Source organism: Oncorhynchus gorbuscha, linkage group LG05 (genome assembly GCF_021184085.1).
Source record: "Oncorhynchus gorbuscha isolate QuinsamMale2020 ecotype Even-year linkage group LG05, OgorEven_v1.0, whole genome shotgun sequence".
NCBI classification, from domain to species: domain Eukaryota; kingdom Metazoa; phylum Chordata; class Actinopteri; order Salmoniformes; family Salmonidae; genus Oncorhynchus; species Oncorhynchus gorbuscha.
In genome coordinates, this window is record NC_060177.1 from 33145664 (window position 1) to 33267559 (window position 121896).

The 121896-nt window shown below is 42.9% G+C and overlaps 5 protein-coding genes across 9 annotated transcripts; 2 read left to right on the forward strand and 3 right to left on the reverse strand.

The window, feature by feature from the left end:
* Nucleotides 1-26970: 26970 nt before the first annotated feature.
* Nucleotides 26971-49654, reverse strand: LOC124035848 (SHC SH2 domain-binding protein 1-like). The gene is made up of 13 exons (XM_046349642.1): nt 49265-49654; nt 43393-43584; nt 43114-43229; nt 42612-42820; nt 41018-41113; nt 40003-40233; nt 37925-38102; nt 37379-37499; nt 30147-30278; nt 29763-29881; nt 29538-29624; nt 28960-29107; nt 26971-27763 (listed from the first exon to the last, which is right to left on the reverse strand). Exons 1-13 carry the CDS (start codon nt 49470-49472, stop codon nt 27432-27434), a joined length of 2169 nt encoding a protein of 722 aa, XP_046205598.1. The 5' UTR covers nt 49473-49654; the 3' UTR covers nt 26971-27431.
* A 14238-nt stretch (nt 49655-63892) lies between these two features.
* LOC124035088 (histamine H3 receptor-like) lies at nt 63893-66054 on the forward strand. Of its 2 annotated transcripts, XM_046348506.1 has the most exons (4): nt 63893-64340; nt 64554-64720; nt 64908-65077; nt 65168-66054. In XM_046348506.1, the coding sequence occupies exons 1-4, from the start codon at nt 64004-64006 to the stop codon at nt 65802-65804; spliced, it is 1311 nt and encodes a 436-aa protein (XP_046204462.1). In that variant the 5' UTR covers nt 63893-64003; the 3' UTR covers nt 65805-66054. The 2 variants fall into 2 exon arrangements, with proteins under 2 accessions (XP_046204462.1, XP_046204461.1); XM_046348505.1 differs by having other exon boundaries at nt 63901-64340; nt 64908-66054.
* Nucleotides 66055-66535: 481 nt separating this feature from the next.
* Nucleotides 66536-80665, reverse strand: LOC124035851 (vacuolar protein sorting-associated protein 35-like). Of its 3 annotated transcripts, none has more exons than XM_046349647.1 (17): nt 80484-80665; nt 79378-79461; nt 79086-79182; nt 78815-78938; nt 78419-78601; nt 77749-77968; nt 77080-77163; nt 75371-75480; nt 75148-75244; nt 74706-74854; nt 73828-74035; nt 70509-70664; nt 70277-70399; nt 69237-69416; nt 68814-69053; nt 68231-68374; nt 66536-67679 (listed from the first exon to the last, which is right to left on the reverse strand). In XM_046349647.1, the coding sequence occupies exons 1-17, from the start codon at nt 80484-80486 to the stop codon at nt 67500-67502; spliced, it is 2382 nt and encodes a 793-aa protein (XP_046205603.1). In that variant the 5' UTR covers nt 80487-80665; the 3' UTR covers nt 66536-67499. The 3 variants fall into 3 exon arrangements, with proteins under 3 accessions (XP_046205603.1, XP_046205602.1, XP_046205601.1); XM_046349646.1 differs by having other exon boundaries at nt 79378-79464; XM_046349645.1 differs by having other exon boundaries at nt 79378-79476.
* A 190-nt stretch (nt 80666-80855) lies between these two features.
* On the forward strand, nt 80856-84058 carry orc6 (origin recognition complex, subunit 6). Its single transcript, XM_046349649.1, has 7 exons — nt 80856-81281; nt 81431-81557; nt 81695-81858; nt 82032-82121; nt 82216-82325; nt 82687-82773; nt 82921-84058. Exons 1-7 carry the CDS (start codon nt 81217-81219, stop codon nt 83046-83048), a joined length of 771 nt encoding a protein of 256 aa, XP_046205605.1. The 5' UTR covers nt 80856-81216; the 3' UTR covers nt 83049-84058.
* Nucleotides 84059-84264: 206 nt separating this feature from the next.
* Nucleotides 84265-121266, reverse strand: mylk3 (myosin light chain kinase 3). 2 transcript variants are annotated; one of them, XM_046349644.1, is made up of 13 exons: nt 120868-121266; nt 95966-96059; nt 93825-94110; nt 92549-93087; nt 92261-92366; nt 91255-91348; nt 87864-87973; nt 87500-87641; nt 87307-87377; nt 86937-87065; nt 85843-85995; nt 84867-85002; nt 84265-84732 (listed from the first exon to the last, which is right to left on the reverse strand). In XM_046349644.1, the coding sequence occupies exons 1-13, from the start codon at nt 120943-120945 to the stop codon at nt 84652-84654; spliced, it is 2019 nt and encodes a 672-aa protein (XP_046205600.1). In that variant the 5' UTR covers nt 120946-121266; the 3' UTR covers nt 84265-84651. The 2 variants fall into 2 exon arrangements, with proteins under 2 accessions (XP_046205600.1, XP_046205599.1); XM_046349643.1 differs by lacking the exon at nt 120868-121266 and adding an exon at nt 105827-106599.
* Nucleotides 121267-121896: the final 630 nt, after the last annotated feature.

Below are 121896 nucleotides of genomic sequence, written 5' to 3' on the forward strand. Positions count from 1 at the left end.
GTACTTAGTCACAAATACTTTAAAGTACTACCTAAGTAATTTTTGGGGTATCTGTACTTTACTATTTATATTTTTTGACCTCTTTTACTTCACAACATTCCTAAAGAAAATGATGTACTTTTTACTCCATACATTTTCCCTGACACCCGAAAGCACTCATTACATGTCGAATGCTTAGCAGGACAGGAAAACGGTCCAATTCGTGCAATTGTCAAGAGAACACATGGTCATCCCTACTGCCTCTCATCTGGCAGACTCACTAAACAAAAATGCATCGTTTGTAAATCATGTGTTGCAGTGTACCCCTGGCTATCCGTAAATAAATAAAAAAATCAAGAAAATGTATTTACTGTATACTTTTACATTTACTTTTTATACTTAGAACCAAATACTTTTAGACTTTTACTCAAGTAGTATTTTACTGGGTGACTTTTACTTTTACTTGAGTACATTTCTATTAATGTATCTATACTTTTACTCAAGTATGACAATTGGGTACTTTTTCCACCACTATTCAAACCAAGGGGGCAAAAAGTAAGGTTTAAGGGCATGACAAAGCCAACACAGCTACAACACCCAACTCATCACTATTCCACACACCAGAGTCAATTGTTCACCTCGATACAGAGAAGCAGTCACAAATAGAATTTAGCGATGTGGCAACCAGCAATCTTAGCATTGAATACATTCAGTCGCTACGTCATTTTCATGACCAGAACTTCTCACGATGACCTCTTTGGTTGAGGCACAAAAGCTGACACTTCCATACATACACTTTTTCTCCATCTAAAACAACTTTCCACCAGGGGAGCGGGAAGGCCTTCCTATGACAAAGAGAGAACGGGTTAGGTAGACTGTGACGACGAAGTCAAGTGCTGTGATAATAGAACCTTACAGAGGCCAGCCAGGTCAGAGAGGTTGCTGCAGGTTGCTGCCGGCTTTGTGCCCTCTTGTAGGATCTGGTTGTTGTGTAATCGAAAGGAACTCTGGAGAGAAGATTTTCATTCGGTTTTGAAGAGCTTAGAGTTCGCTCCACTTTAGAGGACCTTTCACCATGTTGCTTAGAACTACTGCGTTCCGTCAGATCGGCAAAAACTGAAAGTGTAAGGGCTACATTGCACGTGTTTAATGCTGTTCTGTCAACAGAGCAGAGTTGTTAGTCATTTGAATTACAGTGTGTAAGCCCTCAGGTACATCATTCCCAGTGTGATAGCAGTGCCAGCGGCGCATTTCTCTATCCACAGACTGCTCTGTTGAAAGAGATGTTTGACTCTTCTCTTTCATCTCCTACTGAATAAGAAAAGAAGAAAAAAGATCCTCACTGTAACACTTCCAGCTTTCTCCGCCCATCACGGGGGACCATTCATGTGGCAGCCTTATTCATATGTATAATTTTCGGAGATGAAAATGTTATGGCTGGGGAACTTCATCTGTGTGACAACAACTCAAACCAGCTGTTTCTGTGCATCTGGCAGAGCGGAATGGGTCACTGCGGCCCACAGATGGCAGCTTGTTTATGCGTCTTCACGCTCTGGGTCTGCAGATTGTAGTTGGGGTAATTCAGAGTGCACTTTTCTGAGCATTCAGAGTGCTCTGCACTCTGTGCCTCTGAGATATTCTGTAAAAGGTTGTTTAACCAAAGCCTAGAACAGAAGAACAGCCTCCCCTCTCCCCGCCTGTTGCTGTTCCACAGTGAGGAGGGAACTTCCTCAGGGAGTTATTCCCTCTTTATCAGGTTTGTTGCTCAACACTGCAGCAGCAGTAGGCTAACCATCCATCGGTAATTTGCGAGGGGCCGCCTCTTGTGACAAAAGGGACGAGTGCGCTGTAATTGTTATGAATGGGCAGAATCAGAAAAGAAAACAAAGAGCGTTGGGAGAAAACAAACCCAATATGCTACATGACAAGTGGAATTAATCTGACGCTCTAAAAAGCCACTAGCGCCACTGTAACCAGGAGTCACTGAGGGTCTGATTGACTGGCTAACTCTCCGTATTGCATATTCATTAGGATAGGACCGAGGGGCCCTGACGGACCCCCGTCAAATGGACAAAGCCTGTCCAACAGGTGTAAAGTCTTGTCCAACCCCTCCATTAGGAACGGCATCATGATTGGAGAAATCTCCACAGGGAACGTGTGTCCTCCTCAGCAGAGCTGCAAAGGAGCCATCTTGTGTTGGAGACGGCTGGATGAGCAGGAAAGCACGGAGCCTCTGGTGTCCTGAGCACATTCCCTGAGGAGAACGAGTGGAAGAACAGATGGAGGCATGTAGAGATGCAATCTTTCACTCCGAGAGTTTAATGGCTGAGAGGAAAGGGATGGGATGGGCCTGGATAGCTACATAACAACCTCTGAACTCCCCTGCCCATGGAAGGAGCTGGACAACCTGGTCCCTGTCTGCATTTTAATGTGAAAATCAGACTGACAATTGGGAGTCAGTCCATGAAAAGCAACACCTGTTCACTTCTTCATTCGATTTTTCATCTTAATGTGGCTTATTTCTTTACTTTTGAACTTTCTAAAAACAGATTTCTAACAACTAGATTGCCCCAATTGAGATGCCTCAAAGTTCACTGAAGCGTTTCTTACGTTATCATTTGCACTTCTCTAACACGTGCCAGAGCATTAATCAGTTAAATCCTTCGATTATAATTTTCTCACACACACACACATCATTATATCAGGTTGCTGTGGCAACACTTGGATGAAACAGAATTCACACATTTAGTATAAGTTACTTAAATAAAAGAAAACAGACTCCCTGAGACCAAATCTTTTTTTGGACACAAAAAATAACTGTGGCCCGAGACAATTAGAGCGGGCTTTTAATCCTAATATTTACTTGGCTGGTAATGATGGACAGACTGATCCATGGGTATGCTCATACAAAGTGACATCAAATGTGAATCTTATATACCGTACATAGTGCTGTGAACTCATACGTCTTAGCTCACCCCCCTGACTATGGATCTTGAATAACTGACTTAGCTGAAAATAGACTTCTGGAGAAATAAGAATTAGAAGCAGAGCAAACCGACAGCCATCCGAGTCTATTCACAGTGCCTATTTTACTCCCGTGTGTCCACAATGCCCCGAATGCATTGTGAATGGCTGGGGTCTGTTCATGCTGACTCTGAAAGATATTTCATTACTTAATAACTGTCCACTGTAAACGGGACATATGGAAGTTTGTTCTGGGGATTCGAAACCCTTAGAATGGTTATATTCTATTGATATAGGCAGGATGACACATCCACGTCTGATTGCTATTAATAACAAGGATGTTTGGACTATGGAAATAACCTCAGAAGGTATCTCATTTGCCCTCAGTAGCTGTTATAATGAGACCCTTTGATTTAGTATATGACTGATACAGGTCATATGCCCCTTCAATAGGAATAAATATGCCATGTGCCATGGCGTCCATGGTCAACAAACACTGTGGGTGTGTAGAGGAGATCAAATCAAATGTTATTGGTCACATACACATGGTTAGCAGATGTTATTGCAAGTGTAGTGAAACGCTTGAGCTTCTAGTTCCGACAGTGCAGTAATATCTAACACGTAATATCTAACAATTCCACAACAACTACCTAATACACACAAATGTAAGTAAAAGAATGGAATAATAATATATACATATAAATATATGGATGAGCAATGACCGAGAGGCATAGGGCAAATACAGTACATACATATGAGATGAGTAATGCAAGATATGTAAACATTATTAAAGTGGCATTATTAAAGTGACTAGTGATCCATTTATCAAAGTGGTCAATGATTTTAAGTCTGTATGGAGGCAGCAGCCTCTCTGTGTTAGTGATGGCTGTTTAACAGTCTGATGGCCTTGTGATAGAAGCTGTTTTTCAGTCTCTCGGTCCCGGCTTTGACGCGCCTGTACTGACCTCGCTTTCCGGATGATAGCGGGGTGAACAGGCAGTGGCTCGGGTGGTTGTTGTCCTTGATTATCTTTTTGTCCTTCCTGTGATATCGGCTGTTGTAGGTGTCCTAGAGGGCAAGTAGCTTGCCCCCGGTGATGTGTTGTGCATGCCGAGGAATTTACAACTTTCCACCTTCTCCACTGCTGTCCTGTCGATGTGGATAGGGGGTTGCTCCCTCTGCTGTTTCCTGAAATCCATCTCCTTTATTTTGTGGACGTTGAGTGAGGGGTTGTTTTTCTGACAGCCTACTCCAAGTGCCCTCACATCCTAAGCTGTCTCGTCGTTGTTGGTAATCAAGCCTACTACTGTTGTGTCGTCTGCAAACTTGATGATTGAGTTGGAGGCATGCATGGCCATGCAGTCATGGGTGAACAGGGAGTACAGGAGAGGGCTGAGCACACACCCTTGTGGAGTCCCAGTGTTGAGGATCAGCAAAGTGGAGATGTTGTTTCCTACCTTCACCACCTGGGGGAGGCCCGTCAGGAAGTCCAAGACCCAAATGCACAGGACGGGGTTGAGACCCAAGGCCTCAAGCTTAATGATGATCTTGGAGGGTACTATGGTGTTGAATGCTGAGCTGTAGTCAATGAACAGCATTCTTACATAGGTATTCCTCTTGTCCAGATGGGATAGGGCAGTGTGATGGCGATTGCATAGTCTGTGGACCTATTGGGGCAGTATGCAAATTCAAGTGGGTCTAGGGTGACAGGTAAGGTAGAGGTGATATGATCCTTAAAGCACTTCATGATAACAGAAGTGAGTACTACGGGGTGATAGTCATTTAGTTCAGTTACCTTTGCATTTTTGGGTACAGGAACAATGGTGGCCATCTTGAATCACGGGGGACAGCAGACTGGGATAGGGAGAGATTGAATATGTTCATAAACACACCAGCCAGCTGTTCTGCGCATGCTCTGAGGACGCGGCTAGGGATGCCATCTGGGCCGGTAGCCTTACGAGGGTTAACACGTTTAAATGTCTTACTCAAGTCGTTCATGGAGAAGGAGAGCCCACAGTCCTAGGTAGCAGGTCGCCTTGGTGGTACTGAATTATCCTCAAAGAAGGTAAAGAAGGTTCAGTTTGTCTGGAAGCAAGACGTTGGTGTCCGTAACGTGGCTGGTTTTCTTTTTGTAGCCCATGATTGTCTGTAGACCCTGCCACATACGTCTCGTGTCTGAGCCATTGAATTGCGACTCCACTTTGTCTATATACTGACATTTCGCTTGTTTGAATGCCTTGCGGAGGGAATAACTACACTGTTTTATTCGGCCAAATTCCCAGTCACCTTTCCATGGTTAAATGCGGTGGTTCGCGCTTTCAGTTTTGCTCGAATGCCACCATATATCCACGTTTTCTGGTTAGGGTATGTTTTAATAGTCAAAGTGGGTAGAACATCTCCTATGCAATTCCTTGTAAACTCACTCACTAAATCAACGTATAAATCGATATTATTCTCTGTGGCTACCTGGAACATGTCCCATTCTACGTGATCAAAACAATCTTGAAGCATGGATTCCGATTGGTCAGACCAGCATTGAATAGTCCTAATCACGGGTACATCCTGTTTGAGTTTCTGCCTATAGAAAGGGAGGAGCAAAATTAAGTTGTGGTCAGATTTGCTGAATGGAGGGTGGGGGAGGGCCTTGTATGCATTCCAGAAGTTAGAGTAGCAGTGATCCAGTGTTTTGCCAGCATGAGTGCTAGAATCAACATGCTGATAGAGTTTAGGTAGCCTTGTTCTCAAATGTGCTTTCTTAAAATCCCCAGCTACAATAAATGCAGCCACAGGATATATGGTTTCCAGTTTGCATAAAGTCCAGTGAAGTTCCTTGAGGGCCATCGTGGTATCGGCTTGAGGGGGATATACATGGCAGTGGCAATAACTGACGAGAATTCTCTTGGGAGATAATACGCTCAGCATTTGATTGTGAGGATTTCTAGATCAGGTGAACAAAAGGACTTCCTGTATGTTGTTACAATTACACCATGAGTTGTTAATCATAAAACATACACCCCCGCCCTTCTTCCCGGAGAGATGGTAGCGGGCGACACACAAAGAGTCCCGGTGGCTGTACAGACTCCGACAACATATCCCGAGAGAGCCATGTTTCCGTGAAACAGAGTATGTTACAATCCCTGATGTCTCTCTGGAAAGCAACTCTTGCCCTAATTTTGTCTACCTTGTTACCTAGAGACTGGACATTAGCGAGTAATATACTCGGAAGCGGTGGGTGGTGTGCGCGCCTCCGAAGTCTGACCAGAAGGCTGCTCCGTCTTCCTCCTCTGCAGCGACGTTGTTTTGGGTCAGCCTCTGGAATCGATTCAGATGCCCTTGTCATGTTTGTCATTTATTATCATGTCTTGTCCCTGTGCTCCCCATTCTATTCGTTTCCCTCTGCTGGTCTTATTAGGTTCTTTCCCTCTTTCTATCCCTCTCTCTCCCCCTCCCTCTCTCACTCTCTCGCTCTCTCTTCTCTCTATCGTTCCGTTCCTGCTCCCAGCTGTTCCTATTCCCCTAATCATCATTTAGTCTTCCCACACCTGTTCCCGATCCTTTCCCCTGATTAGAGTCCCTATTTCTTCCTTTGTGTTCCGTTCCTGTCCTGTCGGTTCCTTGTTTAGAATTCACCGTGCTGTGATTGTGTATCGCCCTGTCCTGTCGTGTTTTTGCCTTCATCAGATGCTGCGTGTGAGCAGGTGTCTCTGTCAGCTACGGCCTGCGCCTACCCGAAGCGACCTGCAGTCTGTGGCCGCTTCTCCTGTTATTCCCCTCTACAGACTAGAGGATTTCTGTTATTCCCTGTTTGGACATTTCCTGTTAAGGATTCAGGATTTGTCGTTTTCTGTTTGGACTTGAATAAACTCTGTTTCTGTCAAGTCGCGTTTGGGTCCTCTTTCACCTGCATGACAGAAGGAACCGACCAAGGAATGGACCCAGCGACTTCAGACGCTCGTTACACTGCCGTCGAGATCCAAGGAGCCATGCTCGGCAGACACGAGCAGGAATTGTCTGCTGCTCGCCATGCCGTGGAGAACCTGGCCGCTCAGGTTTCCGACCTCTCTGGACAGTTCCAGAGTCTACGTCTCGTGCCACCTGTTACTTCCTGGCCTGCCGAGCCTCCAGAACCTAGGGTTAATAACCCACCTTGCTACTCCGGGCAGCCCACTGAGTGCCGCTCCTTTCTCACGCAGTGTGAGATTGTGTTCTCTCTCCAACCCAACACATACTCTAGAGAGAGAGCTCGGGTTGCTTACGTCATTTCACTCCTTACTGGCCGGGCTCGAGAATGGGGCACAGCTATCTGGGAGGCAAGGGCTGATTGCTCTAACAAGTTCCAGAACTTTAAAGAGGAGATGATTCGGGTTTTTGACCGTTCAGTTTTTGGTAGGGAGGCTTACCAACCGCCTGTGCCTCTATTGCGGAGTTGCTGGACATTTTGTTAATTCATGTCCAGTAAAAGCCAGAGCTCATCTGTAAGCGGAGGGCTACAGGTGAGCGCAACTACTCAAGTCTCTCCATCAAGATCCTGTACTACTTTGTCTGTCCATCTACGCTGGACCGGTTCGGGTGCTACATGTAGTGCCTTGATAGACTCTGGGGCTGAGGGTTGTTTCATGGACGAAGCATGGGTTCGGAAACATGACATTCCTTTCAGAGAGTTAGAGAAGCCTACGCCCATGTTCGCCTTAGATGGTAGTCATCTTCCCAGTATCAGATTTGAGACACTACCTTTAACCCTCACAGTATCTGGTAACCACAGTGAGACTATTTCTTTTTTGATTTTCCGTTCACCGTTTACACCTGTTGTTTTGGGTCATCCCTGGCTAGTATGTCATAATCCTTCTATTAATTGGTCTAGTAATTCTATCCTATCCTGGAACGTTTCTTGTCATGTGAAGTGTTTAATGTCTGCCATCCCTCCCGTTTCTTCTGTCCCTACTTCTCAGGAGGAACCTGGCGATTTGACAGGAGTGCCGGAGGAATATCATGATCTGCGCACGGTCTTCAGTCGGTCCCGAGCCAACTCCCTTCCTCCTCACCGGTCGTATGATTGTAGTATTGATCTCCTTCCGGGGACCACCCCTCCTCGAGGTAGACTATACTCTCTGTCGGCTCCCGAACGTAAGGCTCTCGAGGATTATTTGTCTGTGTCTCTTGACGCCGGTACCATAGTGCCTTCTTCCTCTCCGGTCGGGGCGGGGTTCTTTTTTGTTAAGAAGAAGGACGGTACTCTGCGCCCCTGCGTGGATTATCGAGGGCTGAATGACATAACGGTTAAGAATCGTTATCCGCTTCCCCTTATGTCATCAGCCTTCGAGATTCTGCAGGGAGCCAGGTGCTTTACTAAGTTGGACCTTCGTAACGCTTACCATCTCGTGCGCATCAGAGAGGGGGACGAGTGGAAAACGGCGTTTAACACTCCGTTAGGGCATTTTGAGTACCGGGTTCTGCCGTTCGGTCTCGCCAATGCGCCAGCTGTTTTTCAGGCATTAGTTAATGATGTTCTGAGAGACATGCTGAACATCTTTGTTTTTGTCTATCTTGACGATATCCTGATTTTTTCTCCGTCACTCGAGATTCATGTTCAGCACGTTCGACGTGTTCTACAGCGCCTTTTAGAGAATTGTCTCTACGTAAAGGCTGAGAAGTGCTCTTTTCATGTCTCCTCCGTTACTTTTCTCGGTTCCGTTATTTCCGCTGAAGGCATTCAGATGGATTCCGCTAAGGTCCAAGCTGTCAGTGATTGGCCCGTTCCAAGGTCACGTGTCGAGTTGCAGCGCTTTTTAGGTTTCGCTAATTTCTATCGGCGTTTCATTCGTAATTTCGGTCAAGTTGCTGCCCTCTCACAGCTCTTACTTCTGTCAAGACGTGTTTTAAGTGGTCCGGTTCCGCCCAGGGAGCTTTTGATCTTCTAAAAGAACGTTTTACGTCCGCTCCTATCCTCGTTACTCCTGACGTCACTAGACAATTCATTGTCGAGGTTGACGCTTCAGAGGTAGGCGTGGGAGCCATTCTATCCCAGCGCTTCCAGTCTGACGATAAGGTTCATCCTTGCGCTTATTTTTCTCATCGCCTGTCGCCATCTGAGCGCAACTATGATGTGGGTAACCGTGAACTGCTCGCCATCCGCTTAGCCCTAGGCGAATGGCGACAGTGGTTGGAGGGGGCGACGTTCCTTTTGTCGTTTGGACAGACCATAAGAACCTTGAGTACATCCGTTCTGCCAAACGACTTAATGCCCGTCAAGCTCGTTGGGCGTTGTTTTTCGCTCGTTTCGAGTTTGTGATTTCTTACCGTCCGGGTAGCAAGAACACCAAGCCTGATGCCTTATCCCGTCTGTTTAGTTCTTCTGTGGCTTCTACTGATCCCGAGGGGATTCTTCCTTATGGGCGTGTTGTCGGGTTAACAGTCTGGGGAATTGAAAGACAGGTTAAGCAAGCACTCACGCACACTGCGTCGCGCGCGCTTGTCCTAGTAACCTCCTTTTCGTTCCTGTTTCCACTCGTCTGGCTGTTCTTCAGTGGGCTCACTCTGCCAAGTTAGCTGGTCATCCCGGTGTTCGAGGCACTCTTGCGTCTATTCGCCAGCGCTTTTGGTGGCCGACTCAGGAGCGTGACACGCGCCGTTTCGTGGCTGCTTGTTCGGACTGCGCGCAGACTAAGTCGGGTAACTCTCCTCCTGCCGGTCGTCTCAGACCGCTCCCATTCCTTCTCGACCATGGTCTCACATCGCCTTAGACTTCATTACCGGTCTGCCTTTGTCTGCGGGGAAGACTGTGATTCTTACGGTTGTCGATAGGTTCTCTAAGGCGGCACATTTCATTCCCCTCGCTAAACTTCCTTCCGCTAAGGAGACGGCACAAATCATTATTGAGAATGTATTCAGAATTCATGGCCTCCCGTTAGACGCCGTTTCAGACAGAGGCCCGCAATTCACGTCACAGTTTTGGAGGGAGTTCTGTCGTTTGATTGGTGCGTCCGTCAGTCTCTCTTCCGGGTTTCATCCCCAGTCTAACGGTCAAGCAGAGAGGGCCAATCAGACGATTGGTCGCATACTACGCAGCCTTTCTTTCAGAAACCCTGCGTCTTGGGCAGAACAGCTCCCCTGGGCAGAATACGCTCACAATTCGCTTCCTTCGTCCGCTACCGGGTTATCTCCGTTTCAGAGTAGTCTGGGTTACCAGCCTCCTCTGTTCTCATCCCAGCTTGCCGAGTCCAGCGTTCCCTCCGCTCAAGCGTTTGTCCAACGTTGTGAGCGCACCTGGAGGAGGGTGAGGTCTGCACTTTGCCGTTACAGGGCACAGACGGTGAGAGCCGCCAATAAACGCAGGATTAAGAGTCCAAGGTATTGTTGCGGCCAGAGAGTGTGGCTTTCCACTCGCAACCTTCCTCTTACGACAGCTTCTCGTAAGTTGACTCCGCGGTTCATTGGTCCGTTCCGTGTCTCCCAGGTCGTCAATCCTGTCGCTGTGCGACTGCTTCTTCCGCGACATCTTCGTCGCGTCCATCCTGTCTTCCATGTCTCCTGTGTTAAGCCCTTTCTTCGCACCCCGTTCGTCTTCCCTCCCCCTCCCGTCCTTGTCGAGAGCGCACCTATTTACAAGGTACATAAGATCATGGACATGCGTTCTCGGGGACGGGGTCACCAATACTTAGTGGATTGGGAGGGTTACGGTCCTGAGGAGAGGAGTTGGGTTCCGTCTCGGGACGTGCTGGACCGTTCACTCATCGATGATTTCCTCCGTTGCCGCCAGGATTCCTCCTCGAGTGCGCCAGGAGGCGCTCGGTGAGTGGGGGGTACTGTCATGTTTGTCATTTATTATCATGTCTTGTCCCTGTGCTCCCCATTCTATTCGTTTCCCTCTGCTGGTCTTATTAGGTTCTTTCCCTCTTTCTATCCCTCTCTCTCCCCTCCCTCTCTCACTCTCTCGCTCTCTCTTCTCTCTATCGTTCCGTTCCTGCTCCCAGCTGTTCCTATTCCCCTAATCATCATTTAGTCTTCCCACACCTGTTCCCGATCCTTTCCCCTGATTAGAGTCCCTATTTCTTCCTTTGTGTTCCGTTCCTGTCCTGTCGGTTCCTTGTTTAGAATTCACCGTGCTGTGATTGTGTATCGCCCTGTCCTGTCGTGTTTTTGCCTTCATCAGATGCTGCGTGTGAGCAGGTGTCTCTGTCAGCTACGGCCTGCGCCTACCCGAAGCGACCTGCAGTCTGTGGCCGCTTCTCCTGTTATTCCCCTCTACAGACTAGAGGATTTCTGTTATTCCCTGTTTGGACATTTCCTGTTAAGGATTCAGGATTTGTCGTTTTCTGTTTGGACTTGAATAAACTCTGTTTCTGTCAAGTCGCGTTTGGGTCCTCTTTCACCTGCATGACAGCCCTGGGTGGTTCGGACAAAGGATCCAGTTCGGGAACGTCGCATTCCTGGTCGTAGTGATGGTAAGTTGACGTCGCACTGATATCCAATAGTTATTTCTGGCTGTATGTAATAACACTTGAGATTTTCTGAGCTAACAATGTAAAAAATAATACATAAAAACAAAATACTGCAAAGTTTCCTAAGGACTAGAAGCGAGGTGGCCCTCTGTTGGCACCACCTTAGTTGACTGCATAATAAAGTGTAAGCTGCATGCCCATGTTCACCTACAGATGTACGATCTTAATTTGGGCCAGATTGCTACAGCAAAAACAACAAAAATCCGGCAGCAACATTAAATGTGAATTATTATGTGGATTATAATAAATGGACAATTTTGTAGGGGTTGATACATTTTTCTTAAGGGAAAATCAAGTCTGAAATGTCAAAGTAGAAATTAAGCCTTTTCAAACCTTAAATACACTACAAGTTTTACATTTCCTGCAATGCAGTACAATTCTCCAGCAACAGGGTGATCAAATTAAGATCCCACTTCTGTAGACCAACGGTAAACAACACACTTTCTTCTCAATCTAGACTTAAACACAGCCTGGTGAGTCTTTCTCTCCCCTGTAATTCCCAATTACATCCCAGTGAGTAATGAGTCTTAGCTGATTAAACATCTTTATCCCTCTCACACACTGATTATGTAAGCCAGAGAGCGATATGCAGGGATGAGAAAACAATCACTACTAACATGAACATGCACACACACACGGACATGCACAGACACGCAAACACACACCACACAGATGGGATCGTTCCCACAAGTCTTCCAAGTCTAAACCCTATGCTAGCTGAAGGATGGTGTGGGGGGCTGGCAGTATAGTTTCACAAAGTCCTCAGAGGAGTCGTTCAATGCCGGTGGTATTTCATTAATGAATTAACGACATAGTCCTTTGTAAATTAAATACTGTTTTCAGTGAGATCTAATGACTTTAAACTTTGACAGCAAAAACAATTGCTTAGTTTTATTGAGCAATCCTATTTTTTTGACCTTTTTTCTTCTTTTCCTGAGGGCAAATCGGTTGCAATATTGTTTGTTGGCGCCAAGAAAGCCGGCACTGTCAATTTAGATTTGGCTGTGATTAAATAGCCTACCAAGTGAAATTCAATGGGACATTGCCCCTGCTGTTAAGAAGCCTAAAGATTATTTTTATTTGATGGAGAGAGGAAGAGAGAGAAGAAGATAATGTTGGAGAGGGAGAAAATTGCCCTGACAAAAATATTCCATAAACCAAAGGCTCTTGATCATGAAGTCAGCGCTTTGCCCAATTATTAAAACCTCCCTAATAAAGATGAGTTGTTCACTTGACTGAAGTTACCAGTTCTATGGACCAGTTAGGACATCTACTTGTCAACCTTTATAAAATATCCTAACCCCTGCTGTCTTTTTCTTATCCTTACTGTTTTACCCGCTACTGCCTCGTCTTCAATCTCACACAGTATCTTGCGTTCTCTTTTTTTCTCTCCTTCCATTCTATCTTTTCTTGGTCTAGTATTCTCTGTTTATCCTTCCCCTCCTCTCCTCACTGTGTTCACCGAGGAGAGTTAGCAGCTCTGTTGGGGTTCTCTAGCTTGCATAGGGGGCCTGATGTTCCACCAGCCCTCTGCTTACACCAGTGGAGGAGATTCACATCAAACAGCAGAAAGGCAGAGCCACAGGCTGTGAGAGGATGGAAGGGGACGTGGAGGAACTGCATGATGCAACCTCCCCTCAACACCGGCACCGGCCTGTTTCCCATCTATCCCACCTCCTCTGCTTTACTACAGCCATATTCAGCAGACACGGATAGAGACGTATTCAAAGGCAACCCTGTTATTATGACATCAAAGGAGACCATTGCCCTTTGAGACATGTTTGTAGATGGAATGGCTAGTACAATTTCCCTACAGCTGTTGACATGGTGATGTTGAGGTTGAGGATGAGGATGAGGTTGAAACACATGTGTTTGACTTCTTAACACAGAGAGAGGGAGAAAAAAATACAAAAGCCATTGAAATAAATTGGTTGAATATCTTTTTCCTGGAAAGGCTAGATTGTGCAGAAGTCATGATGGGGGCAGTGTTCAGGGGATAGGGTGGTAACCAGCGGCGACAGAGGATCAGACAAAAGTCTGTATCATGGTTGACATGCATGCTTTGAGAGTAATGAATGTAAATGTTCAGAGTCAGACACAGACAAACAGTCACACAGGGAGCCGAATCCTCAATGACCCTTTTAATAAACTCTGCAGGACAAGAGGTACCACGCACGGCTTAACTAGAGGCCAGGAGAGACAGGGGGAATGGTTAAGTAGGTGTCAGGCACGGGTCCACCTTGCCTTGTTCAGAAAATAGGGAATAAAGGTGATATATATATGTGTGTGTGTGAGTGAGTGAGTGAGTGAGTGAGTGAGTGAGTGAGTGAGTGAGTGAGTGAGTGAGTGAGTGAGTGAGTGAGTGAGTGAGTGAGTGAGAGTGCTTGGAGCCCTTAAGATTTCCAGAGCCAGCACTGTTAAACTAGGAACATCAGCAGAAAGAGACGGGGCTTTCACATGAGGATGCTTGTGAGGGTTATCCTATTTATTCACCAATTGTTATCCTCATGGTGCTTTCATTTGATACACAACCAATATCACAGACTGCATACGGGAGTTGAATGGCAGGTTTTCTGTGGACTCTGACGAGACAGTTTCCCAGCTCGTTTTTTTGTATTGAGCGTGCTGTATATAAGTCCCCTCCTGCCGTCCATGGGATGCATAAACCCATCCTCCGTCAACAGTAATGAGACTCCAAGGGGAGGACACACACAGAGTCATTCAAATCCCCTCTGCAAGAAAAAGTCAGCACACTCATGCAAGCCATTAGCAAACAAAAAAAAAAACATGCACTATTTGTCAAATGATCCATCTGAAGCCCGTAATTGCCTCGACCGGATTTACATACTGAAGGATAATAAGTACAAAATGGATTCTAATGTGACAATGAGGGACCTGACATGGGGCTGAATAGCGATGAGTATTAGCGTTCTCAGGGAGAGTATTTGCATTCAGCTCAAGGCGTGTTGATACATGTACAGCAATCAGTGCTATGAGGGAGACCAGCGCCCTTTTGTAGAAAAGCTGCCCTCTTGTCCCTATTATGGCAATTATACGGCCAGTTTATTCCTCACTTGTGACAACAATTGGCATTGCTTTTTGGCAGTACTGCTGGGCAGTAGAGTTGAACGGAGAGAGCCATGTCAGCTCAGAAGGTTGTGGTGGTTTTATGACCCTTAAGTAAGAAAGTGGTAGGAGACCTAACCAATACCCACTGTAGGGCTGCCTGACACTTGAGAACAGCAGATTGGCTTGTACTCATCACAGCCTGGGGAGAAAAAGGGAGATATAACAGTAGGAAGAGATTTTCATGCAGAGTAACAATATGTAACAATCAGAGACGGGAAGAAATGCCCTGTTGGAGTGCTATCTACGACCGTGTCTATTTTTTTATGTTGCTTAGAACAAAAAAAACGCCTTCTCACTGTCAACTGAGTTTATTTTCAGCAAACTTAACGTGTAAATATTTCTGTGAACATAACAAGATTCAACAACTGAGACAAAAACTGAACAAGTTCCACAGACATGTGACTAACAGAAATGGAATAATGTGTCCCTGAACAAAGGGGGAGCGTCAAAATGAAAAGTAACAGTCAGTATCTGGTGTGGCCACCAGCTGCATTAAGTACTGCAGTGAATCTCCTCCTCATGGACTACAACAGATTTCCCAGTTCTTGCTGTGAGATGTTTCCCCACTCTTCTACCAAGGCACCTGCAAGTTCCCAGACATTTCTGGGGGGAATGGCCCTAGCCCTCACCCTCCGATCCGACAGGTCCCAAGCGTGCTCAATGGGATTGAGATCTGGGCTCTTCGCTGGCCATGGCAGAACACTGACATTCCTGTCTTGCAGGAAATCACGCACAGAACGAGAAGTATGGCTGGTGGCATTGTCATGCTGGACGGTCATGTCAGGATGAGCCTATAGGAAGGGTACCACATGCGGGAGGAGGATGTCTTCCCTGTAACGCACAGCGTTGAGATTGCCTGCAATTACAACAAGCTCAGTCCGATGATACAGTGACATATCGCCCCAGACCATGATGGACCCTCCACCTCCAAATCGATCCCGCTCCAGTGTACAGGCCTCGGTGTAACGCTCATTCCTTCGACAATAAACGTGAATCTGACCAACACCCCTGGTGAGACAAAACCGTGACTCGTCAGTGAAGAACACTTTTTGCCAGTCCTGTCTGGTCCAGTGATGGTGGGTTTGTGCCCATAGGCGACGTTGTTGCCGGTGATGTCTGGTGAGGACCTGCCTTTACAACAGGCCTACAAGCTCTCAGTCCAGCCTCTCTCAGCCTATTGCAGACAGTCTGAGCACCGATGGAGTGATTGTGCTTTCCTCGTGTAACTCGGGCAGTTGTTGTTGCCATCCTGTACCTGTCCTGCATGTGTGATGTTTGGATGTACCGGTCCGGTGGTCTTGTTACACATGGTCTGCCACTGCGAGGATGATCAGCTGTCCGCCCTGTCTCCCTGTAGCGCTGTCATAGGAGTCTCACAGTACGGACATTGAAATGTATTGCCCTGGCCACATCTGCAGTCCTTATCCCTCCTTGCAGCATGCCTTAGGCATGTTCACGCAGATGAGCAGGGACCCTGTGCATTTTTGTTTTGGTGTTTTTCAGAGTCAGTAGAAAGGCCTCTTTAGTATCCTAGGTTTTCATAACTGTGACCTTAATTGCATACTGTCTGTAAGCTGTTAGTGTCTTAACGACCGCTCCACAGGTGCATGTTCATTAATTGTTCATTGAACAAGCATTGGAAATAGTGTTTAAACCCTTTACATTGAAGATCTGTGAAGTTATTTGGATTTTTATGAATTATCTTTGAGGACAGGGTCCTGAAAAAGGGACATTTCTTTTTTTGCTGAGTTTACATCAGTATCTATACATATCTGGTTATTGTTTTGTCCTTGTTTTTTTTGTGGTATATCTGTGTCTGTTTTCTCTGTCGATGGACTTCAACAAACCCATTTCTTTCATCTACACCGTGGAGCCATGGTGCATCTCTAAGTTGATGTATGAGCCGATTTTCTGCAACATTCCTCTCCTGTGTACAGCGTGAGAAACATGCAGCAGTGCATGGGAATCATTACATTTACATTACATTTAAGTCATTTAGCAGACGCTCTTATCCAGAGCGACTTACAAATTGGTGCATTCACCTTGATATCCACTGATGTGTCTTGACCTGCTTTCGTAAATGGGTAACACACACACCGTCTTTGTCTTCTCTACAAATTTGCTCACGTCTACTCTTTTCGACCAAAACATAGAAAAGCCTCTGGTGGAAGCTATTGTATCAGTGATTCCATCTGTGTTTGGGTGTTGAGGAGATACCAGGTTTAATTCATTTTTCATACTGTTGCTAGCCATAAAGACTAGTAGCCTATACAGAACTCAGATTTGGATTGGGGATTATAACTTTGTCCACTATTTTACTCAAACAACAAATGTAAAAAATTCAAGGTTTATTGTTATTCCATGTAAAATTCTCACAAAGCTAATGAAACCTGAAAGATAAAAGCCCATAGAGACCATCACCATTTTTGGGTAAAAGGGGTAGCTGGGGGGGGGGGGGGGGGGGGGAATGTATGATGAAGTTCACTGCTTTTGTGTAGTTGAAGAAAACTTCAACTTCAAAACAGTCTCTTGATATTAGCTTTAAGCCATCGGTGCAAGAAAAGAGATGATGCCTGCCCTATCAGTGGTATCAGAAATAGGTTGGCAAGGGGCACCGTAGCAAGAGCTGACAATTACCCGTCTTTAATCCAGTCCAATTGGCCAATTGGCCTGGGCCTGTTGAGGATGACAGATGGTATGAGATATTGCAGTCATTAAAGCAAGCAAACTGTGGCGGATGACCCACCAAGACTCCATCGATCTGCCTCCGCAGCAGGGTCTGGGTTTGACACACTCTGAACACCGATTCTGCCCTCCTGACTCCCAACAAAGTAGATAAGGGGCAACTAAAAGAGATGAAGCAAGTGAACGTATATGGATGAAAGCTTTTGGTGTTAGCAGCAATACTCTGTAGCCTTACGACTGTCTGAGGGGAGGGACATTATGGATCACAATTAACTGCTGCATCTAACCAGCTAAATATCTAACTTAGTTACACCGTCATGGATTTCCGGTCTACTTCACGTTTTAAAAGAATTCATTAGCTCTCTCCGATCAGAGGTGGTCTATTCTTGAGAGTGATAATAATAGCCTGTTTCCGATAAAGGATTTCAAATAAAGCTTTCTACACAAAACTTTTCAAGGGCCCAATCCATCCATTTTGGCCTACGGATAATTGTCCGCCATCTGTGACAGATCTAACACACTTCTCTCTCCTCAATCGGAGTTGTCTCCAACCACATTGGCTCTCCTTTTTTTACTGATCAGGTAAAGAAAGGCATGTGTGATGGCAAATGAATAAGCTTATATGAATAGCTTATACACATTTTCGTCTCAGTCAAATCTACCTCTCACGCATGTCAAAGCCATTGGCCCCATTTCATGCTAGCTGTTGTGCCATGCCAAATGTGAGGTTTAGCTGAAGCCAATTGCTCCACAGATGGCGGCTGGTAGATCAGTTGAGCACAAACTTTATTCGGTAAAACAAAGCTTTTGGTCCTAGTTTGTCCATTGATTGTGTTCTGAGCACATAGTGGTAATTTTATGCCAAGTGCTTGACTGGCAGGGAACGGAAACATATTTTGAGAACTTGCGCTACACTTTGTCAGTAAGCAAAATGTGAAACATAAGAAACTAAATAGTACTACGGGTATCTGTCTGCATGTTGTAGCTGCCCTGTGGCACAACAAACACATAAGAGCACACCCTCACTCCCAACAGAGCACCTCATGATTATCATTGTCATGCTGTCAGCATACAGTCACAGATGTATCAATTCCAAAAATGTCAATGTTAGTATGTATTGATCGGAACTAGCCTGGTTATAGTCTGCTGACACTGGAGAACTATAGTGGAAATAGACGGAAAAACAGTCCTCCTACACGCCTCCTCAACTCCCTTTTATTTACTTCACAGGGACCTCAGCTAAAACCCCATATATCCATTGTGCTGATGGCCGGCTATTTTAAACGATCTTCACTCATACAGTTGCAATTAGCCGCTCCAAAGGATTTAATGTTCGACCCACTAGTTGCCCTAAAGAGGCACATTCCCAAATGATCAAACCTGTCTGAAACTGCCCTAAAGCTGTTTGGCTCCTTGGCCAAGATGATTACCAAATGAACATGTGTGTGAATGTAAACAAGCAATCACATATACGCACACGCACACGCACACACACACACACACACACACACACACACACACACACACACACACACACACACACACACACACACACACACACACACACACACACACACACACACACACACAGGGCTTGTTCGACATTGCAGCTGACATTGCAGGCGACTGCGGACTGACTGATCCATCAAACCTTGCATCGTAAATAACTACTCATTGTTATTTGTAAATCAGTCAGTCAGACTCAATTTACCCACAATGCATCACAGATTTGAACGCAGCTACACACATGCACAAGAGTGCATTCAGACTCACCACATACTTTTTGTCTGCCATCTTCAAGTCATGCAAGGATAAGAGACAAAAAAAACAGGACAGCAGACACAAGTATTTGTTGGACAGTATTCTGTTCTATATCATACTTTCCCCACAGAAATATAACTATTTCTATAGTTTTCCCCTTTCTTTTCACTTTGCTTCATCTGAACAGCCTAGTTGTTTTTTAAACTGCCTTCCCTCAGATGACTTTCTGTTCCCTTCAATACCCCTGGCCAGCCTCCATCATGTTCAGAACAGCTTTAGGTGCAATGGGTTGTGAGCAAAGATTTCAAATCCATTTGAGGTCCCGTTTCCTTCTCTCACGTCGAGCTGCTGTGGTGACCGTATTACCACCACACTGGTGGTCATGGGTTGTGACCGCAGTACAATTCCACGTGACCGTTGAGTCACAGTCATCTCGTCTTATGCACTCTGGACATGCTTTGGTAGTACCCAACTCGCTAATGGCCTGGAAATTAGGGCTCGACTGTCCCTCTAACCACGCTGACATTGCAAATGCGATCACAAGTCACATCAAACACATATCAAAACAGTATGTGTTTTTAAAGATCACATCAATGTCAGTTATCAATTTCCAGTCACAACTTGCAGACTTGTTTACGTGTTGCTGTGCGTTTTGTTGGCAACCTAAACTTTGCTACCTGACAACTATTCATTTTTTACTTTTTAATTACTGTTTATATTATTGTTTTTTTCCTCACTCAACTTTTTTTCATTCAACTTTTTCACTCCGGACGCTTTATCTGGACATGGTTCGTCAGGACCTCCAACAGCCGAAGCTAAGTAGTAACATTAACATCATGATGCCTTCTAATTGCAGTCGCTGTACTCATAATATACAGGAGAACGATCGCCTTACGGCGAGGATAGCTGTGCTACAAGCCCAGCTTCAGACGCAATCGTTAGGCAAGGTTAATTTCAGTGTAGGAAAGGATGAAACAGCATCTGTGCCACCAGTAAGTACAGATAGTAACGTTAGCATAAATCCCCTCGCGCGGTCCCCACAGCCGGACAACTTTCTCATGGTTTCTGGAGGCAAATGCTGTAGGAAAGCTCAATCAGTGTCGCTCATTCAGCCAACAGAAACTTTCAACCGGTTTTCCCCATTAAGCAGCGAGTCGGAGTCTGATGTCGAGCCTTCCATTGTAGCTACTCCTCCCATTACGGGGTCTGAGACGCCGAAGCTTCCCACCATTAGCTCTAACAAATTGAAAACCCTAGTCATTGCCGACTCCATTACCCGCAGCATTAGACTTAAAACGAATCATCCAGCGATCATACACTGTTTACCAGGGGGCAGGGCTACCAACGTTAAGGCTAATCTGAAGATGGTGCTGGCTAAAGCTAAAACTGGCGAGTGTAGAGAGTATAGAGATATTGTTATCCACGTCGGCACCAATGATGTTAGGATGAAACAGTCAGAGCTCATTCAGCCTGTAAATCAGCTAGAAAGATGTGTCGGCATCGAGTAATTGTCTCTGGCCCCCTCCTAGTTAGAGGGATTGATGAGCTCTACAGCAGAGTCTCACAACTCAATCGCTGGTTGAAAACTGTTTTCTGCCCCTCCCAAAAGATAGAATTTGTAGATAATTGGCCCTCTTTCTGGGACTCACCCACAAACAGGACCAAGCCTGACCTGCTGAGGAGTGATGGACTCCATCCTAGCTGGAGGGGTGCTCTCATCTTATCTACCAACATAGAAAGGGCTCTAACTCCTCTAGCTCCACAATGAAATAGGGTGCAGGCCAGGCAGCAGGCTGTTAGCCAGCCTACCAGCTTAGTGGAGTCTGCCACTAGCAGTCAGTGTAGTCAGCTCAGCTATCCCCATTGAGACTGTGTCTGTGCCTCGACCTGGGTTGGGCAAAACTAAAAATGGCGGTGTTCGCCTTAGCTATCTCACTAAGATAAAGACCTCCTCCATTCCTGTCATTATTGAAAGAGATTGTGATACCGCACATCTCAAAATAGGGCTACTTAATGTTAGATCCCTTACTTCAAAGGCAATTATAGTCAATGAACTAATCACTGATCATAATCTTGATGTGATTGGCCTGACTGAAACATGGCTTAAGCCTGATAAATTTACTGTGTTAAATGAGGCCTCACCTCCTGGTTACACTAGTGACCATATCCCCGTGCATTTACGATAGCAAATTTCAATTTACAAAAACAAAAATGTATTTTTTTGTCTTTTGAGCTTCTAGTCATGAAATCTATGCAGCCTACTCAATCACTTTTTATAGCTACTGTTTACAGGCCTCCTGGGCCATATACAGCATTCCTCATTGAGTTCCCTGAATTCCTATCGGACCTTGTAGTCATAGCAGATAACATTCAAAATTTGGTGACATTAATATTCACATGGAAAAGTCCACAGACCCACACCAAAAGGCTTTCGGAGCCATCATCGACTCAGTGGGTTTTGTCCAAGATGTCTCTGGACCTACTCACTGTCACAGTAATACTCTGGACCTAGCTTTGTCCCATGGAATACATTTTGTGGATCTTGTTTTTCCTCATAATCCTGGACTATCGGACCACCATTTAATTACGTTTGCAATTGCAACAAATAATCTGCTCAGAACCCAACCAAGGAGCATCAAAAGTTGTGCAAATATTCAGACAACACAAAGATTCCTTGATGCCCTTCCAAACTCCCTCTGTCTACCCAAGGACGTCAGAGGACAAAAATCAGTTAACCACCTAACTGAGGAACTCAATTTAACCTTGCGCAATACCCTAGATGCAGTTGCACCCCTAAAAACTAAAAATCTCCCTGGTATACAGAAAATACCCAAGCTCTGAAGCAAGCTTCCAGAAAATTGGAACGGAAATGGCGCCACACCAAACTGGAAGTCTTCAGACTAGCTTGCTCGATCATCCTATTTTTCCAACTTAATTGAGGAAAATAAGAACAATCCGAAATTTATTTTTGATACTGTCTCAAAGCTAACTAAAAAGCAGCATTCCCCAAGTGAGGATGGCTTTCACTTCAGCAGTTATAAATTCATGAATTTCTTTGAGGAAAAGATCATGATTATTAGAAATCAAATTACGGACTCCTCTTTAAATCTGCGTATTCCTTCAAAGCTCAGTTGTCCTGAGTCTGCACAACTCTGCCAGGACCTAGGATCAAGAGACACACTCAAGTGTTTTAGTACTATATCTCTTGACACAATAATGAAAATAATCATGACCTCTAAACCTTCTAGCTGCATACTGGACCCTATTCCAACTAAACTGAAAGAGCTGCTTCCTGTGCTTGGCCCTCCTATGTTGAACATAATAAATGGCTCTCTATCCACCGGATGTGAACCAAACTCACTAATAGTGGCAGCAATAAAGCCTCTCTTGAAAAAGCCAAACCTTGACCCAGAAAATATAAAAAACTATCGGCCAAAATCGAATCTTCCATTCCTCTCAAAAATGTTAGAAAAGGCTGTTGCGCAGCAACTCACTTCCTTCCTGAAGACAAACAATGTATACGAAATGCTTCAGTCTGGTTTTAGATCCCATCATAGCACTGAGACTGCACTTGTGAAGGTGGTAAATTAGCTTTTAATGGCGTCAGACCGAGGCTTTGCATCTGTCCTCGTGCTCCTAGACCTTAGTGCTGATTTTGATACCATCCATCACCACATTCTTTGTGAGAGATTGGAAACACAAATTGGTCTACATGGAAAAGTTCTGGCCTGGTTTAGATCATATCTGTCGGAAAGATATCAGTTTGTCTCTGTGAATGGTTTGTCCTCTGACAAATCAACTGTAAGTTCCTCAAGGTTCCGTTTTAGGATCACTATTGTTTTCACTATATATTTTACCTCTTGGGGATGTCATTCGAAAACATAATGTTAACTTTCACTGCTATGCGGATGACACAGCTGTACATTTCAATGAAACATGGTGAAACCCCAAAATTGCCCTCGCTAGAAGCCTGTATTTCAGACATAAGGAAGTGGATGGCTGCAAACCTTCTACTTTTAAACTCGGACAAAACAGAGATGCTTGTTCTAGGTCCCGAGAAACAAAAAGATCTTCTGTTGAATCTGACAAATAATCTTAATGGTTGTATTGTCGTCTCAAATAAAAATGTGAAGGACCTCGGCGTTACTCTGGACCCCTGATCTCTCTTTTGACGAACATATCATGACTGTTTCCAAAAACTGCTTTTTTCCATCTACGTAACATTGCAAAAATCAGAAACGTTCTGTCCAAAAATGATGCAGAAAAATGAATCCATGCTTTTGTTACTTACTACTTTCCGGCTACCCGGATAAAGCACTAAATAAACTTCAGTTAGTGCTAAATACGGCTGCTAGAATCCTGACTAGAACCAAAAAACTGGCTTCCTGTCAAGGCAAGGGCTTATTTCAAGGTTTTACTGCTAACCTATAAAGCATTACATGGGCTTGCTCCTACCTATCTCTCTGATTTGGTCCTGCCACACATACCTACACGTACACTACGGTCACAAGACGCAGGTCTCCTAATTGTCCCTAGAATTTCTAAGCAAACAGCTGGAGGCAGGGCTTTCTCCTATAGAGCTCCATTTTATGGAATGGTCTGCCTACCCATGTGAGAGACGCAAACTCGGTCTCAACCTTTAAGTCTTTACTGAAGACTCATCTCTTCAGTGGGTCATATGATTGAGTGTAGTCTGGCCCAGGAGTGTGAAGGTGAACGGAAAGGCTCTAGAGCAACGAACCGCTCTTGCTGTCTCTGCCTGACTGGTTCCACTCTTTCCACTGGGATTCTCTGCCTCTAACCCTATTACAGGGGCTGAGTCACTGGCTTACTGGTGCTCTTTCATGTCATCCCTAGGAGGGGTGCGTTAATTGAGTGGGTTGAGTCACTGATGTGATCTTCCTGTCTGGGTTGGTGCCCGCCCTTGGGTTGTGCCGTGGCGGAGATCTTTGTGGGCTCGGCCTTGTCTCAGGATGGTAAGTTGGAGGTTGAAGATATCCCTCTAGTGGTGTGGGGGCTGTGCTTTGGCAAAGTGGGTGGGGTTATATCCTTCCTGTTTGGCCATGTCCGGGGGTGTCATCGGATGGGGCCACAGTGTCTCCTGACCCCTCCTGTCTCAGCCTCCAGTATTTATGCTGCAGTAGTTTGTGTCGAGGGGCTAGGGTCAGTTTGTTATATCTGGAGTACTTCTCCTGTCTTATCCGGTGTCCTGTGTGAATTTAAGTATGCTCTCTCTAATTCTCTTTCTCGGAGGACCTAAGCCATAGGAACATGCCTCAGGACTACCTGGCATGATGACTCCTTGCTGTCCCCAGTCCACCTGGTCGTGCTGCTGCTCAAGTTTAAACTGTTCTGCCTGTGATTATTATTATTTGACCATGCTGGTCATTTATGAACATTTTAACATCTTGGCCATGTTCTGTTATAATCTCCACCCGGCACAGCCAGAAGAGGACTGGCCACCCCACATAGCCTGGTTCCTCTCTATGTTTCTTCCTAGGTTTTGGCCTTTATAGGGAGTTTTTTCCTAGCCATCGTGCTTCTACACCTGCATTGCTTGCTGTTTGGGGTTTTCAGACTGGGTTTCTGTATAGCACTTTGAGATATCAGCTGATGTACAAAGGGCTATATAAATCAATTTGATTTGATTTCTACAACAGTATGACACAGTGGAAAGCATGGTAGTTGTGGATGTTGTTTCAAAGTCTAACACAACGAAATGGACGGCGCTTTTTAAGGTGATGATTCATTCAAAACACCCATAAGCATATTAAAGCTAATTGCATTCACAGGCATATATATATGAGCCCAAGCACGAAAAAAAAACTGCATTAAAATGTTGTTATAATACATAGCCTACCGCATATTAAGCATTGGCAGAAATATATATTTAAATATTTAAGATGTCTTTAGACATAATTGGTCTGGCTTATACTCCAAAATGCAACCAATTCTAGTAATTGGCTTTGAACGTGGACTGTATTTTTATGCATACTGAATGGACTGTTACATTATGCTATGCTCCAATCTTTCTTTGCATGAGTCCGAGGGGGAACGTAAAAGCCTAGGCTATACTGTTGGTTCATTGATTGTGCAGGGGCGGCTTATAGAGTTAGCCTACAATTATATTGAATTTGTTTTGATTTTAAACAGCCTGGTAATAGGGCTTTAAAAAATATTTTCATAATAGGCTGACATTACCTTTAGCTAGCTACAGAATATATCTCACACACACACACAGTGTATGATACACGTTTCCCTTCCTTACAATATATTCAGTGGAAATGGCAAATGTGAGGGACACCAGGAGAATCGCAGGCATGACTAAGTCATAGGGAAAGGTGGAACTACCACACAGCTAACAGCCAACTGGAAGTCATTCTTCATTCAAATATGAATTCTCATACCAAATTGAAAAAATGTATCATAAGAAGTCTCAAACTTCTCATTTAAAAACTGGAAGAGTATTCATTAACTGCTATTGACACAAATTGTTTTTGTTGATCAATAAGACCAGCTATTTTGCCATTCATTGGGCAAAAGTTCAGAATTGATCTGCCTGTGTGAATGCAGCCATTTTAGGCCTTTCAAACAATTTATAATACACTGTCAGAAAATGTATTTTTAACATAGAAGCTAAGAGGGAGTGGAGCTACTGACAGTGATTGTGTATTTGGACAAAAGTTGAGATAAATAAAGTGAGGCTGAAAGGCAGCCAAACGGCTATCTGCCCCTCATATGACAAAGCACTGGTCCCACAGTAGTTTGGGGACAAGACAGACCCTTCCTTCTCCCCCAGAATGGTCACTGCTCATTCCTGTAGACACTCACTATTTATAAAGGACACTGCTTCAAACAGCACTTTCCACTGTCCTCCATCACCCAGAGCTCTAGTTTTGGTCCTCCTTGAATTCTACTCTTTTGAAGATAAAACATTTGTCACAAAAGCCCTGCAATTTCTTTCTCCACCCATTCGGTTTTGACATCTCTAGCATGTCACTGAAACGTTGGGTAAAATCTATAATAATCCCCTGTATAGTTCTCAATACAAAACCACACGTTCCCTGGGCAGTGAGCAGTCCTACTAATAATTGCTTCCTAAAACTTTGACAGAATGAAAACCCACCTGGACCTTGTTCATTTCAAATATCCAGTGTACAGACCTATTCTTGACAGTTATTTTTGGCATTAATATCACTTTTAAAAAATAGTTTGATTGTCACATACACTGGAGAAAATGAAGGTTAAGTGCCTTGAAGGCCACAGACAGATGGTTCCCCTTGTCGGCTCGGGTATTCGAACCAAGGAACTTTTGCCTAATGCAGAAATTACAGATGGGCTCAAGTCACTCACTAGCAACAAGTCCTGCCGGGAATAAACAGAGGGGGGAAGTAACTAACGCCTTGACACGACCCCCCCCCCCACACACACACACACACAAAACACTGAAATACAAGAAACGCTCAATTCCTAGGTTGTTTCTGGGTAAAATGTTTGTACAAATATTAAATTCAACAAAAACCATTTCGCATACAATTAGTCCCTTCTCCCAGTCAAATGCCGACCTAAATATGGACTTTTGTCAGACTGTACTCAGACTTTTTTTAAATTTTAAATCCATCATTGGATGCAGTCACTGGAATAATGATTACCGGCAGCATTTAATTCAGTTTTGGATTTGTGGAATAAAATTGGTCTATTGAGGTCAGCCTGGGACACCTCATAAGAAGCAGTACAACATGTATTTCACAGGGGCATGCTGGATTAGGCAATTCATCAAACTGCCTGTGGTGTAATGAGGTTTAACCAGCCCTTTAATCCCAAGGAAATTAATCAACTGGAATTAAACAATTGTGAGCATCTTATAAAAGGTGAAGCCTTAAGCTTCTTAATAAGCAGATTTCCACCTCTCTCATCTGACCTGTCCAGTTGTAAAAAAACAACAACTAAAAGATCAAAACGTATATAAACTCATTTTATTGGCTCATGATTTTGATTGTTTAGAGTGCCTTTAGCAAAATTTGACAAAGGAATGACCAGAACTACAGGTGAGGGTTAGATACTAACTCAAAGGCAACACGATTTCCCCCAACACAAAACAATTTCAAGCAGTGTAATCTTAATAATATCTATAAATATAAATTATACAATATCCACGAAAAAAAAAAAACATTTGCGAAGGACATTTGAGGCGCAGTGTCATCGTGAAAACAATTCAGTTTATTAGACTCAGGCATCCACAATATCAGTATACTAAAATGAGAATTGTGTTAAAAAGCCATGTTTTAAAAAAGCATTTAAAAATACACATACCCACTCACTAGTCAGCAAAATTTAACAAAGAGGTTGGAAGAAATGAAGTAAAAGTGTGTTTGCATGTATGGAATACAGAACAGGAGGACGGGTCAGTTAGTCTCAGTATAAGAAGGTGCCGAAGCTGCCCATACCGTTCCTCCTGAACTGGTTGTCCTGTATGGAGACAAACATCTCCTGGGAGAGCAAGTTGTCATCTGCCTTGGTCACCCCGAGCTCCTTCAGCCTGCTCTTCTGGAGTCGCTGCTTCTTGGCTGACGTGGCCACCAACTCCCTCTTGATGGCATCGTTGCCCTCCGTGAACTCCGGAGGAACGACGTAACAAGACGAATAGGAGACTGGTTCCTTCACGGAGCAGTCGTCCACCACGATGACAGGCACATCCACCTGCAGCTTCCCCTCGTCTTTCCCCTCTTCTTTATCCAGTTGCTCATCTGGAAAATAACATGAATCAGTTCATGACAGGCTTGTCAACACCTCACTGTGACATTGACCTAATACCACCACTTCCTTCTCCATCATGACATTCTGATTTGTCATGTTTATGAAAACACTACATCTTCCTGTGAAATATTACTACATTCTGTTCAAAATCACACTGAGTGTATTTTAAATGGGTGCCCTTAGGGATCAACCGCCGATAATTGCCATGCTCTTACCTTTTCAAATCAAAATGCGAGCAGCCTCATCGACGTTTAAAGTGGGGAATGTTTAATTAAATCAACAGCATTTTTTGCTAATTTCCGGAAGATAAACAAAGCACCATAATGGACAAATTTTCAATAACAACGAAATGACAATTATTACCCAGTTGTTGGCTTTGTAGTGTGTCGGAAAAACTGATGAATGCTGTATTTCACATTTTTAAAAAGGTAATCTGAAAAGAGATGGCTTTGTTCATTTTTTATTTTTTTTAATTAATTTACACTCATTCCCCTGTCTGGGGTAGAGGTATTTATTCCTGCGTACTGGGGGTGGGGGTCAAACAATAAGGGACATTCCATTAGAGGATGCTGGAGAGGGCGAGTGATGGAGAGCTCTCCAGATGTATTTTAAGCCATGCCACCTTCAGCTGCACCTTTTATTCTGCAGCTGCCCTGGACTGAAGGTCAAGCTCATTTAAACTTCCCAGTGAAACTAACTCTGCCTTCCAGAAATAGTACGCCGATTTATGTGGGAAACACTGCGTAAGACTTGGTTAGTACCTAGTCTCACGTGGCAATCCCTCCAAATCCTGTCTTGCTGATTCTAAAATTGGAAGTCTGGAGAACTTCAGTATTGTATTATGTGCTTGAATGGGAGCACTGGCATTCAACTCTCAAATTACATTTGCTCGAAGTAGAAATGACATTTCCCCTCAGATGCATTTCCCAGTTTTTTTTCCGCTTGTTTCGTACATTCTCTTCCTACAGTGTCAGACAGTTTCAGTAGCATGTGCGGTGTTCATTTTGTATCTAAAGCTTGTTGCAAATCAGAATAATTTTTCAGAAAGGCAAAACTCAATTTGGAACGCCACTGATGCAAAAATGTCAATGCATCACGAGTTTCCATCTAGACTCTGCTGTACGCCACGCCACCCCTTATCATATTCCTGAGGAAAACTTCCCAATGATTTGGAACTAGTTAGTACCTGAAGGGGTGTCTTCCTGTGCAGCCTCGCCCTGTGCAGCTGCAGCGTCGCTAGGTTTGACCAGGATCACTCCGTAGCCCTCGTTGTTGTGGATCACGTTGTTCACCATGGTGATCTTGGGCATGGTGTCCAGCTCATCAGCAAAGTCCTGTTGGAAGACAGGACGGAGGAGGTTGAAAAATTGAGCAACAGAGTGGGGGGGAAAGACGGGCATAAACAGAGTCATCACGTCCGTCTTCCTGCTTAAGTCATCCTGGCCAAGTTCAACACATCGGGCAGAGACAACAGGAAGGAAAGCTCTGAGAGAGAGATAAAAACACTACCGTTCTAGCCTCAGGGAATGAGATAAGACCCCAGAAGTCATCTGGAGGTAATGAGGGAAATAAGTCCATATTTGTTTTTCGCTGTGTGTGCACGCATTTTAACATTTTCTGCACTAAACTCAATTTCGGTTGAGGGAAGATAATGCCACAGGCTTAGAATTTAACAACCTAGAAAGAAATGAAGATTAGATGTGCTAGTGCTGGGAACAGCGATACACAGATTGGTAATTTACCAGTAGAACTTCAGTCTCTTACCTTGATCAGGATCCCTTCTTTGCAGTGATGTATGCCATTTCCCACCATACTGCAGACACTGCCAGGGTAAATCTCCACACCAGCTCCCTACAGCACAACAGTTATCAGCATGTAGAGACACAGCTAGGCTACTGCACGGCCTCAGACCACACACGATGATTAACATAACAGCTAGATAGCAATCAAAAAAGAAAGCCACCATGAGAAGTGTCAATGACCTCTTACCTTAGAGCCGTAGAGGTCACACATGTTCATGGTCAGGTGGCCTGACGTCCGCACAATGACACCGGTCGTCTCGCACTGAAGGACACAGTTCTCCATCTCCAGCTTACCCTGACGTACGCCTGGAGACAAGAGGGAAATAAGACGAAAATCGACACTAGGTGGGAAATGAAGATGCCAGCTAGATCCTAGTATTCCGAATGGTTACACACACAACCCATTCTACTCCTAGCAAGTCATTGATATATGGCTGTTGCCAGATGTTAAGCAGCACCAGCAGCTTAGGCAGAATTATTAATGCAGGCCAGTGGGTGGACTGATAGTAGAGTTGGGGGGGGAGGATAGATGTAGAGGCAGAATCACACTGGGAGGACGAAGACAACTCACAGAGGATGCCTTCGATAGCGTCGTGCTGGATGAACTTGACGTTGGAGATCTTCACGTCGGCTCCTGTTGACTCCACAAACGAGTCCCCTTTGTTCTTCTTCTCAATCACCACCTCATCAGGTAGACCAAACCCTGAAAATAAAGATTTAGCCTAAATCAGGGCCTAAAATGTACTTTCTGGTTCACCATAGCAGGTAGATTTAAAATTCTACCAGCCACTCGGGGACAAAACACAGATTAGCATGCTTTGTAATGTTTCTAAAAACAAATTAATTACTAGTAAGAAGTAATATGGTATATTGTTGAATTTTTTGTGACCCATTTTAACCAAAATATCAGAGACAAAAATATTCACCTGCCTCTTCAAGGGCAGGGGGTTACCGTGGTAACGTGACTCCAGTCAAGTGTGACTGAGTGACTAGTAGCTGCGTTGTCTTCTCTTCCCTAATAGTTGAAACTCAAACATTGAAAAACCTTGCATGTGAACAAAACAGTGCACTGTAAATAGCAAAGAAACAGGGAACAAGTCTCACTTAAGCAGACTTGTCTCATATAAATTAGACCAACTTGCGCACAGCCCCCAAGCCAGGCAGTGATGCAGAGCAAGGTGAGAGGCTATAGGGATTCATAGTTTTTACTTTGTGCAATTACATTTACCAGCTATGAAACAAAAAGTCTAAAATACTACAGAATCTCTTTAAATACATATCAAACGTTACAATTTTTATTCACAAATGCAAATGAAATGCTCGCACTGTGGAGCCCTGACCAATCCACCAACGTGGCTGGTGAAATAGACATCTGACCAACATTTGGCAGGTGTTCATTTTAGGCTCTGGTCTACATACATCTCTGCATGTGTGAGGTCCACACACACAGCTGATGACCAAAGAACTACATGAATTGTACATAGGACTGGGAATTGCCTAGTGCAAATATTGAGATTATATACAGTACCAGTCAAAAGTTGGGACACACCTACTCATTCAAGGGTTTTTCTTTATTTTTACTATCATCTTCATTGCATAATAGTGAAGACATCGAAACTACGAAATAACATGTTGAATCTTGTAACCAAAAAAAGTGTTTAACAAATCAAAATACATTTTATATCCTTCAAAGTAGACACCATTGCATTTACAGTTTTAAACACTCTTGGCATTCTCTCAACCAGCTTCCAGAGGTAGTCACTTGGTAGTCAACAGGTATGCATTGTTAAAAGTTCATTTATGGAATTTCTTCACACCTTAATGCATTTGAGCCAATCAGTTGTGTTGTGACAAGGAAGGGTTGGTATACAGAAGACCAAGTCCATATTATGGCAAGAACAGCTCAAATAAGCAAAGCGAAACGAAAGTCCATCATTACTCTTAAGACATGAAGGTCAGTCAATCTGGAAAATTAACAACTTTGAAAAAGTTTTCAAGTTCAGTCGCAAAAACCAAGCGCGGATGAAGAAATTGGCTCATGAGGACCGCCACAGGAAAGGAAGAGTTATCCTCCACTGCGGAGGATAAGTTCATTAGAGTTACCAGTCTCAGAATTCAGCAATTTACTGCACATCAGAGTTCAAGTAACAGACAACATCAACTATTCAGAGGAGACCACGTGAATAAGCCCTTCATGGTCAAATTGCTGCAAAGAAACCACTACTAAAAGGACACCAATTAGAATAGACTTGCTTGGGCCAAGAATCCCTAGCAATGGACATTAGACCGGAAGAAATCTGTCCTTTGGTCTGATGAGTCCGAATGTGAGATTTTTGGTTCTAACCACCGTGTCTTTGTGAAGCTGTCAAGGTAAAGGGAGGCTACTTTGAAGAATATAAAATATAAATGCTGAAAAAAAGAAATATCCCTTTTTCAGGACCCTGTCCTTCAATGATAATTCATACAAATTCAAATAACTTCACAGATCTTCATTGTAAAGGGTTTAAACACTTTCTCATGTTTGTTCAATGAACCATTATTTGTTTATGAACATGCAGCTGTGGAATGGTCGTTAAGACACGAACAGCTTACAGACGGTAGGCAATTAAGGTCACAGTTATGAAAACTTATGACACTAAAGAGGCCTTTCTACTGACTGAAAAACACCAAAACAAATGCCCAGGGTCCCTGCTCATCTGCGTGAACGTGCCTTAGGTATGCTTCAAGGAGGCATGAGGACTGCAGATGTGGCCAGGGCAATACATTGCAATGTCCGTACTGTGAGACGCCTAAGACAGAGCTACAGGGAGACAGGACGGACAGCTGATCGTCCTCTCAGTGGCAGACCATGTGTAACAAGACCACCACAGGATCTGTACATCACACCTGCGGGAAAGGTACAGGATGGCAACAACTGCCAGAGTTACACCAGAAATGCACAATCCCTCCATCAGTGCTCAGACTGTCCGTAATAGGCTGAGAGAGGCTGGACTGAGGGCTTGTAGGCCTGTTAGGCAAGTCCTCACCAGACATCACCGGCAACTACGTCGCCTATGGGCACAAACCCACCATCACTGGACCATACAGGTCTGGCAAAAAGTGCTCTTCACTGAGGAGTCACGGTTTTGTCTCAGGAATGAACGTTACACCGAGGCCTGTACTCTGGAGTGGGATCGATTTGGAGGTGGATGCTCCGTCATTGTCTGGGACGGTGTGTCACAGCATCATCGGACTGAGCTTGTCGTCATTGCAGGGAATCTCAACGCTGTGCGTTACAGGGAAGACTTCCTCCTCCCGAATGTGGTACCCTTCCTGACATGACAATGCCACCAGTCACACTGCTCATTATGTGCATGATTTCCTGCAAGGCAGGAATGTCAGTGTTCTGCCATGGCCAGCGAAGAGCCCAGATCTCAATCCCATTGAGCACGTCTGGGACCTGTTGGATTGGAGGGTGAGGGCTGGGCCATTCCCCCCCAGAAATGTCCAGAAACTTGCAGGTGCCTTGGTGGAAGAGTGGGGTAACATCTCACAGCTAGAACTGGAAAACCTGGTGCAGTCCATGTGGAGAAGATGCACTGCAGCATTTAATGCAGCTGGTGGCCACACCAGATACTGACTTACTTTTGATTTTGACCTCTCTTTGTTCAAGGACACATTATTCAATTTCTGTTAGTTACATGTCTGTGGAACTTGTTCAGTTTATGTCTCAGTTGTTGAATCTTATGTTCATACAAATATTTACACATGTTAAGTTTGCTGAAAATTAACAGTTGACAGTGAGATCACGTTTATTTTTTTGCTGAGTTTAGGTGCCAGGCGCACCGGTTTGTGTCAAGAACTGCAACGTAGCTTGGTTTTTCACACTCAACAGTTTCCCATGTGTACCAACAGTGGTCCACCACCCAAAAGACATCCAGCCAACTTGACAAATGTGGGAAGCATTGGAGTCAACATGGGCCAGCATTCCTGTGTAACGCTTGACGCGTAGAGTTCATGCCCTGACGAATTGAGGCTGTTCCTAATGTTTGGTATACTCAGTGTAAACAGCATGTATTGCAATTCGATACTGTGATTTTACTGCGATTTGATGTTCTAAACATATTGCTCACTATTTGTCTGCGGCAGAGGGACAAGAGAGTTATGAAAAGAGGCATTTTGGTCAGTCGTGGAGAATAGTGCTGAAAACATGTTGGCTCAATTTTATTTTATTTTTATTTTTTAACGGCGAACAAGCTATAGAATGATGAGCTATAGGTTTTTGCGCATGTACAGCCGACTAGCGCTAGCTAATTTTAACTACCTAGCAACAATCTAAAACGTGGAGTCAAAGTATTTCGATAGGAAATCTGCAAAAATACTGCAATACTCTACTTAACGTACTGATTCTTTTACCCCCTCACCAACTGTACGTAGAAGACTTATCATATGGAATAAATTGAATTTGCTCTTTGCATGCTGACAGATGGGACAACTAACTCAGGGCTCAATGGCCAGTGTTGGGTCTGAACACTCCTTCCAACCTTGCAGTGGTTTACATGACAAGTAGCGATTCAGCACAATCCCAAGCAAGCAGCACTGTACAACAGTGCAGAATGTGATGGACCGTGTTCTGATGGCTAGGGTTCATTATTCTCTGTTCCTTGACAGATGGCCTGGAGACACATGTTCCACAATGTGGCCAACAATTCTACAGCACTGGCTGGGTTCCACGCGCTGCCATTGGAAAGGCCAAAGGCTGAATATCGATTGGTAAAGTCATAGGCCCATGGACACTTCCAGGAGAGGAAAACCATATTCCCAGCGGGCTTCAAGACTGGCAAAAATGTGCTGCTGCTTAGAGAATTAATTTGAATTTAGAATGCTAAAACAGGTGCACTGATTGCAGATCACAAATGCATTATGTTCTTAACAAGTGCTGACCAACAACCTCCTCACTATTGAATTCTAATGTCTCTTCAGGAACACAGACAGTTTGGAAATTCTCACAATACTTATGAAGATGGATCATATGCATTTTTCCCCCCTCTGTCTTTGATACAGCAATAACCCAAAAGCAATAAGCGCCTGTGTGCCTGGCGCCTCTAAATATCAAAAGCTCTTTGGTGGGAGGGAGAATTCTATTATGGTAATCCGGCGGTGGTCTAATTGAGTTGCTCATCTCCTGTCGTGGTACAGTGCCAGGCAGTGCTGCATCTTATTTCCCCACCCTCTTTATCTCAGCTTTCAGGGGGTTCCTAGCACCACAGGAGGGCAAGCACATACAAACAGCCCCATGTAAAAAAAAAAAAAAAAACACTCCAATCTCCCCTCCCCTATTTGCATAAAGAGACACTGCGCCTCTGCTCTGACCTCTCCTCACCCGCGCTAGCCTTCTCTATTAATTAATATCACCCCCCATTCAAACGCTTACCGCGCCATCAAGATCCATTTGCTTTACCAGGACTCCAACTGTACATCCCGCATCCTCTCTGCGATACGTTTATTTCAATCTATCTACTGTACATTGAGGGGTGGTTTAACCTTCAAGAAAGCATGAGCACGCCACAGTGCAGCCAGTACCGTAAAAGTATCTGCAGGTGAACACTTGATTTCATATGGCCATAACAGTACTTGGCAGCACATTAGTCACAGCATAGCAACAGATTCCTTAGTGAGAAAAGGATGGAAGGATTCAGACTACAGGTCGACCGAGTATGATTTTTCAACGCCGATATCGGCGGACCAAAAAATGCCAGTACAGATTAAAAATCGGCCAAAATATATTTGTAATTACGACAATACTGAATGAACAATTTTAACTTAATATAATACATCAATAAAATCAATTTAGTCTCAAATAATGAAACGTTCAATTTAGTTTAAATATCGCAAAAACAGTGTTGGAGAAGAAATTGAAAGTGCAATATTTGCTATGTAAAAAAGCTAAAGTCGAAGTTCCTTGCTCAGAACATGAGAACATATGAAAGCTGGTGGTTCCTTTTAACATGAGTCTTCAATATTCCCAGGTAAGAAGTTTTAGGGTGTAGTTATTATAGGACTATTTCGCTCTATAGAATTTGTATTTCATATACCTTTGACTATTGGGATGTTCTAATAGGTACTTTAGTGTTGCCAGCCTAATCTTGGGAGTTTATAGGCTTAAAGTCTTAAACAGCTCAATGCTGGAAGCATTGCGAAGACCTGCTGGCAAACACAGGAAAGTGCTTGTTGGAATGAATGCTTACGAGCCTGATGCTGCCTACCACCGCTCAGTCAGACTGCTCTATCAAATCATAGACTTCATTATAATAACACACAGAAATACGAGCCGTAGGTCATTAATATGATCAAATCAAATCCGGAAACTATCATTGAGATTTTCTTTCAGTGAAATACGGAACCATTCTGTATTTTATCTAACGGGTGGCATTCATACGTCCAAATATTCCTGTCACATTGCACAACCTTCAATGTTATGTCATAATTATGTAACATTCTGGCAAATTAGTTCACAACGGGCCAGGCGGCACAAACTGTTGCATTTTCCCTGACTGCGTGCAATGAACGCAGGAGAAGTGACAATTTCCCTAGTTAATATTGCCTGCTAACATGAATTTCGTTAACTAAATATGCAGGTTTTAAAAAATATACTTGTATGTATTGATTTTAAGAAAGCCATTGATGTTTATGGTTAGGTACATTGGTGCAACAGTGCTTTTTGCGCTTCTTAAAAATCACCCGTTTGGCGAAGTAGGCTGTGATTCAATGATAAATTAACAGGCACCGCATCGATTATATGCAATGCAGGATGAGCTAGATAAACAAGTAATATCATCAACCATGTGTAGTTAACTAGTGGATAAGAGCGTCTGCTAAATGACTTAAATGTAAATGTAATGTAGTGATTATGTTAAGATTGATTGTTTTTTATAAGATATGTTTAATGCTAGCTAGCACCTTACCTTGGCTCCTTGCTGCACTCGCATAACAGGTAGTCAGCCTGCCACACAGTCTCCTTTTGGAGTGCAATGTAATTGGCCATAATCGGTGTCCAACACTGCCGATTCCCGATTATGAAAACTTGAAATCGGACCTGATTAAATCGGTCAACCTCTAATTCGGACAACCTGGAAAATGTGTTGAACAACTCACATAAAAATAGGACATTTTTTGCAATGACTGAACATCAGTCTTGGATGATTGGAAAACAACAGAAAAATCAGAAGAGGTTTGCAACACCAAGCCTCCAGACACTACTCATGAGCTGAATCCAGAAAAAGGCATCCCTGGCTAACTAAAAGCAACTAAGGACACATACATACGTAGAAATCACATACGTATGCTTTTGATACCATTCACTCCATTCCAGCCATTATTATGAGCGATCCTCCCTTCAGCAGCCTCCACTGACACATACAGGTAAGTGCCAAAATAAAAAAATAAACAAAGTGTCTTAATAGGGTGTTGGGAACAGCTTCACTGCACCTTGGAGTAGATTCTACAGGTGTCGAGTGAACTCTGTTGGAGGGATGCAACACCATCCTTCCACGAGAAATCCCATAACTTGGCGTTTTGTTGATGGTGCTGGAATCTACCATAAGTGTTCAATTAGGTTGAGATCTTGTGACAGACAGCCATGACAAATGGTTTACATCGTCTTAAAAATCAGGAACAACACCTGTGTGGAAGCATCTGCTTTCAATCTATTTTGTATCCCTCATTGACTCATGTTTCCATTATTTAGACGTTATCTGTACATACAAAACAGCAGTGGTGCATTCTGACGTTATAAAAGCTGCTTTCAGACATGTGAAACGTTACCTTCCACTGATATGGAGTCTGGGATACTGATGGAGCTGGTGACATTGTAGTGTCCTGGAAGGATGATGACCACGTCTCCCTCGTAGCAGGCGCTCACAGCCAGCAGGGGCTCACTGTGAAACTAACATTTAACACAAGAGCAGTTCCAGTACACAGTGTCTGTACAATACAGATCTGCACTCATGACTAAACAGATGGACACAAAAAACACTTGTTTTCCCGCTTCGGACGTCTCTGTGGAATACAAAAGATACTAGAGCCGAGGCGTTCAGGCGAACAGACACAGCTTCGATAAATCCTGGCGGAATGCCAGTTTACAGGAACTAGGGAGGTCATATAAAAAGACAGCCCAAGCGCCTCGGCAAATCCAAGCGCAGACCCTTACAAGTGAGACATGGTTAGAGAACATAACCATTGGGTTTCATCTCTGATCATCTCATTAAACAGGCCATTTGAAATGGAAAACTGGGCAAACTTAACTTTGATCAAAATACAATATACTATGGATGAAACATTTACAAATAACATTTTATTTGTTTGCCATACCTGTACTTCAAACTCCTCCCCTGAGAATTTGGGCCCAAGCTTGTCTGCCATCAGGCTCTGCAGCTGGCTAACTGTAGTGGAGACAGACACGACATGGACCATCCGGCCGCCTGAGGCACGAGGCCCCTTGGCCCTGCATGACTGCTGCCCCGAGTTCACCTTGTATCCCAGCACATACCTGCAGTGTCAGGAGAGAATACATTTATGTAGACGAACAGAATGGTACAGCACTGGACAGAGCAGGTAAATCTTCCACTTTCCCATAGACTCTCAAAGTATAGGCCCAAGTGTGCATTAGGAGTAGCTATAAACTCAATTGCTGTGCCTTTTGTATCCTAACAAGAGGTCGACCTATTAAATCAGGGTCGATTTCAAGTTTTCATAATAATCGGCATTTTGGGACACCGATTATGGCCGATTACATTGCACTTCACGAGGAGACTGCGTTACGCGAGTGCAGCAAGGAGCCATGGGTAAGTAGCTTGCTAACATTAAACTTTTTTATTTTTTTAAATCAATCTTAACATAATCCCTAGTTAACTACACATGTTTGATGATATTACTAGTTTATCTAGCTTGTCCTGCGTTGCATATAATCGATGCAGTGCATGTTAATTTATCATCGAATCACAGCCTACTTCACCAAACGGGTGATGATTTAACAAAAGTGCATTCGCAAAAAAAGCACTGTCCTTGCACCAATGAGACCTAACCATGAACATCAATGCCTTTCTTAAAATCAATACACAAGTATATATTTTTAAACTTGCATATTTGGTTAATATTGCCCGCTAACATGAATTTCTTTTAACTAGGGAAATTGTGTCACCTCTCTTGCGTTCTATGCGACAGAGTCAGGGTATATGAAGCCGTTTGGGCTGCCTGGCTCGTTGCGAACTGTGTGAAGACCATTTCTTCCTTACAAAGACCGTAATTAATTTGCCAGAATTGTACATAATTATGACGTAACATTGAAGGTTGTACAATGTAACAGCAATATTTAGAGTTAGGGATGCCATCCGTTATATAAAATACGGAACAGTTCCGTATTTCACTGAAAGAATAAACGTTTGTTTTCTTCGTAATGACAGTTTCCGGATTTGACCATATTAATGACCTAAAGCTCGTATTTCTGTGTGTTATTATAATTAAGTCTATGATTTGATATTTGATAGAGCAGTCTGACTGAGCGGTGGTAGGCAGCAGCAGGCTCGTAAGCATTCATTCAAACAGCACTTTCCTGCATTTGCCAGCAGCTCTTCGCTGTGCTTCAAGCATTGCGCTGTTTATAACTTCAAGCCTATCAACACCCGAAATTAGGCTGTAAATACTATAGTGTCTATAAGAACATCCAATAGTCAACGGTATATGAAATACAAATGCTATAGAGAGAAATAGTTCTATAATAACTACACCCTAAAACTTCTTATCAGCGAATATTGAAGACTCATGTTAAAAGGAACCACCAGCTTACATATGTTCATGTTCTGAGCAAGGAACTTCAACTTTAGCTTTTTTACATAGCAAATATTGCACTTTTACTTTCTTCTCCAACACATTGTTTTTGCATTATTTAAACCAAATTGAACATATTTCATTATTAATTTGAGACTAAATTGATTTGATTGATGTATTATATTAAGTTAAAAGTGTTCATTCAGTATGGTTGTAATTGTCATTATTACACACACATATACATATATATATTTAAACACAATTTTTAAATTGTATTTTAAAAATAGACCGATTAATCGGTATCAGCTTTTTTTGGGTCCGCCAATAATCGCTATCGGCGTTGAAAAATCATAACCGGTCAACCTCTAATTCTAACCAGAGTATGGTGCATTGAACTGGACTGTAGTGTTATTACGCGAGGCGTTTTGCTCTCAACTGGGGCAGTGTAGGTCAAACACGCTAGCTCAAGGACAGAGGTGAATCCAATAGCTTTAACTCAGTAGTCTTATTTTCATCCTCCGTAACTCCATCAGTCACACAACTATGCCCTCAACACGCACACTCTGCAGAGACACTGATAGCTCCTCTCAGTCTTCCCACCCCGTGTCCCCTTGGGCAGTTACCTGAGCAGCGGGTTCTCCATGATCCGGAGTTTGCGCTTCAGGGACTCCATCTGCTCGTACATCCTTAGGCCCTCCACCATGGACACGTTGTCCAGCTCCGACTCAGAGTCGCTGCTGATACCGTTCCGCAGGCTAGAGAACTCCTGGAACTTTTGAGAGCAGCGTGCCAAAAGAGAGTAATACTCTGCCACAAGTCCAGCAGGCACCCGATCTTCCAGAATATCATAAAACCTGCAGGATTGACAGCCACAGAGGGAGAAATACTTATTTTCAAAAAAACAATTGCATTATGGAGGTGGTCTTGAAGGAGTGTTGGGAACAAACTGTAAAGCAAAATTGGAGGGCTAAGAGGTTAAGGTGAGATAACTAGTGGAGAAGATCAGAGCACAACATTGTTTTTTTGATGGCCTTGTCCGGAATTTGAAACTGTTCTTAATCATTATTTGGTGAAAGAAAAATACAAGTGAACATTGAGATTCTGAACAAGGAGGGTCTCGATTCTATCTAAGGAGCCGGTCGTGAATGGGTAACAAAGACAGTCTTTAAAAGCAAATTGGCGACAGTGTCCTTGGTATAAACTAGGAGCTGATTGTTAGACCAATAAGCTTTAGGATTTCTGCTGAAGCCAATAAGATGTCTTAACCCTCGTCTCCACACATTAAAAAAATTAATTAAATAAATCGATGCCACAGTAAGCTCAAAATCCCCAGGTACACACTGCCATCTATTGGCCAAATAACAATCTGCGCCCTCTCACTGCAACAGCCTTGAGCATATCCAGCTCCAACAATTAGACATGGAGCTTGCTCAAGTGCGCCTGAACTGCAATGATTTGCAAAGCTCTACAGGTTCCTATGCCATATGGCCGTTCTGATAGTGGCATTCAAATAATGGGTTCAACCAAGCCGTGTCATTGGCAGATCTGAACCAATACAGCCTAAATGAGAAAGTGCCAATCAAGCCCACACACGGACTAATCTTCCCATTCCCCACACTATCAACCTTCTACACATACAGCCTGAGGCGGGGCTCCACACATCTGACAAAGTAGTCAAAGTCATCATCCTCGTCCTCGTCGTCCCACTGTCTCCAGATGTGTTTGTAGAAAAACCTAAAAAAGAAGAAAACGGTTTGAGACAGTTCAGACAAGAGATTTCACGGCACAGAAGCAGAACCAATTGTTCCACTGCATCATCTCTCTTCAGGGTATTTCTCAGTGTCTGTCACACCAAGAAATTTGAACACACCCTTGTTATTTAGTATCACATCGAAGATAAACATTCTGCGGCTGTAATATGACGGTTCTGTCTTGCCTGTCCATTTACAATCCTTTGACCGTTTGTCATATCGTATCTGAGAAAATGTATGTGCAAAAAAAGTTATATACTGCAGCTTTAACCACTCCAAAAAAATAAGTCCCTTCACAGGAAAAAGTTAAGTTATTCTAAAGTTCTATCAAGCGGACCAAAAGACAAGAGGAACACATTTTCAGAAACACATTAAGAGAAGTTAAAGTCAGACACACCCAAATTGAAATGTCAGTTCCACCACATGCAAACTCCTACAACAAGATGTTTTAATAATTGTTACGGGGGGATGGAACAAATCGCCTTCGGCACGTTTTCTGGTGCTTTCTCCTCTGACATGGAAAGAAATACAGTTGAAGTCGGAAGTTGACATACACTTAGGTTGGAGTCATTAAAACTCATCTTGTTAAACTGTAGTTTTGGCAAGTCGGTTAGGACATCTACTTTGCGCATGACAAGTAATGTTTTCCAACAATTGTTTACACAGATTATTTCACTTATAATTCACTGTATTACAATACCAGTGGGACAGAAGTTTACATACACTAAGTTGACTGTGCCTTTAAACAGCTTGGAGAATTCCAGAAAATTATGTCCTAGCTTTAGACGCTTCTGATAGGCTAATTGACATCATTTGAGTAACTATGGCTGTATTTCAAGGCCTACCTTCAAACTCAGTGCCTCTTAGCTTGACATCATGGGAAAATCAAAAGAAATCAGCCAAAAAATGTGTAGACCTCCACAAGTCTGGTTCTTCCTTGGGAGCAAATTCCAAATGCCTGAAGGAACCACGTTCATCTGTACAAACAATAGTACGCAAGTATAAACACCATGGGACCACGCAGCCGTCATACCGCTCAGGAAGGAGACGCGTTCTGTCACCTAGAGATGAACGTACTTCGGTGCAAATCTATCCCGGAACAACAGCAAAGGACCTTGTGAAGATGCTGGAAGAAACAGGTACAAAAGCATCTATATCCACAGTAAAACGAGTCCTATATCGACATAACCTGAAAGGCCGCTCAGCAAGGAAGAAGCCACTGTTTCCTGGGAATGTGACGAAAGCTGAAATAAACTATTATCTACTATTATTCTGACATTTCACATTTTTAAAATAAAGTGGTGATCCTAACTGACCTAAGACAGGGCATTTTTACTAGGTTTAAATGTCAGGAATTGTGAAAAACTGACTTTAAATGTATTTGGCTAAGCTGTATGTAAACTTCAGACTTCAACTGTAACTTTAACAGCCCATTGAATAAAAACCTCAGCAGTGTTAACCTGTTTACAATATGGTCTTACCGGAGGTGCTCAAGTGCCAGTGCAGTCTGGTCAAAGTCCCCAGACTCATCAAACACCACACGGAGCTCCTGCAGAGGCACTTTCTGCAGCGTGGCCTCTAGGAGAGTGTTCATGGCCTCCTCCGTCAGCTCGCAGCCTCTCATCTCACACTGCAGGGGCACCACGAGCTTGACCTGGGCTTTCAGCTCCTTATAGTTCACATCCACCACCTGATGAAAAGGGCACAAGTATGAGGTTGTAACCTTCATATAACACTTTTCCCATGTTTGAATTGTTAGGCTACCCTGTTCAGTTACTTCTGCTTCGCTCATCAGATCCAACCATCTGCATAACATTGGAAAAGATAGCTGTTACACACTGTTTAAACGGACCTCTGGATTCAGATTCACAATAAAACCGCATCCAGAGTGCAAGTGTTCCAATTCATTTCATGCAGTGTAGAAAGCACAGCTCCTTTAGACAAGTCTCTTGCTGGGAAATCTTTCAGGTCGAAGTGACTTACCTCCACTAGCACATCAAAAACGTCTGTGCACCACTGTGCCTGCCAGTCACAAGGCTCCAGGACCTTCTCCAGGTAGTCAGCCGTGAAGGCCTTCACCTCGGATGTTTTACAATCACCTGTCCAAAACAACAGCACAGACAGCATCTGAGACAACCCCTCAAGTCGGTTTAATTTTTTAGCGTTGAAGATCAATCAATATGGTTGTAGTAAACATCTTTTAACCATTTTAGCCAATACCCTTGACAACAATTGATGCAAGACCGTGGGAAGGTTACATACCTAGCATGTAGTCTTGATAGGCTTTGAATCTCTCGTAATAAAGCAGTTCATTTGTCTGAAAGGTGTCAGGAAGGGAGGCATCTCCTATGCGTTCGGCACGTTGCAACCGAGTACCAGCCATATCAGGGTTGAAGTAAGCTGTGCCGCTGTCACCATCATCATCATCATCATCCTCCTCATTTTGGAAAAGTTCTGTTAGAAAATAAAGTATAAGTTAGATTAGGGTTGCACATTTTGGGCAATATTTAGGAGGTGGAAACTATCCACGGGAATTAACAGAAATATGCAAATTAATTTTATTGCATTTAAAATGTTGAGTTTTTTCACATTGGATATATTTACCATATCATATGGAGACAAAGTAAAAGGTTTGTTTCTATCATAAGTAGAAATAATTGCAAATGATTAAATCCTTCTAATAGAAATTTAAACAATTTAGTTACAAATTGAACTTTAATTAAATGAGTTCTCTTCACATGGGATGATTTCACTGAACAAAGGGGAAAATTGAATGACCCCAACGATCCATCGCAACTCCCAAAAACATTTAACATACAGCTGTAAAATTAGTCTTGAAACTAAAGCTTCCTCACAGGCTTCCATGTCTTCTCCCTTCACCTCCTCAATGTCCACCTCTTGAACATCAGACTGAGGCCTCATCATGGTCACTTTCCAAACCTGTTGAGGATGGCTCGTGGTCAGGATCAAAAAGCCTCAAATTTGCCCGGATGACCACCAATTTTTCAACCCTTGTATTGGTCAGCCTGTTGCGTGCTTTGGTGTGTGTGTTCCCAAACAAGGACCAGTTGCGCTTTGAGGCAGCTGATGTTGGTGGGATTTGGAGGATGGAGGCAACAGGGGTAATAGCCTCAGATCCACAAAGTCTCTTCCACCAGGTGGCTGATGAGATATGTTGGCACAACTTCCATATTGCATCTCCATCCCAAAGCCATGGCTTGGAAGTGTACTTTGCCAGACTTCCAAGAACCTTGCCCTTATCCAGGCCAAGGTGGCGAGACACGGTAGTGATGACAACATAGGCCTTGTTGATCTCTGCACCAGGCAGGATGCTCTTGCCAACATACTTGGGGTCCAATATGCACGCTGCTGCGTGTATGGGCTTCAGGCAGAAGTCTTCACGCTTTATGACGCATTTCAGAACTGCAGATTCCTCTGCTTGGAGCAACAGTGAAGTGGGCAGGGCAGTACAGATTTCTCCTCTTACATCTGCAAGCAGAGTCTGAACATCAGACAGGATGGCATTGTCTCCCTCAATCTGTGAAATGGCTACTGCTATAGGTTTCAGTAGTTTCAGGCTGCTTACCATTCACTCCCAAAATAAATCATCCAGGAGGATCCTCTTGATGGGGCTGTCCATATTGGCAGACTGTGATATGGCCATTTCTTGGAGAGACTCCTTCCCCTCCAGAAGACAAACATGATGACAACACCACCCCAACGGGTGTTGCTGGGAAGCTTCAATGTGGTGCTCTTATTCTTCTCACTTTGCTTGGTGAGGTAGATTGCTGCTGCTATAATTTGATGACCCTTCACATACCTAACCATTTCCTTGGCTCTCTTGTAGAGTGTATCCATTGTTTTCAGTGCCACGATGTCCTTGAGGAGCAGATTCAACGCATGAGCAGCAGAGCCAATGGGTGTGATGTGAGGGTAGGACTCCTCCACTTTAGACCAAGCAGCCTTCATGTTCGCATAATTGTCTGTCACCAGTGCAAATACCTTCTGTGGTCCAAGGTAATTGATGACTGCCTTCAGCTCATCTGCAATGTAGAGCCGGTGTGTCTGTTGTCCCTTGCGTCTGTGCTCTTGTAGAATACTGGTTGAGGGGTGGAGATATAGAAAATTATACCTTGCACACAAACATTCGACCACCCATCGGCAATGATTGCAATACTCTGCTTTCTCTATGATTTGCTTGACCTTTACTTAAACTCTGCATGCAGCAAATAAGTAGACAAAGCAAGTCTGGTTGGAGGAGTGTATGCTGGGCGAAGGACATTCAGAAATCTCTTCCAACACACATTGCCTGTGAGCATCAGTGGTGAACCAGTTGCATACACAGCTCGAACAAGTCATTCACCAGCATTTCTCTGACTACGTTCCTCCATTGAGTAAAACACTTCTGATTCAAGGACCATGAGCTGTTGTTATCGATTAGGTGTCAGATTCATCATTTTCACCTTGAATAGAAGTCGGAGGTTGCTTGTTGTGAGCGCTGAGGGAACTTTATGGACTTGGCCAGATGATTCTACATCTTTGTTGCATTCTTCACATATGATATGGCTCAGTATCTGCAAATGTACACTAATTTTCCTTCTACATTAGCTGCAGTAAAATGTCTCCACACATCAGATAGAGCCCGTGGCATTTTCCTGTAAAGACTAGAAGTGTTAATTAAAATTTAAAAACTTTAAAAAGTTCCATGTACAGATAAATAGTTACGCAGTTTGATTAAACAACTCATTTGTAAGATAAATGTTTTAAAATGAAACATGTACGGAAACAGGCAAATTAATTAACATTAACGTCCCCTCACTGTCAACTGTTTATTTTCAGCAAACTTAACATGTGTAAATATTTGTATGAACATAAAATTCAACAACTGAGACTTAAACTGAACAAGTTCCACAGACATGTGACTAACAGAAATGGAATAATGTGTCCCTGAACAGAGGGGGGAATCAAAATCAAAAGTAAGTCAGTATCTGGTGTGGCCACCAGCTACATTAAGTGCTGCAGTGCATCTCCTCCTCATGGACTGCAGCAGATTTTCCAGTTCTTGCTGTGAGATGTTACCCCACTCTTCCACTAAGGCACCTGCAAGTTCCCAGACATTTCTGGGGATTGAGATCTGGGCTCCGAGATCTGGGCTCCTTGCTGGCCATGGCAGAACACAGACATTCCAGTCTTGCAGGAAATCACACACAAAACGAGAAGTATGGCTGGTGGCATTGTCCTGCTGGTGGGTCATGTCAGGATGAGGCTGCAGGAAGGGTACCACATGTGGGAGGAGGATGTCTTCCCTGAAAAGCACAGCATTGAGATTGCCTGCAATGACAACAAGCTCAGTCCGATGATGCTGTGACACACCGCCCCAGACAATGACGGACCCTTCACCTCCAAATCAATCCCACTCCAGAGTAGAGGTCGACCGCTATGATTTTTCAACGCCGATATGATTATTGGAGGACCAAAAAAAAGCCGCTAACGAGTAATCGGGCTATTTTTTAAATTTTATTTGTAATAACCATACTGAATGAACACTTATTTTAACTTAATATAATGCATCAATAAAAATCAATTTAGCCTCATAAATAATGAAACATGTTCAATTTGGTTTAAATAATGCAAAAACAAAGTGTTGGAGAAGAAAGTAAAAGTGCAATATGTGCCATGTAAAAAAGCTAATGTTTAAGTTCCTTGCTCAGAACATGAGAACATGAGAGTTGGTGGTTCCTTTTAACATGAGACTTCAATATTCCAAGGTAAGAGGTTTTAGGTTGTAGTTAATATAGTCTTTATAGGACTATTTCTCTCTATGCCATTTGTATTTCATATACCTTTGACTATTGGATGTTCTTATAGGCACTTTAGTATTGCCAGTGTAACAGTATAGCTTCCGTCCCTCTCCTCGCCCCTAACTGGGCTCGAACCAGGAACACGTCGACAACAGCCACACTCGAAGCAGCGTTACCCATCGCTACACAAAAGCAGCAGCCCTTGCAGAGCAAGGGGAACAACCACTCCAAGTCTCAGAGCGAGTGAGGTTTGAAACACTATTAGCGCGCACCCAGCTAACTAGCTAGCCATTTCACATCGGGTACACCAGCCATTAGGCTGATTGAGCTGTTTATGACTTCAAGCCTATGCTTGCAAAGAGCTGCTGGCAAAACGCACTAAAGTGCTGTTTGAATGAATGCTTACGAGCCTGCTGCTGCCTACCATCGCTCAGTCAGACTGCTCTATCAAATCATAGAGTTAATTATGACATAACACACAGAAATACGAGCCTTAGGTCATTAATATGGTCGAATCCGGAAACTATCATGTCGAAAACAAAACGTTTGTTATTTCATTGAAATACAGAACCGTTCTGTATTTTATCTAACGGGTGGCATCCCTAAGTCTAAATATTCCTGTCACATTGCACAACCTTCAATGTTGTCATAATTACGTAACATTCTGGCAAATTAGTTCGCAATGAGCCAGGCAGCCCAAACTGTTGCATATACCCTGACTCTGCGTGCAATGAACGCAAGAAAAGTGACAATTTCACCTGGTTAATATTGCCTGCTAACCTAGATTTCTTTTAGCTAAATATGCAGGTTTAAAAATATATAGTTCTGTGTGTTGAGTTTAAGAAAGGCATTGGTGTTTATGGTTAGCTACAGTAATCCAACCATTGTGCTTTTTTCGCGAATACGCCTTTGTTATATCATCCCCCAGCGTTGCATCAATTATATGCAACACAGGACAAGATAAACTAGTAATATCAACCATGTGTAGTTATAACTAGTGATTATGATTGATTTATTGTTTTTTTATAAGAAGTTTAATGCTAGCTAGCAACTTACCTTGGCTTCTACTGCATTCGCGCAACAGGCAGTCTCCTTGTGGAGTGCAACGAGAGGCAGGTGGACTGGTTAACTGTAAGGTTGCAAGATTGAATCCCAGAGCAGACGAGGTAAGAATCTGTCGTTCTGCCCCTGAACAAGGCAGTTAATCCACCATTCCTAGGCAGTCATTGAACATAAGAATCTTTCTTTTGGTGTTTTTCAGTCAGTAGAAAGGCCTCTTTAGTAGTGTCCTAAGTTTTCATAACTGTGACCTTAATTGCCTACCGTCTGTAAGCTGTCAGTGTCTTAACGACCATTCCACAGGTGCATGTTCATTAATTGTTTATGGTTAATTGAACAAGTGTGGGAAGCAGTGTTTAAACCCTTTACAATGAAGACCTGTGAAGTTATCAGGATTATCTTTGAAAGGCAGGGTCCTGAAAAGGGGACGTTTCTTTTTTTGCTGAGTTTAGTAGCAAAACTAACTAGCAGAAATTGTTGGGTTAGAAATTATTTAAACACTTTGCTGTAGGCTACTATTTCTTAGTTAATAAAAAAAAATCATAAAATATATTCACCCCACCCAGTATTGTAATCATAACTTACCAGAAAGAATGTGGTCCTTGGCTCAGACAGTGTAGTAGTGTGGGCTTAATAGCGTCACATTAGTGTGCAAGATCTTGAGAATCAGCTGTACGTGTGATGGAAGAACGCACTTTCGCATGCAGAGGGTTGCAATTCCATTAAATTGAGAGTTGTTTAACCAAAATATGCCACCAGACCTAAAATTGACTTGTGTATCCCACAAAAAGGTTCACTGTTACGCTAACTTTTTTGATGAATTTAAGCTAAATTACCCAAATTCCAGGGCTTAATTTCACATCCGACCCTTTGCAACCCTAAATTAGATGAGTATCTAATTTACTACTTTGGATGCATAGTGTAAAGTGGTTCCCTTCCATTTTGCCCTCTCCTTCATGATCACTCACTTATCGGGCATGGCCTAGAGGCGGGTAATGATCAAGAGGAGATTCAAAAATCATACGAATAGGTGCTGAGACTTCTCTATTCCTCTAACAGTTCTTTGAAATTAAGCAAATAGGTTAATGATACATACCTAGCATGATTTTCTGTTATGAGTCAACAGTTGGTGGCATTGCATGTTTAGCTAGTTAGAGTAGTTAGCTAGATAACGTTACTCAATGTACTTTGCTAATTAACGTTAGCTTGCTAACGACGTTATTAGCCAGTTAGCTAGCTCCACGGTTAAAATGAGCAACAATAGTTAAACAAACCTTGTCTGACAACATCTTCTTGTCGCAAATTAAAATATCGGACATCATCTTCTAATTCGACATTTGACTCCAAATCCACTTTGTCTGTCTTGTTCTGTCCACTTTCACAAGAAATTGAATCTGCTGTCGAAATCATTCCATCCGCCGCCGTTTCTCCTGCTTCAAACTGAGGCTCCATCATAGATGAACAACCGTCTTCTTCAGCCATGTGCAACTTTCAAACTAGCCACAGCAGAGATCCGAATATACAATCCAGCCCTGAGTAGTGAAATGACAGGTGAGCTAGCTAACTAATAGTGCATTTGGTAAGAAATGCACTTTCACACAAACATCATTGTTGCAAATGCTCCTTTCAAAATTTCCCCGGTTTACGGAGTCTCGTCCAATGAACATTGACGTTGGCTGAACGTCTGGGGTGGTTCTATTGATGGGCGTTCCCAATAGTAAACCAGTTATTTTTTTTACATATGAGGGCAAATGTCAAATAAAATAAAATGTTCTTTGACACATGCGCCGAACACAACAAGTGTAGACCTAGTGGTATAAAGTACTTAAGTAAAAAATACTTTCAAAATCAAATCAAATTTATTTATATAGCCCTTCGTACATCAGCTGATATCTCAAAGTGCTGTACAGAAACCCAGCCTAAAACCCCAAACAGCAAACAATGCAGGTGTAAAAACACGGTGGCTAGGAAAAACTCCCTAGAAAGGCCAAAACCTAGGAAGAAACCTAGAGAGGAACTGGGCTATGTGGGGTGGCCAGTCCTCTTCTGGCTGTGCCGGGTAGAGATTATAACAGAACATGACCAAGATGTTCAAATGTTCATAAATGACCAGCATGGTCGAATAATAATAAGGCAGAACAGTTGAAACTGGAGCAGCAGCACAGTCAGGTGGACTGGGGACAGCAAGGAGCCATCATGTCAGGTAGTCCTGGGGCACGGTCCTAGGGCTCAGGTCCTCCGAGAGAGAGAAAGAAAGAGAGAATTAGAGAGAGCATATGTGGGGTGGCCAGTCCTGTTCTGGCTGTGCCGGGTGGAGATTATAACAGAACGTGGCCAAGATGTTCAAATGTTCATAAATGACCAGCATGGTTGAATAATAGTAAGGCAGAACAGTTGAAACTGGAGCAGCAGCATGGCCAGGTGGACTGGGGACAGCAAGGAGTCATCATGTCAGGTAGTCCTGGGGCATGGTCCTAGGGCTCAGGTCCTCCGAGAGAGAGAAAGAAAGAGAGAAGGAGAGAATTAGAGAACGCACACTTAGATTCACACAGGACACCGAATAGGACAGGAGAAGTACTCCAGATATAACAAACTGACCCTAGCCCTCCCCCCGACACATAAACTACTGCAGCATAAATACTGGAGGCTGAGACAGGAGGGGTCAGGAGACACTGTGGCCCCATCCGAGGACACCCCCGGACAGGGCCAAACAGGAAGGATATAACCCCACCCACTTTGCCAAAGCACAGCCCCCACACCACTAGAGGGATATCTTCAACCACCAACTTACCATCCTGAGACAAGGCCGAGTATAGCCCACAAAGATCTCCGCCACGGTACAACCCAAGGGGGGCGCCAACCCAGACAGGCTGACCACAACAGTGAATCAACCCACCCAGGTGACGCACCCCCCCCCAGGGACGGCATGAGAGAGCCCCAGCAAGCCAGTGACTCAGCCCCCGTAACAGGGTTAGAGGCAGAGAATCCCAGTGGAAAGAGGGGAACCGGCCAGGCAGAGACAGCAAGGGCGGTTCGTTGCTCCAGAGCCTTTCCGTTCACCTTCCCACTCCTGGGCCAGACTACACTCAATCATATGACCCACTGAAGAGATGAGTCTTCAGTAAAGACTTAAAGGTTGAGACCGAGTTTGCGTCTCTGACATGGGTAGGCAGACCGTTCCATAAAAATGGAGCTCTATAGGAGAAAGCCCTGCCTCCAGCTGTTTGCTTAAAATTACTACTTAAGTGGTTTTTAAGTAGTATTGATATTTTTGACAAATTTTACTTCACTACATTCCTAATGAAAATAATGTACTTTTTACTCCTTACATTTTCCTTGACACGCAAAAGTATTCGTTACCATTTGAATGCTAGCATGACAGGAAAATTGTCCAATTCATGGACTTATAAAGAGAACGTCCCTGGTCATCCCTACTGCCTCTGATCTGGCAGACTCACTAGTGCTTAGTTTGTAAATTATTTCTGAGTGGTGCAGGGTGGCTCTGGCTGTCTAAAAAAAGATATAATAATAATAAGGAAATAGTGTCGTCTGGTTTGCTTAATATAAAGAATTTGATGTATAGCATTTACTTTTACTTTTTCCACCACTGTTCTTAAGTACATTTAAAATCAGATACAGTACATTTAGACTTTTACTCAAGTAGTATTTTCCTCGGTGAGTTTCACTTTTATTTGAGTAATTTTTTATTAATATATCTTTACTTTTACTCAAGTATGACAAGGGGTTACTTTTTCCACCTCGGTGTAGACCTTACTGTGAAATGCTTACTTACAAGCCCTTAACCAAAAATGCAGAAAGAGTTAAGAAAATATTTACCAAATAAACTAAAGTAAAAAATTATACAAAGTAACATGTATCACAAATTGTCAAGAATCTTTGATAATATGTTAAATAAGAGACATGTATATACAAAGGAAATGCCTGGTCTTCCTTTGACTATTGACATGCAGAATTAAACAAATGTAAAATACTCGAGATGCAGCCCTAGTCCCTGAAGTTCATACTTTTGTCCAGTAGGTGTCAACAGAAACATTTTCAAGAGTATTTCAAGTGAAATCAACGAGGACAGATACAAAACAGATATGATATATAGATTAATTGGTCAATTCATATTTATTAACAATTACATTAGACACTACTGTCAAAGATTGATTTGATTTTATAAGGGGTAATGTGAACTTGCTGGTGATGTAGAAAATAAATCCTCAGTAAGGAGGCAAATGCCTTTTGAGTTGAAAGATAGAATGTTCATATCTATTTTCTTGAGAATTTGTTATGGGATTTTTAAGAATAATGACTAAATTATGTATACATTTAACGTAGAACTATAACTAAACAGAATACTACTCTGTCATTGTATGAATCTTATTATAATCATAAGATTGAATATAATGTGTGTAGTTTTAGTCAAGAATTAGAAAAAAGACTTTCTGTTCCTTGTTAGAAACGAATGGAGCTATCGTCAGACTGGCTGGAATACTGTGTTCCTTACAGGACATTCTGTCCCCACCCAGCGAGGGGAGGGACCTTGGGCTTGTAGTAGATTGTTTAACAGGTGGCAGACAATGTGAGAAGGCTTGTGAACTATATTGCCATTGTATCTGAGAGGAGGAGGGACATATATGACGAAATGTGAGGTATATAAACCAATGTACATGGTATTATGACCAGAGCTCTCTAGAATAAACGCTATTGGCAAATTTTGGTGACTGGTCTCTGTCCATTTTATGCAAATAAGAACCTTACAAATTCTTAGAAACAGACAGTGTTTTAATTGAATTGGTTAATGAACACATAAGAACTAAATTCATCTAACAGAATTATAAACCCTTGTGACAATATTCCAGTATGTGTTACTGATCGTTTTTTGAGACCTTAATGTGTAAGGAACACATGTTCTGTGGGCGTTCACAGATGGGCTGTCATTTAGGCTGCTTCAGCCACCTGACAGCATACCCAAGTAGCCAACACTAAAAAAAAATGCTGGGTAAGAAACAACACAATTATTTATTTATTTTTGGTAGCCCAGCGCAGGGTAAATACTGGACAAAACACAAGCTGGGTTATGTTAACCCAGACAGTTCCTCAGCAATGAGGAATCGTCCCAGAAGCGGCCTTCTTCCGGGTGGCCGGAATTGATTGAAACAGTCCGGTATCGGGTGTCGCAATCAAAATGAATGACTGCTCAGAATCAGCCAAAGTGCCGATTTTGCCTGCATTTTACCAAAATCCCCCCAGAAGTGGCCTGATGCAAATGTTAATAAATGTATATAAAATTACCCGATTCTGTCATATTAAATATTACTATTATACATTGTATACATACAAATTATACCCATCCACAGTGTTTGTTTTTTTACACCCCCTTTTCGTCATATCCAATTGGTAGTTACAGTCTTGTCCCATCACTGAAATTCCTGTACAGCCTGCTGCTCTGCAGGATGTTTCAAGGATGGGGTCCAACAAAGCAACAAGAGAGGCAATCCATGTGAGGGAGATTTTCACCTCCTACAATTCGACACCCTATTACCTACACACTCATGTCTCAAACTGATTGATGGATTGTGTTGTGCAGTAAGCAGGCTCAGGTGTATTACTGTGCCTCCTTCCACCTTCAAAGAATAGGCAAGAGGGCCAACCATGGAGAATAGTAAGACACTTAATTATTTGTTTAACTACGCTATATATTTTTGTCCTCGTGTGTCCGTTCATGTTTTTCAGCATAAAGTACTCCGCAGCCGCAGATTCCTGTTTCCCTTTAACTACCTTATTTTCTCAAGAACAGTCTCTCTCCTTCACTTCATCCCTCCTCTTCCTAAATCCTCGAGGTTATATCAGCTGTGTTAGTTTTGCATTTCACCTGATTAATATGAGTAACAATGTTAGAATAAAAAATAAAAACAAGGCTTAAACATGCTCTTTCTCGCTCTCTCACCTTCAGGATGACAAGACACTACTGTAATTGTGATGCACTGAGAGAATATTTGGGTAGCACGGTGATTCATTAATCATATCCCTGCTCCTATGTTCTTACCCCTTTCCCTTCCTGTCTTTTACACCTCTCTTGCCACCTCATCTTTCTTCCTTTCTCTTTATTATTCTCAACAGATGTGTATTGACGGACAGATTGAACTTGGATTTATAAAATTACAAATTATAATATGAATGCATGTATTTATAACACTTGGTCAATTAACTTCTTTCATTAAAGTGTTTCACATTCTCTCATTTGATGAAATACTACACCTGTCCTGTGTTTATCAGATCAATGCAGATGAAGGGCATTAGATATTGAGATTAACTGGTTTTAGAGTATTTACATGATGCATAGGAAGTGTAGTGTACTGTTTAAAACAAATATATTTCTGAATATATGAATTACAAATCAGCCTTTAACTAGTTAAATCCTGTTTCTAGTGTGTTAGTTACCATGTGTAACCATTGATGTCCCAGGACCAAGATTGGTAAACACTGTTGAAGTGTATGATTGTAATGCACACATGCAGACAGAGCATCATTCAAATACTGGAATTTGATACTCCTGGTATTGGATATGACTGAACAATTATCTCAAAGACATTCATACCCGAACTGCACCTTTATTTGACAAGGTAGAGTACATATATATATGCCATTTAGCGGAACTGCACCTTTATTTGACAAGGTAGAGTACAATGATCAGGGAATATATTAAATGTACAGTCTACAATATATATATTGTTTAACCTTTATTTAACCAGGTTGTCAAGGCCGGTGCTGGAAGAAGACCAAGGTGCAGCGTAGTGAATGTACATTTTCCTTTTTATTTCAAAATGTCACCAACCAAGCAACAAACAAAAAACCAACCATGAAGCTTACAGGGCATTAGTGCCACAAACAAAGGCAACTTCCTACCCTGAAAGGAGGAAAGGGGCTACCTAAGTATGGTTCCCAATCAGAGACAACGATAGACAGCTGTCCCTGATTGAGAACCATACCAGGCCAAAACATAGAAATACAAAATCATAGAAAACAAAAACATAGAATGCCCACCCCAAATCACACCCCGACCAAACCAAATAGAGACATAAAAAGGCTCTCTGTGACACAGGTAGGCCAGTTGAGAACAAGTTCTCATTTACAACTGCAACCTGGCCAAGATAAAGCAAAGCGACACAAACAAGAGTTACACATCAGATAAACAAACGTACAGTCAATAACACAATAGAAAAATCTATATACAGTGTGTGCAAATTTAGTAAGATTAGGGAGGTAAGGCAATAAATAGGCCATAGTGGTGAAATAATTACAATTTACATTTACATTTACATTTAAGTCATTTAGCAGACGCTCTTATCCAGAGCGACTTACAAATTGGTGCATTCACCTTATGACATCCAGTGGGACAGTCACTTAACAATAGTGCATCTAAAACTTAGGGGGGGGGTGGGGTGAGAGGGATTACTTAACCTATCCTAGGTATTCCTTAAAGAGGTGGGGTTTCAGGTGTCTCCGGAAGGTGGTGATTGACTCCGCTGTCCTGGCGTCGTGAGGGAGTTTGTTCCACCATTGGGGGGGCCAGGGCAGCGAACAGTTTTGACTGGGCTGAGCGGGAGCTGTACTTCCTCAGTGGTAGGGAGGCGAGCAGGCCAGAGGTGGATGAACGCAGTGCCCTTGTTTGGGTGTAGGGCCTGATCAGAGCCTGGAGGTACTGAGGTGCCGTTCCCCTCACAAGGCAAGCACCATGGTCTTGTAGCGGATTTCAACTGGAAGCCAGTGGAGAAAACGGAGGAGCGGGGTGACGTGAGAGAACTTGAACACCAGACGGGCTGCGGCGTTCTGGATGAGTTGAAGGGGTTTAATGGCACAGGCAGGGAGCCCAGCCAACAGATTGCAGTAATCCAGACGGGAGATGACAAGTGCCTGGATTAGGACCTGCGCCGCTTCCTGTGTGAGGCAGGGTCATGCGGATGACAGAGCATGAACCTACAGGAACGGGCCACCGCCTTGATGTTAGTTGAGAACGACAGGGTGTTGTCCAGGATCACGCCAGGTTCTTGGCGCTCTGGGAGGAGGACACAATGGAGTTGTCAACCGTGATGGCGAGATCATGGAACGGGCAGTCCTTCCCCGGGAGGAAGAGCAGCTCCGTCTTGCCGAGGTTCAGCTTGAGGTGGTGATCCGTCATCCACACTGATATGTCTGCCAGACATGCAGAGATGCAGATTCGCCACCTGGTCATCAGAAGGGGAAAGGAGAAGATTAATTGTGTGTCGTCTGCATAGCAATGATAAGAGAGACCATGTGAGGTTATGACAGAGCCAAGTGACTTGGTGTATAGCGAGAATAGGAGAGGGCCAAGAACAGAGCCCTGGGGGACACCAGTGGTGAGAGCGCGTGGTGAGGAGACAGATTCTCGCCACGCCACCTGGTAGGAGCGACCTGTCAGGTAGGACGCAATAGCGTGGGCCGCGCCGGAGATGCCCAACTCGGAGAGGGTGGAGAGGAGGATCTGATGGTTCACAGAATCGAAGGCAGCCGATAGATCTAGAAGGATGAGAGCAGAGGAGAGAGAGTTAGCTTTAGCAGTGCGGAGCGCCTCCGTGATACAGAGGAGAGCAGTCTCAGTTGAATGACTAGTCTTGAAACCTGACTGATTTGGATCAAGAAGGTCATTCAGAGAGAGATAGCGGGAGAGCTGGCCAAGGACAGCACGTTCAAGAGTTTTGGAGAGAAAAGAAAGAAGGGATACTGGTCTGTAATTGTTGACATCGGAGGGATCGAGTGTAGGTTTTTTCAGAAGGGGTGCAACTCTCGCCTCTTGAAGACGGAAGGGACGTAGCCAACGGTCAGGGATGAGTTGATGAGCGAGGTGAGGTAAGGGAGAAGGTCTCCGGAAATGGTCTGGAGAAGAGAGGAGGATAGGGTCAAGCGGGCAGGTTGTTGGGCGGCCGGCGTCACAAGACGCGAGATTTCATCTGGAGAGAGAGGGGAGAAAGAGGTCAGAGCACAGGGTAGGGCAGTGTGAGCAGAACCAAGTGTCGTTTGACTTAGCAAAAGGATCGGATGTCGTCGACCTTCTTTTCAAAATGGTTGACGAAGTCATCTGGAGGATTCAGGAGGGAGGAGAAGGTGGCAAAGATTAGGGTTAGAGGCAGCAGCTTGGAATTTAGCGTGGTAGAAGTGGCTTTAGCAGTGAGACAGAGGAGGAAAATGTAGAGAGGAGGAGGAAAGGATGCCAGGCATTTCCGCTCGGCTGCCCGGAGCCCTGTTCTGTGAGCTCGCAATGAGTCATTTAGCAATTAAAGAGTGGAGTGATAGATGTGCAGAAGATGAATGAGCAAGTAGATACTGGGGTGCAAAGGAGCAAAAAATATATGTATATATATGGGGATGAGGTCATTGGGTGGTCTATTTACAGATGGGCTGTGTACAGGTGCAATGATCGGTAAGCTGCTCTGACAGTTGGCTTTGGGGATGACAAGTGAAATATACCCGCAGGAGTGCGTGCTACGGGCGGGTGCTGCTATGGTGACCAGTGAGCTGAGATAAGGCAGGGCTTTACCTAGCAGAGACTTATAGATGACCTGGGGCCAGTGGGTTTGGCGACAAATATGAAGCGAGGGCCAGCCAACGAGAGCATACAGGTCGCAGTGGTGGGTAGTATATGAGGCTTTGGTGACAAAACGGATGGCATTGAGATAGACTACATCCAATTTCCTGAGTAGAGGGTTGGAGGCTATTTTGTAAATGACATCGCCAAAGTCAAGGATCGGTAGGATAGTCAGCTTTACGAGGGTATGTTTTGCAGAATGAGTGAAGGATGCTTTGTTGTGAAATAGGAAGCCGATTCTAGATTTAATTTTGGATTGGAGACGCTTAATGTGAGTCTGGAAGGAGAGTCTACAGTCTAACCAGACACCTAGGTATTTGTAGTTGTCCACATATTCTAAGTCAGAACCGTCCAGAGTAGTGATGATTTAGTTTTACTTGCATTTAAGAGCAGTTGAAGGCCACAGGAGTGTTGTATGGCATTGAAGCTCATTTGGAGGTTTGCTAACACAGTGTCCAAAGAAGAGCCAGAAGTATACAGAATGGTGTCAGCTGCATAGAGGTGGATCAGAGAATCACCAGCAGCAAAGAGCGACATCATTGATGTATACAGAGAAAAGGCCTGAAAATTGAACCCTGTGGCACCCCCATAGACTGCCAGAGGTCCAGACAACGGGCACTCCAATTTGAAACAATGAACTCTATCTGAGAAGTGGTTAGTGAACCAGGCAAGGCAGTCATTTGAGAAATCAAGGTTGTTGAGTCTGCCGATAAGAATGCGATGATTGACAGAGTCGAAAGCCTTGGCCAGGTCGATGAAGATGGCTGAACAGTATTGTCTTTTATCGATGGCGGTTATGATATCGTTTAGGACCCTGAGCGTGGCTAAGGCACCCATGACCCGCTCAGAAACCAGTTTGCATAGAGGCGAAGGTACGGTGGGATTTGAAATAGTTGGTGATCTGTTTGTTAACTTGGCTTTTGAAGACTTTAGAAAGGCAGGGTAGGATAGATATAGGTCTGTAACAGTTTGGGTCTAGAGTGTCTCCCCCTTTGAAAAGGATCTCATGCATAGTAATAACTACATGTATATACGACTTGCATCCTTTGCACAAAAATATTATATCCTACTCAATCCATAGGCTTCATTAATGTCATTCAGACAGTTTTTAATTTGATACAACTGGCTATGATAGCTGAGGTTCATAGCTAGGCTCTGAACTAATATGTATACCAAACGTTTGGTTCCATACACAGATCGGCTAGATAGCTAGCTACACATCCATAGGCTTACAGGTATTTTTAACCTCCACTAAGCAAGAACATAGTTATAAAGCAAGAACATAGTTATAAATAACTACGTTATTTAATCTATCTGCATGACAAATATCAGCAAGACAAGCTTACAAATTTGAACATTCAATTTGCAGTAAATGCTTTAGCTAGCGAGATTCTGTTTCACAAGATGACAGCCTGGTTTGCTGGAAGTTTCAGGAGTCCCTAAAACATTAAACAACTAGAATTACAATATCATACTAATGTCACAACGCCCATAAAGCTAGCCAGCTATCTGGCTAATGCTAGCTGTACAGCTAGCTTGCTAAATCGCGATATTTGTAAATTAACTTTATGATTTAAAGAAAATATAAATAATCGTTTGTCTCTACATTAACTGACATATTGCTCTCAATTGTACATTTTTTGCATGATTCGTTATGACGTTATAGTCACTTACATGTACTACCATCAAAGCATTTTTGCCAGCCATCTTTGCTGAAAAACGTCACTAGCCTTGGGTCGCGTAGAGTCAAATTCGTCATGGGAACCACTCGAAATGATTGGTCATCATCCAGCGGACACCGCTGGTGATTTGTACAGTTGGGAAAAGTTTATTTTTCACCGCCTCCCACGCCACCCAAAGGTGCCTCGCACTCTCCGCCTCCCTTCCATTGATTTGAATGGGAAGTGGTGTTTCACTGCGCGGCAGCCTGTGCTAGTGTATCATGACCGTGGTGGGTCTCCCGGGCGCACCGGTTGCGACACATATGGGTATCAAACCAGCATCTGTAACACCGCAGGTTGCACTGCCATGCAGTGTCTTATTGACCGCTGCGCCACTCGGAAGGTCCCATCGACAATTTTTTTAATGCTCTTGAATTGCCTTGCACAAAGTATCAAAATACTAAAATACTACTTAAACAGGAAAGACTCTTAAAGAATTTAATGTAAAAGTAAAACCAATTTGTTTAATCACAGTATGTATGGTTCTCAATCAGAGACAACGATAGACAGCTGTCCCTGATTGAGAACCCGACCCGGCCAAAACATAGAAATACAAATAATAGAACATAGAACACCCACCCCAAATCACACCCTGACCAAACCAGAGACATAAAAAATGATCTCTAAAGGTCAGGACATGACATTAGGAGACGGTCCTGGCGTTTGCCGGACTTTCTTGGGTGCCCTGAAGCCTTCTTTACGGGAATTGAACCGCTCTCCTTGAAGTTCTTGATGATCTGATAAATGGTTGATTTAGGTGCAATCTTACTTACTTTTTGTGCAAAGCAATGATGATGGCAGTTGTTTCCTTGCAGGTAACCATGGTTGACAGAGGAAGAACAATGATTCCAAGCACCACACTCCTTTTGAAGCTTCCAGTCTGTTATTCGAACTCAATCAGCATGACAGAGTGATCTCCAGCCTTGTCCTCGTCAACACTCACACCTGTGTTAACTAGAGAATCACTGACATGATGTCAGCTGGTCCTTTTGTGGCAGGGCTGAAATGCAGTGGAAATGTTTTTGGGGGATTCAGTTCATTTGCATGGCAAAGAGGGACTTAGCAATTAATTGAAACTCATCTGATCACTCTTCATAACATTCTGGAGTTTATGCAAATTGCCATCATACAAACTGAGGCAGCAGACTTTGTGAAAATTCATATTTGTGTCATTCTCAAAACTTTGGGCCACGACTGTACACTGCAATTTTAAAAGTTTCTTATATATTTTAGCATATTACATATTCTAATATAATATTAATAATATTTTGATTATTTATTACATATTGTAATAAACTGGTAACTATCCCAAAATTGGGACTTGTATTATCTCTTAAGGAACATATACACTTCTGTAAGCCTGATAAAAGCTTCAAAACTGTCTGAAATATAATTTTCTTTGAAATTATGCAATAGGAAAAGGGGGAGGGGGTAGAGAGAGAAGTAGAGGGACATAAGTTCATTTTACTATCTGAAATTGTATTTTCTTTGAAGTTTTACGATAGGAAGACAGGTAGGTGGGACATAAGTTAGTGCCAACCATTTTTCATGTGCTAAGAATACAACAGAACAGAGGAACAGCAATTACATTTACATCTCACAAGTAACCAAAAATAACAATATCTGAAAGCCACGTCCCAACTAAGCTATGCCTACCTTCTTATCTAACCCACTGGATCATATCTTAATAATAACACAGCATCAACAACCCAACCTTGCTCTTTTTTAAAGAAAACAACCCCACTAAGTTGACCAATGCCTGTAACCCAGCAGTTGGGTCATCCAAACAATTTTTGTAAAGTGTACTCATGTACTTAATCTGTCAAAATTGCACTTTTCATTGCTGCTTGTGGTTCTGTCAACAATGTGACACTTTTTAAAATATATTTTGCTCTTAAGTTGTTTCATGTCGGTCACCAGCAGTGGTTTAGTGCTGTGTCGTGTCTGTTCCAAAGTATTCCCACAAATAAAAAAAGAGATATATGTGATTGTGTCTCAAAGTAATCTAGGTATGAAATTATTATTTTTATGTTCCGGCCTGACCATCCATCCCGCAGCTAAGTCTAGTTGCCTACCACTGGCCTAATTTATAATAAGGTAGATCTAATTTGGTGTTTTAGGATTTTATAAAAACAGAAAATTATCCCTATTTGAGCCACTGTTTGTAAGCATAGACAATCTGCAATTTGGATGATGCATTGTATGTCCGTTCTAAAAATGATGCCGGTTAATTGAGAAACGATGACAAAATAAAAATGTGAAATTCACTCCGGTACCTACAAAAATAGCACTCGACCACTGGTCCCCATGTCAGGTCAGAGCCGTGCACTCCAGCCCCCTTGTTTTTTACTCTTTCTAAAAAACTAAACCTATCTCCATTCAATAGCGCATAAATGTAAGCTGCAACGGTCCTCCTGAGTTCCAGTCTGAAGCTGGTCCATAAGCTAAGGTTTCTGTACATCAATGTCCACAATGTCACTGAGCATAGAAAATACTGTAATTTACCATGTACTTTGAGTGTTTCACCATATGTGGTGAACACAATGAATCTACACAGAACAAAAATATAAACTAAACATGTAAAGCATTGGTCCCATGTTTCATGAACTGAAATACAAGATCCCAGAAATGTTCCACACACAAAAAAAAGCTTTTTTCTCTCAGATTTAGCCAAACAATGTGTTTACATCCCTGTTAGTGAGCATGTCTCCTTCGCCAAAATAATCTATCCACCTGACAGGTGTGGCATATCAAGAAACTGATTAAACAGCATGATCATTCCACAGGTGCACTCTAAATGTGCAGTTTTGACCCCGGCCCTCGTGGAAGGCGCCTCTGGAATGGAGGGCACCTCTGGAACGGAGGGCTGCACTGCAGGCTCTGGACAGGCGGGAGCCTCTGGTATCTCCGGGCTCGAGGGAGACTCTGGCAGCTCCGGGCTCGAGGGAGACTCTGGCAGCTCCGGGCTCGAGGGAGACTCTGGCAGCTCCGGGCTCGAGGGAGACTCTGGCAGCTCCGGGCTCGAGGGAGACTCTGGCAGCTCCGGGCTCGAGGGAGACTCTGGCAGCTCCGGGCTCGAGGGAGACTCTGGCAGCTCCGGGCTCGAGGGAGACTCTGGCAGCTCCGGGCTCGAGGGAGACTCTGGCAGCTCCGGGCTCGAGGGAGACTCTGGCAGCTCCGGGCTCGAGGGAGACTCTGGCAGCTCCGGGCTGGAGGGAGGCACAGGACTCACCGGGCTGGGGATACACACAGGAGACCTGGCTCTGGGAGCAGGCACAGGACTAACCAGGCTGGGGAGACATCCAGGAGGCCTCTTCCGTGGCCGAGGCACCGTATACACTGGACCTTGGAGGCGCACTGGCGGTCTCGAGCGCAGAGCTGGCCCCACCTGTTCTGGCTGGATGCCAGTTTCCACCCGGCAAATGCGGGACGCTGGCACCGAGCACACCTGCCTGTGAATACTCGGCTGAGACACAGTGCGCATCACCCCATAGCACGGGGCCTGACCAATCCCATACTCGCCACGGTAAGCACAGGGAGTGGGCTCAGGTCTCCAACCTGACTCTGCCACACTCACAATGTGCCCCCCAAAAAAATGTTTGGGGGGGGCTGCCTCTCGGGCTTCCTTGCCAGCCGTGTTCGTGTTTCTCCATTCTCCGTAGGCGGGCTCCGGCACTCTTCCTGGATCGATCCAACCACCTTTCTACCTTCTCCCATGTTGTCTCATAGTCCAAATAGCGCTGCTCACCTGTCCAGGAGTCCCTTTCACCACGCTGCTTGGTCTTTTAGTGGTGGGTAGTTCTGTAACGGCTGTTGGTGGAAGAAGGTGAGGACCAAAGCGCAGCGTGCTACATGTTCATGTTTGTTTATTGACACTGAACACTAAATACAAACATAACAACGAGAATAACCGAAACAGTCCTGAAAGGTGAAAAACACTAAACAGAAAGCAAATACCCACAAGACACAGGTGGGAAAAGGCTACATAAGTATGGTTCTCAATCAGAGACAACGATCGAAGGCTGTCCCTGATTAAGAACCATACCCAGCCAAAACAAAGAAATACAAACACATAGAAAAAGAAGATAGAATGCCCACCCAAATCACACCCTGACCAACCCAAAAATAGAGACATAAAAGCTCTCTACGGTCAGGGCTCATGTGAAATCCGTAGATTATTTCCATATGAACTGTAACTCAGTAGAATATTTGAAATTGTTGCATGTTGCGTTTATATTTTTGTTTAGTATAGCCAGATGCTCTGACGCAATATTAATATTAACATGAAATTAGATTTTTTTTTAAATAATTTCAAGGAATACCTTTCAGAAATGTTCATTTATTTTTGCTTTGGAAATTCATATTTTCTAAAAGCAAAAGTTATGTTTAGAAATAAATACAGAACACCAATATGCTTTCAAATTCACATTTCTAATCTTTATTTCACGGTCTTTATAAAATGTCTGCTCAAACAGACGTAGGAGATAGGCATCATATGTCCTGTTTTTTTCAGTTCTCACATGCACTGCAAAACAACCAATAAAAACGCAGCTCTCGTTTTATGTAGGCTGCAGCCTATAAAAACTGTATTTTCCTCCTCGTTTTCAGTCTTCACGCGAACATGTTAGCTTTAACATGTTATTGAAGTTGTGTGGTTTAAGCTAATATAATTTTTACAAATGGGGACCATGCAACCCGAATCTTTATTGATGGGTGCTGGATCTTCCATGGCCGTCACTTCGCATTGGAAATCGAATGAGATGCTCAACTGGTCTGTGGTTACCCAGGGAAACGCCACTGCGCTTGGCGATATGGAGATGCCTGCGAACCCGCGTTCGCATTATGGACAATTCTCTCCGTCTACCTCGGTGTTCTTGGCCGTGCTCATGACGCTTCTGGTCTTCGCTACTGTGCTAGGCAACGCACTTGTAATATTAGCCTTTGTGGTGGAGAAAAGTTTGCGAACTCAAGGGAACTTTTTCTTTTTTAATTTGGCCATTGCCGACTTACTCGTTGGTGAGTGCGTAAATGTGTTGCGTGAGCAAATGCATTGTGTGCCACTGTTGTAAAGGTATACATACTGTTGTGCATGATTCATAAGCAACTGCTGCCCATACATATTTTCTCTCTGTAATAATGTTCTATATTGCCAAAATATTTTAAAACGCGTTTCATACGCTTGTTTAATTAATAGTCGTGCGTAACATTTGTGTTCCATCCCACCTGCAGGAGGCTTTTGCATTCCTGCGTATATCCCCTATGTCATTACCGGCGAGTGGAGACTCGGACGAGGTCTGTGCAAGATATGGCTGGTGGTGGACTATACTTTATGCACGGCATCAGTGTTCAACATCGTCCTGATCAGCTTCGACAGATTTATATCTGTCACCAGAGCGGTGAGAGCATTTACGCACGGTTATCCTTTCCTGCAGCAGCTTTCTTTTTCAACTGCCTGCTAGTGATGGGAGTAATGACATATAAAGCCATATCAAAAATGATAACTGAAATATTTTATTTAGTGCACCAAGAACCTGTGTACACTCCATTTTTAAAAATGCCACCATTCCTTTCTGTCTGTATCAGGTGAGCTACAGGTGTCAGAAAGGTGTGACCCGGGAGGCTGTTCTGAAGATGCTGAGTGTTTGGCTAGCTGCTTTCCTACTCTATGGGCCAGCGATCATTATCTGGGAGTACATCGCTGGTAGTAGCGTGGTGCCCGACAAAGAGTGCCACGCAGAGTTCTACTTCAACTGGTATTTCTTGATGACAGCATCCACTGTTGAGTTTTTCACCCCATTTGTTACCGTCATGTACTTCAACATCAGCATCTACATCAACATCAGGAGGCGGAACCAGGTGAGGGATGAGCAGCCCGTCGAGGGGCCTGGGGACAGTGAGATGGAGGGCCTGAAAGCTGGAGTTCAGCATGTATTCTTCGTCAGACCAGTGGACGGTGAAGCTCCAAGGATCCCAAACAATGCTGCCAGGTTAGGAGGTATTCTATCTACTGCTAAAGTGTCAGCAGTAACTGGGAACAGCAACAATGAGACAAGTAAGGACCGCAGTATTCTGGACCTTCCTCCACTGCAAGTGGGCGATGTGGTCCAGCATTCCAGGAGGACGCGGTTCCAGTCAGCGGAGCCCTCGTTCAGTAAACAGCGCAGCCGGTCTGAAGTAGCTGCCAGTCGTTTCCGTCTCTCAAAGGACAAGAAGGTTGCCAAGTCCCTGGCAGTGATTGTGTGTGTATTTGGCCTGTGCTGGGCTCCCTACACACTTTTAATGATCATCCGTGCCGCGTGTCATGCCCAGTGTGTCCAGCACTACCTGTATGAAATCTCTTTCTGGCTACTGTGGGTCAACTCCTCCATCAACCCTGTCCTTTACCCGCTGTGTCACACTAGCTTCAGAAAGGCTTTCAAAAAACTGCTTTGTACCACCAAGATTAAAATTCAGCCACAGTATATGGAACAAATGTATTAAGCATGACCAATTTGCACGGACAACTATGGCCTCGTTCTGACGGTTTTACACTTGATCAGTTGTCTCATGTCAACGTAGGTGGACAGTTCGTATGAGTGTTGCACAACACTGGGTACAGATGGTCAAAATGAATAGTCTTGTATTTTTGTGTAGTATGTGCGTGTTTGCAGATCTTACAACGTGTATTAGTTATTTTAGAACACATGTAATGTCTGTTTTACGTTGAACAATAAATACATGCAGCCACTCACCTCCACTGTTTATTTTCCTGGCATCTACTTTAGACATCTGCCACCAGTGTTCAAAACCTTGTGTAACACAGTATGTTAGCCTTTATATAGTATAGGCACCAACTCTTAGCTTAATGACAAAGAAACATGTTGCCAGCTGTGAAAATGATTCCTCTGGCCACCAACGAGAGACTGTCTCCATTGAACAGTCACCTAGCAACGGATGACATAACTGGTTAACAGCAGCAGTCAGATAGCTAATTGAAACTCATTTGGTAAGCACGAGTCACAACTAAATACAACATTGACCATACCATACTGAATGGTAGAAAACCACCAAGTGTTTAAAAAAAAATACACCCTTAATAATAACTTGTTGTCTTTCATAGCACCCAGTGAGTCATTCTGTAAACAAATGTGAATCTTCCCTCATTTGCACTTCAGTGCACCGACCCAAAACTACAGGCTCGTAATCTGCAGCATAACAGAAGGACACGCAGGTTTAATATCAATTTGTTTATTTGTGCAAATGACATATTGATGATACTTATTCTGTTTTTGCTGATTTACAAGTAGGTCATACATACAATACATAGGTAGGGTTGAAAATCCAGAAGACAACGAGATGAATAGAACCCACCTCCAACGAAGATCTTTTAATCAATGTGGACGTCAAAGAAATGAAGGTTAGCCGCCACTGTATAAGCTCCAGTAACAAAAAGGGGCATCATACACATCAGTTTCTCCTACCACTCATGGAGATAGCCAGAGTAGGTCTATGTAAAAGCATGCACCAACGCACGCCGCTTAACTCTACAAATGGCTGTTAACCACAGAAGGCTGCAACCAGAAAAAAAGCTCAAGCCAAATGAGTGAAGCCGTTGAGAGAGGAGTGCAAAGGAAAATCTACAGCCCAGGTGTTAGTCCGTGGAGGAGAAGGGGTTGTGGGGTCACAGCGTGAGGTCAATGGAATAACTCTCCCCAGTACGACCTCGTAATGATGAGACATTCTCTAAAAACAAGCATTATTTAATTCTTCTGCATGACCATGAAATTATGACATACAGACAGAGGGGAGGCGAGTAGGGGTCAAAGTTTAAACATGTGCTTCCACTGGCTATATAATCTCCTTCTGAGGGTGACGACGGACGACAGAAATGGTCAAATATGAAGGAATGACAACACGCAGGAAGTGCAAGGCAAACCGTAGCCTGTACACCATATATTCTCAAAAGCAACACCATTAAATGCAACACCTAATGCTAAAAATGGTAACATGAAATAAAGAGGGATGATAGAAGGAAGAAGAGTGAGGAGAAAAGGATAGAGAAAGGGAGATGGAAGGCAGGTGTTGTTGGTTGGAATGGCATTTTTCCCTAATGGATGGAATACCCTGGTGTGAGTGTACATGTGTCTGTGTGTGTGTAAATATATATAGATATTTTTTTTATAAGTGTAGAGAGCCCTACAGCACCAGGCCCTCATAAGCAGGCCCCTCGGCCTCCGGCGACTCTCTCTGCAGACGCAGGTGCTCCAGTGTGTTGTGGAAGTGTTTGTTGATCTGCTCCGTCTCCTCGCTGGCCTCCAGGTTTGGCAGGTCCTCTCGGATCTTCTGGATCAGCTGGTTCAGAACCTGGACCGTCACCTACAGGGGATCAAGACGTTTCATGATCTTAAATAATAATTTCAAACAGGTTGAAATTAGTTAGAAAAAAAACAACAATGTGTTACCTACTGTATATATGCATAAATATACTCAGTTATAAAACAAAAGTTATACAATGATTAAGCGGGAAAAATTCTGTTAGTGTCTGAAATTGTCATGAATATGGAGCCCCTGTTCTCAGTCCCTGGAGGCCTGGTACCCTCTAGCTGTTAAAAAGAACCTCCTGATGCAGATGGGGTGTCTATCTGAGGAGAGTGGGCGGGTGAGCTGTAGCCTCCTGTCCTTCCTGCGCTGGTAAATAACCACCAACAGTGGGCGTCGCCTTGGAGTCCTAGCAAGTCCTAACACTGTTCCAATAATCTCAGAGAACAAGGGAGATTGGATGGCACCTCTCCGGGGAGCTCAATGTGACCGTCTGCACTTGAAGTGCTTTGAAAAGACATCAGGATTTCATAATGTAGGCCTGGTTCTGAACAAGCGTGTCAGGAATGAGTGGTAGTCCAGACGAGGGGGAAGAAATGTGCACATACCGCATCATTCTCTCTTTCGTAGAAACAGACGTATCGGTTCAGGATCTCAATGAAGAGCTGCACTTGCAATGACGGGTCCATGCACTGGTTGGCGATTTTCAGGGCCTTCTTTAAACACTCCATCACCCTCTTCCCGTCACGAATCTGAGGACAGAGACACAGGCGAGGTGTAAAACTCTACCACGCATTCACACACATGCCAACTGTAATGAAGAAAGAGGAAGTTGAAAGTGCTACGTGTTCATAGTCACTTCAGCAGCAACCAATCATAGAACAAAGAGAACCTCGTCCTGCATTTCTCACGCTTCAATACTCTGATTATGCATGTCATTATACACAAGGAACCTTAGAATTACCACCCCGCTTTTAAAAAATATATGTTTTTTTTAACCTCTCATCAGAACAGAAGACAAAGCAAGGCAATCAGTCTTAAATAAAGGTTAAATAAAATAAATACGTCTCAAAACTTGGTTACTAGACGGTTACTGCATGTCCCGTTACTATGGCGACACCATCTTTAGTACTGCACTGTTTCTACACAATAATTATATGTATTCCTCCTCTTTGTGATCACAACCCCCACCTCCTCTCCATTCTTTTCAGTGTTGCGTCCGGACCAGAAGAGGTGTGCACAGATGCTGACGGCCCGACACTGGTCTGGCTTCTTGAGCAGTTTGGAGGCGGCGAGTGCACACTGTGTCCTCAGCGGTTCGTGGTTCTCCTCGCTGAAGCATTTCGTTCTCTCAAACGTGCCGATGATCAGCGTGATGGCTGCTAGCTGAGCCTTGGAGTCGCTGATCTCATCCTCATACAGGGAGAAGGCCTGGGTGAGGGAGGGAGGAGGGGGTTCTCAGAGAAAACAGATATAGAAAAATACCTCACCAAAATCAGTGGATCATTGCTACCAACACAGGGCACAAGTAAACCTAAGGCAAAGAGGGGTAGTGACCTCCCTCCATCCCTCTTTCCAATATGTCACATTCTCAACCCATTTTGTCCCCTGTACCTGTGACATGAACTCGTAGGCCACAGTCTCGTGGTTCTCGAAGCCAATCTCTCCTGCGGCCAGCGCCCCCTGTAGGAAGAGTCTGAGGGGCAGCTCAGCCAGCTCAGCCTTGATCAGAGCACTGATGGTTTGGTGGGCAAATGAGAAGATCTTCTGGCACTTCTTCTCCCATTTATCATCCTGTGGGACGTGTTCAACAAAGAGGAAACAGTTCAAATCCACCTTCCTGTTTATTATAAATCATCATCTTCCTAAAAAAACGATATGTATACGGAGCAAACATATAAAAAAACGCAACATGCAACAATTTCAAAGATTTTACTGAGTTACAGTTCATAGAAGGAAATCAGTCCATTTTAATTAATTAATTAGGCCCTAATCTTGGATTTCACATGACTGGGCAGGGTGAGCAGCCATTGGTGGGCCTGGGAGGGCATTGGCCCTCTGACTTGGGAGACAGGCCCACCCACTGGGGAGCCAGGCCCAATCAGAATGAGTTTCTCCACAAAAGGGCTTTAATTACAGACAAAATCTCCTCAGCAGCAACCCCCCCCCTTCTCAGACGATCCCGCAGGTGAAGAAGCAGGAGGTGGAGTTCTATAGTTATGGTCGGCAGTTGTGAGGCCTGTTGGATGTACGTCCAAATTCTCTAAAACAACAGCTTAAGGAAGAGAAATTAACATTAAATTATCTGGCAATAGCTCTGTTGGACATACCTGCAGTCAGCACCCATCCACAAAACTTGAAACATTGGTGGCATTGTGTTGTGTGACAAAACTGCACATTTTAGAGTGGCCTTTTATTGTCACCAGCACCAGTGTAACGATCATGCTGTTATCTCACACCCCTCAGGTGGATGGATTATTTAAAGGAGAAATGCTCAGTAACAGGGATGTAAACAAATTTGCATTTGAGAGAAGAAAAAAAAGCTTTGTGTGTATGGAACATTTCTGGGATCTTGTATTTCAGCTCATGAAAAATGGGACCAACACTTTGCGTTTATATTTTTGTTCCGTGTAGTTAGGGTAAGGGTTACGTACTGATGAAGAGTTCTCTTTGTAGCGGAAGGCCAGCTGATAGGCAGCAAACACCAGCGGTGGAAGAGTGTAGCGAATCCTCTGGTTCCCCCCAGCACCAAAGTGCTTCCTGGCTGTATTCAGGATCTGTAGAACATGACGGAGACCTCCATTAACACATAAAATACATAAAACACATCTCCTGAAAACACATGATACTGTGCCGGAATTCAACTGTAGGGTGAGCTAGGCTTACCAGATACTGTTGGTCGGGGTCATCGGAAAGCAGCAGATGGATAAAGCGACCCACAAGGCTCTGCTCCTCAGCAAAGTCCTCTTGGTCGGGGTCTTCAGCGGGCTGGTCTGGCTGGTCCTGGATCAGTGTCGACACCAGGGTCAAGATGGCATCCACCTTGAGGGAGAGAGAAAGCAGTGCTTCAGCAGTGAGATATTTACAGTGCTTTCAGAAAGTACTCTTGACTTTTTCCACAAAATACAAATGGATCAAATTGAGACTGTCACCGAGGCCAATGGTGATTTTAAAGCAATTACAGAGTTTAATGGCTGTGATAGGAGAAAGCTGAGGATGGATCAACAACATTGTAGTTACCTCAGAATACTAACCTATATGACAGTGAAAAGGAGGAAGCCTGTACAGAATAACAATATTCCAAATCATACATCCTGTTGACAATAAGGCACTAAAGTAATACTGCTAAAATGTGGCAAATAAATGTTCTTTTTGTCCTGGATACACAACGTTATATTTGGGACAAATCCAACAACACGTCACTGAGTACCACTCTTCACATTTTCAAGCATGGTGGTGGCTGCATCATGTTATGGGTATGCTTTGTCATTAGGAAGGACTAGGAAGTTACTTAGGATAAAAACAAACATAATAAAGCTAAGGCAAAATCCTAGAGGAAAACCTGGTTCAGTCTGCTTTCCAACAGAAACTGGAAGACAAATTCACCTTTCAGCAGGGAAATAAGGCCAAATCTACACCGAAGTTGCTTACCAAGAAGACATTGAATGTTTCCGAGTGGCCTAGTTACAGTTTTGCCAAACTGGCTTTAAACTCCAAGGCAAGCGTTGAAAATGACAATCAAGCAATGACCAATAACCAACTTGACAGAGCATGAAGAATTTTAAAATAATAAATGTGCAAATATTATTCAAATCCAGGTTTGCAAAGCTCTTAGAGACTGACCCAAAAACACTCACAGCTGTAATCGTTGCCAAAGGTGATTGTAACATGTATTGACTCAGGGGGTTGAATACCTATCTAATCAATTTCAAAATAATAGAATTTTCCACTTTGACATTATAGAGTATTGTGTGAACCGTTGACAACAAAAAAAAGACCATTAAATAAATAAATAAATCCCACTTTGTAACATAAAATGTGAAAAAAGTAAAAAGTGGTGTAAATACTTTCTGAAGGCACTATTATCAATACGCTTTCTTGAACAGACTGGAAAGGGCAATAAGCAGCGAAAAAATAAAACGTATATTTTTAAATAAATAAAAATCAACAAACGGCAAGTATATTGTAATAGAGTTTAAGTTATATACGGTCAAAAAGGTATGGGTGAAGATAGTTATACGTTTGAGAGAAAGGCTTTTTTTTTTTTAAAGGCCTCTTACGGCATTAATGGGAAATCAACGTTTTCTTGAAGTCCCACTAAGAGCTCTCTTAGAAGAGACGTGCTCTGAATCATGGTTCACATTGACCTTTTCCAAATAGAAAAGTTAGAAAAGGTTAACGTGCCTTGAACAGCCAATATCTTGAAGAGAATTGATGAAAATACGTAGGCAGACTGCTTGGAAGTATACAATACAAAGAGCCTTTTGTGGATGCTTACCTAAACAGATAAAGTAAGGTAAAAAAGAGCCCAACAAAAAAACACTTGTGGGAAAGAACACAGCTTCATGTGTAATGTGCAAAAATGTAAGTAAGTAGCATATATCAGTGTGTACAGTGCCAGTCAAAGGTTAAGACACCTACTCATTCAAGGGTTTTTTCTTTATTTTCAAAATTGTAGAATAATAGTGAAGACATCAAAACTATGAAAAAAACACATATGGAATCATGTAGCAACCAGAAAAGTGTTAAACAAATCCAAAAATATTTTACATTTGAGATTCTTCAAAGTAGCCACCCTTTCTTTGCCCTGATGACAGCTTTGCACACACTTGGCGTTCTCCTAACCAGCTTCATGAGGTAGTCACCTGGAATGCATTTCAATTAACACGTGTGCCTTGTTAAAAAAGTACATTTTTGGAATTTCTTTCCTTCTTAATGCTTTTGAGCCAATTAGTTATTTTGTGTCAAGGTAGGGGTGGTATACAGAAGAAAGCCCTGTTTGGTAAAATACCAAGTCCATATTATGGCAAGAACAGCTCAAATAAGCAAAGAGAAATGACAGTCCATCATTACTTTAAGACATGAAGGTTAGTCAATCTGGAAAATGTCAAGAACTTTTAAAGTTTCTTCAAGTGTAGTTGCAAAACCCATTAAGCGCCATCATGAAACTGGCTCTCACGAGGACCGCCACAGGAAAGGAAGAACCAGAGTTACTTCTGCTGCAGAGGAAAAGTTCATTAAAGTGAACTGCACCTCAGATGGCTGCAGCCCAAATAAATGCTTGACAGATTTCAAGTAACAGACTCAACATCAACTGTTCAGAGGAAACTGTGTTAATCAGGCCTCATGGTTGAATTGCTGCAAAGAAACCACGACTAAAGGACACCAATAAGAAGAAGAGACTTGCTTGGGACAAGAAACACAAGCAATGGACATTAGACCGGTGGAAATATGCCTTTACGCTGATGAGGCCAACTTTGAGATTTTTGGTCCCAACCGCTGTGTCTTTGTGAGCCGCAGAGTAGGTGAACAGATGATCTCTGCATGTGTGGTTCCCACCATGAAGCATGGAGGAGGTGGTGTGGGTGTGCTTTGCTGGTGGTGCTGTCAGTGATTTATTTAGAATTCAAGGCACACTTAACTACCATGGCTACCACAGCATTCTGCAGCCATCCCATCTGCTTTGCACTTAGGGGGACTATCATTTGTTTTTCAACAGGACAATAACCAACACACCTCAAGGCTGTGTAAGTGCTATTTGACCAAGAAGGAGAGTGATGGAGCGCTGCATCAGGTGACCTGGCCTCCACAATCACCCGACCTCAACCAAATTGAGATGGTTTGGGATGAGTTGGACCGCAGAGTGAAGGAAAAGCAGCCAATAAGTGCTCAGCATATGTGGGAACTCCTTCAAGACTGTTGGAAAAGCATTCCAGGTGAAGCTGGTTGAGAGAACGCCAAGCATGTGCAAAGCTGTCATCAAGGCAAAGGGTGGCTACTTTGAAGGATCTCAAATATATTTAGATTTGTTTTACACTTTTTTGGTTACTACATGATTCCATATGTGTTATTTCATAATTTTGATGTCTTCACCATTATTCTACAATGTAGAAAATAGTAAAAATAAAGAAAAACCCTTGAATGAGTAGGTGTGTCTAAACCTTTGACTGGTACCTTATGTGTGTGTTGGGGTGTGTGTACTGACCTGCTCCTGGGCTATAATGGTGGTGTTGTAGTCCAGAGTGTTGCTCAGAACGTAACAGCTCATGCTTTTGCGGGACTCATAATCAAAGTACTCGAAGAGCGGAGGGAAGTGCTTGAGCTGCAGAACAGTCAGAATGTTGCTGTAGGTGTCCACTGGGATCTTCAGCAATCTAGTCAATTCTTTTGAGACCGCGCTACTGGTTGCAATGCTTTGAAAGGAGGGAGACAATAGTTGAGAATGAAAATACTGCAGTAGCAACGGCAGTTCTTTTCCAGCTATCTTTGAAAATTGGGAAATATAATAAAACTTCCAACTATCACATGCTGGCAGCAAAACAAATTCATTATTATCTATTTTTTGTCTAAAGCAAAAAGGGAAGTTCATTAAGACATTATCTCAAACTTCTTACAGAGATTTGAGATCATAGACGTGGACGTTTTGCTTGAAGTTAACCTTCTTTTCTATGGTAAAATTTAAGACTGCACCGATAAAGGAAGCTACACATCAGTTAGAGCGCTGTCTGCTGCTAGAATGCCCGTTCATTCATTTTTTATCAGTGGAACTTTTTATCAGTGCAACTAAATTACAAAATTAGTCTGACGAGCTGAAATTACAATAAGAAGCATTTCAGATCTGCATTTATAAATGCAGCAAGATATGTCTTACGCGTTTTAGCATATTATTTTCTTCCCCTGCATGAAAAACACAGAATTCTGCATTAACACAACCCCTGCTAATATAATTTGATTTTAATTTCCATTAATGTACATCTTTGGCCTGATGCAACGTTGAATTCCTCTACCAAACAAAGGAGAAAAAGAGCTACCCAGAAGATTGAGTAATGTAACACAAAGACAGGGACATGGTAGTGCTCTTACTGTTCCAGGTTGAGCTTGTTGAAGATCTCCACTGTGCTCTCCAACACCTTGTCCACATAGTCCACCCGGTCAGGGTAGCACTTCATTGCCAGGTTGATGAGGGACACCTGTAATGAGACCACATCCTCCGAAGGCATGTCCTGGCGGGACTGGGGGGGGGGGGGGAGAGATAAAATACAAAATAAGGTAATAACGTATCAAATGTAGCCTACTTCAGTTTAATTTCTTAAACTTAAGCATACATCAAGGTCATGAGATTGAGTCGATGAGAGGAAAACTAGACCTAGATTTTGTGCCAGAATTTGTCTTTTGAGTGAGAGTTAACAATACAGCAATAGAACATGTGCAGGGGAATTTTTAACGACCAAATCAATGGGAAAAATGGATTGCAAGAAAAGACAGGAGAAGAAAAAAAAGAGTAAAGTCTTTCTCCATCACTTACCTGTATAACTGTGGCTACTTGTTGGGAGAAAATATCAAACAGTTTGATTTCAGCAGGGATTCCAGGTCCATCTTCTCGGTGAGCAAACAAAGCCAGTCTAAAACAGAGAAGACCAATTGCGTCAGTGGGTTCCCAGCACAACACAAAGGGAAAATGAAAAAGTGCAATCCCGCGTGTAGTGTACCGATTGAAATAGAATCATATGTCGCAGAGTTTACGTCACCTGTCAATGAGAGCGATGATGATGTTTTTGACATTGACGTGCTGATGCAGGTCAGCACAGGAACGAAGGAATAGGTTCAGTGTCTGAAGGTGGAACTCATCAGGGAAGACCTATTAGAAGAGAGAAGGGCCAGAGACAGCAGAGTAGGGTAACGCCTCCACCATGTGACTGGTCTGTGATGAATCAGTAATAAACGTTGTTTTTTTACATGTAATCCCCTTTTCAGGACCCCGTCTTTCAAAGATAATTCGTAAAAATCCAAATGTCACAGATCTTCATTGTAAAGAGTTTAAACACTGTTTCCCATGCTTGTTCAATGAATCAAACAATTAATGGACATGCACCTGTGGAACGGTCGTTAAGACACTAACAGCTTACAGACGGTAGGCAATTAGAGGTCCCATTTATGAAAACTTAGGACACTAAAGAGGCCTTTCTACTGACTATGAAAAACACCAAAAGAAAGATGCCCAGGGTCCCTGCTCATCTGTGTGAACGTGCCTTAGGCATGCTGCAAGGAGGCATGAGGACTGCAGATGTGGCCAGGGCAATAAACTGCAATGTCCATACTGTGAGACGCCTAAGACAGCGCTACAGGGAGACAGGACGAACAGCTGATCGTCCTCGCAGTGGCAGACCACGAGTAACAACACCTGTACAGGATCGGTACATCACACCTGCGGGACAGGTACAGGATGGCAACAACAACTGCCCAAGTTACACCAAGAACGCACAATCCCTACATCAGTGCTCAGACTGTCCACAAATAGTCAGACTGAGGGCTTGTAGGCCTTTTGTAAGGCAGGTCCTCACCAGACATCACCGGTAACAACGTCGCATATGGGGACAAACCCACCTTCCCTGGACCAGACAGAACTGGCAAAAAGTGCTCTTCACTGACGAGTCGAGGATTTGTCTCACCAGGGCTGATGGTCGGATTCACGTTTATCGTCGAAGGAATGAACGTTACACCGAGGCCTGAGGTCTGGATCGAGGTGGAGGGTCCGTCATGGCCTGGGGCGATGTGTCACAGCATCATCGGACTGAGCTTGTTGTCATTGCAGGCAATCTCAACGCTGTGCGTTACAGGGAAGACATCCTCCTCCCGCATGTGGTACCCTTCTTGCAGGCTCATCCTGACATGACCCTCCAGCATGACAATGCCACCAGCCATACTGCTCATTCTGTGCGTGATTTGCTGCAAGACAGGAATGTCAGTGTCCTGCCATGGCCAGCAAAGGGCCCGGATCTCAATCCCATTGAGCATGTCTGGGACCTGTTGGATCGGAGGGTGAGGGCTATTCCCCCCAGAAATGTCTGGGAACTTGCAGGTGCCTTGGTAGAAGAGTGGGGTAACATCTCACAGCAAGAACAGGCAAATCTGATGCAGTCCATGAAGAGGAGATGCACTGCAGTACTTAACGCAGCTGGTGGCCACACCAGATACTGACTGTTGATTATGACCCCCCTTTGTTCAGGGACACATTATTCCATTTATGTTAGTCACATTGTCTGTGGAACTTGTTCAGTTTATGTCTGTTGTTGAATCTTGCTATGTTCATACAAATATTTAAGTTTAATATTTAAGTTTGCTGAAAATAAACGCAGTTGACAGTGAGGACGTTGCTTTTTTTTGCTGAGTTTAGTTCTTGTGTATGCATTTCCTACTACAAACCTTGACGCAATGACAAACTGGAAACAGTAGTTACCTGAATGATGCACTCCATGAGATATTCTTGAGCCAGGGAATCTCTGCAGTTTACTACCTGCTCTAGGACACCGGACAGCACAATCTGGGGAGAGAAATAACCCAAATACAATGCAACACAATGGGCATCCTCTCTAGATATACGAGACTTACAAATTTGTGTATTTTCTGCACGTTGTAATACATATTCAATGTAATATTTTATCCAATACCGCATCCCTCTTTGCCAAACATAATTTCTAAGGTAAAGTAGATATAATAGCAGAAATAAAACATCAAAAGAGGTGCTCAGGGTTAAGAACCCCTCTCTGAGCTTGACAAGGATCATCTTCTCTCGTCTCCACTCCCTCAGCTAGACAAACAACAAAGGCTAAACCCTACAGGTGCTCTTTATTCTAGAACAGTGCATGCTGTGTTCCTAGTCTCCTCTGTATGGCATGACGGTCTCAATTGAAATACATGAATACATTTGCAAGCCAATATCTGAAAAATGGCAAACAACCATTCTGATTAATATTAACTACACAGTCTTCACGGCAGTTCCAGATGACTCATACATCAGGATTTAGAGTTAATGTCAAAGGTTCCATTGTACTTCCAGTACACGCAAATGTACAGCTCTAGACGTCGATATATATATATATATATATGCAGACATGCAATCACAAACCTGTTTATACTTTTCCACGTTGACCCCCTCCAGCTGGCTGAGTCGAACCAGGTTGGTCCCGACCAGGATGCGCAGCTCCTGCCTCTCCTTCTCCCTCTTCTCCCTGTCTCGGCTGTGGCCCTGGTGCTGCATACGCACCCACAGCTTATTCATCTCAGCAAAATTCAGCAGCACAAAGTCAATGGAGTCGTTAATGTCTCCAGTCATCGCATCCTCCCCTCTGGAAAGAGGTTAGAGATGAGATCCTCATTAGGTGGAGTATGATATATCAAAAGGAATTATATAGGCCCTTTCATTAAATCAATAATTGAACGGTCACATTTAAAACTTCTGGGATGATTGCTAAACACCGAGCTCAAATCCTCATTCAATCAGAGGACAGAAACAACATAACGAGTATGTCTGGTTAACACACTGAGGCCTGGATTTCGAGTGGGAATCGGTCGATGAGAATGAGCGAGGGGCAGCTCAGGAGGGGAGCCGTGTGAGGAGAGATGGAGGATCTCAATGACATATTCCTTGCGTCCTCTTTTTCCTCACCTCCTTCTCAAAACCTTTGGATGAGAAAGCCAGAGGTCCCTCCCCTCTGACCTTTTCCTCCAAAAGGGTTTCGTGAAAGAGGCGAGAGGACACAAGGAGTATGTAATTGAGATTCTCCCTTTGTTCTTACTCTAGCTGCTCCCCATCATCAGGCAGGATGTTGCGGGTGCACTGCAGCAGGTAGTTTCTGAGGAACAGGCCTCTCAGCGGGTGCTGCACCCCACGACACATCTCCACCAGGTCCTTCAGGATGTCCTTACGCGACTGAGGGAAGGAGCGAACATACACCACCCCCACAGTGATCAGCAGGTAACTGGGGAGAGAGAGGGGGGTCATTACTTGTCCCGTTTCCTATTCCTATAGGGTCAAGCTGCATCTAGTTTGCACTGCCTAAAAAGAGGACATTGTTGTCACATGATTGATCACATATACAAGTAGGCTAGTTCAAGAGAACATGTGCAGCTTTCCATTTACACTTCACTTTATTCACTAGCTGACACAATCATTAGGGTGCTTGAGTACTCACAGTCTGGGGATGATGTTCCCTGCATATTGAACCAGCTCATAGAGGTCAGCCACCTTCCTGCCCTTGGCAAACTCATCTGTCAGGTACACCTCCAGGTAGTGGAGCTCGTCAGAGATGGCCATGTCTGCACTCAGAATTAGGGACTCATAGCCCAACTGTAAATAACACCAAACCTGGACATGCCTAGAACAGTCAAATGATCTGGAGAATGAAACAAGTATTTTTTTATGTCTAGACCAGAGTTCCATAGGTTGCAGCAGGTAAAGGATACAGAGTTCATAGTAGCTCTTTGGCGATAACATGGAGGTCCTGAGTTCACCCAGCATGTTAGATGCATGTTTCAATGCATCCATCAGCTTGTTCTTGTCCTACAGATGGAAGTGTAAACAGTACAGTTACATTAATCTCTGATAATATGCTGTAGTGTAACTTGTGGCTAGGAAACAGTGTCTCTCTCATGCACTAATGAGGGTCAGAGAACACAATATATATTTGCTATATTGTTAACACAAAAGACAAGGAAGTCAAAGGGCCCCCCACAGAAGGAAATAGGCAGATCTTACCAGGCAACGTTTCATCTGAAATGACTGGACCTTGACAGCCTGCACGGCTTCATCAAGTAGCTTTTCCTGCTCGTCCTGGGGTGACTGCTGTGTGGTAGGCTGAAAGACAGCACACTGAAGCTCAGAGGAATGCCATGCATGTTACTCTGACATACTCCACCATTATAGCTACAGTGGTTTACAGTTACAGTGAGCCGAGACATGACATTGACTCAGATGCTCAGTAAACTGGCTATGCCCCAAGGAAAATAATGAAATGATTGATGGTACTGTACTGGCCAACATAAACATCGATTTTGCTCATTTATAGTTATCCTAATGTCAGCGTTCTGGATGGCCTGAGATTAGAAATGGTGAAAAATATTAATTTGCCTCATCAAGACTGTAATAGGTGCAGACTTCAAGCTAGCACTGAGTCATTAGACTATCAAGTGGTTAACTACTAATTCGTATATGCAGTGTTCACACTAACCATGTTTATGTCTAGCTATACTGACATCACCAGAATGAATGATCAATGACTGACAGCTGATGGCTAACCTTTGCTTAGCCATCAACTATCTATTGAAGTAGCTAGCTAACGTTAGTTGTGGTGGCCAGGTTTGTATATTTGGCCCTCTGTCACGGATAACCCATTTCTAGCTTGTTCACTAGTTAGATATACCAAGTTAAATCGATATACTCTCTGATCTTTACTAGCTCCGTTAGCTAGCTAGATTGCTAACTGACTACAGTCTAGACATTTCATGAAAATACTAACTATCAAACTGTACTCCTTTGACTTTGTGAAATGTGTCCTTTAAAAAAGTAAGAGACAGAAATAATAATAAGACAACAACGACTCGGTCGATTCTTCAAAAATGAAATGTGTTGACAGTTAGCCTACAGTAGCCTTAGCCAGTTACTAGCTGGTAGGTAGCTATATCGTTTTTAGATAGGCCGTAGCTAGCTAGCGCCACACACAACTGGAGTCTGTTTTTGAGTCTCAGTATCAGCCATACAGCAATAACAAAAAAACAATACCTAAAATGAATGACTCAAACAGAAGGATTGGATGGACAATAATCACACGTATAAAGAGTAGCTATCTTGTCCGTTTCACTTACCATGATTATCAAGTTTGTATCAGCAAACTGGTAGCTAACCCTGAAATCGTTTCCCAGTCATGTGACTGCTATCAATCCACCCAGCTACCCAGTTTCCACTAGTTATCACAGTCACAAAGTCAACTCGTAATATATCGTAAGAATGAATAAACCCAACCATTTGCTTTTTGTTCTTAATTTAAGGTCAGGGTTAGGCATAGCAGTGTGGTTAAGGTTATGGTTGAGGTTATGATTAGGTTTAAAAAAACAGATTTTAAGAAGATAAATGTTAGAAATGGGCGGGGTTATACTTTGTGGCTGTAATAACTAGTGACGACCAAGCTACCCTTTCCACAGATTCGCCCTCATTGGCTGAGCCAAAAACAAAGTGTGGGAATACGTCTCCCATTGGCTAAATTACAGTTTACAATAGTGGTAACGCAAATATTTAGACAGCGGAGATCAAATTAATACAATGTGATGTACGTAAATATATTGTGAGTAGATCATTTGTTGCTCAATTATCTTTGTAAAAAAAAGTGTGTGTATTCTGTTGTTCTTTTCAGCAACAAGTACGCAAACAGACGTCGTATCGTCATAGCCAATAGAATGTCGAAAGATGGCTGGTGGGCGTGATGGCGTCGGACATTTTGGCGGCGAGGGTCTGGCAAGTTTTTATGTCTGACTACTCGACTGGAGGTCTTTGTTTTTTAATCTCTCGTTGGCAGTCACGGACATTTGTTATTTACTGGAAATGGAAAAAGAACTGCTTACTAAACTTGCATCTAAAATGGGTATAACCTCTGCAAGAATTCTAAGGTGGGTCTGTAAAACGATCATATTAGCTAGCTAGTATACTTGAGACGGGACCATAGTTCAAAGCTAACGTTAGCTAGGTAACCTGCTTGCCAACAGCTGTTATTATTTTGTTGATGTTTCCTAAACTCTGTTTTGCATCTATATTACAGCCAAGCAGAGGAGTACATGCGGTTATCCCTGGTTAGATGCACAGGACTCAAAAATACTACTGGTACAAGCAAAGCAATAATATGTCTTGAGCTGGCAGCAAAATCAATGAAGTTACCCCTGGACAAAGTACGTTTTTATTTTTATTTTTTACATTTAGCTTTATGATGACAAGGCACCTCGCCTCTTAATCAAATAACTAAATACCCTGGTATTGCTCCGCTAACGTGCCCTATGAAAACTTTCTTTGTGCTATGTTTCTTCAGGAATATATCGTCAAATTATCCGGGTTGAAAAATAAGCAGTATCAAAGCACTCTGAAGGCCATGGAATGCATGCTTGGCCTTGATTCTCACCTGGGACTCCGAGACCTTGCTGTTCAGTTTGGGTGCATGGATGCAGTCAAAGTAGCAACCAAAATACTAGAACGGTGAGGACTTGAAGAGTAGCCTACATCTGGCCAACACAACTATTCTATAAATCTTTTGGAAGCTACTATATTAAGCAAGTCTTCTTTCCTGAGCAAGACAGTCCCAAATATCGTATAAGTTTATCAATGTAAATATGTTCATTTATTAAGATTAACCCATGTTTGTGTTCCAGGTATGAAGCAAGCCTTCCTGCTGCTCAGCAGAAAGATGTGGACCTGTCAAAACCACTCTTCACTACAGCTGCTTTGAACGCTGCATGCAAGTGAGTGTTACGGTGTTCTGTTTCTCCATAAACCATTCGACCTGATGATTTAATAAAATCGAATCACTATCCCCATATCCCCACATCTCTCCAGATGCTTGAAGATCAAAGTGGACAGGAAGCTGGTCACATCATCTGGTGCCAAAAAGGGAATCTTTGACAGGCTGTGCACCCAGCTCCAGAAACTGGGACAGGACATCTGCAGTAAGTCTGCTGTCAAATGATAAAGGGGTTTGACTAACATATGGTGGGAAAGCCCAGGAAGGGCCTTAGGATTTAAAAATGTACTTCTGAGCCATAATGTTCTGTTAGGTAACGATACCTTTTTCTTGCGACATACGCTTCAGAAAGCTGGTGTATGAATTATTGTGGCTTTTTTCATAGTGACCATTTGTACTTTTGCCATTTGTACAACATGCCTATTACAAGCAATCTCTGAATGTTGTGGCTGAAATCAGTGCTGGCAGTAGGTAGAGTTCACGTATGGTCCTCTCTCAGGTATGATCTTTAAGTATCTCTTGATTTTTTTACTCTTTTTTTTTTTTTTTTTTTTTTTCCTTATTAGAAGAAGCCACTCCACTGAAGAATCCAGTTAAAATGTCACATAAAAGACAGAACACACTCATGGAAAGTATTGAACAAAAAGAGGAAGGTAAATGTGACCAAATAACAACCATGCCAAATTCCTGATTATGTCCTTAGAAGTTTGGAACTCTTAATCTTTGCTGTTGTGCAGAATTAAAACAGTGTTTGAGGGAATATTTTCTGCAGTCTATCAAGGCCTTTTCCTCTATTTCAGAGGAAGATCTGCCAGTGTCTCAAAAGCAGCTGAAAGTGGACTCTGAGGAGAGTGCAACAGAGGATTACGAAGAGTGGAAGCGAAGAATCTTGGAAAATGCCCTTAAAGCCAAACAAGCCAATGCATGAAAGTTAATTTGAAATTCATTGCTGTTTTATATATTAAGAAAGAGTGTCGTGGCTGAGCTGATTGAGGGGAAAGGTTCTCACAAGCTTGGGCATGTGTTCAGTTAAAATGCTGTATGCAGTGATGAGTAGTGAGGCTGGAGCTCTCGTTTTCTTTGAATGTGAACGCTAATGAGCAGGTACAAGTCTGCTATGGAAGCACACAGTAGCTCCATATCTGATTTATTTCAGTTTTTGGAGAAGGTTAACTGAAAGGGGTGTTTTTTATTTGATCATTGTTTGTTTCAACCATGGTTATTTTATGCTATAAGCAAGCATGATACGTTTCTATTCAAACAGTACATTGACTTGTCTGCCCCTCAGTGGTCATGTGTGAGATGTACTCTTAAGAGAATTCTGCTGGGCTATGTGTTGGATATGTACAGTTTTAAGATGAACATTCTGTGGTGTTTTAAAACGGCTAACTACAATTTCCCTCATTTTGTAAGATCACAATTTATGGTGGATTATAGACTGTTTTAACAGTTGGCAGCTGGCATTATCAACTGTTTTTTTTTTTTTAGACCACATTAAGTACCACAGTATGAGTCGAATGGTTCCAATTGTTTTTATTGTTTCCATCTGGGATTTTAGAAATACTTAGTATAAGTTCTGTGTTTCGTGTAGGCTTACCCCGGCGTGACGTTTTGATAACTGCACAAATCTCTCTCGGACAAGGTAATGTGTCAACACTTAGCATTGTGAAAATTGAGGCTAATGTATTGATTAAAACTCACCCTGTCCGAGAGAATAACACAGCTATCAAAATGGCACGCGAAGGTAAACCTACACCGAACACAAAATGAATTAGAATTTGTCAAATTCACAACGTGAAAAATGAATGGTGGGAAAAACCATTGTAACCATTTTTGTGTTTATGGGTGTTATGACGCTTCTGTGTTGGGACTATTGACAATAGAAGTCAGTGGCCTTTTGTGGCTTCACTTAATTTAATAAATTAACATTTATAGTCATATTGAGTTATTCTTGCTGATTTCAAGTGGAGGTGGGGGACACTGTCACAAAATAATGCTATATGGGAACACTGTACAGTCAGGTTGTGTAGCACGCAAACAAGTGGCCTATTCAAAGCCTTCATAGAAGGAAAGACAAGACAAGGCCATCTGTGTGATTGTGAAGATTCACTTACCATATTCAAATAACCAACAAAAAAAAAGCCTTGCGAATAATTTGTCATTGATGTCAACTTGATGTAAAGCAGTTCAAACATATGTCAGTAAGATTTGTCATTAAATAAACAATTACACCTAAGTAAGTAGTAGGCAACCTGCTTGAAGCACACTGTGAGCCCCAGATAATTTAGTAACCACTAACATCACCCACAGAAAGACTGCACAAAGTTGTGCACTGTACCGTATAAAAAGTGAGTAGAATACTACAGTACATTTCAATAAATGTCCATTGCAATTTGCATACTATTGCAGATCACGTCCTGTTCTGTTGCCTCAGTCCAACTAGCGTAAATGGCAGGAATGCCTGCCATGGAGGTGCAGCACGTCAGCAATACACGCGAGGCACAACTACTCAGTCTTTGACAGCAGTCTTCTCACTGATATACAGTGTTTATGGGATGATTCTGGCGAAACCTCTTCAACCTGTTGGCTGCAGCAACCACATGGAAGTGTTTCTGCAAGGAAGTAGAATCATTGAATTTAGATCACTTTCTTATAAAGATTTTATTCCGACAATTCACTAACACAGATGCAATGTGACTTATGATGAGATTGCATGCGAACATGCGTAAATTGCTTCAGTCCTCACCTTCCACTGTTTATGAGCGGCCAGGTAGCGCTGGAGCTTGACTTGGGACTTGAGCCGAACCTGGTGCAATTTGGCTTTATCCTCCAGATTGTTCAGCCAGGCATGCTTCATGCAGCCAGTTGCACTGAGTCGACTGCTACAATACAGACCCAGGATAGGGGTATCAATACACACAGGTCTACAGCCCAAATGGACATTCAATCAAGAGACTTGGTTGACTATATTTTTACACGATGTGGTACAACTCCCAAAACTTGGCGACTTCCAAAAACGTATTTCCCCTTTCTGTTTCTAAACTGAGTTTTCAATGCCTCTGCCATTATGGGGTGAAAACATTCTCCGTAACCCATGCCTCATCTAATGTTGTTAGCCTATAATGAAATAGCTGCTGCTAACAGCAGGGATGTACCCATTCCCTGGAAAGAAAAGTAGTCTACAGAGAGAGGCTAATGATGAGCCCACTATGATCCTTTTCACCATGGCTGATAGTGGGTGTGGGGGTGAATAACACACAACTAAGTACCCCGATTAGGAATGACCAGATCATTAATGGTGACACAGCACAGAAAGAACAACAAGGTGCCTGTTGCCTGCCAGCTGACCACTCAGTGAACAGTCCAGTGTGGGAGCACACACAACTCACTCAGGCCCTGGCAGTGTAGTTTGCATTTAATGTGACTCAAATGTGCTACTTTCTATTGACCTTCTATATCCTGTTTACTCAACTCGTTTGGATTTCATGGCACATATTCAAATAACCCATTTAGACAAATGGCCAAATGAACCATCAACAGTCTGATTGTGATTAAGTGGCAATGAGGTGTATTCAGTTGGAATATTCCTGCCTTAGGCAAACAATAGGCCTTTTCATTTGATCAAATGAGATGGTGCTCTGGCCATGATTGAGTGGGGAGGACAAAGAGGGAGATACAATATAGATGAATAGGCAATCAATTGTAAGGAAGATATGAAATACCATTTAGTTGGAATCAGCAGTCTGGTAACAAAGTCCTTAGCTTCCTCTGTGACATTCTCAAATGCCTCTGAATCAAAATCCCAGTTGGCGTGAAGGATGTTGTTCATAGTCTCTGCATCGTTGTCCCCCAGGAATGGAGACAGTCCACTCAGACTAATAAAACAGGGAGATATTCTGGGTTAGTTACATTTTCATACAGTCCTTCTATACACTGACTCATTAGAAAGACAAAGCAGTCATCAAAGTCATGATGCTACAGAGAGCTCTGCCTCAGTGCCCTGTTGCATGGAATGAAAAGTACGGGCCTGGTATGTAAATATGAAGTTTGAGAATATGAATCTTAGACCCATAACACACTTCAACACAAAAGAGTGTGGGCATTGGTTACGAAGGAGCAGAAGTGTGTGCCACGTTCCAGAGAAATTGAAACAAAACACACTCACACGCTGATGCTTACTCTAAATAGAATATAATTCAATTAGCACCATGGAGCCCTGGGTAGTGCTAGGTATTCAGGCAAGCTGGTGGGCATAGAGTGTGACAGCCACACATTCTTATTTTGGGCGAACCCTCCTAAATCTCCTTGGACAGCTGTCAGTTTATTATCATTCATTGAATCTGCCGTGTCCTGTGAAAAAACAGACGGCCATTGGGATGCACACAGTTCATTCAAGGCCATGGTTGAGGCTGACAGGCAACGTTGCGAGGGGGCAGCAGTGGGTATGAATTTAGTCTTAGCTGAACAGTGTGCTAGTGTGGGTGACAAGAGACAAATGTGCATTTATAGATGGATTGCAAGCATGTTTCCGGTGGCTAGGATACCATTGGTTGACCCTTTACAACAGATCAGATCCTCATGTTACACACTGTGTCCACTGTGTTACAAGGTATGACTGATGCTGCTGCCTTGCAGAGGTGTGTGGTGAGTTTATTTGTCAAGCGGAGGTGGTTCTCTCTCTCTGTGTGTGTGTGTGTGTGTGTGTGTGTGTGTGTGTGTGTGTGTGTGTGTGTGTGTGTGTGTGTGTGTGTGTGTGTGTGTGTGTGTGTGTGTGTGTGTGTGTGTGTGTGTGTGTGTGTGTGTGTGAGAGACTCACAGCATATAAGTAATGACTCCCACACTCCACATGTCCGTTGGGAATGAGACAAAGTCGTAGTTGACCACCTCAGGAGCCAGAAATTCTGGGGTGCCAAAATTGACCTTTAGTTTCTCTCTGGGTCTGTACCTGAGGGGAGACAAGCACATTTGAACTATGGGAACATAAAGATCCCACGTCTTACAACAGAGCTTCATGGGTGGAGACTCAGAGTTACAGAGATGGCCAACTTTTTACCAAGCTGTCTACTGGGTGACTGTTACCATGACTACTCAATTGAGAATGATGGGAAAAGGGGGATGTCAATAGATGAGATTTGTAGATTAAAACAGTTATGGTCACTGAATGGAGAAAATACTGAGAAACATACTTTCTGGCCAGACCAAAGTCTATTATCTTGATCTGGTTCCCTGTGGAGTTGACACAAAGAATGTTCTCTGGCTGAGAGGAAACAAGGAGAGAATGTAAGAATCCTCACACCAGGGGGATACGTAATATAATTCAAATCCATGTCAAACTAACAAGTCATGCAATATATTCTATGTATAGGTTACGCTTTTTACCTTGAGGTCTAAATGAAGAATATATTGCTGATGGAGGTACTGTACCCCCTCACAGATTTGTCTCATAAACACGATGGCATCCAGCTCTGTCAGCAGGTAGTTCTCGTCAACGATCCGGTCAAACAACTCGCCACCGTCCACACTGCAAAGACAGGGAGCTGGTCAGTGCCGGAAAAGTGATATTGTGCTACTGTGCAAGAAGCAAAGAAGAGCTGAGGAAATTAAGTGGCATAAGAGGTTAATTCCACTAAAACATTGCTTTATAGCCTGGAACAGTGTTTGCCGTACCCACATGAAATGCAGATAGGTGGTGCTATTAGAGTTGCAATTTCTAAATACTGACTTAATGCGAATAATGACTTACTACTCCATAATAAGCGTAAGGTTTGTCCGTGACTCAAAGGCATCATAAAGCTGAATCAGATTCACATGGTTAAGTTGGTTCATCACTCCTATTTCATTCTTCACTTCCTCCTTTGTTACCCAGTGGGAGGAAGGACAGAGAGAGAGAGAGAGAATAAGGAAATAAGAGAAGAGAGAGCAGGAAGTCACTCAACCTCAGCAAAAAGGAAATCACAATCTATCACATTTCATGATTCTAGAGAAAAAAATAATCAAACCACTCTGGAGGGTGCTTATACCCAATACCAATTATACGTATATGTCACTATACCTTAAACTTATTAATTGAACAATGTATTATGCAGACCTGGGTTCAAATCAATGATGTATACAAACCCTGGATTGCTGATGCTATTTATTGGCCAGTGAGAGGCTTTGAAGCCACCGGTCGGCCATATTGGCACTACCAGTAGGCACAGTCCTCCATATGAATGAATGGAATTCTACAGTATTTCAATTAAATGTTCAAGGTGAAAATGTAAAATTACATTTATAAGTATTTTTGCTGTTGTAGTGGGGACAGTAACATTAGTAATATACAAAATATATACTAAGATTTAAAAGGTATACATTAAGGTGTCTGTAATAGAATAAATGTTGCAAAAACAAATGTAGACATTAGTAAATGCATTTCTATAGCTTCCAAAATATTTTTTACAATGGTGGGGGAGTGACAAAATGGAGGCATGGTGGCTTCAACACAGCTTCAACCCCCCCCCATCAGGCATCTATTAATGTGGCCCCAATAAATGACTTATATTGAAATTATTTGAAAGTATTTTCAAATTATTTCCTATAAATAGTCTACTATTTAAAAGTATTTTCAAATACTTCTTTCCAAATACATTATTTCAAATACATAACCGACCTGGGCTAAATGCATGGGAGTGTATTTGAGTCAGTGTATTTGACTATTTTCAAATACATGCAAATGTATTTTCCAAACACATTCCAATATTAAAATACTTATCTTTTACAATAACAATTTGTAAAAGACAAGTATTTTAATTTGGAAGTAATTGAAATATCCTAAAAATATATTATATTATATGATATTATTCCAGTAAGAAACAAATTAAAAGTGGATGTTTCTGATATTTAGGAGTACAAAAGAGCCATTTGCCATTCTGACCAAACAGAAATGTATTACCTCTGAACAAAATGCGTACATCACATATTGGACATGAGAAACATCGTACTTTGCTCAGTGTATGATTGATTAAGAAATGCATTATTAATCACAATTTCAATATCAGCTTTCTGTACCAGCTTTCTGTTGTACTCATTCAATGTGTCAATAAAGGCAAGGTCAGAAGAGAAGCCAAAAATGCATCGTTAAAAAAAAATGCTTATAAAGAGAGTGTGGTGATTAGCAGGTGTAATAGGAGGCGAAGGATGTGAAATGAATCCTGACGGGAGCCATGATGGATTTTGGGTAAAAGAGACACAGGTGTGTGCTGTGTGCGTTCTCAGCGAGTGTGTGTCTGTGAGTGTCAAAGAGAAATGGAAAGAGTAAGAATAGAACATCTAAATATGTGTAAAAATATGCAGAAATCAATCTGCCATTTCCTGGACATATCTTTTCAATAACCAACAATATTGTTTTTTCAGCTGTTTGAAGCTGGTGTACAGATCCGAAATTAAAAGACGCAAATATGAAACTTACCAACGGGAAGCATAGAAATAGTGCACATAGAACAGATCTACCGCTTCTTATGCCGGGTGTACACTACACGACTTTCAAAATCCAAACATCGCTGAACCTCTCACATTAAACAACCGTCTTTCCTGTGGTGATTTGTCTTGCTTGCCGATCTGGCACAGACGGGGTGTCACACACTACAAGATTCTTCACTTGGTCATGAGGATTCTCCACACCACCACGCTGTCTTGTGAAAACAATGACGTGACGATGTGATTAGATTGTTAATGTAGCTAGAACATTCACGCTTGCCATTCCAGTCAGACATTCACGCTTGCCATTCACACTTGCCATACAGAGTTGAAATTTGTAGCCAGCATTTTGAATTCAATAACATTGCTTCTGAACTTCATAGCTGAACTTCTGAACTTTTAACATTGCTTCTGAACTTCATAACGATTTGACACCTTTGCTTTGGTCAAAGGCATGTACAAATGCATATCACCCTGCATCCCACTGCTGGCTTGCCTCTGAAGCTAAGCAGGGTTGGTCATGTTCGGTCCCTGGACAGGATACCAGATGCTACTGGAAGTGGTGTTGGAGGGCCTGTAGGAGGCACTCTTTCCTCTGGTCTACAAAAATATCCCAGGGTAGTGATTGGGGACATTGCCCTGTATATGGTGCCCTCTTTCGGATGGGACATTAAACGGGTGTCCTGACTCTCTGTGGTCACTAAAGATCCCATGGCACTTACGGTAAGAATAGGGGAGTTAACACCGGTGTCCTGGCTAAATTCCCAAACTGGCCCTCATACCATCATGGCCACCTAATCATCCCCAGCCTCCAATTGGCTCATTCATCCCCCTTCCTCTCCCCTGTAACCATTCCCTGTGTTGTTGCTATAAATGAGACTGTGTTCTCAGTCAATTTACCTGGTAAAAGAAATAAAGCGTCTGCTAAATGGCATATATTATTATTATTATATTATAAAATACTAGTGGTAGGCATGGCTCCTGCTGGAGAGTCTACACATCCTGGGTGATGTGGAACAACGTCATCATCTCACTGGCTTCTTCTCTGGCGATCTCTCATTGACCTATTACTGACCACCGTTCACAAAAGATGTCGTGCACATCTCAAACAAAACAGGAGCTTTGCAGATTTTGTGCTGATAAAATCAAACTCGTTTGAAAATATCGGGGCGTCTGGGACTGCTCAAAGATGAGATCGGTAGCCCTCAGATTGTTTCTCTGACACACTCATGTTAAATGAGTTGGTGACATGGGGATTTTGTCTCTGATCTCAAAAGCTTGTCTGGGATAGCTAAATCAGGGCCAAAATCGTGTAGTGTACACACATTTGGTCGGGTCACAGCTTTAACTTTGTTGCGTAGTCATTTTTAATTTTGAGATATAGAGAGAGCTTGTGTGTGTGTGTGTGTGTGTGTGTGTGTGTGTGTGTGTGTGTGTGTGTGTGTGTGTGTGTGTGTGTGTGTGTGTGTGTGTGTGTGTGTGTGTGTGTGTGTATGCGCGCGTGCGCGTTTGTACGTGTGAGTATCTCTTTAAGCTGCGGCTAGAGAATTGCTCACATAGAACCTCATAAATAAACTTGACAGGAACATAGAGAGAGGTCAGGGTGGGTGGTGAAAGGTTGGGAGTCAGAGAGAGGAGGGGTACAAAGACCACAGGTCTGTTGTTGTATATCCACTTACTCTCTCCCTCATTCCCTTTACTTTGATCAACTTCGCCGCGAGGATTAGGCCCGACGACAGTTCTGCACACTTATGGACCTGCCCAAAACGTCCCCTGTGGAAACAAGGACACATATGAGTGCACAGATACTTTACATACATGCTAAAGAGACAGGTGAGAACTCAAATATTTGTTCATAGACATTGATGAACACACATACACCCAAGCACAGAGTCTCAACGCGGTATTCTCAGAATCCGAGCTTCAGGTTATGCAGAACCTTTAAAATGCTAGAACTCAAGGCTACAGACACCCTGACAAAGGCACCAAAGGGCACAGACCCACAAGCAGTCAACCTTGAGGGGGTATCCTTTGCGTTGACCTCTGTCAGGGCTTTGCTGACATACTCCAAGGACCTGTTTTACTCCTCTTGTTTCATTGGAAGTACATCATCCGCCACACATGGAGAGTTTACTAAGCCAACTTCTTGATGTAGCGAGAGAGCACCTCCACTCGACATGGACCACGGAGATTTAAAAAAGCCCCTATGCAAATGGGAACTCAACACCTGCCCAAAATAAACCCTGTCCATGACAAGCATAAAAGAAGCCAGTGCTTATTTGCAGACTCTGTTGGGGATTAGCCATGTCTGCGTTGCCAGTTGTTCAGCTCTGCGGCTACGTACTATCTCTCCCTGCTTTGCCCGTCGCCTGCTATCATGCTATACTGCTCAGTCTGTCAGTCTGCCACCCCTGTTTATCTGCTAACGCTGCGCCTGGTTACCGCTGCTGCAGCAAACGGCTCCTGGTGTGTCTTCTACGTCGCTATTGTCAGCCAACATCATTGTGTAGACCTGACAGTGTGTTTATAACAGTAAAATAACAGTTGGCAACCCTCACTTTCAGTAAGTATGTTGTGGTTTGGTTTGGGGGGGGGGGGTAACAATAATGGGAATAATATATGCGACACCACAGTCTTATGTGTACGGTAAACACATTCTCGTTGCCCTTAAGAATTAGGACTCACCCTCCGAGAACCTCGTTAGGCTTTACAGCGTAATAAGAGCCCATCGGGACTTGCTTGGCACTCACAATGCGGTGCTCAAAGGGAGCGGGCAAGGGTGGGCAGTCATCTGGAAGAGAAGAGCACCGGAGCATGATTTATTATATGCTTGGTGGTATGGGTAATGATCTGTGGACCTATTGGAGGACTGACAGACCATGAGGAGCAAAATTCATACTGCATTTCACCCAGTAACATACCGTTGTGCAATCCATATTGTGCTGAAATTGACATTGATATTGCCCTTCTCACCTATGACCAATTGTTGTGCATCCAGAGCTGCCCCCTGTGCAGTTGCTGTGGGGGTTTTAACAACTAAAGGGGGAGTTGGCTGAGGAATAACTGGTTCCTCAGAATCTTTCACTGTCTCAGACTCTGGTTGAGGTGGAACAGGTTTTCGCTGCTCTGTGGCCGACACAGGCTCAGGCTGGACCTGAGGGACCATCGTTACTGACTCTGGTTCCGGTTTGGTGACCACATCCAGTGGGCTTGTTAGCGCACTGCTGTATGGGGTTGGTGGTGTTACAATGATAACTGGCTCCTGAGGACTGACCGCAGCCTTTGTAAAGTCCTCTTCAGGGAAAGTGTCCTCCTTGGAAGGAAGAGGGAGACTTTCAGCTGCTTCCCCCGGGGGTTGCCCCGAGAGTTGCTCCGGCAGTTGCTCCTCAGTGGTGGAGGTAGGTGGCTGAGATGCAGTGGGTTCTGGATCTTGTGGATCCTCGGTCTCCTTGACTTTGACGTACTGACTGTCTAACTCACTCCCCACCGAAATCAAGGTCACATCAGGAGTCCTAGCAACACAGTAACATTACAAAACAGTCAATGTTTGAACAATGCACAGACCCACACTTTTTCTTCATTAATGAAACAGAATATACATGTAACTAATGAAAACCAGGTGACGGCAATATATTAGATTACATTCTAGATGGTGTTTATTAGTCACATATACAGGGATGCAGATGTAATTGCAGGGTACAGTGAAAATATTATGCTCCGGGTTCCAATACTGCAGGTCAAAATATGGATAGTAACAATAAAAGTTATAGGCTATTAGTAGAGATAGATGCTGATTCTCATGTTAAGTACCCCCCATTCTTGAAATACCACTTAGTAGGCATGTAAAAATTGGCAACAGAAGAACCCTTTGATGTTGTGTATTCCCTTCAGCATGTACCTCGTGTTGCTCACCCTACTCACCCTACTAGTGAGAGCCCACTGCCACTTGAAAACCTTTCACTAGAGACATGAAAAGGCAGCAGTGGGGTTTAGCTTGAGGATCATTTATCATATCCCCCCGTGCGTTCACATTTCTAGCTGAAAGTGTAGGTCAGTGAGTGCAAGTGCTTTGTTATCTCTTCGATGACAATTGACGTCAACTCAACAGCTCCACCTGTCACACTTCTCATAACCCTGTTGGGAGTAATGGTGCTGCCATTTGTTGACAAAAAAAGCACTTAAATAAAAAGAGAGATTGCCCTTTGGAATTCTGGTATTTTCTTTTGGTTATGAATCAGTGACAGCCTACCTCCTCAGCTCAGAAAGCACTTCGATGGTGACCTCCACCTGAGCTACGACCACATCAGAGGCGAAGGTCTGGACTCTGGTGGGCTCTCTGCTCTTTAAGGTGACCTCTTTGGGCTTGCGAGAGCCTTTACTATTGGTAGATGGGAATAAGGCCTCGTCGACTGCAGGGCCCTCTGTGAGAGCTTCTGATAACCTGCAGGGATCATGCTCAGGAGGATTTGGGACTTCCACTTCATGGTCTGTGGCCTTCGTTTCCTTTACATGGAGTTCTACCACCGGCTTGTCACCTGTGGGGAGAACAGCAACAGACGTATGAGAAGGAGTTAGCTCAAGTAATCACTAATTTGCTTTTAAATGAACAGGTGTGCCTTGTTTTTTTTGTTTTTTTTAAACCTTTATTTAACCAGGCAAGTCAGTTAAGAACACATTCTTATTTTCAATGACGGCCTGGGAACAGTGGGTTAACTGCCTGTTCAGGGGCAGAACGACAGATTTGTACCTTGTCAGCTCGGGGGTTTGAACTCGCAACCTTCCGGTTGCCTTCCGGTTACTAGTCCAACGCTCTAACCACTAGGCTACGCTGCCATATTATGGCAAGAACAGCTCAAATAAGCAAATAGAAATGACAGTCCATCATTACTATTAGACATGAAGGTCAGTAAATCTGGAAAATTCCAAGAAGTTCAAGTGCAGTCGCAAAAACCATCAAGCGCTATGATGAAACTGGCTCTCATGAGGACCGCCACAGGAATGGAAAACCCAGAGTTACCTCTGCTGTTAAACAAATCAAAATATATGTTCAATTTTAGATTCATCAATGTAGCCACCCTTTGCCTTGATGACAGCTTTTCACACTATTGGCATTCTCTCAACCAGCTTCATGAGGAATGCTTTTCTAACCATCTTGAAGTAGTTCTCACATATATTGCACACTTGTTGGCTGTTTTTCTTCACTCTGCGGTCCAACTCATCCCAAACCATCTCAATTTGGTTGAGGTCGGGTGATTGTGGAGGCCAGGTCATCTGATGCTGCACTCCATCACTCTCCTTTATCGTCAAATAGCCCTTACACAGCCTGGAGATGTGTTTTGGGTCATTGTCCTATTGAAAAACAAATGATAGTCCCACTAAGCGCTAACCAGATAAGATGGCGTATTGATGCAGATTTATTCTAAATAAATCACAGAAAGTGTCACCAGCAAAGCACCCACACACAATCACACCTCCTCCTCCATGCTTCACGGTTGGAACCACAAATGCAGATATTATCCGTTCAGCTACTCTGCGTCTCACAAAAACACGTCAGTTGGAATCAAAAATCTCAAATTTGAACTCATCAGACCAAAGGACAGATATCCACCGGTCTAATGTCTATTGCTCGTGTTTTTTGGCCCAAGCCAGTCTCTTCTTCTTATTGGTGACCTTTAGTAGTGGTTTCTTTGCAGAAATTGAAACATGAAGGCCTGATTCATGCAGTCTCCTCTGAACAGTTGATGTTGAGATGTGTCTGTTACTTGAACTCTGTGAAGCATGTTTTTGGGCCGCAATCTGAGGTGCAGTTAATTCCCGATTTCTGAGGCTGGTGACTCTAATGAACTTATCCTCTGCAGCAGAGGTAACTCTGGGTCTTCCTTTCCTGTGGCGGTCCTCATGAGAGCCAGTTTCATCATAGCGCTTGATGGTTTTTGCGACTGCACTTGCGACTGCACTTGAAGTTCTTGAAATTTTCCGGATTTACTGACCTTCATGTACAATAGTAATGATGGACTGTCATTTCTCTTTGCTTATTTGAGCTGTTTTTGCCATAATATGGACTTGGTCTATAACAAACAAGGCACACCTGTTAATTTAAATGCATTCCAAATGCAAGCTGGTTGAGAGAATGCAAGAGTGTGAAAAGCTGTCATCAAGGCAAAGGGTGACTACTTTGAAGAATCTCAAATATAAAATATATTTTGATTAGTTTAACACTTTTATGGTTACTACATGATTCCATTTTCAAATAGTAAAAAACAAAGAAAAACCCTAAACTTTTGACTGGTACTGTATAAATAATATTTGATTGATTAATTGATTGATTGAAAACAACAGAATTTTTTAAAATCAATGCCAACCGATAACACAGAGACAAGTCCAGCTTACCTGTGGCGATTCGTAAGCCCTCCTCCTGGACCTGAGTCTCCTGGTCGCAAAGAGTGACTTTAGGCTTTATGCTGCTATCTTCTGATTTAGTTTTCTGAGGGAAGAGAACATCCTTCATATATATTGTTCCTTACTACTTCCTCACAATCAGGTCTAACAATCATTCTACCACCAATGTGGTATAGTAGCTCAATTCCAGGAGTATGTATGATATCAAGTTTGAACAAGATAAACCACATATATCAAACAGGATAAAGAAAAAACAAGTTAAAGGCTGAAATATCTGATCTAAATGTTTGTTCACATCCACTCATCACCACACTGCCAATACTTCAGGCATAGACTTGAGGCATGGAGAATGATTGAGGCACGGTCTTTTTAGTATTAATGATGAACTAGTGTGACATATTTGAAATGACAACACATAACTGATAACAGATGCCTACTGGGCCGACTCAGCTGGACTCTGTTATTAGTTTACTCTAAGCCATGAGTAACTGGGAGATGCCAACAGGGGATCTGGCCTGGAAGTACACCGCAGGGTCATAGCATGGGTGGGCAACTGTGTTCGCACGGCATACCTTACTGGCTCTCATTAGAGTCCATCTGTCTGCCTAACGCGATCAGACTATTTACGAACACTGAATTAAACTACACTATCTCCACCCCCCCAAAAAAGATCTACATTTCAATCTATTAATCAAATGTATTTTATAAAGCCCTTTTTACACCAGCAGTCACAAAGTTTTTTTGTGGGGATCAAACCCTTAAGAGCAAGCAATGCAGAGGCATTAGCACAGTGGCTAGTAGCCCTTGACTGTCAGTTCCATTTCATGGCACAAAAGATTCCTTGGACGAAGGCGTCTTATGTAAGGAGGATTTTTGTCCAGATCCGCGACCTTATCTTTCATATAATAATTTTCCAAAAGCAGAATCAAAGCAAATGTTATTTGTCACGTACACATGGTTAGCAGATGTTACTGCGAGTGTAGTGAAATGCTTCTAGTTCCGACCATACGAGGTTAAATTGATACTCACCTTTTTTGGGTTAGGGTTCCAACACGGCCATATTAGGTTACAGTGCTTGTTTACCGAAAACAGACGGTAGACAGAGTGGGCTACCTGTCCTAATTAGCTAGCTGCATCTTCGAACAGCTGTGTGTAAACGGAAGACAGACGCCACAAACGTGTTGTCACTGAAAAATAATGTTGGCTGCAACTGTGTTAATAGAGGTTAAAACAGTGTATAGTAAGTGATGTGAAAGTAGAGGATTTAAATTTCTAGAACTTTACCAAAACAGAGACTTGATTCATGTTTAGATGGAGTATTTGGCTGTTTTGGATTCCAGAACCAATTCGCCCTTTAAACAGAGCATGGAAAAGGACAAAGGAGTAAAGTTATGCTTCTTTAGTCCAATATTGAGCTAAGTGGCTCCTCTTCTGGCTGTACCAGGTAGAGATCTAAGAGTACTTGTGTGGCCATTGAGGCCACATTGTTTTACAAGACTTATATTGGTGCTATATCTGAGTGTTTAACACCTTTTCTGTCTTCGGAGTTGGGTCATTTTAGGGGATTTGAATCTGAATTGGCTATCCCTGGCCTCAATGCATATGCAATGATTTTAAACTCACTCAATTGATCTCAAAGCCCACATGGCGAAAAGTGAAAATTCCTGTTAACTCCTCTTTGATTGATTTAATTCTTACTAACCCACATAAATATTTGTCTAGCTGAGTATTTACACATGATATCAGTGATCATTGTCCCATAATATGTATTAGAGATACGAAACAGCAAAATACTAATTCTCATTTAATTAAGAAGACACATTTTAAAAAGTTTTCCCCTCAAGGATTTTTACAAGACATGTTCTACTCTGATATAGCCACTGTCTCCTGTATGCCTACCCCTGAGTTGGCTCTAGAAAATGTATCCTCCAAATGTACCTCTTTAAGGAATACCTAGGATAGGATAAAGTAATCCTTCTCACCCCCCCTCCCCCCCTTAAAATATTTAGATGCACTATTGTAAAGTGGTTGTTCCACTGGATGTCATAAGGTGAATGCACCAATTTGTAAGTCGCTCTGGATAAGAGCGTCTGCTAAATGACTTAAATGTAATGTAATGTATTCCTCTGGCACAGTGGTTCACAAACTTTTTATAGTCCAGTACCCCTTCAAACGTTCAACCTCCAGCTGCGTATCCCCTCTAGCACCAGGGTCAGTGCACTCTCAAATGTTGTTTTTTGCCATGATTGTAAGCCTGCCACACACACACTATACAAGACATTTTTTAAACTTAAGAATGAGCATGAGTTTTTGTCACAACCCGGCTCGTGGGAAGTGACAAAGAGGACCAGGGCACTAATAAATATATATTAATCAATAATTTTACTCTTTATTTAACTATATTACATATAAAACCTTATTTGTTTATCTAAAATTGTGAAAAACTCACCACAGGTTAATGAGAAGGGTGTGCTTGAAAGCATGCACTTCACTCCGCAATGTTGGGTTGTATTGGAGTGAGTCTCAGTCTTAAATCATTTTCCACACACAGTCTGTGCCTGTATTTAGTTTTCATGCTAGTTAGAGCGTAGAATCCACTCTCAAAAAAGTACATGGTTGCAAAGGACATCAGTGTCTTAGTGTGATTTGCCAAGCTGAATGCTCTGAGAGCAGCCCAATCCAGAAATTTGGCAGTAGCTTCTGATTAAATTAAACTTTCACAGAACCGCTTGTTGCAATTTTGATAAGCCTCTCTTGTTCAGATATTTGTAAGTGGACTGAAGGCAGGGCATGAAAGGGATAATGAATCCAGTTGTTTGTGTCGTCCATTTCGGGAAAGTACCTGCGTAATTGCGTACCCAACTCACTCAGGTGCTTCGCTATATCACATTTGACATTGTCCGTAAGCTTGAGTTCATTTGCACACAAATAATCATACAATGATGGAAAGACCTGTGTGCAGTCCTTGTTAATGCAGACAGAGAAGAGCTCCAACTTCTTAATCATAGCCTCAATTTTGTCCCGCACATTGAATATAGTTGTGGAGAGTCCCTGTAATCCTAGATTTAGATCATTCAGGCGAGAAAAAAACATCACCCTGATAGGCCAGTGATGTGAGAAACTCATCATCATGCAAGAAGCCAGACAAGTGAAAATTATGGCTAGTAAAGAAAACTTTAAGCTCGTCTCTCAATTTAAAAAACATGTCAATACTTTGTCCCTTGATAACCAGCGCATTTCTGTATGTTGTAAAAGCGGTACATGCTCGCTGCCCATATCTTTACACAGTGCAGAAAATACACGAGAGTTCAAAGGCCTTGCTTTAACAAAGTTAACCATTTTCACTGTAGTGTCCAAAATGTATTTCAAGCTGTCGGGCATTCCCTTGGCAGCAAGAGCCTCTCGGTGGATGCTGCAGTGTACCCAAGTGGCGTCGGGAGCAAATCCACAATGTCTCCCAGTCATGGCATTTGCACCATCAGTACAGATACCAACATGAGCAGCAGCTACGTTTGTCTACATACGGACTGTTAGTGGAATTCCCATGAGAGACTAATGCGATTGGATGTTAATTATTTGACTAGGCTACCTGTATTTGACATTGTGTTGTTATTTCGCTGAACACAAGATGTTTTTATTTTATTTTTGGCAGTGAAACGATGCTACTCATGCAAGAAAAAAAAACTAAAATATAAATGGGCTGTTTGAAAATGTGAAGAAGATTTTTAAAAACATTTTTACAATTTAAATTTTTTATTTTTGAATATGTGAATCACGTTTTTATTTGGCGTACCCCCGACGGCATTGCGCGTACCACCCCCAGTTTGGGAATACCTGTTCTGGAAGATAAACATGCCCCTTTTAAACAATTCAGATTCAAAGATAGCTCAGAAGAAAACCAAGAGTTAGATCTATCTCAGCTCATTCAGGTGAGAAATCAGGCCTGGGACGACAGAAGGAAAACTGACTCTGTAGTGGACTGGCAATCTTTAAGGCAATTGAGAAACAGATACTATCTCGATTAAGAAAGTTTAGTCAAGCTACTTTCTAAGCTCTATCTCTAGCTCTGCTGGTGATCATTTTTGGAAAACAGTAAATGCTATGAAGTGTACAAATTCCTCTTCATCCCTGCCTAAACCAGTTCTGTCTGACTCTGGCATCATAACTGTGAAGAATGGGATAAATTATGCTTTTAGTCCTAATTTTATTTTGACAGGATTTTTATTTTAGAGAAATGGTAGTTTAACTGACCCTGGTCAGTCAATCTACTGCTCTTCCCTTTGCCAGCCTCTAGCTCCACTGAGGCTGATATGCTTGATCCATTTTTGCTGCAGCTCTCTGCCGCCTTGATAGCTGAATAATTAACCCAGATTTTTTACTGGACTGTTATATCTGGTACTATCCCCAAGGTTTGGAAGACAGCCCATGTACTCCCCCTTCACAAAGGTGGCCTTATTTCAAAACGTTCTTGCCCAGCTAAAATATCAACTAAGATCTTTCTTATCTTTGAAATGCATTCTAAATGTACATCAGTCAGGTTTTATACCCAGTCATGATGTGGTTAACTGTATGGATAAAAGGCAACATTGTGCTGCCCTCTTCATTGACCTGTCAAATGCTTTCGATACTGTTGATCACTCACTGCTAATTCAGAGGCTTTCTTCAATTGGCCTAGACCAGGCTGCATGTAACTGGTTAATAAATGACTTGACAGATAGAACTCAATGTGAATCTACTGGTGGTGTTAAATCAGGATAATATGAAAGGTGTCCCGCAGGGTTCTGGGCCCTGTATTTTTTACTGTTTCCATGAACAATATTGACCTGTCTGTAAAAAATTGTAACCTGCACTTGTATGCCTATGATACTTTTGTGTATGCTTTTGCCCCCATGGTTGACCAGGCTCTACCTGAACTACAGGCTGCATTCCTTGTATTACAGAAAAACTTTATTGCCCTGAAATTAACATTGCAGGTAAAAACTAAGTATATATTGTTTACATTTACGTCATTTAGCAGACACACGACTTACAGTAAGTAGTGAGTACATACATTTTCTTTGTGGGCCCCCCCATGGGAATCAAACCCACAACCCAGGCATTGCAAATGTCATTCTCTACCATCTGAACCACACAGGAGGATGGATACTCACTGGAGTCTAGAGCATAAAAAATAACGATTTAAGCATATGCGCTTTCGATGGTGTCCATATCGATCGTGTCCCGGCTTATACATATCTGGCAATCTGGATAGATGAAAAGCTGTCTTTTAAAAATCATATTGACCAGTTAGTTAAGAAGCTGAGAATAAAAATGGGCTTCTATAGAAATAGACCCTGGCTCTTGCTAATTAGTAGAAAGCAGATTATTCAGTCGACTTTCCTGTCGGTCCTAGACTATGGCGACATGATCTATGTCAGAGGTGGGCAATTTGCTAGGGATGTAGAAAAAGTGTGACACCAATCGGGCCCTCGGAGGACTGGAGTTGCCCACCCCGGATCTATGTGAACGCAACTGCCACTTCATTAGAGCCGTTAGATGCAGTTTATCATTACAGGCAACAGTTTTAGTGCTCATCACTGCATTCTCTACCAGAAAGTTGGTTGGACCTCTTTGATATTGCGTAGGTTGATACATTGCTATGTCTTAATTTATAAAGCCCTTTTACAAAAAGTCCCACTGTAGCTAACATCTTTACTAAACTTTAGACGTGCGAATTAACACATCCGGTCTCCGGGATGGTTAACTCTGGAAATGCCTTTGGTCTCTACTGAGTTAGGTAAATCAGCTTTTAGTTTTCTTGCACTTTATTTGTGGATCAATCTTCAAAATGTTCTTTAAATGCAACGTTTGGATGCCTCTAGGAGAATTCAGAAAGCTGATTGAGGACCTTATTACTGATGAATGTGTTTGTTTTCTATCACCATGTTATTATCAAGATCGGGTTTTGTATGCAGCCTGTTAGGATTTGGGCTAAATCAAATGATGCTGATGTAATTGTGTTTTCTGAAACCTGGCTCAGCAAGTCTGTTTTTGATAAGGATATTTGTATACGTGGTTACAATGTTTATCGCACTGATTGGGTTAAGAAAGGTGGGGGTGTGGCTATATATGTGAAAATCTAAAAATAAAAAAAATCTAAATTCCATGTAAGTGTGGCAAAGTCTGAAACTATTTGTAAACAGTTGGAATTTCTTGCTTTCAATGTTGAGGAGGTTTCGATTGGCTGTTATAGACCCCCCTCTGCTCTCGGTGATGCATTTTCTTCTTTGACGCACCTCATGTCTAAACTTCTTTACAGTGAAATGATCTTGATTGGTGATCTCAACTGGTGTTGGTTAAAGCCGGTGTCTGATGATTTAACAATGTTTTGTAATTCTATGAATCGTACCCAGTTGATTAACTCATCCACTCGCCCAAATCATAAATGCCCAGATAAATCTACCCGTATTGATTTGATATTGACAAATGTTCCACATAAATATTCTGCGGTTGGTGTTTTTTGTATTTAAGTGACCATTGTGCTGTTGTTGCTGTTAGAAATACTAAGGTTCCAAAGACCATCCCACGTTTTATTCGTAAGAGAAATTTGAAGTGTTTAAATGAGCAGGCTTTCTTTCATGATTTGTTTTATTTTGACTGGAGCACGATTGAGCTTATCCCTGATGTGGAAACTGCCTGGAAATTCTTTCATGATGGTTTCTCCCAAATAATAAACAAACATTCCCCATTCCACAAGTTCAGGGTTAAAGGGCGGGATAATCCATGGTTTTCTTCTGAGCCGTCTTGTATTATTCACAACCGTAATCTAACCTGGGCTAAAGCAAGGAAATCATGTTCTGATGCTGATTGGCTTATTTTTAGGCAGTTACGAAAAACAAGTGTTATTTTCGTCTCAGGAAGGCCAAGTCTGAATATTTTATGTCTGTTACCACTGATAACCTGAATGACCCTAGAAAGTTCTGGAAGGCTGTTAAGTTTATGTCTGGTAACAGTAATGTTAATGAATTACAGTCATGTGTTTTGAATGACTCTGTTGCTATATATGACAAAACTGAAATGCTGAATTGTTTCAATGAGCACTTTGTATCATCTGGCAGCTGATTTCATAGCTGAACCATTTACATGTCTGTTCAATCTAACCCTGGAATGTAATGAAATTCCAAAGATCTGGGGAGATCCAAATCTTTTAAATAATTATAATCCAATCTCAAAGCTGTCACCCCTGGTGAAAGTGAAAATACTTGAAACCCTTGTAAGTGAACAGCTAAAAGAGTTTTTATTTACTAACTCTATTTTATCAATGTACCAATCGGGCTTCAGGAAGAAGCATTGCACAATTACAGCAACCATGAAGGTTTTAAATTATATCACTGAAGCGATTGACAAAAAACAGCACGGTGTCTCACTTTTTATTGATCTCTCTAAGGCTTTTGATACAGTTGATCATGCTATACTAAGGCAGAGATTGTCGAGTGTAGGTCTTTCGGAGCATGCAGTTGCATGATTTGCTAACGATCTGTCTGATAGAACTCAGTGCACTCAATTTGACGGGCTTATGTCTGTTAAATTGTCTATCTTGAATGGTGTGCCCCAAGGCTCTGTACTTGGTCCTCTCTTATTCACTATTTATATAAATTATTTAGACAAAAATGTCCAAAATGCACAACTTCATTTTTATGCTGATGATACTGTTATTTACTGTTGTGCCTCGTCTCTTACAAAAGCTTTCCAGAACATGCAAACTGCTTTTTATACTGTTCAACATACCTTGTGTCAATTGAAGCTTATCCTCAATATTGACAAAACTAAACTAATGGTGTTTTCTAATGCAAGAAATAGACCTCTGAACCTTTCACATATTACTACCTGTCAGGGCAAGGAAATTGAGGTTGTAACCTCATATAAATATCTTGGAATTTTTATTGATGAAGGCCTCTCTTTTAAATTGCATATTCAACAACTTACAAAAAAATTTAAGCTGAAATTGGGATTTTATTTTAGGAATAAGGCCTGTTATTCTTTTGAAGTCAGAAGGAGGCTAGCATCAGCTACATTTATACCTTTACTAGACTATAGGGATATTTTAAATATGAATGCATCCGCTCAGTGTTTGAGATCAATTGACACTCTTTACCATGGCACTTTGAGATTTATTTTAAACTGCAAAACCCTTACGCACCACTGCACTTTTTATACCAGGGTTGGCTGTCCTTCTCTAGTCACTCGTAGGCTCAGTCACTGGTATACTTTTATTTACAAAGCCATTTTGGGTTTACTACCTTTTTATTTGTGCATTTATATTGTTCAGAAATGTGGTGGGTACTCTCTTCGTTCGCTGGACTTTATCCTGCTAACTGTTCCAAATGTCCAAACTGAATTTGGTAAAAGGGCTTTTATGTACTCTGCGCCTTACAAAATACCTTACAAAATACTTTTAAACTGGAAGAACTTGTCCCGATTGGTGTTTTTAAATCACTGATAAAGGATTTTGAGGCTGATTCCCTGACCTGTCAATGTTTTTAATTTGCTGTTTTATACTCTTGTGAATTCAATGGTTTTTACTAGATTACTTGTAGTTTTTCATGTTGTCTGTCTGTAATTGTTTTGTAATGACTTGGTGCTGCCTATCTTGGCCAGGGAGCTCGTGAAAAAGAGTTTAATCTCAATGAGCCCTTCCGGGTTAAATAAAGGTTAAATAAATAAAATTTTAAAAAATGATTTCTGCTTACATGTTGTATTTATATTTTGTAGTGTGTATTTTCTGTCATTTCTATAATTCAGTACTCATCTGTAAAAGAGACCTGGGTCTCAGTACGACTCCCTTATAAAATAAAGGTTAAATAAATAAATAGAGATCCTATTGAATTACTATTCTAATTCCTAATTCTATATTCAAATGAATAGATGACCAGCATTTCGTTCCATCTGCCTTCTAATAGCTTGTTAGTAGGCTACTTTATGTTGTAGCACACATTAGTATTTAATGTCAAGATTATCAAGATGCCAGTGATGAGATTCTTCATACATTATAATCCAGATTATTTACCCTAAATTGTCATGAGTTTGGGGGAAAAGCATACAGTCAGTGGGACAAATCCCTCTCACTTCATTTTCACTTTGGATTTTATGCTAGCAAACAGCCTTATCTTGACATTAACACGACTGAAACAGCTCACATTGTTTCCCAACAGCTGGAGAAACATTTTAAAGACAGTCAGACAGTGACACAGGTCGCCAGGTTCAGTGACTTTGCACAAGGCTACTCTGTAGCAACACTTTGCACTGGGGATTTCAACTGACATTTTGCTGGACAAACGCCCACCTTCAACTTACACTTCCTCATTATGTTAGGTCATGCCCTATGAAAATAGCAATGACCATTTACGAAGAGTTAACATTTAACAAAGATGCTGTTATCGAAGTCAAATCACCAACATTGAAATCCTTTCCCCACAAGCCCAAAGCATGGATTTGTAATTTTCAAAGAGAAATCGTTCCCCTTATTTTACACCACATCATGTGGTGAACTAAACAGGATGGAAATTGCATATCTGTACTGCAAATTATGAACTAATTTGACCTCATGTCTCAATTTGAATGAGAAGTATTTAAAAGTGTGAGAACAAAACAATGATAGTGTACACTGTACACTATACAGAATGCACTGCGTTCTTTACAATTATTAAATTAAGTGGGTAAGGGTGAACCGGAGAGTCATGGCTCACAAAATAAATGAAAGCAGATGTTAATAACATAACTCAAAATAACTCAAACATTTTTAAGCACCTAAGGACATCACATTTAATGAAATGGCAAAGATGTGCCAGCCTGCTTCAGGATGACCTCACTGACCTCCTCCTCCGCTTGGATGTACATTAGTCCCTGTTTCCTCCAGGGTACGATGCCTTTCAAGATGAACTCCACTATCTTGGAGCTTCGGAAGACTTCCCCCACGTATCCCCAGAGCTTGTCCATGGCCGAAACCGAGCTCTCTATTCCCTCAATCTTTTCCCGTTGCCATTTACCCTCCTGCTGCAGGTTCTTCAGCAGCGTCACAGTCTCCCCACACAGTACCTTGACCTCCGAGAACAAAGAAGGGTCCCCTCCACCTCCACGAGAGCCCCTGTCCCTGTCCTTTCTGAGCTGGGCCAGGTCCTTCTCCAGCGTCCCCATGCCCTGGCACACCATGTCCAGCCTTCTGAGGACCTCTGTCTGGCTGCAGGCTATCTTCTCCACCTTCACCTCCAGCTGATTCAGCTTGACCTCCATGCCTCCCAGGCTGTTCAGCAGGCTGTTTGTTGGCTTTTTCATTGCTCCAGAAGGGGCACCAGCATTGTCCAATTTACCCCCCTCGTACATCTTGGCAATGCAGGAGGCCAATGTCTCTGGTTTACTCATAGTTCCAAGAAATTCCACACAGCGGGGAACAAGTGTCAGGTGAGACAACGGAAGCTGTGCTAATCCACCTTGCTCCAAGCTGCATTGGATCTATTTTAGTTGAAGCTCCTGAGGTGTTGTTGTTCCTCTCCCATACAGGCAGCTCTGTCGGACCCTGTTGTCTGTATGTGCCAGAGACATGACACCACTTAAATAAACACCAACTCTTCGCTATCTTATCTTTCCACTTGTCTCCCCCCTCCCCTCTCTCTACCTCTCTGTCCTAAAGTTTTTATATAGTAGCCCCCGCCACTGCCAAAATTCCAATGGCCGCTTGACGTCACCAAAACATTTAAATTCAACCTCAGAAGATGCTATTGACTGGCGGGCATGCACGGAATGACCTTTTGATTATGGCCTTTTGCCAGTATTAAGAGAGATATGTTGTGAGCTTTGAAAAGGGTGTTGTTTTAAAATGTTGACCCATTGTCATGTTGCCGACCCATTGGGATGTACAGGTTGTTTGTTTGCTTGTTTGCTTGTTTGTTTGTATATGTTTTAGTGTGTTTACTGGTGCTGATAGAGTGAAGTGAACCATTGGTGGATCTAAAGGTTCTGGTCCGCCCAGCACAGCTTCTCTGATTGGGCGACTGTACCCCATCATCGCTCAAAGGAACGTGATTTGACATTGGCTGACACCTCCCTTTAAAAATAAACCTCTGTAGACAGAGGAATGATGATGAAGTGCAAGCAGGAATCTAAGTAGTTGCCCTCTCCCTCTGGTCCAGGGTAGGGGAGACTGGGGTTGGTTGTCTCGTGGGTTGGTTGTCACAGTGCTTGTTACTCCCAATCTAGAGTGTGCTGTGTAATCATTTTAAGATTCAAATGTGTGAATTCTTTTGAAAGAACTCATCCGCCTTGTCAATTCATGTCAGCGTGACAAAACATTGAAGTGAGTGGAATGTATGTGTTTCTCACAGATAAAATAAAACACAAAGTATGTCTTGTTATTTTAGTTTATAAATGTTTGAATTATGGGATTATACATGAAAAATTATGTTTATCAAAAAGACGAAATGGAGAGCTATTCCAAACCTATTTCTGAGTTGCTAAGTCAAGCCATGTGGTAACTAGCATTGGTGGGGTAGGTTGTCACTATTAACTCCACTGTAACCATACTGTTCGGGGACATTGCCACTGCCAGTATACAATATATCCCAAGCTATTTTGTGCTGTTGCTATAAAGACATCCCTTCCCAGTAAAAACGGTAAAAACGAACAACTTTGGCCGACATATCAAAATGTGTTGGGAATATGTAGTGTGGAGAGCGTGTGCAGATTGGGAAGACGTCACCGAGACATCAGAATAGAATGTTGATGCCTAGCCGACGTATAAACGACGTAGAACTCTAGAATTTAGAATGTAGAATGTGAGACGTCTTTTTTTTGTGAGACGTCTTGCTAATTAGCAAACGATGTCTAAACTGCATCTTCCCAATGCATCACGTATACATCTGTTGGACAGAGGTGTCTGTGCTATCTGGGAGTGTTGTCTCTCTCACACACATCTTTTTTTATTTCACACACCCACACATGTACACATGCGTGTGCAAACATACGCATCCACACACACATATAAGAATTTCACAGTTGTATTCGGTGCAAGTGACAAATAAACTTTGATTTGATATACAAAAAACATCATACGTTATTCTCAAGGTATAAAATGCTGAATTCTGTTAGGAATATCGTTCTATCAAAGAAAAGCTATTTCTAAGACTGTGTGCTATATTGCATTATTTCCTATTACAAAAAGAATAAGCTACAAGCAAACATTGTGACAACCCTGTGATGGGGCTGGTTGTCACAAGTGGGCAGAGTGTGTTTGATGGCGTATAACTTCATGTTGGAATAAAATATGAGAATAAAAAGAGTCCCTATTACCACCCAAGACAGTTGTCTTTCTTTTAATGTTGAAAAGAGTCTTGTCAGAGTCCCTACCGTCTCCCCTACTGTCCCATTGGATGGGAATGCTTTCTTGGAACATCCTGGCATTTTGTACTGCATGGGTCTTTCCCATCTCCCAGTTATTAGTAAAGTATTCAGGTATTGCAAATACTGTTTGTTGTTTAAACTATTATTGAAAAGACAGTTCTATGACAAATGGACCTCAATGATGCAATCTGTGATTTTCAAAGATTCAACAAGCTAGACCTTAATAAAATATGTTTAGTCTAACATGCTCAGCTGTTGACAAATGAGCTCTAGAAAACAATTTGAAAGCAAAATCCTCCTGGCAAATATGTGTTACAGCCATTTCTGAGAAGACAAACGTGTTGTCTCCTAATTCAGTTATCATACATTCTGAGGATACTGCATGTCTTCATCCCAGCGCTGTGAATAGTGATAAGATGATTTGCTGAAATGATGGGTCCCTGTCTCCTGGTCCGGAGAGCAGAGGATGGCCCATAGAACCATCCATATGCAGCTTTAACACCGCCAAGTAGTAGACTTGAGTCCCTTAGGCCCAGTCTAATGGGCAGAATGTAAACTGGGTTCTTTATTTATAAAGCTCAATATGGGTAATGTAGGGTGGGCCCTTAATACCAAGACCGCAACAACATTTAAAATATAGGCCGCGCCACGACTACTCCCGCTCCCCCCCTCCGGCGTTCGACGTCGCCGTTATACTAATCACCGGGCCTGGGATCCATCATTACACACACCTGGCATCAATCATTACACGCACCGGCATATCATCATGAGGCAAACATGGACTACATTACCTCACTTATTACCTCCCCTCTATCTGTCACTCCCTTATGTTCCTTCCCCAGTCAGTATTGATCCTGTGTTTAATGCGTAGACGCTGCTGTTAAGTTGGCTCGTTCCATGTTTGTTGTTTTATTAAACGTTTCACCTGCACCTGCTTCTCGACTCTCAGCATCTCCGTTACAGAATACTGACTCCAACAATGGAAGGAGCAGGAAAACAGAATATCTCCCAGATGGTCAACAAGCAGGGATACCTTCTACATCAATACCATGACCAACTGGCACAACTAGGGATGGCTATGGAAGAGGTTCTTTGCAGTGTGCAACGTCTCGAACATACCCGGGAGGCGTTGCCGTCAACTAGCGGAGGATACTCTACAACCAGTCGAGCCAGCACAACAGCCCATTCAGCAACCCACTCAGGTCAGCGATGCCTGTTTGTCCCTCACGGATAAATATGACGGCACCCCATCTAAATGCCCGTGGCTTCCTACTTTAGGGCTCCGTCTACTTAACACACCAGATGGGAGCCCCCACCACCGAGAGGTCCAAGGTTACCACGGTTATTTATCTGTTGACTGGGCATGTGTTGGAATGGGCCAAGGTTGTCTGGGAGAGAGGAGAGGAGGAGCTAGATTCATATGAGGGGTTCATGGCTCTGTTAAAATGTATCTCTGACCCCGGAGGGCAGAGAGGGGGCAGGGGACCAGACGGCTGCAGAGTACGTGCACACCTTCCATCCACCTGGATAACCTACTTCAGGAACGTAGGTACTCTCATCGCTTCTCTCCCTCCCTCCCTCCCTCCCTCCCTCCGTGAACACTCTGGATCAGAGCCTGAACCCATGAAGGTAGGGGGTCACACGCCTCACCGCGGCGGAGCGATGCAGGACGAGACAGCTGGGGCTCTGTCTGTATTGTGGTCAAGGGAGAGCACCAGCTCCAGCGGTGTCCAGCACTTCCTAATCCAGGATCCACAAGAGCAGAGGGACGGTCACATGATCTTCCACCTCCTGGGGCAGGAGTGAGTATCCCATCTTAATCACTTTGTGCTAAACTCTTTTGGTGTCCATCACACTGGTTGACTGTCCCTCGTGTACTGTGTCTACAAGTGTTAGTGGATTCTGGTGCCACGGGGAACTTTATTGACCAGGTCCTTGCCTCCTCTCTTAACATTATCTCATACCTGCTTGCGTCTCTTTTCCCGGTTCAAGCCCTCCATAATCGGCCACTAGGATCCGGAACCATCACACACAACCACTCACTCTCACTGTGGAGTCAATTTATCAGGAGAACATCCCCTTCATTACCAGTGCACCAGTTCACATGATCACCACCTTGGCCTCCCTTGGCTTCAAGGTCAAGGATGAGACTCACAGACTGGTCACCCGAATTCCAGAGGACCTGCTTCCCCATCCCCTGTGGTTCACATCGGTTGAGAGTCATGTGGTTGCCCTTCAGCCCAATATCTCGGAGGTATACCAGGACCTGCGGAAGGTATTCTACAAGACCAGCGCCACCTGTCTTCCTCCTCATCATCCCTGGGACAGTGTTATCAACATGCTGGCAGGGTCTACGCCTCTGCATCTACCCTCTGTCGGTGGCTGAGACCCAGGCCATGGACGATTAGATCCAAGAGGTGCTCCAACAAGGTTTCATCCTTACGTCCACTTCTCCTGCTTCGGCTAGTTTCTTCTTTGTGGCCAAGAAGGATGGAAGGTTACATCCATGTATTGATTACAGAGGACTCAATGAAATCACCACGAAGTACCGTTACCCTCTCCCGTTGATGCCGGCAGCCATCGAACAGCTCCGCGCTGCATGGTTCTTTACCAAACTGGACCTGCAGAGTGCATATAATCTCATCCACATCTGGGAGAGGGGTGAATGGAAGACTGTGTTTAGCACGATGTCTGGCCACTACGAGTACTTGGTGAATCCATTTGGCTTAGCCAATGCTCCGTCAGTGTTCCAGGCATTCATTAACGAGATGTTCAGGGACATGCTCGGACGCGAGGTGGTCGTGTATATTGATGACATCCTGGTCTACTCAGCTACTCTGTGGGATCACATCACTCATGTCGAGCAGTTCTGGAACACCTTCTGGCTAACCACCATTTCATCAAGGCTGGGCGGCAGGTAGCCTAGTGGTTAGAGCATTGGGCCAGTAACCAAAAGGTTGCTAGATCGAATCCCCGAGCTGACAAGGTTCAAATCTGTTGTTCTGCCCCTGAACAAGACAGTTAACCCACTGTTCCTAGGCTGTCATTGTAAATAAGAATTTCTTCTTAACTGACTTGCCTGGTTAAAACATTTTTTAAAAGGCTGAGATGTGCTAATTTCAAGGCAGTTTCCTTCTTAGCTTAGGCTACTAAATCAGCATGCAGGGAATGAGGAGGGCCGACAAGAAGGTAGATGCGGTCAGGTCATGGGCAGTCCCAACCACAAAAAAAGGGGTTACAAAGGCTTTTGGGATTTTCCAACTTCTACTGCCATTTCATCAGGAACTTCAGCTCTGTCGCCGCCCCTCTCACCTCTCTTCTCAAGGTTGGTCCCCGTATCCTCGTGTGGAGCCCAGCAGCCGACGAGGCCATCTGTCTACTCAAGGGACGTTTCACCTCCGCCCCATTGCTCAGACTGTCACGTCCTGACCTTAGTTCCTTTTTTATGTCTCTATTTTGGTTTGGTCAGGGCGTGAGTTGGGGTGGGCATTCTATGTTTTGTACTTCTATGTGTTTGGCCTGGTATGGTTCCCAATCAGAGGTAGCTGTCAATCAACCATTTTTAGGTAGCCTGTTCCCACCTGTGTTTGTGGGTAGTTGTTTTCTGTCTCTGCACCAGACAGAACTGTTTCGTGTTGGTCTAGTTTTGTTATTTTGTCTTAGTGTTCTGAGTTAAAATAAATATTAACATGGACACTTACCACGCTGCGTTTTGGTCCGATCTTGACTACTCTTCATCAGACAAAGAGGATCGTTACACAAACGCCCAGATCCCATGATATCCTTTGTGGTTGAGGTAAACACTTCAGAGGTGGGCGTGGGGGCAGTTCTGTCTCAATGACAGGGTAATCCACAGAAATTGTATCCATGTGCATATTACTCGAAGAAACTGTCCCCTGCAGAGAGGAATTACGACGTCTGTGATGTTGGTATTAGAGGAGTGGAGACACTGGCTGGAGGGCACCAAGTAACCATTCATCATCCCAACAGATAATCGGAACCTGGAATACATACTGACAATGAGGAGGCTGAATCCGCGCCAAGCAAAGTGGGCCCTTTTCTTCACAAGGTTCGACTTCACGCAGACCTATCGCCCAGGTTTTAAAAAACACCAAAGCCGATGCCCTGTCCCTACGATTCGGCAGAGGGTCCTGTCCAGAATGCACCGATAATCACCTTACAGACCGACTGTTGCTGGGAAGCAGGGCCGTGCGAAGACCTTTTGGGGGCATGTGCTAAAACAAAAAAAGGTCACCCTTCCACCCCCAAAAATTCCCTACAATCATGGTCATGGATTCGTTGAGCAATTATTAGGCAACTTTGATTATTTAGTTGCTGTATATAAAAGCAATAGATGGTCACATCTTAATGGCAAATTAAATTACACAAATAAATAACCCTTAGTCTGAAAGTAATTTAATATTTCATCTATAATAACTCTGTAGTCATTTAGCACAGATCTATTACATTTATTGCGTTGCTTAACCCTTTACACTCGTGGAAACTGGGGGACAAATTGAAATCTTTCTAACAAAATAACTATAAAAAAGCCATGGTAGCAATTGAACGAGAACACGTTGGATCTTATTGTCATGTTTTGTCATTAATTATCATGTCTTGTCCCTGTGCTTCCCCTTCTATTCGTTTCCCTCTGCTGGTCTTATTAGGTTCTTTCCCTCTTTCTATCCCTCTCTCTCCCCCTCCCTCTCTCACTCTCTCGCTCTCTCTTCTCTCTATCGTTCCGTTCCTGCTCCCAGCTGTTCCTATTCCCCTAATCAATCATTTAGTCTTCCCACACCTGTTCCCGATCCTTTTCCCTGATTAGAGTCCCTATTTCTCTCCTTGTTTTCCGTACCTGCCCTGTCGGATCCTTGTCTATATTCACCGTGCTGTGTCTATGTTTTGCCCTGTCGTGTCGTGTTTCCCTCAGATGCTGCGTGGTGAGCAGGTGTCTGAGTCTGCTAGGTTCAAGTGCCTTCCCGAGGCAACCTGCAGTTCTTGATCAAGTCTCCAGTCTGTTCTCGTCTTTACGAGTAGTATTATGCCTTTTGTTTTGTTAAGTATCTTACTGGATTAAAAACTCTGTTTTCGCCAAGTCGCTTTTGGGTCCTCATTCACCTGCATAACACTTATGGGTAAATTATCAGACCAAATGTGAGGACACAACAGTTTACCTGACACAAGACTGAATCCAAACAACAACAAATGCTCAAAAGTTGCCCAATTAACGTGAGTGATTTCGAACGGCTGTCAAATGTAGAATGATTGTCAGTCAAAACCCATACAGAGCTGCGAAGCGGAGACCCTGAGCTCTGACATCATGTATAGAATGTTACTGTACAGCCACTGCGTTCCAATTTAGGGGCTTATCAATGACCAAATCTGTCATTCCGACTACTTTAACAATGATTTGTGGGCAGTGGGTTCAGAACAACAGAAAATATTTTTAACATTTTTGGGGGAAATTATACTTCCACCCAAAAGGGTGGGAGTATGTTCTCGGCAAAAGGTAGAGTCCTATCTGTGCACATGCCTGCCTTGGGGAACCATTAGACATCAGACACACCGACAGTTTCCTTCATTTGCACAGCTGCTGTGGTACCACTAGAGTTACATAACACATGTTTACTTGTATTTAATGTCTGTAACAGTGTCCGTAACAATAGCAGTAAAATAAACATGGCTCCTGGCAGTCACTAATAAAAACACAGAGTGGAAGACCATCAGACGAAGGAAGTAAAGGAGACCCAACTAACTGGACACTGAAACTGTCTGTAGGAATACCATGGCTCTTTGTATTGAACAGGTGTAACCTGGTGTATTTGCCCTCTGAAATACTAAATGGCATATATATATATATAAATGGAAACGTGACACAAAAGCTACCTCCCTGACACAACAACGTTTCACACCCGTGAGGTCACTGGAGAAGGTATGCTGGGTTTCATCCGGTCCTCTCCATCTAACCCTGTCTAACCATACCCCATTAAAGCCTATTGTCTACCAAAAGAGAGAACATATGAAAACTGTCTGACTGAACGCCTCTGCATATAGTTTCCATTCTTCTGGCTAGTGTTTCCGGGGGCAGTTCCATGTTACGTGACCACATTCTGTGAGGTGGGGTGAAGAAGACTTGGGGGTGGAGGTTAGTGGGAGGTTTGCCGTAAACGCAATAGAATCTAATTATATCTTTCCTGACAGGTGTGCACCTCTCTAAAGTGTACACAGCATGGAACATTCTGGAGTGCATGTCCTGCTAACAGTATTGTGTGCATGGGAAATTCTCTGGATTTGTATTAATATCTGACTGGTATTCCTGATTCATCAGAACAAGTGTTTGATGCATCTAAGTGTGCGTGACAAGGTGTTTGCCTAGTGGGACTAGTTAGTGCTGTTGGCAGACCAGAGGAATCAGTATTTTGATCTCTTTGCAGAGCTAGTGATGGAACGTTTTTGCTGTACCTAATTCTCATCTTTCTCCATAACCCCTGACATTAACATGATACACTGTACAGTTGAAGTCGGACGTTTACATACACTTAGGTTGGAGTCATTAAAACTCGTTTTTCAACCACTCCACAAATTTCTTGTTAACAAATCTATAGTTTTGGCAAGTCGATTAGGACATCTACTATGTGCATGAGACAAGTAATTGAAATAAAAAACCATAAACACCATGGGATCACGCAGCCGTCATACGGCTCAGGAAGGAGACGTGTTCTGTCTCCTAGAGATGAACCTACTTTGGTGTGAAAAGTGCAAATCAAACCCAGAACAACAGAAAAAGACCTTGAGAAGACGCTGGAGGAAACAGATACCTATGTCGATAACCTGAAAGACCGCTCAGCAAGGAAGAAGCCACTGCTCCAAAACCACCATGAAAAAAGACAGATTATGGATTGCAACTGCACATGGGGACAAAGATCGTACTTTTTGGAGAAATGTCCTCTGGTCTGATGAAACAAAAATAGAACTGTTTGGCCATAATGACCATGTTTGTTTGGAGGAAAAAGGGCAGGCTTGCAATCCGAAGAACACCATCCCAACCGTGAAGCACGGGGGTGGCAGCATCATGTTGTGGGGGTGCTTGTTGCAGGAGGAACTGGTGCACTTCACAAAATAGATGGCATCATGAGGTAGGAAAATGATGTGGATATATTGAAGCAACATCTCAAGACATCAGTCAGGAAGTTAAAGCTTGGTCGCAAATGGGTCTTCCAAATGGACAATGACCCCAAGCATACTTCCAAAGTTGTGGCAAAATGGCTTAAGGACAACAAAGTCAAGGTATTGGAGTGGCCATCACAAAGCCCTGACCTAAATCCTTTAGAACATTTGTGGGCAGAACTGAAGAAGCGTGTGCAAGCAAGGAGGCCTACAAACCTGACCAAGTTACACCAGCTCTGTCAGGAGGAATGGGCCAAAATTCACCCAACTTATTGTGGGAAGCTTGTGGAAGGCTACCCGAAACGTTTGACCCAAGTTAAACAATTTAAAGGCAATGCTACCAAATACAAATTTAGGTTATGTGTAATAGGGTTGGTTATGTTTCCACTTGCCTCTAAAGAAATGTGTATTTAATGTTCAAGCATTCTTATTGGTTGGTTCAACTCTGATGACAATAAGGTGTGTTGTGATTGGCCCCACGTGCAGATAGGGGGAGATCGCGAACGTCAGGTCTTCCCAGTATGAAAATGTGATGCAAGGGTTAGGTCACGTTCTGAATACTGTTTTATATTTTATATTTTACAATGTGTACAAGTTTGCTGTACGTTACTGATTTATACATGTGTGGGTATATGGTACCTGTTATGGATTGAAGGCCTTTCTGGGATGTGCTTTGGCATATGATTGCTGTAAATAAGTGTGTTAGCTAGCATACACTGATGTAATGGTCACATAAGCCCACTGCTAACACAGTTGTCTTCATGCTACAGATTTAGCCATCGACAGCCATCAATATTGTTAAGCCCTGCACAACAAACGTGCTGTTTCCCATTTAACAACAGGTATTTACACGTTACATTTTGTATTGTATTTTGTACAGACTTCTAGGGGAAAAACAGGTTGGTCTTAACATGAACCTGTTTATCCACTTGTCCTTCAGACAAGGAGGTGACTGAACATGTTGTGTTGTGTTGTTTACAAAATAGAATGCATTGTTATTCCCATACCATTATTACAGAGAATCAGACAAATGATGCTACCCTCTGCCTATTGGCTACTTGGCTTATTCAAGCCTGTCTCAAAATACAACACGGACCCTTTAAAACAAAACAAAAAAGCTCTTTTACCTGACTCACTTTTCAAAGATGTTTAGAAATATACACATTTTGTGCTCTTGAAGGAAGCAATCACTCCCCTATTGCTGACTACAAATGATCTAATTCACTAACTAGCAAAGGATATTACCAAAATGTGCACACGTGGCTACATGCTGCTCTCGCTTTGATTTCAAAACAAGCGCATCTAATCATGATCACTCATGCTGTAAACACAGTCCAGTTCAAAGTAAACGGCACAGACCCATATATGGCAAAGGTCTATTTGCATATAGGCCTACTGCAACTCTGATTGGTTATGGCGCACTGGTAAAGTGTAGAGTCCTGCATGTCAATGCAGTATAATCTTACTCGATGCATTCTGTCTAAAAAAAAACAATTATTGCAAAGTTCTCTTTCTTTTTCTATATGTTGCATTGAAAGTGGCTGATATTGCGTTGATTCGACCACAATTGAACAGTAAAGGGAAACATTGAAAGTATTAATAGGGAAAACTCTAGACCAGTGGTCCCGCTCAGATTTTTTTTTAAACAACACTTTAAAAACCTATGCAACATTAACCAATTAAAAACAGCACTGTGGCAATCAGGTTTGTGCAGTAAACCATATATTATCACCGCATATGGGCTTTGCTTGAATTGCCCTGTCAGTGCATTGTTGTTCGGGACATTTTTTGAAATTATATTTCAAAGTTTGAAGTAGGCTATATGAGCATACATGTTATAGATCCATTGTCGTATTACTTGTGAGGCACCGCCGAGGGGGCATACATTTAACTAATTAGCTTTTTCTTTTTACTTTACTGGGCCGATGGTGCCTGCATCTATGGTCAGTCTCAGTGGAGAGAGAGAGCAGCAGACTGAGGGTCCGCCTCTCAACATCCCCTCCGCTCTCCCTGTCCTCCACTGACACTGACCAAAAAGGGACACCATCTTCCAGTTGATGGCAAAACTCGAGTCACACGGCATTATTTCTGCCTCATGCACAGATGCATATTGTTACTTTTATGAACAGAGAATGTGAAATATTCCTATTAAAAAAGACCCAAGCAGCTAATAATGACAACAACGCCAGCCTATCGATACACTTTCCTACTCATTGATTACTGCTGCAATGCTTGTTGTAGCGCTGAATGGAAATAGGAAGAAATAAAGCACATTTCATGGCTTACAGAGTGTTGACAGGGCTGAGTAAGAACTTAAACATCAACTCACTTATAAAAACAGCAGCTCTTTGCTGTATTTGTTGGCAGACTCTCTCTAGTCATGGTTTTACATTTTTTGAAATCTCACAGTATCAATTTCACTGAAGCTTCATTTGATGCCTGCTATGTTACTGCAGACACGGTAATCGGAGCCATCCGATTGGCCAGTGGAAGACCTATAGTACACTTTATTTGCTGTCTGAGCCCGCCAGGAAGCCAGAGTTTGTACATTAAGACACATAAAATCCTTCAAAATGGCAACGGTTCGCCTACCCGGGCGCAGGGCTGCTGAATCGGGTGCACCTACCGTAACCCATATACATATATTTTTTATTTTACAGTTATTTTAGCAGGTAAATTGACTGAGAACACATTCTCATTCACAGCAACGACCTGGGGAATAGTTACAGGGGATAAGGAGGGGGGATGAATGGGCCAATTGTAAACTGGGGATGATTATGTTGCCATGATTGTATGAGGGCCAGATTGGGAATTTAGCCAGGACACCAGGGTTAACATTATCGTATGATAAGTGCCATGGGATCTTTAGTGACCACAGAGAGTCAGGACACCCGTTTAACATCCCATCCGAAAGACAGCACCTTACACAGGGCAATGTCCTCAATCACCGCCCTGGGGCATTGGGATCTTTTTTTTAGACCAGAGGTTTAAAATTCAGGGATTCAGAGATTCAAATTCAGGGATTCAGAGTTTCCAATTAAGGGACTGACCTGAACCAACCATGCTTAGCTTCAGAGGCAAGCCAGCAGTGGGATGCAGGGTGGTATGCTGCTGGCCCGAGATTAATAAAAAGAAAATAGGAACACAAGGATTTATTGACTCGGAGTGACTTGAAGATTGCGATTGAGAGGTTGGTGACCACTGCTCTAGAAAATTGTTCAATCTCGTGTGGTGCTTCTCTCCATTGGCTGATATTTCTTCTGCTTGGGTCCCAGAGGTGTTGTGTGGCAGTCTCGGGGCTACTGTGCACCCGCACAGTTTAAAGGGAATGTTGCTCATAAATCACTCAACAAGTACAGCTTCCCAGAGGATAATAGGGACTTGTGTATGTTCTTAAGCCAGCTGCCAGAGTTAAAGCTATGGATAATACACCAGTGGTTGGTGCCGTTTAAGATGAGGGAGGACAAATCTATTTGTTTATGAGCATGGACACATTTTTATTACAGCATATTGAATGACTGTCATTCATATTCCTTTCACCCAGCTCAATATAACATCGATAGGTTTAGGATAGTGCATGATAGTCGAATTTTCCCTATACCCATCGTTTGGTTTCTACAACCTAGCCTATGAATTCATGTTTACATTGTAGGTACATAGGTCGAGAGAAAAATGTGAGTAATCGAGGTGACAGACATTGACACATTCAATACCGCCTTGCACACTCTTGCCTGCATCTAGCTAATCTAGGGTCTATTCATTAGTACAACAGTTGCAAACGAGAGTTTCTGATGGACAAATTCAGGTATGTTTATCCCTGTTTCGATCTGTTTGCTTCCATTTAAGGAATGTTTTTCAACAGAATTGGAGGAATGATCCCACACAACCTACATTGTTGTCACCATGTTAAAGTCATAGTCAACATACTGTAGTTACTAGAACTAACACGTTATTAAACCTGCTACAATCAAGCAGTGCAGTGTACAGTCAACAGCAAGCAGTTTAGCAGCTGCACCGGCGGGCACCAGTGGCAATAAATGTATAAAGCCAAAATCTTACCTTGACTTGGGAGAATTCCAGTTTTGGATAGTCATAGCCAACTGTTCAACTATTGTCTTTCTCTCTCTTTGAGTCAACTACTCACCACATTGTATGCACTGCAGTGCTAGCTAGCTGTAGCTTATGCTTTAGTTACTAAATTCATTCTCTGATCTTTGATTGGGTAGACAACATGTCAGTTCATGCTGCAAGAGCTCTGGTAGGTTGGAGGACGTCCTCCGGAAGTTGTCATAATTTCTTTGTAAATCTATGGAAGTGGGTGAGAACTACAAGCCTCCTAGGTTTTTTAATGAAGTCAATGTACCCAGAGGAGGATGGAAATTAGCTGTCCTCCAGCTATACCATGGTGCTACTCTACAGAATTTCTTTGAGGCTACTGTAGACCTTCATTGCAAAACAGTGTGTTTTAATTATTTGGTGACGTGAATATATTTAGTATAGTTTTAACTAAAAAGGGTAACATTTTTAATGTTTCACTATTTTTATTTGTTGAAATTCACTAAGGAGGATGGTCCTCCCCTTCCTTCTCTGAAGAACACACAAACACACACACACACACACAAACTGTTATCATTTTCCTGAAGATATTTTTGATATGGATAGACAAAAACAGACCTTCAAAACTACAACTTTTTTCTGCAAGAAGCCATGTTTTCAGTTGTTGAACAAATGATCTAACCCTGAGTGCTATGCTTCACATATTATTTAAGAACATAAAATAAAAAGTATTACTTCACAAGGAAGTCTTAATTCAAGCACTTGAAAGGTAATTGAGAAAAACAAGACTCAGCCGTAATAACCCACTCCTCTCCCAAATGTTATTTTCCACCTGACCACCTCCAAATAACATTTCCCCATGCTCCCATGCTGTGTTAAGGGCAATGCTAAAAACTAAAGGAGTTAGCTATGGTACAGTGAATGTGACTTGGTCTCGCTTCACTGACCGATTACTAATGTGATTTTGAGCACAAGGCTGTTTGTTCGTTTCTGTTCAGTGGTGCCGATGCATCGTTTTCTTTGAGTGTATGATGATTTGTGTTTCAATATTACGTAACCCCTGGCCCTTATGAATAAAATCATAAAACATAAATGTTCTAGATCCTAGTCAGTAATTCATTTAGTTTTGTCTAGCGTCTTTTATTAGATGCCTATCATTATTAGGCAACCTTGTGTGACCAAATGGTCTGTCTTGAATCATCAGACATTTCATCCACGAACCTGATGAAATAAAATGATAAAAATAAAACTAGCTTGTATAATCTCAACCCAGAAGCAATGAGAGCCAGGTCTCTTACCGTGAACTTTTGGATGTAGTCAGACACGCTGAAACCTCCAGTGCGTAGAAGGAGAGTTCTGTAGACAGAGGTCCCCATCACTTTCTCTCTGCCTAAAAGGTTAGGACCTACAGTTCTCCATACCAGGGTCTCTATGCCTTATGGAGAATGGGGAAGCCGGGCCCTCTGGGTACTGAAACATAGTGGAAAAGAAAGATGGGTACTGACAGAGACAACTCTATCTTATCACCCGGTGCCTCGTCCTGTGCTGTAGCCGGGTCCCTGTCCTGTCCCCTCCCGTATTGATATCAGCACTGCACCAGCACCACAGCCGAGCCCAGAGCGAAGAGCACTTCCTGCAGGGAGATAACAGCTGCCTGCGATTAGGCAAGGGTATGCACGAAATGTGAGTGTCCTGCTTTATTAATAGGGGTTCAGATTGGCCTTTTTGTTTTGGAAAGTCTCTGTGGGGGTCCTCCTCCCACCCAATGATGATGAGAGGATGATTCCTAGTCTGAGGTGAAGAGAGCCAGTTCTCAGATCTCTCACGAATGCCCTCTCTCTGCACCCCACTGAGGTTAATACCAGTTTACCCCACCCTGTTCACCCCTCCGTGTGTGTTCTGAGTGCGTGCGTGTGTGAACCTGTTAGGGATCTGATCCCACACGACTCTGCTTTGGGGCAACAGAAGGTGCGTCACCAACACTCAAATGCAGTGGCATCGTGTTGCTGGTCTTAACCTCAAAACCACCCAAGTCTTAGACTCAGGGAAAAAGAGGACTCCTCTCAGCCTGGCAGCAACAGGGTTTCAGGTGGGATGGAAAAGTCTTCACCTCCTGGCAAGCATCCCACTGCAGTTTTTTCCTCCTCAGACAGAACACCTTGTTGAGAAGTGCAGGTTATTTTTGGAATATTGTCTACAGGCTCTGCTGTCCACAGGGGAAGTGTCGGCTCCATGATGCAGGAAGAGGTATGCACGCCAGAGGGATGATGTCACAATGGTCCTATGATGATGATGATGATGATGATGGTGCACATTGTCATTATCGC

Coding starts and splice junctions, on each gene's coding strand:
- orc6 (XM_046349649.1), top strand. CDS start 81,217: ATGGAAAAAGAACTGCTTACTAAACTTGCATCTAAAATGGGTATAACC. Junction 81,558..81,694: donor TGAAGTTACCCCTGGACAAA/GTACGTTTTTAT, acceptor ATGTTTCTTCAG/GAATATATCGTCAAATTATC. Junction 82,326..82,686: donor ACTGGGACAGGACATCTGCA/GTAAGTCTGCTG, acceptor TTTCCTTATTAG/AAGAAGCCACTCCACTGAAG.
- LOC124035848 (XM_046349642.1), bottom strand. CDS start 49,472: ATGGCTGAAGAAGACGGTTGTTCATCTATGATGGAGCCTCAGTTTGAA. Junction 41,114..42,611: donor CTGGCACTTGAGCACCTCCG/GTAAGACCATAT, acceptor CTTCTTTTTTAG/GTTTTTCTACAAACACATCT. Junction 27,764..28,959: donor ACAGGAAGACACCCCTTCAG/GTACTAACTAGT, acceptor GTTATTTTCCAG/ATGAGCAACTGGATAAAGAA.
- LOC124035851 (XM_046349645.1), bottom strand. Junction 78,602..78,814: donor GGGAACATCATCCCCAGACT/GTGAGTACTCAA, acceptor CTCTCTCCCCAG/TTACCTGCTGATCACTGTGG. Junction 75,481..77,079: donor TCATGGAGTGCATCATTCAG/GTAACTACTGTT, acceptor CTCTTCTAATAG/GTCTTCCCTGATGAGTTCCA.
- LOC124035088 (XM_046348505.1), top strand. CDS start 64,004: ATGGGGACCATGCAACCCGAATCTTTATTGATGGGTGCTGGATCTTCC. Junction 64,341..64,553: donor CATTGCCGACTTACTCGTTG/GTGAGTGCGTAA, acceptor TCCCACCTGCAG/GAGGCTTTTGCATTCCTGCG. Junction 64,721..64,907: donor TTATATCTGTCACCAGAGCG/GTGAGAGCATTT, acceptor TGTCTGTATCAG/GTGAGCTACAGGTGTCAGAA.
- mylk3 (XM_046349643.1), bottom strand. CDS start 106,372: ATGAGTAAACCAGAGACATTGGCCTCCTGCATTGCCAAGATGTACGAG. Junction 87,642..87,863: donor CTTACGCTTATTATGGAGTA/GTAAGTCATTAT, acceptor CTGTCTTTGCAG/TGTGGACGGTGGCGAGTTGT. Junction 84,733..84,866: donor CCGCTCATAAACAGTGGAAG/GTGAGGACTGAA, acceptor ACTTCCTTGCAG/AAACACTTCCATGTGGTTGC.